At 42.2% G+C, this 121,896-nt stretch overlaps 2 protein-coding genes across 2 annotated transcripts; one reads left to right on the forward strand and one right to left on the reverse strand.

Moving 5' to 3' along the window:
• Positions 1 to 48,185: 48,185 nt before the first annotated feature.
• Positions 48,186 to 70,493, reverse strand: MOGAT1 (monoacylglycerol O-acyltransferase 1). Its single transcript, XM_087819566.1, has 6 exons — positions 70,359 to 70,493; positions 59,972 to 60,150; positions 59,375 to 59,579; positions 56,452 to 56,626; positions 55,723 to 55,922; positions 48,186 to 51,375 (listed from the first exon to the last, which is right to left on the reverse strand). The coding sequence occupies exons 1-6, from the start codon at positions 70,450 to 70,452 to the stop codon at positions 51,221 to 51,223; spliced, it is 1,008 nt and encodes a 335-aa protein (XP_087675692.1). The 5' UTR covers positions 70,453 to 70,493; the 3' UTR covers positions 48,186 to 51,220.
• Positions 70,494 to 81,519: 11,026 nt separating this feature from the next.
• FARSB (phenylalanyl-tRNA synthetase subunit beta) lies at positions 81,520 to 120,854 on the forward strand. The gene is made up of 17 exons (XM_016199213.2): positions 81,520 to 81,595; positions 83,233 to 83,288; positions 84,568 to 84,722; positions 85,180 to 85,249; positions 85,821 to 85,936; positions 87,849 to 87,999; positions 89,027 to 89,135; positions 90,033 to 90,103; positions 91,800 to 91,861; positions 92,782 to 92,833; positions 94,104 to 94,165; positions 94,425 to 94,632; positions 95,103 to 95,183; positions 96,208 to 96,300; positions 98,346 to 98,463; positions 109,517 to 109,669; positions 120,596 to 120,854. The coding sequence occupies exons 1-17, from the start codon at positions 81,538 to 81,540 to the stop codon at positions 120,745 to 120,747; spliced, it is 1,767 nt and encodes a 588-aa protein (XP_016054699.2). The 5' UTR covers positions 81,520 to 81,537; the 3' UTR covers positions 120,748 to 120,854.
• The last annotated feature ends 1,042 nt before the right edge of the window (positions 120,855 to 121,896 follow it).

Genomic DNA, 121,896 nt, shown 5'->3' on the forward strand with positions numbered 1-121,896 from the left:
GTAGAAGCCGTACTAAATAGTCACCACTGTAAAATAATTTAGAGAGACACAAAGAAGAAAATAAAAGTGACCTCTGCGTCTCTCACACAGAAATAACTACTGTGGATCCTTGAATTATTTTTTTTTTCCTAATTCATTCTAATTTATTTAGTCCCTCAAGTTTCCTACATTTTAGCTTCAAAACATTGCTTTGGCCCAGCAGGCGTGGCTCAGCAATTGAGCATCGACCGAGGATCCAGGAGATTGGGGTTCGATTCCCCGTCAGGGCACATGCCTGGGTTGCGGGCTCGATCCCCAGTCAGGGGGCGTGCAGGAGGCAGCCGGTCAATGACTCTCATCATTGATGCTTCTCCCTCTCTCTCTCCTTCTCCCTCTCTCTCTCTCTCTCTCCCTCTCCCTTCCTTTCTCTGAAATCAATAAAAATATTAAAAAACAAACAAAAGACAACTACATCGCTTTGAAGTAAGTAGGTGAGGAATGATATCAGTTTTGCTGATGAGGAAAGGGGAGGCACAATGCAATTCCATGACCTGTCCAGAGGCCCACAGAAAATTAGCATCAGCCCCCAAGCTGGGTCCACCCGGCCACCCAGGGGCCCCCCGCTGCTCTTGCTCGTTGTCAGCTTAACTGCCCCACTCCTTCAGCCCCCAGCGCCACGCTTCTTGAAGGGAGGAGCTTTTTCCTCAGTGATTACAATGACACTCACCTCATTATTCACAGATTCCCTACTTGCAAATTTGCTTACTCACTAACATTTATTGTAGCCCCCGATCAACACTCCCTGCAATTTTGCTACTCGTGGACGTGTGCAGGGCAGCAAAGAGATTTGGGTCTCACTCTGCACTCATTCCCAGCTGAGGTCAAACGAGGTGACCCTCTACCTGCTTGTTTTCTCTCCCAGCTGGAAACGAGTGTCCTCTGAGTTGTCTATTTAGTGCCATGTCTTTGGTTGTGTGTGTTTTGGTGGTTTTCCTGTTTACAATGGCCCCCAGCCCAGTGCTGGATGCTAGCTCATGCTCCTAAGTGCAGAGGGTGTGATGTACTTTGCAGAGGAGATAATGTCCGGATATGCTTCATTCAGGCTTGAGATAGACGGCTGCTGGTGAGCGCACTCATAAAACAAGTTTATGTGTTAATTAGTTAACAAAAATGTTGGCCCCCGAGGCTCCTAGGAACCTAACCGTATGCTACTCCTAAAAGCAATGGTTCAGTGTTCGCTCATCCAGCGTCTGCAGCAACTCTGTAGTACTTGCTAATTCGACATTTGCACCAACTACCACAAGTAAGTAAATCGACTGTATTATTTTTGTGGCTGTTGTTTTCATTGCCTAATAATAAGTGGCGTGGCCTCCTGGAGCATTCTGGCTTAGTTTTTAGGCTTATTCCGAGGGCCTGACCTTTAGTCTATATGTCTTCCCGCTGTGGATGCTGGGGAGCCCCCATGCCACCCGCGGCACCCTCAAGAGCAAGTCTGGCCCCTGCTAGTGATTAATCGCTGTTTCAGACCCTGACACCTGTTAACTGGAGCCTATCTCATGCCTCAAAAGCCCCAGGACGGCCCATTTACAAGTTAGGGCAGGTTTGCTTCTGGGTTTGCTTTGAGGGTTAATGTCAAGGTCCTGAGGGCCTGGCTATCAATCCTGCTTTCATTATTTCTCCTTTCAGGAGATCTAGAGTCACCCATTCAGGAATTGCTGCTGTCCTGCTTTGACTTCTTAGGCAGATATGCACATAGACAATGTCCATCATGTTCTTTGAGAGACAAATGACTTGCTGCTAAGAATATATATAGACATATATATATAACATATATATATATAAAACTTGGGCAGAAGTCTCCAAATTTCAATCTATTAAGAGTAACTAAGTCAGAATGTGCATGATCTTGCTTATTCTTTATAGAAACCTTAGTTTTAAATGAAAAAAACCCACTTGATGACAAAATGTGTAATGAAAAGGGGAGAATATTCAGAGGAAAAGCCTCTCTTTTTTTTAAGAAAATGTTAGAGCTTATTTTTTCTGAGAAATCCCAAATAGGACTGGTGACAGGCACCTAACTTATAATGAAGTAATTCAATTGGTTATAAATAGATGTTTTATTTCATGTGAATTACAGTTTCATGATAAGGACAGTCATGCTGCCAATCAAAATAAGCATCGCTGGTGAAAGATACTTTCTTCTTCAATTAATCTAAAAACCAAGAGTAAACTAATTTGTAAATAAACAAATTATAGTCCTCTTGATGTGTATGTTATGGAAATCATTTTTATGATTAATAATACACACCTTTATTATTACCATCAGTACTAAAATGACCAGATCCTTGTTGCAAAGTGCAAAAGATGGGAAAATCAAACACTCACAGGAAACCAAATCATCATAGTAGACACACTCTAATCACCACTCTGATGAAGCCAAGAAAATGAAGATCGAACAAGGAAATCGTAAAAGTTGTCAATGAATATCAATTTCAACCATATTTAGAAATATACAGCCCTGGCCGGGTAGCTCAGTTGGTTAGAGCATCGTCTGAATACGTCAAGGTTGTGGGTTCGATCCCTAATCAGAGCACATACAAGAATCAACTAATGAATGCATAAATAAGTGGAACAATAAATCGATGTTTCTCTCTCTCCCTTCCTCTCTCTCTAAAATCAATCAATAAATAACAATTTTTTTTAAAAGAAATATACTAATGAAAACCATCAGATTGACAAAAATTCAAGAGTTTGACAACATGCTCTGCTAGGAAGGCTGGGAGGAATCAGGCTTCCCATACCTTGCTGGTGAGCTTGCAATGGGATAAGTTGGGCAATATCAAAGAAAATCACAGTTGCATTGACTATCTGCTCCAGAAATGCCATATCCAGGAATATGTTCCAGCACACAATGATTACCTTTGGGGAGTAAAGATACTTTAACTTTTTATTTCACTTATCTGCATTTATTTTTTAAATATGTTTTTATTGATTTTTAGAGAGAGGGGAAAGAAGAGGGGGAGAGAGAAAAATCGATGTGAGAGAAACATCTATCAGCTGCCTCCTGGACGCCCCATACTGGGGACTGAGCCCGCCACCTGGGCATGTGCCCTGACCTGGAATTGAACCACGGACCTCTTGGTTCCTGGGACTATGCTCAACCAACTGAGCTACATTGGCCAGGGCCACTTATCTGCATTTTTATAGTTAGTATAATTTTTCTTATGGTCCTGAAAATGATAAAGATATTCTATCTTAGAAATGGATAAGAAACCTCAAAAACAAAACAAAACAAAAAAAGTAGGCAGATAGATACAACCACTAGATTATAAGACAGAATTGAAAATTATTCATGGTCTCTAATCCAAATGGTCTTAATACCAAACTGAATTTCTCTTTCTGTTCCTCCCCCTTCCTGTGGGTAGCCATGCATAAAATAAAATAAACAGCCAGACATGGCACACTGAAGACTGACTTGTTGTCATTATTTGTGAAGAATGGTTTCAAGAAATCAATTTACTTGCATTCTGGTATACAACTAAGATAACTGACAGTGGGGCAATTCTTACAATAAAAACAATCAACTAAAACTATCTGAGAGCTTTTGTCAGGATTTGTTTTCTTCACATTTGCATAATGCAACAAAGTTTCTTAATGTTTTAAATTTTCTAGTTGCATATTAAAACCTTAGTACTTCATATTTCAGACTATAAACATTCCATTAGAAATACCTAATTTTTTTCAGGTGAAGGAAAATAGAGTTTATACAAAGATAATACTTTTAAATAACAGCAACCCTAATTTTGTTTCTCTGGTTAATGTACTTATTCTACATTAAGCTCCTAGGATTGTAAAAACAACAGATCAAAAAATTTTTTCTTATGGTTTAATGGAAAAAAAGTTTACTAAAAATTAAAATTAATTTTGGAGTGGCTGTGACGTAAGTGCAGCAAGAATATGTCTGATTAATGTTTGGTCTAAGAAACAATAGCGCTGCAGTTTTCCTCGGCATGAGAAGTGTGTCAGCTCCTGTGACCGCTCCTTGGAGCAGCATCTGTGCTAAGTGTGGCCCCGAGGACAGGGTGCTGCACCCAGGACAGGGTGCTGCACTGAGTTCGCCCAGGTTCTCTGTGTGTCCTGAAGTAGGCCGTCCACAGACTCTCTGGAACAGCTTTTTTATAACTGGCTGGGACACGGACCTGGAGTTGGTTCCACGCGTGCAGCCTTCCACCTGAGGCTAAGAGGCAGGCGAGGGAATCCCTCCTTAGGCTTCTGGAGCCCGAGGTCTGCTCGTGGGAGCAGCTCTGCCCTGGGGAGAAGGGCCCTGTGCATGTTGGGGCTGACCAGCTGCCTCGGTCCCATTCATTTGAGCACATGTACAGCACTCAAGGGGGACTTAGGGAAGGGACAGCACCCCCCCCCAACTGCTCCCGGTGACGTCTTCAGTGCTGTCTTTAATGATGTTGAACTTCACTTCTGCTAAATCAAAGGCTCTAAAGAAGGCAAACACCGAGCCTTTTATTTGTTTGTATGCCCCTGAAGAGCTTCCTCAGTACTTGCCTTTCACACAGCAAGGGCACAATGAATGTTTGTCTATAGGATTTGCCCTTTCGGGAGGATAAAAGCCACATGTCAGGCATGATCAGCCACTGTGTGAGTTAAGGGGTAGAGTCATGCAGATCAGTCTAAACAGACTTATATTCCAGTCTTATTGGATTTAACTGCCTGTGTACTGAATTACACTTGACCTTCTCTCTACTCCCCTCTAATCCCCTTGCCCCCACTACCACCCACAACTCTCACCAGGGCTAAAAAAATCACCAGATTAGATCCTTTATAACCAACATTATGTACCCTTAAAGATATAACATTTTAAAATTTATTTAGTTCTCCTTAAATAAACTTCTTAGCCTTTCCATGAGTGACAAAGGTAACCCATTTCTCTTAGTGGAATAAAAACTTTCTAGAAAGTAATCACAAAATTGCATGCAGCTGTAATAACCTATAAGACCTATAAGAAATATCTTCCCTTTTAAGAACACAATCATTAGGTATAGGGAAGTGATTTCCAAAATTACATTTGTAATGTTAAGCAATATGAAGGAACAATATGAATGAAGGAACATTTTAATGAATTCATCCTTAAATCATTTTAAGGTATAGCCATATGTTTAACTGACTTAAGAAATGTGAAACCCTGAATAGTATGGCAGAAAGAATTTTCCATGGATGGCAATTTACCAGCCACTTCAAGAGGGAACTACTCAAAGATGTGCTGGCAACATGCATAGCTTTCATTTCCAGAACTCGCTGTGCTTGTTACAAATGAATGTGAAAGGCTTTTATAAGTCCCTGAACCAAGGATGAGTGCCAGCAGCCTTTGTGAGGCCATAGGCCCATCCTGCTGGACACCCAGACCCCACCTCATACCCAAGGCTCCTGGGATTGGGGTTTGTACTGGACATAACTGTGCAGCTCTGAGAAATTCCCACTGTGGGGCCCAGTGCCTTCCTGCTGAAGTGGTCTCCAGTCTTGTGCATAGTGGTTCAGTTCTGATGGAAACAAACCTGTCAAGTTATGGGGGACCTTGGTTCACTGAGCTACACCCAGGGCCACACCTCCACCTCCAGAGGTGCATGTGGATTCCAGAGCTCCCCGTGACCCCGTAGGTACAAGGATGCAATACCAATTCCCCTGTCAACACATTGAGTCACCTCTCGGTGCATCAACTAACAGGCATTTGCTGGGCAATAGAGAGGCTGGGATTTGCGGGGGACCCAATAGAGTACCAACCCACACCATTCGTTAAAGGTCATCTAGAAAATTGAATTAAAAAAAAGCGGAGTTATGTTTCTAAGTGCCACTCAGAAAGCAGAAGTTGACTGTGTTTTAGTCGCCAGAGTTAGAATAACTCATTAATCATCCTCTTTCTGAGCCTAATTTTCTTGTCTTTAAAAATTATAATTATTTTAAAGCAAATAAATGGTAGTGATAAATGGGCAGAGTTGGTTACTGAATGAATAGAGCTTATATATATTTTTTAGACAAAGCCAAGAGGTGCTGGCTTTTTAGAACTTTCAAATAATTCCTTTCAAAAGCATTACTAGGACAATTCTTTGCAGAAGGCAGAGGGCACTCAGTTCAAAAGGAAGAAAGACTTAAGTGGGAGCTTTTATTTCTTGGAGCCAGGGAAGATAAGCTTCAGGAAAGATTATTTGGGGGAGGAGGGAGTTTTGGGGACAGTGGTGACCATTTTACAGTTATTTGAGGTAGCAAATGTCATCCTCATTTACTTGCTCAGGGTCTGAGAACCGCCAGCAGTCAGAGAATCCGTCCTGGGATTAAACCTTCCTGAAACCGATCTGGGAAGCATGCCCTCCAGGCCGTCCTTCCTTCAATGTTAGGTATAGGAACTGCTTGCCGGGTGCCTGTTTTAAATTTTTCTCAAAATTTCCCCAACCAAGGGAAAAAGCCAAGGCTTTTGACACATTAGAATATCTGAAACTAATAGAAAATAATATTGATTGTAAACTGTAACTGAAAAAAAGAAACGACTTTAAAAGCTGAGGTTCCCCTGCAGTGTTTCAGATGTAGAGAGAGGTTCCCTAGGGCCAGATTACTGGGCATTGCAGATGTCCAGTGATCAGCTCAGCGGCTCACACCACCGCCTGAGTGCCCCAGGTGACAATCCACAGCAAGGAGCCAAGCGGCACCTTTTGGGAGACTGTCAGCTTCCTGAGACCAGTGCCCAGGCCGGTTTCCCCCGCTGCTGAGCACACACCCAGTATAGGCTGGCACGTAGGCTGTGCTCAGTAAATATTTGCTGCGAGACGAATGAAGGAATGAATGGCAGTTCTTGGGAAGCCTGAAACCACTTCTGAGACTCTGGTTGAGGATCTGCACTACTTTTCCCAGATGTCCTTCATTCTCTGGTGTTGACCACAGCAGTGCTGATGTGGGAAATGAATCCTTCCCCAGGGCAACTCTCAGGCCTGTAAAATATAGCTTCCTGTGGGTGTCTTATCACAGGAACATCACACCTTCCTGCGCTTAGGCAGTTTTCCAACACGGTGAAGCTGACGCCTTTACTGTCAATTGTGGTGCAAAAAGAAAAGTGGTCAGGACCCACCCTTACTGAGAACTTTGCAGCCACAGAGGATACTTTTCAGAGAGGAAAAGGCAATCTAGAATCTAGCATCGTCTTCAAGAGGCAGTTCATCATTGGGAGCTCTGGTCAAACACATTGCCCATGACCCAGAAAATACAACATCTAGTGCCTATCAAACAAAGAAGATGGTTACTCGTTTGTCAGGATGCTAAGTACCCTTTGGGTCTATCCCAGAGCAAAGTTCTGCTTCTTCTACAAATACTGATTCTCTAACAAGGAGCACAGCAAGACAGAAGACCATGGAACACAGTCGCCTGGGACTCTGTTGAAGACCTAGAGGGTGCCTCCAGGTCAAGTCTGAATGTGTTAGCAGGTTCCCCGAGAGCAGGGCATTCCCTTCTTCCTCTGGACAAGGTGACATTTGGGGGAAGGGTGGTAAAGTTGGAGGTGAACAAGGCTGCCTTTTAATCTTTAATGAAAGGCCTTGGACTTGGGCCAGTTGCGGTTGCTTATAGATATCAGGCTGACTGAGGGACAGAGAGTTTCCCATAACGTCCCACGGCTACCTGGCGCCCCCCGACGGCTCAGCTCAGGGGACAGGGGTGCTCTTACACCCTAAGTGTGAAGAGCGAAGGCTGCTTGTTTGTGTTCGCACAGCGCTAACTAAGAGGGAAAATAGGAAAAAGGAGAGGAGGAACGGGAGATGAAAGCAAGAGAACAAGACAAAGAAGGGAAGCCCGAGAAGCAGCGAGAATAGGAAGAAGGGCTTGCCAGGGGTGGGAGGGCTGCGGAGGAAAGCGTTAGCAGCCCAAAGGGGGGGCTCCAATAAAGGGCTTAGCCTGGAAGCGGAGCACGCAGAAGGCAGTGTATTTGGCATTTGGTACTTCAGGATGGATAATCAGGCTGAAGTCCTAGCCCTGAGATCGGACTAGATAAATGTATAATCTGCGCCTCGATCAGGAACAGCACTCGCCTGACCTTGGCAGACAGTGGAGGTCAAGTTCATGGAAGGAGGCAAAGGACCCCAAAGAAAGACTTCCTGGGCCCAGAGCAAAGATCCAGACTCAGAAGCCCTGCAGTGCTTTCAGATGTGAGCCAGAGAGTGGTATCGAGGAAGACACCTGCACCGAGGTCCGGGCCAGCTCACAGAGGAGCCAGGGGTCAAGCCGGCCTTGATGCTAAGCCGACCTCTTGCATGGCAGGCACCATAATGAGGTTGTGGGTCCGATGGAACACACTCAAGGGCTCACCGAGGCAGGGGACGAGGGGGCCTCTGGCAGATAGCTCCCGGCAAGGCAGCAAAAAGACATGATCATGTTGAGTTAGACAGACGTGACTTGCAGTCCCTGTGCCACCATTTACCAGCTGCAAGCTTGTACAATTCACCCAACCTCTCCAAATCTCCCCTCTTTGCCTGTGTAATGGAGTTCTTGGGGGCTCACCTTTAGCCCGCATGCACTGGAACAATAGCCACTCTGGTTGTGTATAGCCAGTGTTTGTTCTGAATGGTCAGCCCTCAAATCATGCCAATGGCTAAGTATTTCGAGCATCACTCTAGGTGTAATAATGCCTGCCTTACGGAGTTATTTTGAGAACTATAAATAACATGCATAGAGCATGCTGTATATTGCTTGACACATAGTTGGTGCTTAAATAAATAGTAGCTGTTATTATTTTATTAAAATAGTTGTCACTTTTGCTACCTGGTGTGGAATGAGTTCATATGTTGAAGTCCCAACGCCAGATTTGACTGTGTTTGGAGACAGGGCCTTTAAGGAAGTAAATAAGGCTACATAAGTTCCTAAGTGTGGGGCTTTAATCAGATAAAACTGTTAAAATACGATAAGAGTAATCTGGTAAGAAGAGGAAGAGACTCCAGAAAAAAGGCGATGTCCGTGTGAGGACACAACAGAAGGCGGCCATCCACAAACCAGGCAGAGTGTTCTCACCAGAAACCAGCCCTGTAGGCACCTTGATCTTGGACTTCCAGCCGTTAGAACCATGAGAAAATAAGTGCCTGTTGTTTAAGCCTGTGGTGTTTTGTTATGGCAGCCAAAGCTAATACACTGGCTGACTGATTTACATTTCTAGGCCAAAGGTGGACTCCACTTAGATGCTGCTGGCAAAATAATGCATTCATTTGTGTCCTGTCATTTAGAACTGGAAGTACTCTGAAGGAGATCTTATGTTAGTGTGTCTAACCTAAGCAGGAACGGAGTGCCGTCTTACCTGTGGATAAAAAACAGAGACGATCCTGCTGTAGGGAACCCTACATGGATCAGAAAACCTAGGAGGGAGCCTCCTGATCTCACATAATCCATATAATAACCATACTTTTCTCCTCAGGAAAAACAAAAATGGTCTTTTACTGGGTTGCAAATCTTGTTTTGTTTTTGCAGGGCTCAGAATAATGCGTCAGAATACGCTTGGTGATAGAATATCTCTGAAAGTATACACACGAGTTTGGTAATAGCAACTGTCCTCAAAGGGGGAAGTGAAGGCAATGGTAGAATATTTTTTACAGTATTTCTGTATTTTTCTTTATGCTTCAAGGAAGGTGTTTCAGCACTTCCTTCAGTAAGTTTTTTTAAATTAAGGTATAATTGACATACAGCATTGTATTAGTTTCAGGTATATAACACAATGATTTGATATTTGTATATATTGCAAAGTGATCACCACAGTAAGTATAGTTAACATCCAATTAACATACCATTTTACAGTATTTGTTTTTATACCTCTTGAATTTTGACCATGTCCAGAAATAACATTTTATTGAAGAAAAAAAAGAGGAGGAGGGAACTTTATTTTGGAAATAAAGAGGGGGGGGAAAAGGGGCTTCCAAAAAGTGCCAGAGCAACGTTTACCGTGGATTCATATTGTTCACATTTTGGAGATCTTACCCACAAGTAGGAAATCTTTTTTTGGAAGAGCAGTAGATTTTAAAAGATGAGAAACACAGCTGCCTGTTTGCTCCAGGGGTGACCTGCTTTCCTGTCCTTGCTAAACACCCTCAGGCCACCCTTACTGACTTGACCTGTTCCATCCAAATGGTGGGTCCTGTTTTGCCTTTGCCTATCTCCAGGGAGCCCTGTGCTGAATCCACATGTTCCCTGCTCTCAGTCAGACAACTCCATACTCAGGAAAGGAGGAGGGACTGTGACTAACCAGAAACACCCTGGGGTCAAAGCCAAACTCCCACTCTCTGGCTATTGGATCTGCTGCGAGAGGTGGGCACAGTGGTGGTGGTGGTGGTGGGGGGGGGCGAGTGCTTAAAACCTCTCTTCAGACCTGAAGACAGTGTTTGGCCTTGATTCTCAGACTTGTCAGAAAGGGCCTGTGATAAATTAAATTACTGCAAACAGAAGTTGCGAACATTAGGGAATCGTGTTTCATCAGCTGCAACTGTTAAAGACTTGGCAGAAATTTCCACGGACAACAAATGAAAACGTGCACAACTGGGAGCACACGGCGTGCAGGCACCACGTTCCGTCAGGGAAAGTGGTTTTGTTCTGTACAGTTCAGCTTGAACGAGGCGACAGGCTCAGGCACCAAGTGTCCTACTTACAAGGGGGAGGGGAAAGGTCCAGGCGCGAGCAGAGAGAAAGGCAGTCCTCACCAAGGCCTGGCACTTTCATCCCCTTTTCATTCAAATAATGTCCCTGTTTAGAAATATTCATGAGGAAATTCCTTGTCTCTATTTTAAAATTTGACATATAAAACAGGTCTGTGGGTCACAGAGAACAAAAGAACAACATTCACTTAAAAATCAATTGTATAGCCCGGCCCGCATGGGTTGAGCATCCACCTAGGATCCAGGAGATCGGGGTTCGATTCCTGGTCAGGGCACATGCCTGGGTTGTGGGCTCCATCTCCAGCAGGGGACGTGCAGGAGGCAGCCAATAAATGGCTCTCTCATCATTGGTGTTTCTCTCTCTCCCTCTTCCTCTGAAATCAATAAAAATATATATTTTTAAAAATCAGTTGTATAGAAGTATTTCTGAAGTTAATAACGGGTGCCATTTTTTAGTGGGAAAATAGGAACATTCAGTTTTACTGAATGGGAGAGAGAATGAAACCAGGATTCTATAAGACTGACTGTGAAATTAAAATATGGCATTCTTTATTAATTTGGAACAAATTGTGCTAATTTAATTTTTTAAATCCAATTAGAAATGTTAAAGAAATAGTTTGGGGCATGGGGGTTCGCTTTTGAATATATCCAGGGTAAGTAAAAGTTCTCTTTCCTTTTCTTTGATGACTAGATAACTGAGAGATTATTTGTAGATAAAAAAAAAATTTTATTCTGAAAAATAGCTTTATAAAAAAATTTTCTGTTGAATGGTTTGATTTTCTTTAAGATCTTCATCTACCTGGTGGACAGGAGGTGGGAGGGAGATTTGCTAGAGCTGCCATAACAAAATATTACCAACTAGAAGGCTTGTACAACATAAATTTATTTTCTCCCAGCTTTGGAGGCTGGAAGTCCAAGATTAAGGTGTTGACAGGTTTGGTTTCTCCTAAGGCCTCTCTCATTGGCTTACAGATGGTCACCTTCTCCCTGTGTCCTCACATGGCCTTTCCTCTGTGCACACAATCCTCCCTGGTGTCTCTTTGTGTGTCCAAATATGTTTTTCCTATAAAGACACTGGACTAGGGCTCACCCAAAAAGCCTCATTTGAACTTAGTCACCTTTTAAAGGCTGTATCTCCATGTAGTTATTATTGTGAGGTACCAGGGGTCAGAACGTCAACATATATATTTGGGGAAGAGACAGTTCAGCTCACAATAGGAAGAAACACCTTCGTTTTTATCCCGTTTATTCCAATTCAATTAAGTAAACAGCTCCAGTTTAGAAAAATGCTGAGTCCCTCAGGCCTTTCTCACTGGCTCTGCTCCTCTCCACAATGGCCTGGGGCTCCTGGGGGTTTGTGTTGTACAGGACCCTGTGAATGGAGAGTGGCTTCGCTGTCTGCTGGGTCCACATTGATTTCTCTGCAGAAGGCCTGGACTGGTGTCCTCTCTGGTCCGGTTAAGAGCTAAGATGTGCCTGACCCCATGTTGGCCATGGATGATCTGTTGGTTCCTCTGGTTGGCACCCGTGGCACATCCACACGTGCGCGCGCACACACACACACACACATACACACACGGTTGCCTACAGGGAGCAGGAGTTAGAAATCTCTGTTCTGACTTCTTTGTCTCTCCTTTTTCTCCCTTCTTGCACTTGCAAAAAAGAGGTGGGTTTCGCTCTTTTCCTGCATTATGTTCTACTAGCCGTCAAAGGGAAAGAGAGCTTCTTTTCTATTTTCAAGGAAGAAACGACTATCTAGGCTTGGTTCTCAATACAGTAACTTCAGTAAATAGAGAATTTAGGAATCCTCGATCTTGCTTTCGCACATTCTCTCCAGTCTGATAATCATGCTAATGGTCTTGTCCCTTCTGGGTGCAATTCTCTAAACTGATGGTCAAATCTGAGAAATAACTGTGTACCAGCCTTTTCCCTAAAGCTCTGAATTGTACACTTTCAGTGGGTGGGAAGCCAACAGGGAAATAAAATGTATAGGCTATGGAACAATACCAAAACACGCTTCCTTGTACAGGCTCACCAAGCTTACATGCCTATGCTTCTTTGGAACAGGCTCCTGAGCTCTGGCCACCACCATTACCATTGCACCCCAGCTTTAAAACATTCCAGCGACGCAACCTTGGACAGGCCTCTTCAACTCACTAACCCTTAATCTTCATCCGTAAAATAAGGAATGTAATATACCAGCAAGGTTTTGGTAAAGATTACATAAAACAATGCTTATAAACCCCAGATGCCTATGGGGTATAAATTATTACTACTGAAAACAGCTACTCAGGGCTCATAATTCCCAGGAAAGCTTAGGAAATGCAACCTTGAGTGGTGGCTCCTTGGAGCACATGCCCTGGGTATGTGCCAGCAGCTGCTCAGAGGTTGAGGAGTCAGAATGTAAATGGAGAACTTGTCTCCATTTACTGAGGGCCTTAAATGAGTAAGCTAAAGAAAGTAATCTAAGCAAGGAACAACTCTCTGAGGGCCAATCTTAAACAACAGAGGCAAACCCATAAAGATGGAGGTAAAACTATTATGGGGCACCAGAGGGATGGACATTGAGGAGTGAGACACCTGACTCAAGCCAAAGGTTAGTAAGAGTGACCTGTCCAACCTGGGTGGGAAGTAGCACATAAGGAAATCTCGCCTGGTTTGAACTTGTTGAGAAGAGGCATGGCTTCATTGTGCAATAGTTTGATTTGACTCCGAGAGCTTAGGTTAGAACCTCCTGTCCCATTACCATCTGACCACAGTCAAATCCTGTTGCTGCCTGTGTGGCATTATGATGTCACACATAGCACACCCTAGAGTCAATCCCCTTCTTTAAGGTGGGGTGAAGAGGCTCCTACTAACCTGGTGATCAGGTCCTTAGACCCAACCAGGCCTACTTGTTTGGATTCTGGATATTTTTAAATCAACTTTATTGAAAATGAATTTACATGCGTTTCAATGAGATTTAAGAAATGGATACACCCCAGTAACCACTACCACAATCAAGTTATAGAGCCTTCCCATCACCCCCGAAGGTCTTGCCTCTGTTTGAGTACCCATCTCTTTACCTGTGCTTTTTCTAAACACAGCTTTACTGAGATATATAATTCACACACCTTACAATCCACAAATTTAAAGTGAACAATTCAATGGCTTTTAGTACGTCCACAGAGCTGTGCAACCATTACATCACAATCTACATCACAACCATTAATCATCCCAAAAGAAACCCAATAGCAGTCACTTCCCATCACATGGCTGATGGGGCAAGTGAGTTCTCTGGGGTCCCTTTGATAAGAGATAATCCTATTAACGAGGGCTCTGTCCTTACATCTTGATCACCTTCCAAAGGCCCCACCTTCTTATACAATCACTTTGGGGGGCTAGGATTTCAACATATGGATTTGGGGAGGGAGGACATAGGACCCAGCATTAAGTACATAGCAAGGACCAAAGCTTCAGATGAAAGTCTTACTGGGCTTGACAACCTGACGTCATATGAAGGTTAGAGACCAGGGACTCTTGGGGCCCAGGGGAAGCTTGCAGTCTACTGCTGAGTTTTTGGAATCAGAAGTAAATTTAGTTCTTCTTATCAGTCCCACCCATGAAACTGCACTAAGTTTTAAAAGACCTGGGACTATGTTGATATTGGTGGCATCACCCAACCAGGAATTCCCAGTGCTCCTTCCAGACCAAAGATGGATCAGCTGCAAGGATCCCTGACATCTCATCATTCTGTAGTGCGACTCCATTTATTTTGTAGGAGCACACTAATTATTTCAATGTGTGTGATAATTCCCTAGAAACAATGTGCATTCGATCAGAACAGCTCCTTCCCCTCTTTCTCAGAATCTTCCCCTCTGCTGTTAAGTCTCCTGAGAAGCCTTCCTTCTCAATGCCCCAACGCAGGGCAATGAACACAGCTTCCTCCTGGCTTAGGGACCCCCCATTTCTTCAGGACACCCTCCCCAGTAGTTTCCATGTGTCATTCTCTTCCCCTTCTGGATGGGGGAGATGTTGAGTCAAATGTATGGGATCTACTAGATCTACTAGAAATCCCCCAAGCTCCCCTTACAGACCCTGAGTTAAAGAGGGAAACTCCCAGGATGGCATGAGCGGTGAGCATTTGAAACAAATGCGGATGTGGTTACAAAATTGTATTAGAATCACTATATAAAACTCACTCACAAATAAAACCATCTTCCCTTACAATGGCATTGTTGAGAGGTTCCAGTGTACTGTTGAACTCTTGGCACAAATTCATAGGTACTACACACATATAAGGGAGTATTTTAGTGCTCTTAGTATACTACCACCTATAGAGTGAGTACTCAAAAGGATACGTATTGGTTACACATAGAAAACTTTAAGAAATGAGCTTATGGTCTAAAAGAAATCTCAAGGTTGGTGGGACTCTAGAGTTAATGTAACCCACTTACAGTGCTATTTGCATTCCTTTTCCTGGATTAGTTAGGAATGCATTTGGCTGCAAATAACAGAAAATCTGACAGCTGTGACTTAAGCAAATGAGAATGTCTTTTTCTCACACAGCCAGGTACCTGGAAATCAGCAATTGCTGGCTTTGGTTTAGCAGCTCAGTGATGTCGGAACTGGGGGTCAGGGGCTCCCTGTTTTGGCCTTTTCTTCATGGTTTCAAGGTGACTTCTGCAGTCCTTATCATCATAGCTTCACTCAAGAATGCCCCCACATCTGTTCCTTCTTACCAGGAAATCAGAAGGTTGCCCAAATGCCCAGCAGGGAATTTCTCCAAGGTCTATGTGACTCTAAGGTTAGGACTGGGTTGTCTGTTGACTGAGCAGCGCTGAAGTGTGGTTATAAGGGAAGACTGTAGAGGATGGATATTAAGCAAGCCGTTGTGAGTGATGGCCAGATTTCTGCCAGCAGCCATTCATCCTTGCTAGAACATCTTTAGGGAAGGGGACAGCCTATTTCATTTGAGGCAACTCGAGAAAGCTTTTATTTTAAACCAGATTCCACTTCCCTGTGACTTGTCCCTGTAGCCTCTGGTTCTGCCCTGTGGGACTATGTAGATGAATTTAAATACTCTTTCTTGGTGACAGCCATACCAATATTTGGAGGCAGCTGTCACATCTTCTTTAATTCTCCTCTTATCCATATGGAGCATCTCCAGCTGGGTCCTCATGTGACATGACTTCAGGTGTTCTTACCTTCCTGTTTGCTTTTCTCTGGGTCTATTTCAGTTTATTGCAATTTCTATTAGGCTTTGTTTCACCAAATGACACCACTGGTCAAGGAGTGGCCTGAGCAAAGCCACTGACAATTCTCTCTGTTGTTCTGGGTTATTACTAAGGCAGATCAAGTTTGAATGATCTTCTATGCACTTCCTGCCGGTGATTCAGCCAAAAAAGACCATAAATGTTTTCTATCCCTTCACATTTCCTTACTTACATATTTGGTCCAGGGATCCTAGAGCATAATTTATATTTATTAGTATATTTTATGGTGTTTGATTTGACTTACATTTCTAATTTATTGAGTTCTTTTCAGATTTCAATTCCATTATCCAGAGCATAGATTATTCCTCCCAGAATCACATTATTTGCAAATGAGACAAATTTAAGCTGTTCTTATGTCCATACAAATCCCCCGTAAGTATTTTCCAGGAAAAAAAAGTCAGGATAAACTCTTTCTATCTACTACCAGTGACTTCTTTCGAAAATGAAGCTGATCATCATTCAGATAGGGATCCTTCACCACATTAGGAATTCATCTCATGATCCTTCAGCCCACATTTTACCTTTGCCCTAAGGATGTTATGAGATCCTATCTCAACTACTTTGCAAAAATTCTGATCTACATATCTGTTTCCTGGTCAAATAACTTAGAAACCTGGTGAAGTTTATGTGGGAGGACTTTTCCCATTGAATACACACTAGTTGAATCCCTGCCACAGAGCACTAATTCCCCTTCTGAGGTCTTCAAATTAGCCATACGTACTGCAGTCTAGAACTTTTTAAGGCCATATTGTCCTCCTTACCCTGGATACTGGAAAATCGGTGCAAAATTTGGAGTTGAATCACAACAACTGCTATCAACTGGCCTATTAAACCAGGGATTAGCACAAAGGTGAAAATTATGTGTAATTAAAGCTATCACTGAAAATCACATAAGTGATTCATGACGTCTAGTATTCATAGTGGGCCATACACAGTCTTATACTATAATCTTTTTCCTTGCCAAAGCTTGACAACCACTGAGCTAGACTAAAAAAAGACTACAAAAGGAAGCCCATCATGGAACATTGAAAACAATTTATCAAATCTGTCTCCAGCAGTGAATGAGGGAAGGGTGGAGAAATCTAAAGTATACCTGTTGTAAGGTTTAATTTGTGTTGCTTTAATATGAACCCTTTATAATATTAATATGTAGTAACAGATTTTTTTGTTGGTATAGGATTCAAAGTTATTACCTATGAAAATACCTAGAACAGATCTGACACCTAGTAGATTTTAATCTGTACCTTTCTAGATTAAATGTATATACACTATTCTTTGAAAGGTTGGAGAAAAGATCTTGGCCCCTGACATCTTATTTTTCCAAAGCAGTTCTTCTCTTTCATGATGTTGGGCATGGATTCTATGATGATCCCTTACTGTAAATTAGTTTCTGTAACAATGCAATTGTAGGATTGAAAGGTAGACTTTGTTTTAAGATGGCAATAAGTTAGCATGACTGACATTATCATTTTGCAGTTATGTGGCCTTAGGCTAGTTAGCTTTTTAAAACTTATTTTCCTATCTTCAGAAAAGGTATTGATAACCTCATCAATTAAAGTCATCTATGTGAAGCAGCCAGCTCAAAGTAGATACTGGAGTCTATGTTATACATCAAAGTCATACTTTGGGAAAAGGCAGTTTATTTCAAATAGAGTTATAAAGGGAAGTTATTTCTATAAGAATACATGTAAAAAGTTCATCTAGGTAACCAGAAACTCAGCAGTCAGTTAGTTCTTTTAATCCATTAATGTTGCCTCCAACCATATTAAGTGATAGTTTAAAATGAATTACATAAATAATATGATAAAATATTTTGTGTAGTCATTCTTTCCTTTAAAATGTTGACTTTGGGTGGATTAGTTTTCTAGGGTTGCTGTAACAAAGTGCTAAAAACCGGATGGCTGGAAACAACAGAAATTATCATCTCATAGTTCTGGAGGGTGGAAGTCTGAAATTAAGATATGGGCAGGGCCATGCTCTCCCACACCTCTAGGGAGCATCTTCCCTTGCCTCCTCTAAGTCTGGTGTTGGTCAGTCATCATTGGCATTCCTTGGCTTGTAGATGCATCGCTCCAATCACATGGCTGTCTTCTCTATGTGTGTCTTCACATCTCTTCACTCTTTGTGTGCCTGTCTCTGTGCCCAAATTTCCTTTTTTATAAGAACACCAATCATATTGGATGAGGGCTCATCCTAATGACCTCTGCAAAGATCCTATTTTCAAATAAGGTCACCTTCTGAGGTATCAGGGGGTTGAGACTTCAACATACCTTTCTTCAGTGAGGTCACAATTCAACCCATAGTACTGGACTTGAGCAAAGAATTATGGGCCATGCTAGCTTTTTGAGCAAAGATAATGGCCCTAGAAGCTAACTCAGGAGGTGGGCATTGGGCAGGAGGGTGGGTGGGAAGGAAGAACTTTTCATACCCACCGCTGTTAACACAACGTTTATAGAGGTCCGTGGAGATGCACATGAAAAGCGAGAAGTGGCAGCTTGCTTAAGGCCTCAAAGTCTTGACATTTTTTTAACCCTTTCATAGTAAAGAAGGTTTCATTGCTTTTCATTGTGAGACTTAGAATAAGGAACCAGATAGAAGACTCTACTCTCTCCTAACCCAAGTCACAGCATAATTTAGCGCTGACTTGCATGCTCTGTACACATTAGCAAGGGAAGTGGATGATAACATGTAGCAGTCTGACGCAGAATGAACACCTACACCAATCCTCCATAAATATTTTTTCTCTCCCTTTTGTTGACGGTCAACTCTTCAAAAGCTAATTTTACTGGACTTACTATGGCAAAGAAGACCACCACCTTGACAGAACACCCACAGTATCTTGAAGGGTTTCAAGGAAGGCTACTTATAGGATTTGTGGTGGGACCTCGAGTGACATAGGGCTGATCTTTCAACACAGGGGACCAGTTGACATGGGGCAGAGATTATGACATAATGACTCAGGACTGATGAGCACAGTGAGGTAAGGGTTTTAATGAGTAAGCTAGTGTCTGCTAGGCAAGCTTTTTCCACAGGTGAGCAATCCATTTCCTGAAGGTTTTCCCAGATGAGCAAACTGTTTTCATGGATAAAGCAGTTTACAGGGATCTCCTAAAGCAAATAGCTAAACTATTTATTGGTTTGCACTTACCTCCCTAGGCAATAATTTCCAGAATATATTAACACGGTTCTCACCTTTTTCATATCCTTGGCTACAACTCAATATTATTTTATTCGTGGAATCTAAATTCAGACATCTTTGTGGAATAACAGGACTAATTTTCTTTAGAGAACTATTTTCAGTAGATGAACGGATATGCCTATTTCTGTGATAGAAAGACCACAGATACCCCTACAGGCCTTTCGTAAGAGGTCTTTGATAGGTTTATGGCCAACGCATGGCGCTAAGCACAGCTGGGCCAGCCAGAGAACCTTCTGTTGTTTTATGACCCTCATAACCTATAACCTCAGGTTTCCATTACGGATGCCATTAATCAGGAGAGACTAAATGTGAGCAACATCAGATGAATTAATAATTGAATGAGGAAATCTATCTCCATAACTATAAAGAGAGTTCAAAGCACATCACCTTCAAAGAAGCGTATCTTACAAAACTTAGCATATCGGCCAAAAAGCCAACATGTGTCTCATCACTGTCAGGGTTTACTGGAGACCAGGGAAGTTCACCAAGTCAGGAGATGTTAATACGATAGCACTGAGAGGAATCTCCGTGATCAGTGCCGGTCATCAGAATCCAAGTATGCGGGAAGCGGGCCGGCTGACAGACGGGTGGGGAGCTGACCGCTCGGGGGACGCGCCTCGAAGCAAACGGCCTACACTGAGGCAGCCCTTCTTCCAGCCACGCTCATCTTTTCCGCAGCAGCAGTCGCTGGTTTGAGGATGTACGCATCGTTTCTGGTTTTCATTTTGAGACAGGTTCTATCCCCAGAAAATTTTTAGCATGGGAGTGTGTTTTGGTAGGATATTTTGTTGCCATTGATACCAAGAATAAAGACCGGAGAAAACCACTCTTAACAGTGTGGCTCACAGCTTTAAGGAAATCTCATAGAGGGCAGCCCAAGAAGCTTCATTTGAACACAATCAGCTCTTTAAAGACCTAATCTCCATGCATGGTTACATTCTGAGGTCCAGGGAGTTGGGATTTCAACATACAGATTTTGGGGGTCACAACTCAGGTCATAAGAGAGGTAATGGGGGGAGAGCAGTTCCCACATTAAACACAGCGGGAGAAGCGAAGCCCAGGGGACACTGAGTAGACAGGTGCGTGTCTCGGAGGATCCCGAGACGCCAGGCAAGCTCTCGGGCAACAAGAGGTTAAAGGATTCTGGGCTCTGCCACCTACGGGGAGCCAGTGCTGGGACCTGACTTAAATTTCCCGCGTGGAATGTGTGCGGAGGACAGCTCAGCGGCCTGGGGAACCGCGCCCGTTGTGATGGTTTACGTGTCTGTCTTTCTAGACTCCGGGGCTCTTGGGGCCGAGGCCTGTAATTCATCCATCTCGGCGTCCCCGGTGTCTAGGGACCTGAGGAACCCAGCAAAGCTTGTTAAAGGAATTACTGAGCCTCTTATGGGGGCGTGGAATGAATTAATGCCGTCTTTTTAGACCTTCTGTGAACTGGGTCACTTTGCAGGTGGGTGGTCCCGTTATTTCTATGTTTATTTTTATCTTGTTCTTAAACTCTGGTTCCTGTTCCCCACCTCCAGGGTGCACACTTGCACACGCACACGCACACACGCACGCATGCACACTATGGTCCTCTGGCTAGAGCAAGGGTGGCAGAATCTCCACAAAGGTAGTACACACCTGTCTGTCTAAACGTAGATGAGGTCAGACCTTCACCGCCCATGAGCCTTTGTTTATAAGGGTTGTTGTTAATAGTCATTGGTTAGGCCTCTACCTAAGAAACACAGGGCTTACTCTGCCCTTTCTTTCTGCCTTCTTGAACCCTGCCTTGCCTCCACAATTTTGGAAAGGTGGCCTGTGGTGGGTGGAAGTGGTCATCTCAGCTACTCTGAAAAATCTGATCTGTGTGCAGATCACTCATGTGGATGAAAAATGAGGTTCAATGGAAAGTAACCTCACAGGGTGACCTGATCATAAATTCCTAACTGGGCAGGTCATGGTGGGTAGTTATGACCCAGGCATGTGACTGCTTTAGTGAAAGCTTTTAAGCCAGCCCTGTCCATTGCTCTTGCTTATCTAGGTTAACACACCTTAGAAATACTAGATGTAATACCCCTCCAAGGAGGTATTAACCCTCGAGAGAGCACATAATCTTGTTAGCTATCCTGTAATCCAATCCCCACCTTGCTTTCTCCCACTTCCACCTAATCTTCCTTACATTTCCTCCTTAATTTCAAATTCACAAATGAAGCTGCAAAACTGTTATTCTCTGGGCCACTTGAGATTCTGCTCCCCGGCATATGTCGTCAGTTTGGCTCAAATAAACTCTTATAAAATTTCTCTACAGGTTTGAGGGTCTCTTATGCCAACACTCATTAACTTTTTTAGTCACTGAGTCCTGTTTACTGCGTTGGCTAAAACAGATTTCAATTTTTTGAACCAGTGGACTCTTCCATAACACAAGCTGAATAAAATGGTGTGGCTAAAACACAGTATCCAAAGCCTTTGGGTTGGAATACGGAGGCAAACTCTTTCTGATCCTGATTTCTGGGATAACGGAATAGCCTGGGAGGAAATACTGTGTCTAAGTGAAGTGGGCAGGAGGCAGGACAACTGTCTGGCTCTGTGTACCCGGCCAGGTGTCTTCCGCCCACCGAGTCTACAGGTCTGCACTGGGGAGGCTGATGCCAAGCCACCTCTACATCAGGCAGCTGTCACAGAAAGCAAATGATTGCTTATAGAGGCCTTGGTCACAGGGGGGAAGTACAGTTACTTTACAATGAAGTATAATGTTCTCAATTCCTAATGCTTAGATCTTTACAGTTGTATTGCTTAGACCCAGCATTCCTAATGTCTAACCTCTTAGCAGAGCCAAGAGACAGGAAAACAAGTGTCACAATCCCCACGATAAACGGTTAAATTGTGCCCCTCACACATACACCCATTCATATATCGAAGTTCTAGCCCCTAATATCTGAAATGTGGCTGTGTTTAGAGACAGGGCCTTTAAAATGTAACTAAGGTAAGATGAGGTCATTAGTGTGGGCCCTGATCCAATCTTACCAGTGTCCTTGTAAGAAAAGATCAGGACGCACATGAAGCACAGAAAGGAAGAGACACCAGAGATATGGGCATACAGAAAAGGCCATCTGATGAAAAGATTCCTTTAATCTTTGGTTTGCTTTCTACATCTGAGTCTCTCTAGAACCTGGAGTCCAGATATGAAAGATGGGTCAACCAGATCTACTGTGGGCAAGCGGCTGGCTCCTTCAGGGGATCCAATGAACTACGGAAAGATTCAGAACCCACTCAGACTACCCAGGAGTTTTACAAATATATTATAATGAATATGATGTGGAACTATCATAATTGCTACTATTTAGTAAGACCACATTATGTACAGATAGGGTGCTAAGTGCTTTTATGTAATATCTCATTTAACCCCAAACATCCTTGGGAATGGGCTCATGTTATGATGTCTTATTTTAACAAAAAACAGACACTCAGACAAATGAAGTAGCTTACTCAAGGTCATATGAGGGGGTGGAGAGTGAAGGGGGTCTTAATATATGGTGACGGGAGAAGATATAACTTTGGGTGGTGGGCACACAGAGCAATATACAGATCTTGTAACATAGGAACCCACACCTGAAACCTATATGTTCATAATGTTTAATAATAATAATAATAATAATAATAATAAAGTCATATAGAAGAGGTCTCCCTCCAAAGCTATGTTCCCCACAAGTTCTAGAACCAACCTTAGACCAGGGGCAGCCCTCACCTGGTTTACATATGAAAGGAGTATATACTTTAATTTTCAAGGTGCTCAGCCTGCACAGCAGGAACACTGCAGAGGGGGGTAGGAGGACAGATGAGCTTTTAATAATTACTTACTTTGGTCAAAAGAACTTTAGTTATATGCATTTTCTTATTTATTTTCTGGAGCATATGGATGCTGAATAGTAATAGCAAAACCCAGCAAACTCTATATTTAAAATATTTAATGCTTTAAGTGAAATATGAATCTACCTAAATTATAAATATTCTCATATATTTTAAAAGAAAATAGTAAAACACCAGGGAAGTAAAATAGGTAATTCAGAGCCTCAGTAGAGAAAACAAAGGCTGAATTCTGAGCTAGGCAACGTCCTTATATGAACTCATCATCACTGATGACAATTAAGGTAGCAAGAGTGCCCCTAATCCCTCCCTACCAGCTTCTATTATCTCTTATTATCGCTCAAACTCTGCAATTGTTGCATTAAAAACTGCTTTCAATTGGGTGCTGACAATTTGTTGGCTCATGAGGGACTCAGAGTTTTAGAAAAGCAATGAGCAGTTTCAACTACATATCAACAGCAACAACAACAAATTGGGACAATGCTTTTTGTTTCTCCCTTCACACCAAATTCCAAGAGGCAATTTGAGGATGGGATTTGGACATGGTCTAAAGCTGACTGAGTTGTAGGCCTTTAGGGTCCATGCTAACCCACCTGAATCTATTCTCCCAAATACCCACTTAATCTAGGCCTCACACATCAAGCCCATATTTTCACCTGCCCTAAACCATCGGGGGTCCGGCACCAGGCAACTAGAAACCACCCTCACAGCCCAACCAAAGCCTGCAGGAACCTCTCCAGTTAGCAAGTCCTCAACTGTTCTCTCCGCCCAGCCGGGCCTTGCCTGTGGGAGCCCAGTAAAGCCCAGTAACCCAGGCTTTCTGCTCACTCCTTCCTCCGCCCCGTGACCAGCGCCTGGCACTTCCTCTTGGGCTCTGGGTGGTGTGGCCCCTTCCTCTTGGGAAATGTTAGTGATAAAAATCTTCTTTCGATGGCAAAACGCACACACACACAAACTGCAGACTAAAGCACAGTACACTATTAGACCCTGGTAAAGCCAAGTCCATTCATGGAAACATCAGTTCATACGTCACCTCTGGGCCTGGGGGGGCCGAGGCTGCTCGTTTGCTTCTGGCTGTTTCAGGTCAAGGCAGCTGCTTTCCTCCCTCTTAACGCCATCCACCCCTTTCCATTCTCACTCGGCCTAATTTTACAAAACCTGAATGAAAGAAAAATTCATTACTGCTGTCCTCTGTCATTTTGATTTCAATTAAAACACTAGAATTGTTTATCTTTCAGGAGCAGAGAACCGTGAATAGTGTTGAGCATAAAAAGGAATAAAGCGGCAGTGCCCTCGCGGTCCTGGATCTGCCTCCTGCTGCGACAGTATTTGGACAGAACAGGCCCAGGGGCGCCCCTTCTTCCAGCCTCCAGCCTCCCTCCAGCCTCTTTTCTAGTCGCCACCTTCGGAACCACCTGAGCCATCCTCAGCCTCCGAGAGCAGCCAACACCGTTTTTTACCTTAACTCCTTATTGCCAAATGGCCATGAGCTCCCAAATTCGTCAGAATGACACCACCGAGGAGGAGGCTACTGTCACCTGTCCGGTCACCCTGCACCCGCCGGCCTCCCACACCTACCTGTCTCCGGGCTTCGATTTTCACCTCCAGGCTGTGGCTCTGGAGGGCGGGGGTCTCTTCTTCTGAGAGTTGGCCAAGAAGAAACTCCAGGGCCTGAGCATCTTAAAGATGCAAAACCAGCAAGGTGTCCGCATTGTCTTCCAGGACGTGCTCAACCTTCCCAGGATGAGTGGGGTGGCACTCAGGATGCCATGGAAGCCACCGCTGTCCTGAAGAAGAACCTGAACCTGACCCTTGTGGATCCACATGCCCCGGCTTCTCCCTGTACAGACCCTCAGCTCTGTGGCTCCTGGAGAACCACATCCTGGGTGAGCAGGTGAAACTCATCGAGAAGATGGGTGACACCTGGTCACCTCCGCAGCTGGCCCGCCCCAGGCTGGGCTGGGTCAGCGTATCCTCCAAAGGCTCACCCCCAAGCAGGACCAGGAGCCTTTGGAGCCCAGAGGCTTTGAGGGGCCCCTCTGCATCCCCTGGTGTCTGGCTTCTGCCTGAGCCTCTCCCCAAAACCACTAGCCATCCTTTTAACCACCCAGGAGCCCTCTCCCATGCATTGGACCAAACGGAAACAATAAAGCTTTCTGCAGACAAAAAAAGGGAATAAGCCACACTGAAAAAAACAAACAGGTCATCACCAGTTGCTAAAATGCCACCTTCCAGAACGGTTTCACCAAGGGATAAATCTCTCATTCAATCATGGAAGCAAATGCACCGATGCAATACACATCTACTAGGTCCCTCTTCCATCTGCGCACTGTGCTGTGCATCAGCTATGAAAAGATAAACCAAAAAAAAGCATAATAAAAAAAGTCATGACTTCCTACACTCAAAATCTCACAGTTTGGGGGGAAATAGCCGCAGGCAACGTCCCTGCTCCCGGTGAGAAGCAGCACAGGGAGGTGTGAGTACGGCGCACTGGAGCGAAGATATGAGAGAAGACACCCCGTCGGCCTGAACTGGTCAGGAAAGGTCTTGTGAGAGAGGAGCACTGGCATGTGACGGGCACAGGTGGTCTGTCGTAGTTCGGTGGGAGGAGGGCATTCCAGGAGACGGACCCATAGGAACGGAGGACAGGGCTGGGCTGCGCTGCGGCTGTGCCCCTGGCAGTCCTGGTGGGAAATACAGAAATATGACACTGGTGAACTCTTAGCTCTGGGATTGGGGGTAAATCCATTCCATCTTCATCGTTCCCCATTGTTTCCCAAATTTGTACAAATAGACTGCTACATTTTTAATAAAGAAAAAAAAGATGACTTTTTTTTAAGTGCCTACAAATCTGGAAATATGGCGAGGAAGTGAAGAGGCGCCAAGAGGCCGGGGGTGGGCAGAGCCTGCAGCAGCTGCGGTCAGGCCGGCCTCGGTTGCCCCGAGCTCAGGAGATGGCCTGCGCTTCTCACCCCTGGCCGAGGAGCTCGCAAATGTCTGCTGCGTGGGCCACGCCCGGACCAACCAGCAGAAACTCTTCGGGGCTGGGGTTCAGGCCCCGGTAAGCTGGGTGGATCTGGCCAGACGCAGACACTCTAAAATGAGCTGCACCCGGGGAGAGCACCTGGAGGCTGGGGGGAGCCGCGAGGCCAGGAGGGAGAGGGGAAGCACCGAGGGGGGCAGTGACCCCGAGGGCACTCTAGGGTTGGGACAGGGAGAGATGCGCAGATACGGGAGAGGGCAAAGGGCATTACAGGACAGAGGGAACAACAGGAAGGCCTGGAGCACCTAGAGGAAGGAGACAGCAAACCCGTGACTAGAACAAGGTGCAGAGGGGATGAAAATGGTGAGGTTGAGGACAGTGGATTTAGTCTATTTTAAAACATCTTCACCAGTAAACCCTCAGCTTTAGAATAGAATGTGATATGCTCCCCTTTTCTGGCCACTATTCATTATGTGCACGGCTATTGAGTTGTTATTAATTTTCAAATAATTTCATCGTTCAAGTTTCAGACACAGGGATTCCGCGGTTAGTGCTAATTGACCTACAATGTGCTTTATTATTAATGGTAATGTTACTATTTTAAACTCGAGAGCCCGTTGGTCTAAAGCAGGGCTTCTCCACCTCAGCACTGTTAACGTTTTGTGCTGGGTCATGCTTTCCCGGTGGGGAATCCTCCTTTGTACTGAGGCTGTTGAGCAGCAGGCCCAGCCTCTACCTGCTAGATGCCAGTAACATCCCCCACCCTGTCCCCAGTGTGACAATCAGAAATGTCTCTAGTCCCTTGGGGAGTAAAATCTGATGCCCCCCCTCCCCAGGTGAGAACCACTGGTGTAGATCTAATTCTAGACAAACTCTTCTCAAACTCTGTGTGTGTGTGTATGTGAGAGAGAGAGAGAGAGAAGAGTGTGTGTGTGTGTGTGTGTGTAGCCTGAGATTTTGCATTTGTAACAAGCTTTTAAAATGCTGCTGCTGCTGCTCTAGGAGCAACGCTCTTGAGTAACCAGCCTCTAAACCCTTTGTATAGTAGCAAGTGCTAAACCAAGGGCTGATTTCAGTGGAAAGGGGTCATGTTTTGCAGCTTTCCATAAACGCCTTTGAGAACTGACCGTGACCTCTGTGTATTCTGCAGAATGAATTTACACCATTTCATAGAATTCATAAGCATGGAGACTCACAGATACATTGAACGCTGTAAACTGGGGCCTGCCACCTACGTGACGGTACTTACGTAACGTTATTCACCTGGAAAGCCTTTTCTTTCGTTGCCCCGTTGGTAATTCTTTCAGCGGCAAGTGCAGTTATCATTTGATCTTCCTTGGCAGCGTGTATTTCCATTCGGTCATGGGATACTGTTTTATTCTAATCGCACTCCATTATCTAATCAAAGTCCACTTTAGGATCACGGGTAAAACGTTGCCCTATAAATAGCCTAGGAGTCTATCTTAGAGCTGACGTATATTCAAACTGGCCACCTAGAGGACCCTCAAGTGACGGAACAGCTGTGATTCAGAAGAGTGAAACTGGAAAACCCATTTCCCCAAGTTAAATAATATTTTCTCCAACTTATGTAATTGGAAGTATATTTCCCTCGCAATGATACCCTTAGAAGACAGTATCAGGAGAAAGTCACTGTTAAGAATCTGTTCAGCATTCATTCAGTCCACAGATACTTCCTGACCTCCTACAATGGGACAGGGACCATGGCAGGAGCCTGGCAGACAGGTTGTGACGTGATGGTGACACGGAAGGTGCTGCAGGTGCTCAAGGCAGCCTTCCTTAGGAAGTGTCCCATGCATGCTGAGGCCCAAACTAGGAGCTGGCTGTGCTGAGAGCTGGAGGAGGGACACTTCACAGGGATGCAAAGTGATGTGATCTGAGAAGAGTGGACTGGGAATGCAAAAAGAGGACATTTCAAAGTCAAGAACCAGCCAGTGTGGCTCAGTGATGGAGTGTCTGTCGTCCCAGGCACCAGGGGGCCGCCAGCTTGATTCCCAGTCAGGGCACATGCCTAGGTTGTGGGCTTCAGCCCCAGTGGGGGGCGTGCAGGAGGCCACTGATTGATGTTTCTCTCTCATCAATGTTTCTATCTCTCCCTCTCCCTTCCTCTCTTAAATCAATAAAAACATTTAAAAATAAATAAAAGTCAAGAACCAGAAAAAAAAGGGCCTTGTCTCATCTCAGCCACTTGCTAGCTCTTGGAAGTTAAGTGAACTTCACTGACCCTTCTTAGGTCTCAGTGTCTGCAGTTAGTTGCTCTCAAACTTGGCTGCATTTTGGATTTTGGAGGACTCTGGAAACTGTCCAAACACTGAGGACTTAATCGGCCTGGGTGAAGCCCTGGGCACGGGGAATTTTAACAGTCCTCAGGTGACTTAAACATACACACAGCGGTTTGAGAGCCCTGAACCCGATTATCTGCGATGCACTGTCCCACCCCAACACTTGCAGTTGCAGGTTGACGCTGCATGTTAAGTGACCTCGGGCAACCCAGCCTCCCTGGCCCCTGTGTCTCCAGCTGCTGGATGTGCGGGGCTGACCTGGGTTTACCTATCCCCTTTCGTGTTATTATTATTCCACGACACAGTTGGATGGTTTGCTAATTTAACCACAGGGCTGAAATCTCATCTTAGCCAGCCTCCTTTCTCCCAGCTGGAGGAGGCAATGTGATATGATAGTCCCTGCAGAGTTTCTTTCTGTCTCAGCCTTCCCAAAGCAAAGGTACTTTTCCATCCCTTTCAACTGTAGCAGGAAAAGAGAGACCTACAGTCTTTATAGGCATTTCTTTTATGGGAGCAGGAGGCAAACAATGAAATAGCTCTCAGCCCGCCGGCCAGGTAAACTCAGGACAAATTTAGAAACGTCGAACTTGAACCATCCTTGGACAAAACAGAGTGAGAAGATGTCTGTTCTGTTCCTTGACTCTCTCTCCCCCATGCTCTTTTAAATTTCCTTCAAGATTGTCATCCAAAAAGACAAAGTAGTGTTTTCAATGGGCAAAGCTCCCTGAAGGGCTTAACTTCACTAATGACTGAGGCCACTAAATTCCAGCTCAAGCAGATTAACCAGGTTAAGTCCTTGGCATTAGGGTTTCCGGTGACATCCAGGCCCACTGAGCTGTCAGCCCTCCTCACAAATCCTCTCTCAGCTCCCAGCCCTAGCAGCTTAATCTACAAAGAAAGCAACAAAGGGCGAGAGAGACCCAAGTACAGCCCGTGGGAGCTGCCCGTTAGAAATAGAACGTGAGCCCCACGGCTCATTTAAAATTCTCTAAAGGGACATCTGTAATATTTTAAACAATAAAAAAACCTTAAAAAATAAATAAATAAAATTCTCTAGTAGCCATACTAAGTAAGCCCAAAGAAAGGGCTGGAATTCACTTTAATTAATGCTTTATTTTCCCACGCCTAGCCACAATATTATTTCAGCACATGATCGATACAAAAACTTTATCAATGAGATGTTTCACATAACCTTTTTCTTAACAAGCCTGAAGCCCCGTGTGTATTTTGCAGCACATGACAAGTTAACTAGATACATTTCAAGTGTTCAGGAGGCCAGTGAGCTAGTGACAGTGCGGCCTCGAAGGATCCTGTCGGCCTGCTGTGCTGGGGTTCGGGAGAGGGGTGAAGTCCAATAAATGTTTTTTTCCTTTTTTTTTTTTTTAAAGCAAATTTAAAAAATGTTTTTATTGATTTTAGAGAGAGAGGGAGGGAGAGAAACATCAATTGGTTGCCTCCCATACACGCCCTGACCAGGGGTCAACTGGAAACCTGGTTACAGGCCCAGACTAAGAATCGAACCCGTAACCTTTCCGTGCATGGGACAACGCTCAGCCAACTGTCCCACACTGCCAGGGCCCAGTAAACATTTCTTTAAATAAATACAAAGCAGTGTAAACCCTACCTAGGAAAACTTGTTGGCAAATTAATTTTTTTATTAAAGAGGTGAACTTAAATGTAAAAAGGTTTCGCGGTCAAGTAGAGCTAGGTTCAAATTCTGCCTGTTTAAGTCATGTTATTTTAGACTGTTTACTTTCTGAGCCTCACTTTCCTCAGCTGTCAAATGGGGGCAAATGCGTCCTCGTGGGTGTCTCATGAGAACTAAACGAGGGAGCATGTGAAAGCACCCAGCAGAGCACCGACCTTGGACTGGTCACTGAAGAAGCGTGGACAGCCACCCTTCTGTCCGGTGTGACTTAGTGCTGCCCACCAGGTAACTGGTGTCTGTTGGGGTCACTATAAAATGATGGCCTTACCAAAAGCAGCAGCAGTCAATCTTACGGGTAGAAGCTCAAGGGCCTTAAGCCATCCGTGTGGAAATAAATCCAAATGCTGTTAACTTATTGATGTGTTTTCCTCTAACTTCTCTGGCCGTTACACAGGGACTACTCTTTGGAGCAAGCTGCCACACCACTTCTTAACCTGGCTCCAAGATCTGGTTAAAACTTTAATTGTTCTTCAATTACATTTTACTTTAGATTTTTTTTTTTAGATGGCTTTTCTTTGCTAAAACAGAAGGCTGTGATTTTCTTTTCTTCCAGACTCCCGCTGTTTGGTGAAAACTGACCCTCTGCACTCTCTGCTTTGGGAAGGCCCCCAGTAATCGCTAGCTCGGTACAAAGCGCTGAGTTTATCCTGGCCTTTGTAAGAGGCATACGACCTGAGAGTGGAAAGCCATGAAGAAGAAAGTCCAAGGCAGAGTAGGCCGTGTGAAGAATATCACCATAGCGCTCCTTTTAAAGCCTGGGTGGTGTGATGCATTTTTAAGTTTCAAAAAGTCATAAAAATATGTAATTTAAAACCAGCTTGGCATTGATAGTGGGGGGAGCCAAGCAAGAGTGGGGGCGGGGGTGTATGGAAATTCCCTGTACTTTCTGCTTAATTTTGTTGTGAACCTAAAACTGCTCCAAAACATAGTCTTCTTAAAAGGGGGGAAAAAAAAAAAAGCCCAGCCGGTGTGGCTCAGTTGGTTGAGAGTCGTCCCATGCACCAAGAGGTTGTTGGTTAGATCCCAGTCAGGGCACATCCCGGGGCTTCCAGCTCGATCCCCAATCGGAGATGTGCAGGGGGCAGCCGATCGATATTTCTCCCTCTCCCTCCCTCTCTCTCTAAAAATCAATAAAAACATATTGAAACAAACAAAAAAAGGGGGGGAAGTTTGGTGCAGGTAAAAAAAATAAATTATAAACATAGAATAATACCATAGCTACTATGTTAGTGTGTACAATTTAGTTCTTTCTTTTCTCTTGTTTTCAGCCATGAGACCTAGAGAGAGAGGGGTTTCCAAAAAATTTAACAAGTTAAACGAATAGCCGTAGAGGTAAAGCTCAAATTAAGAATTGCAATTAGCAAGTCAGCTTGTGTCGATGTTGTTTTGCCAGACTTGGAGCTGGCAGGGTCAGAAACAAGCACAATTTGTGCGCGCGAGCACGTGTGTGTGTGTGTGTGTGTGTGTGTGTGTGTGTGTGTGTGTGTGTGTGAACACATCAATCTGGGTATAATTTTCATTGCCTGAATTCTAATATTAATGGAGTATCTAACAACACTGAAAAGATACCAGAGTTAAATTGTACTAGTGTCCTAGTTTGTGTTCCCGTAATCCTCCCTCCCTCCCTCCCTCCAAACTTGCTCACCACCACCCAGTGGCAGTTCCTGGGATTGCAGGCAAAGCGTTTTGGTAAATAACATCTTGGGTATTATCAATTTAAATCTGATTTATTTCCTGAAGAAAAGGGCCACTGAAATGTAAGGTGAACATAAAGGCTTCTGTTATGGGCTAATGTCTGTGTAGTTCCAGGCATTCTTCTGTCCTTTTAATAGCCCCAGTTTCCTAATGTGTAAATTGAAGTTTAAAAAATTGAATAATCCCAGCATATTTTTTAAAAATTCTATATTGATGATTAGTTTTGATAACAATCAAGAGATAATGCTGAAGTGAAATAAGCTATTTTATGGGTCCAGAGCAAATGCCATGGCAGCACATATGATGTTGACCACTGGAAAAAATGAAAAGCTTTCTCTGTTATTACGGGACTTCTCAGAGCCTTTACACTATGGCCATATACTCAGAATTTCCAAGGAGAGGTTTGGTTTGTAGCTTTCTAATGATTAACAGTGGGACAAATCAACAGCTCCTTAAACCAGTGCTTTTTTTACCCCTCTTTGGAATACTGGCCTATAAAATGCCTAAAATAAATATGAAGCAAATGCTTTGCTTTACATGAAGATAAAAAAAGATTCAAAGTTCAAAAATGCACTTGATCCCATTTCCTTTATTTTTAAGAGAGTAATGATTTTTAAAGTAAGTAAAGAACATTTGTTTACTCAAATTTTACCATTATGTGACAAGGTTTATTTCTTATGATTTTTAGACAGCATACAGATAAGATAAATAGACTGAAGGTAGTCAACTCATGGTTGACTAACTGTCCTGGTTCGACTTGTTCACTGGAGTTTAACTAGCACTGTTCATCTCACCAAATCTTAAAATAGTATTTTATTCCTACATAATCTAATCACCCTGTTTTGGATGTGAAAGCATGAGAACAATGGAGTTCTGTTTCTTAAGAACAGTGGCATCTATGCTCAGCCATGTGCTCACCTCTTTAATTTCAGAGGCTTTCGTGGGGGGAAGATTTAGGGAGCAGGATTTTTGGTGGCACAGGTCGAGTGCCCATTTACATAGGTGAAAACAGACCTAAATAAATTTGCCCTTTCCCCCTTTCACCCACTGACTCCTTTCATCAGCAAAATAGTGGCTTTAAAAATAAATAAATAAATTAGGCTGCCGAAATGTAAACTTAAAATGGCTTAAGTGGAATATTTTATGTTATTAATACTTTACCACAATAAAAAAGGTAGACTGTTAATGAGAGCAGAAATTTTAAAACCTTTAATAAGTCATTAGAAGTTATAAACTACCCAAATATATCAAATTTCATTCCCTTTGCTGCTATTGTAGTTACTGACATCTCAGAGGGAGATTCATGGTAGAAAGTCCTTTGGAAGCAAGCTGACTGATCAGGATTTCAGCCCATCATGCCTTGAGCATTCACTCTTAAAATGTCCAATAGTGCCTGGCCGGTGTTGCTCAGTGGTTGAGCATCGACCTAGGATCCAGGAGATCGCGGTTTGATTTTCAGTCAGGGCATATGCCCAGGTTGCGGGCTCGATCCCCAGTGGGGGGCGTGAAGGAGGCAACAGATCTATGACGACTCTCTCATCATTGATGTTTCTATCTCTCTCCCTCCCTCTCTCTGAAATTAATAAAAACATATTTTTTTTTAAAAAGTCAAATGGTTATCAATTACTGATCAAGGGGAATGAAGTTTGGTTTGATGTCTGTAACCCAAAGCAGGTCCACTGGTAGAGCAATTACCTATTTTAATGTCCAAAATCCATGGCCATGAGATTGACTGATTTATCACATTGGCTGGAGAAAATGAGAGTCCTGTTTCAGGAAATATCTAGCCTGGCCTAGTTTTCCTTCAGGGCTGGAAGCTGTGAGAATCCACTTGGTACAATGCATCAGTGTTGTGCTTGGGGAATTCAAGGACCTGGTAGAGTCCCTAGAGGTGCAAAGAGAGAACGGGCTGTGGAACTCAAGGAGCCCAACTCTAGGACACTGAGTGGCCTATATCTAACATCACTAAGACCTTCTTAATGATCCAGAAAGAAAGTACCAGAGTTAAAGATTAAGCTAAACCCTGGGAGACCTATTGTCTCAGTCCTCCAGAGAACCACCTGACTAAATAATAGTTCTTCTTATTAACACTGCTTAAAAGAAAACTTTCTACCTGTCCTCAGCATGTACATACAGATTTGTGTGGCCCTAAGAGAACTTGAGCCTTGCAGAGCCCATCATGGTTCTCGTCCAGAACTCTGGTCCTGCCCTTGGGCGATGACCAACTGCAAAGGGGAGTTTACAGCTCCCCTCATGAACCATCAAGACTTACTATACTCAGTATATATTGGATGTACAGTTGACTCTTGAACAACACAGGAGTTAGGGCAGTGGACTCCCTGCAAGGTCAAAAATCCATGTGTAGCTTTTGACTCCCCCAAAACGAAACCGCTAATAGCCTACTGTTGACCTGAAGACTTACTGAAAACATAAGCAGTCAATTAATACATAGTATCTGAACCAGGTATATCTTGGCTGGCCTTAGTCTCTGACAAAAAATATATATATATTTGATAAAATGTTAGTGCTGAATTAATATGCTGCTCCAAGAGGAATTTATCTTCAACATGGAAATTCTATAGGCAACATAGTACACTGGACGGTGTTGATGGGGAAGGAGAGAATAAAGAAATCCAAGGGTCTGTAGAAATGTCATTAATGAGCTGGATGACCTTGGCCAAGTCACTCCACAGCTCTAGGTCATATTTTCCTATAAAACAAAAGAATGAGGCTAGATGCATATTTCTTAATATTCTTGGCATGAAAGATAGCTTTGAAAATCTGATGAAATAAATCTACAGACCTAAACCTTCAGAAAAATGTACATTGTGCCTAAGTATTTTTGTGTATCTGAAAGGGACCATGATATGAAAATACAGGAGGTCACAGCATTTCCTCCTCATTTCACATTCTAAAGAGATCTTGTATTTGCTCTACTTTCCTCAGAGCCTTTGTTATACGGATCAGGGTAATGTGTAGAAAGGAGAATTGGAAGTAACAAGAGAGGCTGTATTGATTTACCAAAGGGTCAGGATGCTAATGTAGGAGGTAAGTAAGGATAGATCTGGGGTAGATAAAACGTACTTCATCAAAATGAAAAACTTCTGTGCTTCCAAGGACATCATCAGGAAAGTGAAAAAAAAAACAACCCATAGAATAGGAGAAAATATTTGCAAATTATATGCCTGACAAGGGATTTGTATCTAGAATAGATGAAGAACTCATACAATTCAACAATAAAAAGACAAGTAAGCCCATTTTTAAATGGGCAAAAGACTTGACTAGACATATCCCTAACAAAGGTATAGAAATGGTCAATTAGCTCAATATTAGCCTTGTTAATCATTAAGGAAATGCAAATCAAAATGCAACAAAGACACCACTTTACACCCACCAGGATGGCTGTAACAAAAAAGGTGGGTACTAGCAACTGTTGGCAAGGATACGGAGAAACTGGAAGCCTCATGCATTGATGGTGAAACTGAAAAAGTGGTTCAGCAGCTGTGGAAAACAACTTGGAAGTTCTTCATAAAGTTAAACATAGAGTTATCATAGGACTAGCAGTTCCACTCTTGGGTATATTCCCAAGAGAGCTGGAAACATGTTCCCAGAAAAACTGTGCATGAATATTTATAGCAACATTACTCACATCAGCCCCAAAGTGGAAACAACCCAAATTTCTGACAACTCATTAACAGATAAACAATAGGTGATGCATCCATATGATGGAGTATTATACAGCCATTAAAAGGAATGAAGTATTGATACTTGCTATGATATGAATGAACCTTGAAGACATTGTGCTAAGTGCAAGAAGCCACATGTCCTATGATTCTATTTGTGTAAAACGGCCAGAAGAGGCAAATCCATGGAGATGGACAGCAGATTAGTGGTTGTCGGAGGGTGACAACAGGGATGAGGGGTGACAGCTAATGGGACCAGTTCCTTCATGGGCTGATGAAAATGTTCGGGGGTTAGCAGTGATGGTTGCACAACCTTGAGAATATGCTAAAACCCACTGAATTGTACCCCTGAATTGTAAAATGGTGAATTTTATAATATGAGAATCATATCTTAATTTTTTTAAAAAGAATAGGTGTTTGGATAGAGGAAGAGAGAAGAAATGAGGGAGACCAGGGAGCCGGCATGGGTCAGACTTTTGGGAGGAACAAGAAAAGAAAGTTCAAGACACCTGCCTTGTATGAGATATGGGGGAGACGGATGGGATATATCTCCACATCCTTTTGTTACATATTCTAGAATCTTCTGAAATTATATATTTTTAATGCATTTTGGAATTGGATTTGTGGGTTCAGAGGACAGGATATTGAATTGAGATTGCCTCCAAAATGATCCACTTAATTTTGGTTTACACGTTTATTCCGTCAGCAAATGTTTACTGTGCAACTACTGAGTGCTAGGCCCTGCTCAGAGGACACCGGGGTGCAGCAGTGACCAAGACAGGAGGAGGTGCTGCCCTCCTGGAACTTTATGGTCCAGTGGGGCCGCTGCGTGTGTGTGTGTGTGTGTGCGCGTGCACAGAAATGGGGAGCTCAGACACAGACTTGATGAAAAAAGTAAAAACGTGATCATTTTAAGTAGTGATGGTGCTTTTAATAAAAAGCAATAGTGACAGGATTCTGAGGGCCCCATTTTAGCTGTACATGGAACCCTTAAAGGGCATCGGTTTACAGACCCCAAGTTCCGAATCCCTGCACAAAATGATCTCTAAATATCCCTTTTATCTAAAAACAAACAAAACTAATTCACAGACTAGGTGTGAGAGATGTAAAAGTGACAAGCACTCCCAATTAATTATAATGTCAATCACTTGGAACCTGCCACCTTGAAATTTGCGCTAATACAAAGAGGAGCTTGGCTGAGACTGAGTTTATATTATCAATAAAGAAGAAATTTGCAAAATAAACAATGTTGAAGCCAGACCACTTCACTGACTCCCTCAATGAACTCGCAGGCATTTCCTGAGGTCCAATGTGCCAAGGCCTCGGGATGGCACAGAGAGGCCCACACTGGGTGGATGCTGATGCTGGAAGGAGCTTGGGCGATGATCTAATATGACTTCAATCCCTTCATTGTACAGGGGAGGAAACTGATAGTCAGATGCTCAAGTGACTTGGCCACGTTTCCACAGTTTGCTAGTCACAGAGCTGGGATTACAGTCCAGGTGCCCTAATTCCAGGTTCAGCCAGGAGCATTCATGAAAAATAATTGATATGTTAATAGAAGATTGTCTATTTACTAAATGAAGGGCCTAAAGTTCCCTCTGAAACAATATATTGCTTCTTCATTCTGCCTCTACCAGTTAACAATCATGAAACAGCATTTTGTTTGTTGATTTTTTTCATTTATTCCAGTTCTCTATGAAACAAGACATCGCTTCTTCCTTGTTTTATCAGTTAACAATGATTGACTGATGGTTTTCATTCATTCAGCACTATACTCTGTACCTTTAGAAAGGAGAACGTCGTTCAGATATAGTCCCTGACCTCAAAGAGCTACATAGCCAGAAGAAGAAATAAGAAGTGGGGTAGATCTCGATGTCGCCATGAGATGCCACCATGTGTTATGAAGTTTCAGAGGAGTGACATCATATCTGCTTGGAGGAAGGAGAGCAGGAAAATGTATGGTGGGGGGAAAGCAGGTTTACTGTTGTGAGTATGTAGAACACAGAGTTTCTTCTTGTATTATGTTTTACTAATTATGGCATTATTTTCTTTCTTTTTTTAAAAAAATATATCTTTATTGATTTCAGAGAGAGGAAAGGAGAGGGAGAGAGAGAAACATCAATGATGAGAGAGGCACTGATAGAGCCTGCAACCCGGGCACATGCCTTGATCGGGAATCGAACCCCCATCGCCTGAATCCTAGGCCCACCCTCAACCGCTGAGCCACGCCCGGCCGCACTGGCATTATTTTCCATATGAATAACTGTAAACCTACTTTTGCCTACTCTGAATATTCTGACTTTACAAAGCTTCAGAGAAAGAACTTCTATAGTTTATGAAAACATTTTAAGTCTTCAGACAACAAAAAAACATAAATTACAAGAGAAAAACCAGCAATTTCCTTAAAAGCACCCAAACTATTTAACCACAGGGCACTGTTGTGTGTGTGTTTTTAGTGGAAATACAGCGTCCTGAGCCGCAGTAGCTTCAGGATGGAGAGTTTCCGACAATCGGCCCAGAAGTTAAGGAAACAAGTGGAAATGCCACACACGCTTGGGCCAGGCCAGCCCGCTCCCACGCCAGCTCTCCCCAGTTTTCTCACCATGGGCAGCTGGCACGGGGACCAGCACAATGCCATCTAGCGGGGTTCAGGAGGCCAGAGAAACAAACTGCAGGAAGTGCATTCGGGCCCCGGGCCAGCAGGACAATGCGGCCACTGTCTTCTGTTCCGGCTCCTCGGGTCCTGTCACATCTTCACAGGCCGCGAACAAAGAGATTGGAGCTGGCCGAGCCTCGCTCGTTCTCCGGGCTGCCAAGCCGGCCTTCGCTCGCACCCCGCTGGCTTCCTCGCCCACCGCCTCCCCGGCCCGGAGAGCTCACGACTGCCCAGCACACGCAGCGGGAAGTGCGGGCCGAGCGGCCGCAGTGACCAGCAGGCCCCCTGTTCCCAGCGTGGGGCGTCGGGAGGCCTGCTTCCAAGTTCTCACCGCCACCAAGCGGCGGTGCCAGTCGGGGCACACTATTATCTTTTTTTTTTTTAAATTGAGACTGCAGTGAAGAAGAAAACTTTATTTCCTGTATAATCATTTGGTTTGGGGAGCGTGCCAATGCTAAAGGACCTGGGGAGGAGGGGTACTTCTCCCTGACCACCTGACACCCCTGTGGGTCACTGTCCTTTACGCTGGCAATCAGCCTTTATCCACGGAGACCAACAAAATATCATGTCATGGGGATGAGCCCCGTATGGTGAGAATTTAGGCACAGCCCTGAGAGGTTTATCGCTTTTTGGAGTCTTGCCTATTTGGGGGCTTGCTTCTCAGGGAGCTACAGTTAGCAAGGTTTTCTTTTAGGCTTGTAAGCACATAGTAGGTACCTACCAAATGCTTGCTGATCGCTTGTCATGGGAACCAACAGGTCAAGATGAAAATGGCCCAAAGCCAGACGGGTGATTTTTAAAAATTCAAATTTTATAGGGTAAATTTGTTTTCTTTGAGATATGAGGTATTGGCATTTTTTATTAAAGTATATATAAATATTTTAAAATACAAAAACAAATAAAAATGTTAAATTAGATTTTAATTTTATCATAAACAGGGATTAGTAAATCAAATTAGTAAGCCAAGTGGTGGCTTACCATGAAAAGCAGCAGTCTCCGGCCTCACCTTCAACTCCTATTTCCACTCAACAATTTTCAACTTATTTAGCTTTTTCTCTTTATGTATCTTTGTCTATATTTTAAGTTATATGCTTACGTTGCTATTTCTTGATTTTTTTATTTTAGACTCCATCTGCTGGCTGTCTTCTATGCAAATATGAGGATTTGGCTCCCTCCTACTTTCCTGTACCTATTTCTCTCCTCCCCGAATCATCCCTGTATAGTTACGTCACTTTCTTTTTTCTAAATTCTTTTTGCATAGCATTCTGTTCTTGTTTTATTGTTATAAAATTTTCTCTTCTCTCCCTAAAGATGTAAATTAGGTTTTCTCCCTCTGTCTTCATCTCAGCCATGTTTCTCATTCTTCATGTCCCCTCCTGTTGAAGGCTTTATTCAGATGTCTGGTGACTCTCAGATGTCCGTGACTGCCACTAAAAAACTGACTGGCAGCTCTGTGTAAATAGACAGGGTTTATTTCCTGGTGGGCCTTATTCTATTGTGACAGATGGGGACCCACAAGGATTGGAATAAGTAGGTCTTCTCTCTTGGGTTGGTTGACTTCCCCCAAGAGGAATTCTCCACTCTCCTGTTGGGGTGATAGAAAAGTTGGCTGCCCAGGATCATGGGAACCTAGTGTGAGAAGGAGGCTATGGGACTATGAAGAGTTTCTCTCAATCTGCTTTAATGGCACCTCATCACTCCATCATCCTCTCTTGAGGCTGGTGTCCCAGAGCTCTGTTTCTCCAGAATTCCCAAGAGCAAAGCTCTCATGCTCTGTTCAGGTAGGGAATGGACACGAGGCAGGAGCTAGGGAGGGAACCTGGGAGTCTGGTTCTTAAAGAGACTTTCAGCTATTCTCTGGTTTTAGTTCCCTCCACACCCAATTGTAGATAAGTGGTGCCTTCTGTGACTCGGCCTGAGATTCTGCACAGGGAGTCAGCTTGCTTCTCACTGGACTCTCCCCACCAGCTCTCTCTGGCACTAGCTTTCTGCTTTTTCTGCTCTGTCAAGTCAGTTACCATGTGTCCATCTGTTTTCCATTTTGCAAAATAGTGTTGGCATCCCTTTCTCCTCTTGCTCCTCTCCTGTTCTCTTTTATTTTGACTTTTTACCATTTTTATTTCTTTACTCTCGTTTCAGTGGATTTTCACGACGGAATAAAGATTAATGTAAGTGTCCAATTTGTTGTGTTTAACAAAGTAACAGATGTTTAATATTTAGGCCTCATATGTCCACTTAGCTATTTATGTATATATGTGTGTATATTTAGAGACACATATTTGCATATGTATGTGTATATACATATATATATCATGCAAGAGAAAAACTATACTTTCCAGCTTCGCTTGCAGCCTGCTGTACCATGTGACTAAGTTCAGGCCAATATAATGAAAGTGGAAGTGATGTGTGCATTTCTGAGCCTCGGCCTTAACACACACTCAGTGCTCCTTGGCGCTCTCTCTGTTTTTCCTATGGGCTGAAATGTGGGTTTGGGAGCAGACAGTTCAACTATGCATCCCCCTACGGGATGGTGGAGCGACAAGATAGAAGGGACATGGGTCTTTGAATGAACGCACCCACCATCTGGGACCGTTCACCTCCAGACTATTATGTGAGAAAAAAATTAACTTCTCATTTAGGCCTCTATAGTTTGAGGTCTTTGCTATGGCAGCTTAGCTTAACGCACTCTAATGCAACCTCATTTAGTGGTTTCCAAAGCAAGTCTATGAATAAACTGCATATCCATTGCCCGGGGTGAATTAAAAACATACAGAATCGCAGACCCCACTCTCAGATTTTGATTCAGTCAATGGTGTCAGGTGCAGAAATTGGTTTTTTAAATTTTATCTACCTTGATTTTTTGGATGCATTGCCAAGATTGTGAACCACTAACCTTAACCAATTAACTATAAAGCATATTCTTTACATCCCCATGGTTTTTCCATTCCTCATTTGTTTTCTTTAAGTCCCCATATTCTTTCTGATTCCTTTGTTAAAAGTCAAATATTAATGTTATTGGGGTAAACAACGGTCTGTGTCTTTCCAGAACCCACTCACCCGGGTTCTCCTTTGGGAACTACTTATCCTTTGTTTTCTCTCCATGTGGTTCAGGCAAACCAGCCAACCCGAAAATATCCCAAGCTCTGGGAGGGGACATCCAACCACACAGGCCAGGCCAGGCCAGGCCAGGCCAGTCAGCATATTCCAACCTCTTGACCACAGCGGTGTGTTCAGGGGTAGACACATGATCCAAGTCAGTTCAGTGAGGCCCAATCCCAGCAAAAAGAGCAGACCTTTTTCCTCTGGGAAGCTGACCTGGTAGGATGTGTGCCTGCAGCTGCTGGTGCCCATCTTACTACCATGAAGGGAGCCGGAGAGTGAAGTAAACACAGTGGGGAGCAGAGAAGAGAGGCGGGGCAAGACTGAGCCCTGACGATATCAGGTGGGCACCTGGACCCGCACTTGAATTCCTAGACCCTCTGTCTACACAACTCAATAAACTTCTGTTTCTAAGGAGAGATTCCTGTTACATGTATATAATATATTTACACATCATATATGTAAATATAATATATGTTTGTATGTATACATTCTTGTATTACAATTGTTATATTATATGCTTAAGGGTATGCATATGTACATATGTATGCATGCATGTTTATAATACGTACTTTTATATTTATATACAAATACACATACACACAATATATTTATACAATTAACTATAAAGTTCAAAAGAGAACAAAGTTTCTAAGGGAACAAAGAGATAACATCTTAGAGCTATTTTCAAAAAGAATAATCATCAGATCAACTTATCTAACACATCCCTCTGCTGTTTTAACGAGCTTCAAGGGTATTTATTTCTGAGTTTTCATAGAGCTAAGGCAAATAGGCCTTTGAGCAGTTATGCAAATGTCTGTTACAGTGCCAATAATTTTCCGGTGACTGTTCTGGATCTTACTCTAAAGTTTTTTCATAAAGAGTTGGCTCCAGTTTTACAGTCATTATAGAGCAACTTCAAACGAAACATATAAAGTCTGGCCCAGAAGACCAACACTACAGATTTTCTGAGTTAAAGATATCTGGTCAACTTCAACTTGTTCGTGACAAAGAACATGACTTGGGAGCTGACTTTTGTTGATCTCAGGACAGCTGAAGTTGGCTTGATAGACTGAGCTCGTGATCTCTTTCCAACACTGTGCTCCAGGTACAGAGTCTGTGCAGCACCCCTGCGGCGGGTGGCCTCCCAGCGCCATCCTCCTGCTCTCACCCGGGAAGGGCCATGACCACATTTTTAAATGGTTGAAGAAAGAGCAAAAGAAAAACATAACACTTCATGAATAGTTTGTGAAATTTGAAATTCAGCGTCTGTAAACAAACTTGTACTGGAGCGTGGCCACATTCACTGATCTACACGTTATCTCTGGCCGCTCTTGCACCACATGGCAGAGTTGAGTAGTTGTGACAGAGACCAAATGGCCTGTAAAGCCTATGACATTTACTGTCTAGGTCTTCAGTGAAAAAGTTTGCTGACTCCTGCTATAGAAGATGAAAAGTCAATCACTTTCCCACCATACCTGTATCTGGGGGTAACCGTGTGACCCAATTCTGACCAATGAGATGTCAAGGAGAGTTTGCAAGAGGGATTCTGGGGAAGATAGTATGGTTCTTAATAAAGTAAAAAAAGAAAGTGGACTCCTTTCTCCTTCCTGCCTTAAATACAGGTGTGACATCCGGAGCTCTGGGGACATTTTTTGCCACCATGAGGACATAAGCATGAGGTTGCCAGCATTTCTATCTGATGTGTTACTTCATTGGCCAAAGATCTAATGCTCTCTTGAGTATCTGGAGTTGGAATTGATTTGAAGCAGTCTGTCGTTTTTCTAAACTAGTCTCAATGATGGTCATTGGGGAAAGAATCATTTGGACAGATGCTTCCCAGGCAACCATGACAGGTTGGTCACCCCATCCTGGCTCCTCTGCCTGAGCTCTGCCTCCACGCTCACCTCAGTCTTCATCACCCGGTCCAGTGGTTCCATTTCCTGCATGGCTCCTAGCAGACCCACAGGCAGGGATGCCTCTCCACATAGCTAGAGCCCTGGGCTGCTGCTGCTCTTGTGACACTTGCCTCCTTCTGTCTCCAATGGGACACTTTTCTGATTATGGGCCCCGGGAGGCGAGCACATGGGTCCCACACGTTGGTTCTTTTCACCCAGGGCTCCATCAAAATCATCCAACTGAAAGGGAAGGCATTCAGAAGGACTGGGCCCCGAGAGGCTTTCTCCACACTGCACCCTGGCTTCTTCTTGCATTAATGGGCAAAAACACACCTTGCAGCCCAGACTGCAGCCCCTCCATGAAAACCTTTGAATCGCTGGGAGATGCAGGAAATCCCAACAGAATCTAGTAACCACAAATAAACCTGGAAGTAATTCTGCGGTGGATTCTTGCCAAATGACTCTGGCAGAGAAATATCCCTGACGGAACTCAGTGAATTAGCAGAAAGACATTATAGAAACCAGACAGAGGATCAGCCTGAAGCCACTGCATGCCTGGGCCCCAAAACCAGCGGCCAGAGCAAAGAGAAATCCCAGGCAGGATGGAAGAGGACCTGCTCCCTTGAAATAAGGGCCCTGGGGCAGTTTCCAAGCCCATCGAGATGTGGAAAGGGAATAACATCTGCAACCAAGTCAGGCCGAAAGGGTGTGGAGCCATGGGAGAGGTCAAAGAGCAGCAGTTCCTCGTGAAGAGCGTTTTCTCCGGTCACGGGTAACCACTGGGGTGCACCGTTTTCAGAAGCCCTGTCATCTAAGCATCATCTAAACTCAGCAGCAGCAGCCCAGTCATCCTGCTGGTTTGGTTCACGGAACTCTCAAGAGTAACAGTGGAAATCCGTGGTTCTCAAGGTCACATTGCCCATGCTGATTTGAATAAACCCAACTTTACTATTCCGTTTTCACTTGACTAGTCCATCTTTGGACTAGTTGCTTAATATCACCTGTCAACTTGGCAGAGTATCAGGGGATGGGGGAGGGGGCTTTCAGGGTCTCCCATAAGATTTTTTTTGTTAATCCTCAAGCAAGGATATTTTTTTCCACTGCTTTTTTTTTTAGAGAGAGAGGAAGGGAAGGGGAAAGAGGAAGGGAGAGAGAGAGAGAGAAGACATTGAATATGAGAGAGACACATTGATCGGCTGCCTCCCACACGGCTGGGGGTCAAACCTGCAATCCAGGTACGTGCTCTTGACAGGGAATCGAACCCTCAGCCATTCGGTCCACAGGCCGGTGCCCTAGCTACTGGGGTACTACCAGGCAGGGCTCCCATAAGATTGTCAAATGTCTGTCTAGACAGAGATTGGGAACAGGAACACTCTTATCCATAGTGGCCTCGTAGGACTCTGCAGGAACCGCTCCTTCGATTACCAGGGAAAGGCCAACAAGATGGGCCTTCCTCAAGTGGGCGCCACCTCTGAGATCAGCTTTCACTCGGGCAGCATCAGCTGTGCCCGTCACAGCCTGAGAGGAAGGGCCTCGGGGCAGGGACCATGGCCTGGGGTGGAACGCAGCATGGGCCACCTTCCTTGCTCCAGCCTCGCCTCCTCCTCGACGCCTTCTCAGCTCTCCCCTCCTTCCATCGTCCTTGACTTTACCTTTGACAGAAAACAAGCTTTTCAATTGCTTCGTGTAATCCGACTTTCCCCTTCTCTTGACTTGAGTCTTTTTCATGGATTATGGACAAAACAGAAGCCAATATGGAGAGAGAAAAAAATGAACTAACGGAAGAATATAGGAAAGGGGAGGCGTGTGGGTGGTGTCTGACCAAGGTGGCCCTGGCCGAGAGGGTCACCTTCCCCGCGGAGATGCCACACTTTTAAGTCACGGGGTCGCTCGTATCCTGGTTTGCAACAGCCAAGTGTGTTTCCTCCTGAAGGAACATCGTCCAGTGTCACTATGTTGTATCTCCTGTTTCCCTGCAATACCAATGGCACTAAGGTCAAGCCACTACATATTACTCAAAGTATAAATCAAATTCATCATTAATCGCTAGGATGTGGACCCATAAAGAACCAGAGATCTTGTCCCACTCTCTCATTTAATAGGTGAAGAATACAAGGTCACTTACCTAGAGTCACACAGCAAGTTAGTGACAGAGATGGCAGGGACCCCAGTGCTCCTGGGTCCTATACTTAGAGCGTGGGCTCTGGCCAGGGGACCCTGGCACCACCCACCCTCAGGGTTGCCTGGGCACAGTGCTTAGCCCCTCTGGGGCCCAGTCTCCTATGGGATAAAAATAGTACCAACCTCATGGGGCTAATTTAAGAGCTAAATGTCACAATATACATAAAGTATTTAGCCCTGTGTCTGGTACATTACAGCTGGTCAATAAATATTGAGTGTGTTTTTATGTGATAACATTTACTTAGTGTATGCTACAGTAGTAATAAAATACTGGGGGAAATTAAAGTCAAACAGCATTTTACACAAAAATAAAACAGCACATTCTTTACCCAATAAAATACTCAAAAAGAGTATTAAAAACACCAGCAACACCAACAGTTCTCAAAATCAAGGGCTAAGCTTTATTGTATAAAGTGCTGGCATCGAAGGAAGGCAACTTCATTTTCGACACATTTTAAAGAGGAATTGAGGTCTAGCTGCTTCCATTGTTTTAGCAAGTATATGACCGACTCGACTTTATAAAACAGATTTACTGAGGTGTATTTCACACACCACAAAATTCATTCATTTGAAGTGCAGAGTTTGGAGGTTTTTAGTGTATTCGGAGTTGTGTACCCATCACTGCAATCTAATTCAGAACATTTTCATCTCCCCCCAAAAAAAGCACCCCGAATCCACTGGCAGCGATTCATCGAATCCATAATCTACCATGGTTCTACCAGTTTTTGAAGATTTCGGATTCTGAGAGGTTTCCCTCTTCTTCCGGCCACGTGAGACCACAGCAGTTTCAGGGCTTGTCTTCTTTCTGCTGTGCCCTCTTCTGGCCTCACCCTACACACCTGCAGTTTTCAGTCACCCCTGCCTGTCTTCTGTACTGTCCTTTATCCCATCAAAATAATTAGAAGACTGAATTTGTAACGCTCACAATTTCAGTGTGGTTCCCTTGATAACATTCATCCCCAAGACCAAGTTAACTGTCTTGCCGAGGTGTGTAAACCATTCCCTCCGGGTTAAACACCACACCCACATGCTTATGGCTCAGGCATAAAACACATTTATTGGTCAAAACTTTACAAACTAAGAGCTTGTAAAAAGCACACAGCAACACATAAAAATATAGAAAATATAAAAATTCACCACCTCCTATAAAGATTTTGACAAGTAATAAGCTATTACTTCAGAGTTTTGAACCACATTAAGGAGGAATCCTTATAGGTCAATTTCTCCTCTTTTTATTTAGAAAATTAAATTCTGTTTTAGAAACACCGGGACTAAAGGTCACTGTGACGCTGGAGAAATTTCAGTAGCCATTGAAGTTTTAGATACACCAAGAGAGTGAGGCATTCACTTGGACTCGCTGCATTCTTGCAGGAGAGGAAACAAACCATCCAGATAAACCTACGTCTCTAACTCGGTGTCATGACAATGACAGAAAGAAAGTCAGCAGAGACCACAGGGATAGAACCAGAAGGGACCTCGATCGCTCACTAACTTGCACAGGAAGGAACTGGGCCCCAGTGACCCAGACAGTGAGTGGAGGGCCAGAGGCTAAAGGACTATTTGAGACAGAAGCCTGAGAACAGAAAAGTGGGACAGTTAGATTCTCTGGCTGCTTGACACGACTGCGCCCCCACACCAGAGGCCTCAGAGTCCAACCAGAAAGTCCGAGGCTCCAAGTTGGCCTGAGAGTAGCGTTGGGAGAGTTACGCAGCCCTGGGAATACAAGGAAAGTCAGATTTATCTTCAGTCTCCAGAGAGCCTAAGCTCATTCTCAACCAGAATCTAAGAGCTATCCAAATAAATAAATAGATAAATAAGCGCAGCTGGGTGAGACCGGAGCCAGCACGGACTCGGGGCTTGGGGCTGTCACGTGGTAACCGAAACTCTACGCCCACCTCTGTCTGAACAATGAGGCTGCTCCGTCCTGTGTCAATGACCACGACAGGACTGAGAAGGAAGACCCTTGGCGGGTCTGTCGCCACCCCCAGCACAGGCGCTCGCCTGCTCCTGCTGCTCCAACGCAAGAGGCTCTGGTGGCTGAGCCTGTGGTTGAAAACTGGGACTTGGCCCAGGACACATCACCAGAATAGCTCTTGCCAAAGGGAAACATCAACAGATGCGCTGCACCGGTGTTCAAAAAAGAGCAGTGTTCTCAGGACCGGTAAGGCAGGGCCTGCTTGGGAGTCATTCAATCTCTTGCTTTAGGTGTGTTTTTGTTTTTAACTTGAAACTTTTTTTTTTTAAATATATCTTTATTGATTTCAGAGAGAAGAAGGGAGAGGGAGAGAGAGACAGAAACATCAATGATGAGAGAGTCATTGATTGGCTGCCTCCCACACCCCCACTGGGATGGAGCCCAAAACCCGGGCATGTGCCCTGACCGAGAATCAAACTGCGATCTCCTGGATCCTAGGTCAATGCTCAACCGCTGAGCCACACCCGGCTGGGCCTTTAGGTGTATTTTTAATCATTTTCTGCTTTTTGACATGTCTGTTTGAGAGGGGGATTCCTGCGTGTATTAACCAACAATCATGGAATAGCGGCGCCTCCAGCTCTGTCTAGAGCAGAGGGACACGAACACGGAGCCGGTTGCACTCTGCATTCAGCTTCACTGGGGTCTGTAGAGGTGATCACTAGACAGGCTAGGAGGTCCCTTCTGGCTCTAACACTTGGCCTCTGTGACACGACCCATCCAAGTGCCAGGCTAGTGCCCAGGCGTCCGTGGAGAGGCTGCTCGGGAGTCCAGATCAACATCACACCAGGCAGACTCTGCTATGGAGGCACTTGTCCCAGGGGCTGACTACGGTTGGGGTACACTTTCTCCCTTTCATTTACGATACAAAGGCGCTACGCTGACGGTGTTTGGGGAGGGTTGACTTCAAACATCAAAATACAAGGTATTAGAGAACTCCTTGGGTGTTCACATAAAGGTCTGTTTCCCAGAGATAGTGGAGCAACTGGCTGGTTATTTGGAATTCGCTTTGTTCTTCTTTAAAAAGATACACATATTAACCAGTGTCACCCCCAAAAAAATTTAATTTAAAAAATCAATATACAAATTTTACCTGCAGGAACCCTCCCAGCACCACAAATAGACATTTTATCACTTAGTAGAAAAAAATACATGAGATAGATGAGAACTTGCAATCCCGGGCTATTGGGGGGAAAATCCAATCAGCAAATCCCATCCGCATTGTCTCTGGCCAGAGGAAGAGGGCACAGAGTGAATGAAGCCAATCTGTTCACACATTTATCGCAGACTTTGGTAGCTGGCATCACCGAGGTAGCGTGGAGCAGGCGTCACATTACACAGAAGTGGGAGCGTCACCCCTGGATTCCGCCTCCTGCGCTTCCCACACAGAAATGGGCCTTCTACCAACAGCGGGGGGTGTACTTTCAACCCTTTGCCAAGGCTCGTCCGTCTTCCCTGAAGTATGTGCACTTTGAACGTTCTCATAGTCGTGGTGAAGGTTTACATAAATCAAGGTATTCTCTGGGGCAGAGCAAAGCTGGGTGGCCTTCATGGCACCGAGGCTGCGGCCTTCCATGGGACAGTCGTGGGTTTAGCCGGACACGGGCCATCTCAATACTTCTGGCCGCCAGACAGAGGAAATGACAGCCTGCCCCCAGTGTGCGAGGGGAACAGGAAACAGAACTGTCCAAACCAAACAGCGTGACCGCACATTTTCTCAAGGCAGTGATCCCAGTTTCTCTTCCAGCGTCCTGGGGTTACTGCCGCTGTTATTGTTTTGCTATGCTGCTTAAAACTGAGGTGCAAATGTGTAGTCGGTGAGAAGCTTGAAGGTAGAGATCTCCATCAGACCACGTGAGTGAATACAACTGATGACCCACATTTGCGTTGCAGCAAAAATTCACATCAAAAAATTCATTTGCAATTTGTAGGGCTATATAGAATTTACGACTGTGCTTTGAGCTTAAGAAAGGACGTCTGGCCTGGCAGGATAAGGCCTCTGGAGACCCTAAGAAAGGAAGAGATAAACTCCCTACTAGGTACCTAACAATAGGGTTTCAGGTATGCCAAAATTAAAGTGGCCGATGTCTAGATTTTTTTAACGGAAAAATTCTAGATAAATTCATCAGAGCAGAACTTTTCTCATTTCTCAATGCCTCTGTGTTACTAACTGCTTACTAGACAATCCAGCTGATGTTAGGTGGTCAGGTTGGCCCTCTCACTCCCAGGTGTGAGATTAAAATTCATACCTTTGTGAAATCACAAAAGACTATGAGCTTTTAATAAACTTCTCCAAAGGGAGGAAATTCCTGTGTTTTATATTAACTTAGAGGCCTTTGATTGTGGTAATTCGGGCCTCACAGTTATATTCTGAAAGACTGAACCCTGACCAGCCAGAGTGTAATTTTATGTAAATGGTGCTCCTTTTACATTTTTGAGGTATTGAGTAATACCAAAAAGGATGCATAGTCGAGTTTTCTCCATCTAGCAAAGCAAGTGTGTCTTATTCCCTGCTTTCACCAAAAAAATATATATTTTTTGGATGTAATTTCAAGACCATGGTCAGTGGGCTCTGGGATTGCTCAGTGTGAAGATAACAGGACATTGGCCATGAAACCTTATGAGGAACAATTGAGAAGGTTCACTTTGTCATATGTGAAACGCTTCCCCACTCAGGGCGTCACCCAGCATGATTTCATTCTGCTGTTGCTGGACCCAATCCAGGCTCTAGCCCAGGGCTTGATGTTTTACGAATCAGAGGCCTGGAGACATCTTACCAATGAGCTGGGACAACGCAGTGAAGTCACCCTCAAATACCTGGAGTGGAGGAAGTACAGAAGCAACATCTAGCAATGGAGATGTTTGGAAACTGGACATTCTTCTTACTTATTTACTGAATAATTAGGTAACACTCAGTGACTAATCGTCAGAAACCTCCTTCTGACTTGCTCCTTACAAGCCAGCCTGCAGTGCTGTCAATCACTGGCATGGGACAATCAGACACAGCCAATAATCTCCTTCTGAAAATGGGTCTTGTCTTATTATAGGTTTCATCCTACGGTAGAGCTTTAAAAATTCCTCACCTTATGGCAAAGTTTGCCTTCGTGTTCATCTATAAATACATTCATTAAACATGAATTCACTTATTAAAAATACATTCACTTATTTTGTGCCTACTAAGTGCCATGAGCTGACCCAGGCATAGGGAGACATCAGTGCACAGAAGGGACAAGTTCCTGTTCTCACAGACCAGGCATTCTGGTTGAGAGGAGATGCACATAACTCGGGTCAACTGAGAACTGGACACATCTCACCAGAGAGCGTGCTTTCTTCCACAGCTCGTCTCATTCAGAGAGGCTATTTGGAAAGAAAATTAAACCATTTCTATTACCACGAAAACTTCATGCAACTTCATGTCCTAAAACATGTGCAAAAGTATGTCTTTCCTTTTCTGTAGCAAATGAACATATTTCTAAGCAGATGACAATGATGAACATTTCTAAGCATGGATAGAAATGAGGGGACATGCTCTCACCCACATGGGTTTCCATATGGTAGATTCATCCTATTCTGAAAACTGCATAAAAATTCTGCCCCATTGTATAAAAATGTGTTGACATAACATTATCCACTAACAAATGGTCTGTTCAAGTGAAGAAAAGGAAACGATCTCTTCTAGCTCTGTATGGCCAATTATTTTACACACCGTCTCCTAAATGCTGCAGCTGCGCCGAATAACAGCTAACACACTTAATGAAAACGCCGCCTTATATTGCTGTAATGCTGAGCCAAAGGGTCTAATTAATTTTTGAAGCTGTCGTTCTGAACCTGTAAAATAATTTTTTTAATATTCTTCCTAAATGAGGAAGAATATTGACTCATAGTCATCTCTAACCTTACCCTATGGTCACACACTGTATCTTTATTTAACACAGCTCTACACCAACATCTGTCACTATAAGTAATACTTTTCAGTTGCCAATTTAATTCCATAGTCAAGGGAAAAAACTAACGGATTTAACGGATTTATTCTCTCAGTGGGATGTTCTCTCCTCCTCCTGTACGCCCTCCAGGAGTGCAGTTATTTGAAAACCAGGGTGTCTTGCTCTGGGATGCCATACTTCCCTTTGTGCTCCTCGAATAGTTTCCTTAGCTCCTCCATGTAGGTCTGATGCAGCTCCTCTATCTGCTCCGGGGTTGGGTGCAGAGTCTGATGAACAGGGATTGGGTGGCCAACTGCACAAAACAGAGAATACACCAGACGTAAGAAACCCAAAGCCCTCTGCGCAGACCCACTGCCTCAGGGGGCAGCCCTGGGAAGATTTTCCAATCAGAGCCCGCCAGCCCTGCGAGCTCCAAGCCCTCTCTCATTCCCCTGGCCGTGGACAGTGGTCACCCCATCCCGTCTGACAATAAATAAAGAACTTTCCTTCCCCGCAGACACTGGATTGGCAGTACCCTGGTGGTTGAGACGCCGAGTCAAGTGAGCCACTGTGCCGCCTGCAGCTGTGAGGGAAGAGGCCACAGCTGTGTGCCTGTGTCACCAGCATTCCTCCTTGGGTACAGCTGACAGCCGGACCACAGTCCCCTACTGTGGCTGCCTGTGAAATCTCGAATCATGAGGCATCAGCCCCTTCCTCTGACTCTTTTTAATGTCATCCGAAAAAAATTCAGAGAACCTGTATCTTTGTAGTTAAATATCGGTACTAGAAAACGTACGTAATCACAGGGATCCCCCTGTTTGTAAGTGGCAGACAAAATCAACCAAAAGGCTCAATAGAAAAAAGTATTAAATAAACCACAGAGCATTCCTTCAATGGAATCCTAGGCAGCAATTTTTTTTAAATAAAATGATATTTTTGTAACTATGCATGGTGATGAATGTTAACTAGGTTTATTGTGGTGATCATTTTGCAGTACCTACAAATATCAAAGCATTACATTGTACCCCTGAAGCTAATAAAATGTCAATTATACTTCAATTAAAAAAATGAAATAATATATATGTATGGACACACACAGAGATGCCTGAAATGTATAAAGTGGGGGAAAAGTTGTAAAAAAAAAAAAAAATCATATGATCCCATTTATGAAAAAAATTGTATTTCTAGGCGCATTATAAGCTTTTTGTGTATTTTTAAAGTCTTGGAAGAGAGACTGATAACCACTCCTCAAGCCAGGAAGGAGAGATGAAGAAACTTTCACTTTATCTGTATTGTGTAAATTTTCTACAATGAGAAGACATTTGTGTTTTACCTATATATTTAAAGACAAACGAATCAAGTTTTAAAAGCCTGGCAACTTCTATACATATTTTAAAGGGCATTTATGTCAGAAACAACTTTTCTCTCACTTGCCTAGGGCTTTAGAGCATTATATAGACAGGTACACAGGGCTTTTGCTCTCCTGGGTCCTTGCTCCCTGCGCCCTCTGCCGGTCTGATGCTGCTACTGACACCAAGAGTTTAAAACGTACAGGATGACCAATGACCAGCGGGCAGCAAGCTGCTTATTACCTTTGATTAGCTTGGGCATGATGAGGTCAAGAGGGGCTGTAGGTAAGAGAACAGAACTCAGAGAGAGGATGTTGCCTTTGGCCTATCCTGAGTTGCCACGTGCTACACCCAGGGCTTCAGTCCATGTCAGTAGCAGAAAGTGGTTAGTTAAGCGAGAACCAAGATATATATATATCTCCTTATCCTTACTGTAACATTAATGGTCTCAGATGGCTAACTTTGGCCTCAAGAAGCTCATGTACATTTTTCTTTGATAGTCTGTATGTCAAATTTCTATACAGTAGACATCGGTCCTTCGTAATTCAACACAAAGAACTAGAAACGTAACCATCTTGTGGTTGGCTGTGGTTGGAAATATGCACAGAGGCTAATGTGGTGATGGGGCAGAAGTGGGAGCTGGTGATGCACAAAAAGCACCAGGCTGGACCAGGTCTAGTGCTAGCTCTCCAGCAAGCACACTGAGCTAATAGGCAACTTCGTTTTCACAATTATAGGATATAAGAGCACAACTAGGAAGATTTTGAAGGTTTCTGTCAGCTCTGAAATTTGTTGTTGTTTGAGGAAAAACATGAGAAATCTACAAGTCAATCTACTAGCAAATTCCTGGTTTTATAGAAAAGCGTCGGTTTTCTTAGTGAAATGATCCCAAGGAGAGAGGTCAAGTGCAAGTTAACTATTCAGGGTGGGAGTAGGGGACATATAAAGAGACAAACTGATGGTTGCCAGAGGGAAGGGAGTTTAGGGGACTGGGGGAAAAATGTGAAGGGATTAAGAAGTACAAATTGGCAGTTACAAAATAATCACAGGGATGAAAGTACAGCATAGGGAATATAGCTAATAATATTGTAATAACTGTGCAAGGTGCCAGGTGAGTACTAGACTTGGGGGGGGAGTCGGTCACTTTGTACGTTACATAAATGTCTAACCACTATGCTGTACACCTGAAACTAATATAATATTGAATGTCAAATATTAATGAAAAAAATTTTTCATTGAATTTTTTGAATGAAAAAAAATTTTAATTTTTTAAAAACAAACAAACAAACCTCTTAATTAAGTAGAAAGGGAAGCAGAGGGCTGTAAAATAACCTCCTGCTCTGGATGCTGCCTAAGTCCTGCCTGGGGTGTCAGGGGGTCAGCAGAGCAGCAGCCCTGGGTTTGAAGCACACTGATTTAAAACAGACACGACCGTCGTAACTTAGATCACTGTTTCAACATCGTACCGTTTTTTACCCTCTGTTGCATCTGACTGATACACAGCTTTGCTTTTGTTTATGGAATTGTAAATGTCTTATCCTCAGCTTGTGTTATTTCACGTCAATAATCAAGTCTTTACACATCATCTGGGGTCTGGTTCACACCATCAGGCTGCCCTCAGTCATCTGACTCCCACTTGACCACCACGAGATCCTGGCAGCTGAGTCTGAAACATTCATGTTCTTAGCTTGGGTTTCGAAAGACTTCAAATAATAGCAGATACTGAGATGCTAGAGATGAGAAACGGCCTTCCTGAAGTAATAGTTTGCGAGTTAAATAGAAAGATGGACTGAAAGAATTTTTCCTTTTTCTGAATCTTTAAGAGAAGCACGTTGGACACAGGCATGAGTGAAAGCCAGAATGTAGTTTTCTAGTCTTTACAACGAATTTGAATTTGGCCATTTCCATTTGACCTCTGACCAATTAATTACTTGTCAGCAGAGGTGTAATCAGGCTGTACTGAATGACAAACTACTTTACTTTAAAAAAAAAAAGTTTATAGGGAGAATAAATGGTGATGGAAGGAGACTTGACTTGGGGTGGTGAACACACAATACAATATACAGATGATGTATTATAGAATGTACACCTGAAACCTACATAATTTTATTAACCAATGTCACCACAATAAATTCAATAAAAAAGAAAAGAAAAATAAAATTTAAGAAATGTTTAACCCAACCGGGTGATAACTATAATCATTTAACCTGAAAAAATATACTTGCTTTGAACATGCACAACCAATTTCACGGTGCATACGTGTTACACTTAATTAAACTTTTATTTCCTAAAAGCATGTCTTACAATTTTCCTTATATCCCCCCCAATATCAACTATCGTACTTTGCACGTAAAATATCAAAATGACTAATTAATAATATGCCAAAAAATGTAACCAGCTCCTGAAAAACAATTGCAGACCCAAATTTATCTCAGTATTTCTATTACACTAACTGACTGACGTCCTCTAACATTCCATTTAAGTTAAATATAGCATTTAAAAGGTCATGTGACTGCATGTGAAATGTAAAGCTCTTATAAACTAACAGTAATAAAATCCCATTCTGGTGAAACAGACCTAAAAAGAACATTTGCATTTCATTTAATGGGCTATCGATGATGAAAATATTACTTCTAGTTTCCTATGAAGTATATAATTTTGGCTAATTCTGCTATCAGCCCCTGATTCAGCTCTTTCTGATTTTCAACTGTCCATGTCCTTTTTAAACTAAGGAGCTAATTCCCTTCCTCCTCAGTCATTTTATCAACATGGTCCATCACCCTCCTCCCCTGCCTCTATTTCCCTTAACTTGCAACTATTATAAATAAAATCAGTCTATATTAGGATACACATACATAAAGCTAAGTTGCAAAAAAAGAATGCATTTGATATAGAAACTGATGCCTACGAGAACTGAACATGATAAAGACTTATACAAAAGTTTGCATATATTAATAGACTCTGATGTAACTCCTTCATCAAAGAATTGCTGTTATAGTTGGCTGCTACAGAGAAATAAATTCATCCTAGAGGACTGGAAATTTTACTTCTAAAATTGGATTCCACTGAAGTTCAGGAGCAGTAATCTTGTAAGTCATCAATTCCCACTCAAATGCAAAATACAGTCATTTTATAAATAACAGGCGTACTGGACCTGAAGCTCCAATAACATCTATAGAATTGTTATTTTAAGTTCTTACTCAAAGCCGCCTCTCCTGGATTAGCACCTCAGTCAACGACAACAACCAACGCTCAAAGTAAGATAAAGCTCTTACTTGTCTTAACAAGCGGTTAGTCTTCGATGTACATACCGACAGTGTGAATAGGTTTCCTGTAGGGCACGAGGCCAAAATTGTACTGAAAAACCCCCCTGGCGTGGAACAGGGGCAACGCGAACCCCATGATCTTCTGGAGTTTATCCTGCACGGTTCGAAGCAACGAGCCTTCAGGGTTGCTGACTTGTTTAAATAGTTCATTTTCACCAAAAGAAAACACTGGGACCAGATAGGCACTGCAAATAGCAGAAAAAGGGAAAGAATAAGAATTTTCACCGAAAAGGACTGAAAGACGTTATTCTGCCCCATTGACCTGGCAGATTTCTAACCATTCTTTAACATCCCCAAGCCCCCCTATACTACTAACTTCACGCTCCATACCCTGAGACTAGCTTATTCTTGAAATTCTTTGGCAGATACTTGAGCAGTCTAGTGATTGGTAGAATTTTATTGTTCAGCAAATTCAAGGTTCCACGAAGATTGTTCACCTATAGTTTTGGCCATGGTTCCTGGTTCACTGGGCTGGAAATCTTATGTGCTTTTTGTTTCCTTTGCTTTCACGGACAGTTTAGTTCTGGATGCCCTGGCGCTGAGCTTCCTTCGTGGGAAGGCCTACTCCACTCCCCACGAACACCCACGCCTGCTTCTACGCGAAGGGCGATTAGGGCAATCTTTAGGGGCTACAAACATGACTTTACTTCTGTGTGCTCATGTAGTCATGTCTTACCTTCCCAGGCCCGGTCACCCGAATGAAAAGCCACTTACCCGTGGGTCAAAGCGATCTTCACAAACCCTTTCCGCTGGCGGATGAACAGAGTGAACTTCCCGGGGTGGGCATCCAGCGACTCCTCTGCACCCCCCAGGACGATGATTGAAATGTTCCCGCCGCCCTCCTTGCTCAGCACGTGGGACACGCTTCTCTTGGAAACCGAGACCGGCCCTTGGTGAATAAAACAAGAGGTGTCCCGAACGGTCCTTTTTTTTAAAATTAACACATTTGCATCAAAACGTCCTATGGCATCGGTGAACATCTAACAAGATTTCCTACCCTACTTAGGTTTGGTTGGAGCACTCTGTCTACCTCGACAGCTCAGGGGCGCCTCAAATTCCAGGTTTCCAAACCCGGTGAATTAAATTCTTCGTCAGAGTTGTTCCTTGTCCAACAACGACCTGTCACAGCGAAGGGAACCATCGACCGTCCAGTCACTCAAGTCAGAAGCCACGTCCCATGTGTATCCCCCCTGCTTAGCCCCATGCTGACTCACCACCGTTCATTCAAAAGCATTGACTGAGCACCTGCTACATGCTAGATGCTGACGACGGGGCAACGATATAACCAAATGCTGCCTTCCTGAGGCTGAATCAATCACTGAGTCTTATTGAACCTATCAACTATTTTTCATATTAATCCCCTCGTCTGTTTTGCCATTGCCACTGCCCCTGTGCTAGATGAACCCTCCTCACCTCTCCCTGATCACTGCAGCAGGCCCCTTCCATCAGCACCGTCTCCAGGCTCACCTCCCTCCAGCGTATCTCTTGTCTGAACGATCTTTCTAACATGCAAAATCCAGGCAGGTACCTCTTTTGCTCATAAGTCCCTCATAAGTTCCGGTGGCTTACCCGCAAGATAAAATCTAAAGCCCTCTGCACGGTATAGAAGCCTGCTGTGATCTGATCGCCACCACCTGCCCAGTCCTAATGGAGAGCCAGAGGGGGCGGGAGCCCTGAGGCACACAGTGTGCTCTGGCTGACACCTGCTCGGTACCCAAAATGAGCCGAGAGGAAGCGTCTGGGGGCAGGACTTACAAGGACTTGGAGCCACCTGACATGACAGCAAAGGATCTCTATTTAAAACCCTACTGGTTCTTCACTACATGAGGTCTGGTGCACGCATCTGTCTTTCACACCCAGAGCAGCAGCTACTGAGACAGGCAGAGAGTAGGTGGGCAGCCTCGGACCAGGGCCTGTCCTGGGAAGCAGGTTCTGGGAGGGACTGAGAACTCTCTACACTTAGAGACAAGAATAGCCTGAACCTCCACTGGCTATAGATTTGGATTAAAAAAATTTTTTTGTTCTTTTTATGAAAATTGTTATTGAATTGATTGGGGTGATCTATGAGTCTGTTTCTATTTTGTTTGTTAGTTTATTTTGTTCATTAGATTCCACATGTAAGTGAGATCATGGGGGATGTGTCTTTCTCTGACTGGCTATTTCACTTAGCATAATGCTCTCCAGGTCCATCCATGCTGTCCCAAAGGGAAATGAACAAACAGAATAGAAACAGGCTCATATAGAGAACAGGCTGAAAGGTGGGAAGTGGGTACAGGCCTGGGTGAAAAAGGTGAAGGGATTAAACAACCCCCACCCCACACACGCAAAAAAACACTCATAGGCACATACAACAGGATGGTGACTACCAGAGGGGGGGAGGTAAAGGAAGGCAAAGGGCGGAAAAGTGGTGATAGGAGACTTGACTTGGGGTAGTGAACACACAATACAATATACAGATGCTGTGTTACATAACTGTACACATGAAATCTACATAATTTTATTAACCAATGTCACCCCAATAAGTTCAATAAAAAAGAAAAAAAAACACCTGTAACCCAATGCCTACAAAACAAGAAAAAGGGATGTTTTTCCTCTACAGTAGTTGGGGGGTTTAGTGCACCCCCTAGAGGCCACATGCAGTGGCGGCCTGGAATGCACAGCAAGCCCAGGGCCCGCAAACAACCTAAAAATCCAGCCGCAGGCCCTGGTCCTTCAGTGCTTAGTGATTTCCTACCAGGTAGTAATGACAACGGAGACTTGATAGATTAATAGGAAGGAATGAAAACCTGGAAGACCATGGAAAATGCTACCTCTGAATATGCCCCTTACTGATCCTGAAAATGGAATTTTTCAAAAAACAGACTATCCACTTTCCCTTATATTTAAGAAAAGCAAAGACAGTAATAACTAACCTAGAGAATGATCACAAACATAAAGCACTTTCTCAGTGACTGTAGTTCACGGTTAGCCAATAATTTGGTCAAACTGAAAAAGCGAACAAATTGAGCCTCTTAAGTTGAAGCAAGATTTATCGACACAAACTAAGCCTCTACACACATTCATGTCATATCTCTAGGGCATTTCAGCTGGACTGATCCTCAGAACTGGTAAAATTACAACTTCACTAGTCAAAGAGTCTTCCACTAGTTCAGAGTCGCAAAGTAGAATGAACTCTTATTTCTGACCCGTAGTATTTCATGCGGGAAGCAAAAGATAGCAGGTTCTGTTTAGTTTATACACTGCCATCACTTCAAGACACGTCGGAGGGCATTTTTCATCTCTAATATTCACAAAAGTACACCAGGCTCCTTTCCAAAGGTGCCATGTATCATTTGTTTGGTTCTCTCTACCACATCTGGATACACAAAACACACTCATCAATTTCTTCTTTCATTCATTTGCATCTACTGAACATCCTTACACTCCAGGCAGCATTCTAGATCCTTGTGTAGAACAGAATAAAGGACGGCCTGTGTCTTCCTGCCACTTACAGTGCAGCGGGGGAGGCAAGAAACATCCAAAAAGCATCCAAAGTGCCAGCTGGGAATAAAGACCCTAAGAAATGTTAACCCCGCCTGGGTTTGAGGGGGCCTGTCTCCCTAGAACATGGCAGAAACAGCAATTTGCCTTCACTTACCACTGCTCATCAGATATTCTCGGAAGAGAGGGCACCGGAACCAAATTGGAAGCACATGGAGATACGCGGTAAAGCCGGGAAACAGCTTCTTGAAGTCCGAGTAATTTGTACAAAAATTTCCGAAGGCTCCAGCCACAAGCACTCCGTGGGGGTGAAACCCAAATATGTAGTTGTGACTTGGATCCAAATCCTTCGTTTTGATGAGCTACAACACATTGACATCGAGATTTTTAAATAATGTTCCCTGATTAGTTTCCAGGAAGAAATGAAATGATTCACGATTCGTTCTTATGTCAAGAAGAAATGAAAAAAATAATAAAAATTGGGGGGAGGGGGAGAAAAGGAAATAGAGACTATGACTTGTTTTCGTTCCGAGTCAGAGCTATTCCCCAAATACTTAACTATTTCCTGAGCCCAGCGCCCCTCACAACCACCTTCAAAATATTGTCTTAGCTTAGAGTCCATTTATAGTAACTTGGACTGACTCAGGCTTTCTCCCTTTAAAAGGAAAAAAGCTTGAAATACATGTAATAAAATTTTTTCATTCCCCTCCCAGCTCAAAATCACACTGCGTATATAAAACGCAAGTCTACTCACATGAATTGGAAAGTAGTCCTTAAAGTACTTCCAAACGGCCCAGCTTCTGACCCAGTCGGACCTCCTGCCTCCTTGCTCTGGGGTGCGCCAGTCCAAGTAGAGCCATGTCAAGTAGGGGATGTACAGGAACCAGTAGTTGTAGAGGATCAGCAGCAGCAGGACCCCAATGCACACCTCCGCTGTGGGAGAGGGGAGACTCGGAATGAGGGGCCGCTCGCACCTGCTCACACCGTCCAGTCATGGGCCCGGGAGGGTGCCCAACCGAGCCGCAGTTCAAGTTGGTAATAAAAGAAGACAGCCACGGCATAGTATTATTATTATTCTTATTTTTTAAATATATCTTTCTTGATTTCAGAGACAGGAAAGGAGAGGGAGAGAGAGAGAGACAGAAACATCAGTGATGAGAGAGTCCTTGGGGATGGAGTCTGTAGCCCGGGCATGTGCCCTGACTGGGAATTGAACCTCGATCTCCTGGATCCTAGGTGGATGCCCAACCGCTGAGCCACGCCCGGCCGGGCCATAGTATTATTTGACATTTATTGGATGCTTACTATCTACCAAGTATTATATTGTGTATTCGGCCAAAATATTTCCATTTAATCCTCACATAGCCCCGGTATGGATGAGGCAGCCCCAGTGGTCTTACTGTCCCTTTCGTAGAAGAGACGACGGAGGCTTAGGGAGGTTCAATGGATTGTTACGAGCACCTAGAATATAAGTGGTTGATCTGCCTGAATTCAAAGTCCACGCTGCCTCCCTGGCCTGAGGTACGCGGACGGGGTGGGGCTGGGAGGGATGTAGAGGAGTTCCTACCACAGGTGTTCATGGGGACGGAGCCTCCACTACTCATGTGCCCACACAGGGGGGCATTCTATCGACAAACTTCACTTTCAGGACCTCTATTGCCAGAGACAGAAATAGCACGGGAGGGATTCTTTCTATCTTAGCTCATCTATCACTAGTACCTGCCACATTTCACAATGACAGAGCAAAATCCAAACTGTTCATGAGCCTAATGAAGCAAAAATTGACCAAATCTCGCCTGGTAGTAGTGACAAGAATGTATGCCTTAAAGTCATAGATTAAGCTAAGCCAGAGATTTCCTTCCTATGTCTGTGCTACATACTACACTAAAAAATATTTACTAAAAGAGAAATGTATCGACGACAGGGGAGGGAGCGTAAAGACATAAAGGTTGGCACATAGTAAGTGCTCAATCAATGCCAGCTCTTACTATTGCTTAAAGGAGCACCACTGCCTCCTTCTCTGCTATGTGCTGCAGTCGCTAATCTAGTGCTGACTTCAGTGCCCCAAGCTCCTATCCACTCTCTATCGACTTTGTTAAAAAGAGCTTTGTCCCCACCCTACCCAGCACAGTATCTGAGTAACAGCACCGTGATCTGTTATCATTTTATAGATATAGATTTCTTTTTGCCCAAACCAAAACATGTATGTGTATGTATATATAGACATACATACAGTTACATACACATATATATGAGATATATATATATATATATAGTTTTTTTTAAACATATAAATCAATAAATTTCCCAGTATAGATTCAACACAAACATAGAATTGAAGACTGTCAGAGGACTGACTTGCTCTCTCCAGGATGGATTAAAGGAAGAACACACTAAGGAAACATGTGCCCTATACCACTCCGGGTTGTTTCGCTGCCTCCTTGAACTGCCAACAAAGTTTCCATGAGTCCAGAAACAAGGCCAAAAGAGTGTCCTCTGCCCTGGCACCTACAAGGATTATTCTATTTTGCTTCACCTACTTCCCTCTCCCCAGATCTGAGTGCTGACAATTTACCGTCAATGGTTAATTCTGTTTATTTTACAAAAATGTGCAAAAAATTTACAAGAAACTCAAGCAGGTGTCATTACTCTGTACGCCAAGCTAGATCGCGTGAGCTAAGAGCAGGGAGGGGGAAGAGTTACTGAGGAGTGACCATCTCCCACAGGCAACCTCCCCCACTTCTTTCCGCAGCCCTGGGCAGTCCCCACTGTAGAGTTGCGGAAACTGAGGCTCAGGCACTTTAAGTGTCCAAAGGACTTGTATCTGGATCTGCCTAGACCCTCAACCCATGCACTATTTTTACACAACCAAACCATCCCCAGTTAATGGTAATAACACCATAAACTTATAAGTATTGATTACATGTGCATAAGTAGGTTCATAAGCATAAAGGCTCAGGCAAACGAGATGTCTGGGTTCATTTTTTACTGTAATGATGGAGAAACTGGGTTCATTTTTTACTATAATGATGGAAATTTATTTCATTTCGACTACAGAGTGAGTCGAGAGCGAGTCCAGAAATAAAGCCCCCCAGCTACTAATTCAGTGTTCCACTCACCAGCCGCACACCCCCGCTGCTTGAATACACAATGCACACCTCTTTAACATTCACCATAGGTTTCAGATGTTGGAATCCACCTCTGACTAGATGCCTGGCCCAAGGCAAGTTATTACTTCTGGAGACTCAATTCCTTTACCTGTGAGACATGTTAGTAACAGAACCTCTCTCCAAGGATTGTGGAGGGATTAAACAGAGAGATGCTCCGGTGCCTGGCACAGAGCAAGCCCTTGACGGATTGGAGCATTGTTATAATAATTTTTTTTTACTATCACCCATCGGGAGAATGCAAAAGTAGAGCGGACAAAATGTCACCCATATTCCGGTCACCCAACAAAAATTACCGTTAAAATTTTCCTTGTATGCACCCGTGTTCAACGCAGCATTATTCACAGTGGCCAAGACATGAAACAAACTCCACGTTCTGCGACAGATGCTTGGATATGCGACAGACGCTTGGATATGCAATAGACCCTAGACCCTTGGATATGCAATAGACCCTTGGACATGTGATAGATGCTTGTATATGTGATAGACCCTTGGATATGCAATAGACCCTAGACCCTTGGATATGCGATAGACCCTTGGACATGTGATAGATGCTTGGATATGCAAAAGACCCTTGGATATGCGATAGGCACTTGGATATGTGATAGACGCTTGGATATGCGATAGGCGCTTGGATATGCGATAGATCCTAGACCCTTAGATATGCAATAGACCCTTGGACATGCAATAGACGCTTGGATATGCGTTAGACGCTTGGATATGCGAAAGACCCTTGGATATGCGATAGGCGCTTGGATATGTGATAGATGCTTGGATATGCGATAGACCCTTGGACATGCGATAGACCTTGGATATGCGATAGACCCTTGGACATGCAATAGACCTTGGATATGCGATAGGTGCTTGGATATGCAATAGGTGCTTGGATATGCGAAAGACCCTTGGACATGCGATAGACCTTGGATATGTGATAGGTGCTTGGATATGCGATAAATGCTTGGATAATGAAGACGTGGGACATAAATACCCTGGAATACTCCTCGGCCGTAAGAAGAGATGGAAACTGCCATTTGTGGCGACATGGGTGGATCTTGAGGCTACCACGCTAAGAGAAGTAAGCCAGGTGGAAAAGCACAAGAACCACAGGATTTCACTCATATGTGGGATATGAAACAGAACGCAGCAAACAAACGAACAAAACAAAAAAACTCATACACACAAGCTACAGAGCGGTGGTTACCAGAGGGGAAGGGGTGGGGGAGGCTGAGGAAGGCAAAGAGGCTCAAAGATATGGGGACAGAAAGAGACTCTGGGTGGGGGGCCCAGAAGGCACTATACGGACAAAATGCTATAATTTTGTACACTTGGAACTTACATAATCTTATCAACCAACGTCACCTCAATAAATTTGATAAAATAACTTTCCTTGTGGCCTTTTTTCCCTAGGAACAGGTTATGTTTCTTTAATATGGTCAATCACACAAATGTTTTATTCTGTATTTTATCACAAGGATCTCATGTTAGCTGTTTGGTATTATAAATGTGGTGATGGAACTTCCGTGACTGTTATTTTTAACAATATTTATCAGTGCTAAGTCAACCATTTCTCTTCTTTTTGAACATTTGGGCTTCTAACACATTGCCTCTGTAAACTTACATCTGCATAAAGTTTCCCTACTTTTTGATTTACTTGCACAGGACAGTAAGTGAAATACTGGAGCACTAAGCAGAAACATCTTTGTTACCCGATACACTTTAATGCCATACCATCTAGAGGAGTTGTTCTAATTTCAACTCCCACTCCACACATTGCATACATTCTTTCATATTTCATCTCATAAACAGCACCAAAGCAGTTTTTTTAATCCCTTGATCCTAAACTGGATCAAAGGCAGAAAACCTTACAAAAACTAGGTGAAGAGATCACCTCTATTATCTATTTTTATCTCATTAAGCAACCCAAGGTAACATGATTCTTCTCAATTGGAGGTCAAAGAGACAAGGGAGATCCGAAGTCTATTCCAATATACGGTAGAGCTCTCAGGGCTGAGGCCGATACCTGCTGAAATTGTCTAGATTCACAAACCAAGATACACATGGGCGGCCTGAATTTCAGCTGCTTTGACTTAGGGACAGCCTGGATGAAAACCCACAGGTCAGCCCGGTCACTTATACTCGGTAGACGCGACTTTCCCTACACTGCTGAGGAACCGGCCTCCCACTATTTTTTATTGTGGTAAGATTCATACAGCATCATTCCAAAATAGAACCCTGACCCCATTAAGCAGTTACTCCTTACCCCCCTCTCCCCTGACAACCAGGAACCTGCATTCTGCCCCTATGGATTCACCTATTCAAGGTGTTTCACATAAACTGTATATAAGGCAACCAACAGATGTTGCTCTTCATTTTCTCTCTCCCTTCCTCTCTCTAAGCATGTCTCCATGTGAGGATTACATATATATATACACACACACACACAGAATTATATATATACATATACAGAATTATATATATATACACACACACATATATATACATGTATATACACACACACAGAATGGAAAGATAACCCACAAGTTGGGAGAAAAACCTATACAAGGACACACGAAACTCCCAAAACTCACTAAGAGGAAAACAAGCAACCCAATTAAAAATGGGCAAAAGATCTAAATAGGTAATTCAACGAAGAAGACATACAGATGGCAAATAAGCACATGAGCAGATGCTCAACATCACTGGTCATCAGGGGAATGCAAACTAAAGCTACAAGGAGACAACGCTACACGCTTATTAAAATTGCAAAGATTAAAAAGTCTGACTGTAGCAAGTGATGGCAAGGATATGCAGCGACTGGAACTCTCGAATGCACAAAAGTGTGACCGCTTGGGAAGAAAGCGTGGCAGTTTTTATAAAAGTTAAACCCGTTGGGGGGCTGGGTGAAAAAAGGTGACAGGGTTAAGCAAAACAAAAACCCAAAAAAACCATAACCACGGACAACAGTATGGTGATTACCAGAAATGGGGGGCAGAGGGAGGTAGAGGGGGTGATGGGGGACAAGCGGGGATGGAAGGAGACTTGATTTTGGGTGGTGAACACACGATGCAATATACGGACAATGTACTGTAGAACTGTACACCTGAAACCTACATAACTTTATTTACCAATGTCACTCCAGTAAATTTAATTTTAAAAAACAGTTAACCCTGGACCTCCCATACCATGATCAGCCATTCCACTCTTAGGTTTACCGAAGTGTAAAGAGAGCCTGTGTTTATACGAGGACTTGTAGGTGAGTTCACAGCAGTATTATTCACAGTTGCTACAACCCAAATACTCACCGACAGATGAATGGACAAATTGCTATATACCCATTCACTAGAATCCCACTTCCAAACAAAAAGGCAACTAACTATTTATACACACAACATTAAAAATCTCAAAATAATTACACTGAGTGAAAAAATTTAGACAAAAAAAGAATACGTATGATGTCTCTGTTTAGATAAAACACTTGAAAATGTAAACTACTCTGCATGACAGCAAGCATAACAGTGGATGCTTGGAGAGATCACAAAAGGGATATAAGCCCAGCCGGTGTGGCTCAGTGGTTGAGTCGACTCATGAACCTGGAGGTCATGGTTCGATTCCCAGTTAGGGCACATGTTGGGGTTGTGGGCTCGACCCCCAGTAGGGGGCATGTAGGAGGCAGCCGATCTATGACTCTCATCATTGATGTTTCTATCTCTCTCCCTCTCCCTTCCACTGTCTGAAATCGATTTAAAAAACAAACATATTTTTAAAAAATTTTAAAAAGGGATATGAGAGACCTTTGGAGATGATGGGTATATTCACTCTCTCAATTGTGGTGATGGTTTCTTGGAGATATATCTCACAACTTGTCAAGTTGTACACTTTAAATATGTACAGTTCACTGTGTGTCAGTACCTCAGTAAGGCTGCTTAAATAAATACATAAATAAATAGACACATTCAGTGAGGCATCATAGTCCCACCCATGTAGTCTTAGGCAAGATATTTAACCCCTTGAACTTCAGTTTTCTCATCTAAAATAATAAACCTAATAACCTGTGACAAGTGGGGTTGTAGGTAAAAGTTGGTCAATAAATGTTGGCTCTCTTTTTCAGCTTGTTACTTTTCAGTCAGCAGGTTGGCAGCACACTAGTAATGTTTTCTTTTTTTTCCCTAATATATCTTTATTGATTTCAGAGAGAGGAAGGGAGAGGGAGAGAGAGAGAAATATCAATGATGAGAGTCATTGATCGGCTGCCTCCTACATGCCCCCTGCTGGGGGTTGAGCCCGAAACCCAGGCACGTGCCCTGACCGGGAATTGAACCTCCATCTCTTGGATCATAGGTCGACGCTCAACTGCTGAGCCACGCTGGCTGGGCATGTTTTCATTTTTTTAATATTAAGATTAGATCACAGATGATCTAGCAATCCCACTTCTGTGTGTTTATCTGAAGGAAATGAAATCACTAACTCGAAAAGATTTCTGACCCCCCGCCCGGTGTTCACTGCATTACTTACAATAGCCAAGACATGGAAACAACCTAAATGTTCATGGGCAGATGAACAGATAAAGAAAATGTGATACATACGGACACACAGGAATATTATTCAGCCACAAAAAAGGAAAGCCGGCCATTTGTGACAACATGAATAGACCCTGAGGGCATTAGGCTAGTGGAATAAGCCAGACAGAGAAGAACAAATAGTATATGATCTCATTTATATATGGGATCTAAAAAAAAATCTTACTCATAGATACAGAGAATTGACTGGTGATTGCCAGAGGCAGGGGTGGGGTGAGGGGTGGCAGTAGGGGTGAAGGGATCAAAGGCACTCACCTTCCAGTTATGAGATAAATAACTCCTGGAGATGTAATGCACAGCAAGGTGACTGCACTTAACAATACTGTAGTGTATAGTGGAAAGTTGCTAAAAGTACATCTTAAAAGTCCTCTTCACAAGGAAAAACGTAACTGTGTGGTGACCGATGTTAATCAAATTTATTGTGGTAATCATTTTTCAATATATATTGCACACCTAAAACTATAAGATTGGATGACGCAAAGTTAACATTTATCTCATGACTAAATGAAACATTTCGCTATTTTTTTAAGAAAACCTAGCCCTAGCGGCTTTGGCTCAGGGATTATTAGAGTGTTGGCCCCTGGACTGAAGGGCCAGCCAAGGGCATGCACCTCGGCTGCAGGCTCCCTCCTGGCCCAGTTGGCGTGTGAGTGGGAGGCATCCAAGCGATGTGTCCCGCCCTCCCTCCCTCCCTCCTACTCTTTCTGAAAAGCAATGGAAAAAACGTCCTTGGGGGAGGATTAAAAAAAGAAAAAAGAAAACCCACGGGCTAATAACTTAGACTCATTTCCTGATAGTGGAAAGAAAAAAGCACTCCAAGATTTTGACTTAGAGATCTTAATATATATAGTTAATAAAACCCCTCTTTTCAGCATTAGAAGTAGCTATTCCATCAACTTCTTAACTCAAAATTGACAATTAAGTAGAAAGAAATAAGTAAGCTTTTATCCCACTTTTCCTGGAAGAATTGACTTGTAGGGTAGTCAATTGGTCCTAAATGATTGGGGGGAAAATTAGTCCTTGCATAAATTTTAGTTAATATGTGAAGAATGAAAGAAAGAATACATAAATTACCATTTCTGCACTCCCAGTGAAACAGTTAATTCAGGCAAGCATCATCTCATAGAGACTTCAACCACTAGGTGCAGGGGACTTTTGTTTGCAGCATGCCAATTACACCCCTCAGATTACTTCCTACCTGGCCACTCTTGACACTAACCGATGGGACAACTAGGCATTATGTGACATCCTGCAACGTGAAGCACCCAGCAGCACCTAGGAAGAGGTGACATCAATAAGTTTTCACCTAGCCCTGCCCAGTGTGGCTCAGTTGGTTGCGTGATCCCATGCACCAAGAGGTTGCCAGGTCGATTCCTGGTCAGGGCATGTGCCCGGAGTTGCGGGCTCGATCCCAGGTGGAGGGCGTGCAGGAGACAACCAATCGATTTCACAATCATGTTCCTCTCTTTCCCTCTCCCTCTAAAAATCAATAAAAAATCTTAAAATAAAATAAAATAAAATAAAATAAAATAAAATAAAATAAAATAAAATGAGCCTGTGGGTTGAATAGCTTCTCTTCTGGGTGACAGAGTGGAGGGAGTCATTCAGCAAGTATTTATTTGTACCTTCCATGGGCGAGGCACGTGCTAGGAGCTCCCTCACTGAGCGTGTAGACAGGGATGGCAACACAGACCTTTCTCAAGCAACCACAGACACACACAAATATGAGCAATGACAAGTGTCATGGAAGAAAAGGACAGTGCCCTAGCAGGGATGTGCTGATTGATCGGCAAGCAAGTCAATTTCCAGGTTGAAGCCACTACAGTAGCAGCACCGGGGTCACAGCAAGAACTCTGGGTAGAACACTTGGGTTTGCACTCTACCTCTGACTAGCTGTGTGACCTTGAACAATTTATTTCACCTCTTAGTTCCCCCATCTGTACAAGTGCCATACGAGTGTGGATATGAGCAGTCCTTACATCACAGAGTTGTGAAGATGACACGGTCCATATGATATGGTGCTAGAATAGGGCCTGGCACCCACTAAGCCCCTCCATAAATGTGTGCTATTATCTCGAGGGTCCTTTGGCCCTGAGCAAAATGAAGTGGAATGCTATCAACCCTGTCCGTTTGGCTGTGAGGGCTTAATGAGTTAATGTTTTGAATTTCCCTATTTAATAAACCCTAGCTGCATACTAGAGTCGGAGAGTTTGTTAATATGTTTTTATTTTTTAAATATATAAATTACATATACACACACACATATACACATACATAACCCATAATAGCTTTGCAGTTGTGAGTACTCGAAACAGAGTTTATTCTTGTATTATTACTTATTAGTTATTGCATTATTTGTTTGTATGACACCTGTAAGCCTCCATTTGCCCAGCCCTGTATATGATGCATGGGCTCCATTCTGAAACAAAGGAATTAGAAATTCGAGGGATAGAGCCTGGGCGTCCATATGTTTTAGAAGCCTCTCCACTCATTCCAATGTGCAGCCCGGGTTGGGAACCACTGATCTAGGCAGCCACATTCTAAAGCCGTTTAAAAGTGTAAACCTCTCTAGTGCACATTAACACTGTCATTATCACTGTGGCCTCAACTGTGTGGAACCCAGGATCTGCTCTGACAGCACGCAAATGATGTCAGCCTTCAGGGAGCTGCAGTTCCCACCGATTTCCTTCTCTTCTCATACCATCCCCCTTTCCTCCAAGAGCCCAGCAGCCAGCCAGACACACAGCGCTCAGGTGAGCCCCAGCTCCACCCCAACCCTGCCTCCGGCCTCTGCTCCTCTCTGTCTAGCTCCTGTGCCTTCCTATGCAGAATTAATTGGGGAACCGGTCAGAAAACACTCCGGGGTGGAATTACTTACAGATAGAGGCCACCCAACCCAACCCAACTTTGGAGCAATCTTCTTTGCATCCGGAAGGCCTTAAACACGGAAAAGCCAACACAGCTATTTGCCATGAGGGCGGGGAGAGGAAGGAATCAGGTGTTACAGGCTTGGGCATTGTTGTTCCATGTATGAGACTGAAGTGCAATGTTCTATATAGTTCCATGGGTCGTGGTTACATGTGAGTGTATGCAGTTGCCCAGATTCGTTGGCTGTGCACTTATAATCTGTGTCGTTTATTGCAGGTAAGGTACACCTCAGTCTAAAAAACATATAGCACAGGGGAAAATAAAGTTGGCAGTCACTCGCTGGGAGGTTCACGTGGGGAGAGACACCCAAGGGGAGAGCGCCAAGTGAGCTCCAAACGCCCTCTTTGACCTGTTGGCTCTGGCTCACCCGGGAAGAAGGGTTGGAGGGTCCGAGCGCGTCCTTGGACAAGGACTGTCGGGGGGAGGAGGCGGGGCCCCGCGCACCGCGGGGTTCCGCCTGGGTTCTTACCGAGCAGCAGGAAGGACAGGACCCACTGAAACACCGCCGCCGTCTGCAGCCGCCGCGCCAGCGGGATGTTGAGCGGCGCAAACTCGACCTTCATGGCCCGGCCCCGGGAGGACGGCGCGGACTGCGGCCACCTGGAACCTCGCTGCCCTGCGGCGCCCGCGGGAAGTGCGCGCTCGGGGCAGGGTCCCGCGCCCGGTACCCGCGGGGCGGAGAGGAGGCGGCGGCGGCGCCGGAGTGGGCGGGGGCTGGACTTTGTCTCGGGTGGGAGGGCACGCCGGGGCCCAGGCCGGGGGCTGCCAATCACGCGCGCCCGGCCCCGGAGCAGCCGGCGCGCCCCGGGCGCATTGGCTGGCGCGCCCGGGCGCTGGCGACTGCGCTCCGCGTGGGGCGCAAGGGACGCGGAGAAAGATCCGCCGACCGCCTGCAGCCCCGCAGCGTGGGCTCCCGCAACCTAGCGGAGGCCCTGGGATCTCCGCCGAGATCTGACTGTTCAGCGGATCGACCACCATGTGCTCGGCTTCAGCATCCGCCTTTAAACCCACCCCTTCCTCTGAATCACCCACCAGCTGGAGGACTTGGCTCCCCCCGGAGCGGGGTACTTAATCTGTTTATGGGTCTGTGCCCCCCCCACACCACCCCCAAATTGGGGAGGGGCGGGGAACTTGTGCCCTCAGACTCCTCCACGCGTCCTGGAAATCTTTTACTTATTTACTCAGTTCAACAGACACTTACTGAGTGCCCCCGGCATGCCAGGAGCCATTCTGGGCACCGGGGGCACACCCGGTAACCAAGTCATTCATTGGTTCTGCTCTCAGAGTCCAAGTTATCGGGGGTGGGGCCGGGGGAGCGTTGACAAATACAAGCAAAATAACCACACATTGGGTGTATAATTGCAAAGGGAAGGCCTGCTATGCATGCCTGGAAGAATATCCTAGGACAGACTGGAGGGTCAGGGAAGTCTCTGAAGAAGTGACCCTGACTTTAACTGGAAGGATGAATCTAGCCCGGGCGAAGGGAAGCGCATGAGCAAAGGTCCTGTGGCTGAAATCCAAAGAAGGCCAACAGAGAACAAGTTGGAGATTGGGGTGAAAAGAGGCAAAAAAGGAGTCCGAGGGTCAGATCCTTTACCCTAAGCCTTGCCACTGGAAGGTTTCAATTGCGATGTGTTAAATAGATGAATGGATTCCCAACAGTGCCCAATGCTTTTGAACACACCACATTTTCTTTACAAATGTTAATACTGTATAGTTGACGGGCTCCAAGCCGCTCGTGGCTGTCCAGGCATAGCTAGAGGGGATCTGGAACAGGGTAAACACAGTCATGTGCCTCTGAAGGAGGAAGATACAGCTGAGATATGCATCGTTGGGCAATGTTGTCTTTGTGTGAACATCAAGTGCCCTCATACAAACTGAGATGATACAGCCTACTACACACCCAGACTATATGGGATAGCCCATTTCTCTCAGACATCCCTATAATAAAAGACACATTAACAGGAGAAAAACAAAAGTGTAACGCGTATACCTCCCGTATACTGTAGACAAAGAAAAAAGGGTGAGGGGGTTTCTATTGTAAGTAGTCTCACAGGGTGATCAAACCTAAATTCCTAACTGGGCCGGTGGTGATAGGAAGTCATGCCCCCGGCATACACGTTCCTTAGTGAAAGGTTTTAAGCCAGCCCAGTCCGTTGTTCTTGCGCATCTAAGTAACACACCGTAGAAATATCAGAAGTAGCCCTAGCTGGTTTGGCTCAGGGGGGTTAGAGCTTGGACTCTGTCCAAGGGCATGTACCAGGGTTGCAGGCTCCACCCCACAGAGTGGGGGGCAACCAACTGATGTGCATCAATGTTTCTCTCTCTCCCTCTCTCTCTCTCTTTCTCCCCCTTCCACTCCCTGAAAAGCAATGGAAAAAATATTATCACGTGAGGATTAAAAAAGAAAAGAAATGAAGAGAAATACCAGCAGTAATACCCCTTGAAGGGGGGTATTAACCCTCAAGAGAGCACATAATTTTGTTAATTATCCTGTAATCCAATCCCCACCGTGCTTTTCTCATCTCCACATAATCTTCTTTACACTCCCTCTTAATTTTAATCGAATAAAAGAAGTTGTGAAGGCCTGGGGTGGGGTGGGAACTGGGTGAAGGGGGGCAATGGGGGGGGAAGGAGGGACATCTGTAATACTCTCAACAATAAAGATTAAAATAAAATAAAAAAATTGTGAAACTGTTATTCTTGGGAACATTTGATAGCATATATCATCAGTTTGACTCAAACTCATATAAAAATTCTCTGCAGTTTTGGACATTTCTTACATTGGTACCTGCTTTGCATTAGGCATTACCCTTGGTGCGGATAACAAGGAAGTGCCCGACCAGCAGGGCTCAGCAGTGGAGCATCGACCTATGATCCAGGAGGTCGAGGTTTATTCCTGGTCAGGGCACGTGCCCGGGTTGCAGGCTCAATCCCCAGTGGGTCACATGCAGGAGGCAGCCGATCAGTGACTCTCATCATTGATGTTTCTATCTCTCTCTCCCTCTCCCTTCCTCTCTCTGAAATCAATAAACATGTATTTTAAAAATAAATAAATAAAATTCTAAAATATATATATAATGAAATAAAATAAAATAGTCTGTTCTCATGGGGCTCACAGTCTAGTGGGTGAAACAGAAAATAGGTATAGAGCCAAATGTGTGATAGTGCCCTGACAGAAACATACAGGTTCCAGTGGCTGAAAATAGTGAGCCCCTAAAGCAGACTGGAGGCAAGAAGTAGGAAGTAGTGGAAGGAGTAGGCAAGGAGTGGAAGTAGGGAGACCCTCAGGAGGCTATTGAAGGGTAAGAGCAGAGGACAGGGACCTGGTCTACTGTGGTACAAAGGAGACTAGAGAGGGATTTGGGATCTGCATGGGAGCTATAAAAAACACTAGTTGATAAATTGGATTCACAATCTATTGGTAAATAAGAAAAGCAAGATACCCAACTCCTACTCCTAATCACTTGGAGTTTGCTGTACTGAATCATGCTTTTGTCACTTTCCCAGAGCCCTTAGCTGGTAGAAAAGAACTGTCATCACCCACCATGGAAGCAAAGCATGGGCCCAACAAGGCTCAGGCGGTGCAACAGCCCATCGCCATTCTAATCGACCATTAACTCATTCACTTATTTGTTGTTCAACACATGCTTATTTGTGTACATATTGTGTCCCACGTTATTGGAGTTAAGTGATTATGGGAATTAAAAGGTGAGAGAGTTTTAATTCATCAAGCTACTCAAAACAGCTCACCTACAGGAGTTTAGTTTCTAGGAAAACATGAACCTGAGGCATTCTCTTTTCACACTACACATTTCGTAGGATAGGAAGCCAAGAGCAGTTAAGTTAAATGATTTGCCCAGGATAACCCAGCCAGTTACTGGCAGGGAGTAGACCTAGATCTCTTCACAGCTGTACTGAGCTGGGTGAGGAGAAGCACCATGGTGCGGGAGAATGGTTTAAACTGTGATGTTAGCAGGGGGATTTTTTAAAAAAAATCTTCAAAGAACTCCAACTTATAAAAGAAATTCAAGTGAGACTTCTCTTGTTGAAAAGGAATGGGGAACCTGGCTCCCACCTTCTCAGCATCCTGCTCCTTCCCAAGGTGACTGTATTTTTAGCGAAATTAAATCCACATCAAACAGGCCCAGAAAAACTCGGGTTGGAAATCACTGCTTATTTGCTCTTTTCTCTCTCCCTTTCTTTCTTTCTCTGTGTGTGAGGGGCGACCTAATAGCTGGGTAAGTCACTGAATGGGGTTGCAGCTGAAAAACCATACCTGATGCATCTGCGTTACTGAGTGCTCACTGTCTCACAGGCCCTGGGCTACATGCTCTGTGTGCTGTGTCTGATTTAAACCTCCTGCTCTCTCACTTTTTGCTAACGAAGTGAGACTAAAGGTCAAACTAGTTGTAGAAGAACGAGTTTCTGTTTTTTAAAAATAGATTTGTCTGTTTCCAGGGCCTGAGCAAATAACTGCCATACTATGCTGTCTCTCAAATGACATCACAAGGGAGGAAGGGAATGTTGTTGAAACCAAAGAACAAGACAGGGGAGAGCAGGCAGAAGAATGCAGAGGGCCGAACTTGTTGTAGTTTGGTTGGGGGTTAGTAATCCATTCAATCAATAGATATTTACTACTCACATGCTATGTGCTTGGCATTGGGTATATATGAGGAATGATACTTACTTCAAGTTTCAATAGAGAAATTCAACTAGAATGCATCAAGCACCTCTGCGGTGGCAAGTCCCTAGGAGGGTGTGGCCATAGGACACCAACACTGTCCAGCTTGCAGATCTGAGATTCCACCGAGCCAGTGTGGTTTCCCTTTCTGCTGCTCAACTCTAAGGAATAGAAGGTGACAGTTCAGATTGCCTCAGAGATTACAAAAGCCGGCTCTGGGACAAGAACAATTTAAAATAACTTCCTTGTTGCAATTTATTTCCTGTGTATTTTACCATAGCTAACTTCTACTAGCAAAAAGATAATGTTTTCCTATTACATAACATTTTACTGTAACTTACATTAAAACGTTCCTGTCCTTAAGCGAAAAAGGAAATAGTATCCTTTCTAGATTGAGAGTCCTTAAAGCCGCAGCTTAGGACAAAGGTCAGTGTTCTGATTTTCATAAGGTGTGTTAATCGTAAAGGTAAATATTCCTAAACATCATGGTTCCTCTCATTCATTGAGCGTGACCAGCTCTGGTGGAAGTCAAGTAGAAAGCCATGACTATGGTAGTTTCAAAAGAACGTCTCTCAAGCTCTGTTTTCAAGGCTGTTTTGTTTGGTTTTTTTAGTTTTTATTTTATTTTTTTAAATCATCACTCGAGGATATTTTTTTCCATTGCTTTTTCAGAGGCTATGGAAGGGAGAGAGAGAAAGATCGAGGTAAGAGACACATCGAGTGGCTGCTTCCCACTCGTGCCCCGACTGGGCCCCAGCAGGCAACCAAGGTACGTGCCCTCGCCTGGAGTCGAATCCAGGACCCTTCAGTTCACCGGCTGACGCTCTAACCACTGAGCCAAACCGGCCAGGGCTCAAGGCTGTTTTGAACTAAATTCAAGAAACTTGCTCTGGCCCCTCTGTTTTCTTATTGCCTTCTCGATGAACTATTTTACCAGTCTGACGGGGCTCAAGTACGCTTGCTCTGGGCAAAGTTGCAGCAGTCTTGCCTGAGATAGTGAGGCTTTATAGCCACCGTGATTACAGTCCAAGGTGTCCTTTCTCCTGTATTTTCTTGTTGCTATAGGCACATACAAGGTCTCAGACTCTATTCACCATCCCTGCCTTCCTGCCTTTCACATTCTTGTTTGAAAACTCCGCTGATATAAGTTCAATTGTTGCTTGTCCTTTAGCTCATATTAGTATATGATGTTTTCTCTACAAAACAGGTGCTCTTTAAGTCATAACACTATGAGCAATTACTCTTAGAAATCGTTACAGTAATTGCTGATATTTATTAAATGTCCTTTCTCTTCCCATGACCTTCACCGCCACTTTTGTGTGCACTTGGCCTGGGAAGCTAAGCAAGGGACGAATGAGAAGGAAAAGTGTGGGAAGGCCGACGGCAGCCAGCCTGGGTCCAAGGCAGGCTCTTGAGAGAGGCAGTCAGCACCGAAACAGCAGTGTCCCTGGAGGTGTGGTAAGGCAGCCTGCATCACTTCCTTCCAGTTTCCAAGAAGGTCTAATCCAGCAGATGGACTTGGACTCATGTTGCTATTATTCAAGGAGTTTATGGCTACTTGGTGTTTGACCTATTGACTGCTCTAACCTGCTATTATTATTTTTTTCACACATGCCATTTCATCAGTCCTGGCTGCTATAATTTCTCCCCTGGATTATCGCAACTTTCTAACTGGTCTCCGTGCCTTGAGTTTCACCCTCTACAGTATCACTTCTCATCCCATTTCCACAATGTACCCAAAGTGATCTTTCCAAGATACCAAGTTGATCATGTCTTTTCTCTGCTTAAAATCTTTGATTTTTCTTCCCATTGCTCTTAAAGTCCAAACTCTGTAATGTTGTTTTGGACTCTGCTTACCTTTGGGCATCTACTTACTTCTTGAGTCTCAGCTGTAACCCTCCAACCCACACACCCTAAGCCTTAAGCCATCCAAATGAAGCCGACTTCATTCAGTTGAAGAACAAAGCTTTAGGAAGAGGGGGGAACAGCTGGGTTTTAAGAACAACCAGGGAATTAAACACACCCAGGTCTCTCTACACTATCTTTTCTCATGGGGTCAGTAACATTTTATCTCATTGCAGATGGTTTCTTCATGTGGTGGGAAACATGGCCACCATTGGCTCCAGACTTGCACCTGACAGCTTCCATCATTCAATAAAATGGGCTTCAAATTCCCTGTGGCCCCAAGTGCAAAATCCATCTTGGATCAGGTATACCCCTGGACCAATTCACTGACATGAGGTACAGGGTCTCCTCGCTCTAATATGGTAACTGAAAGGTTTGCCCTGTGCTGAGAGAAAAACGGCATGGTGGACAGATGACCCCAATGTTCCTCGATCATAATCAGTTAGAAGAGAGAAATGATGGAGGAGTTAGGTCAACATCAGTATTTCTGGCTTGGATAATCTAGTGGTGACACTGAAAAGGATAGGGTGTACCTGGGAAAGAACAAGATTAGGGGAAAGGGGGAAATTCAGTTTTTGACATTTTGAGTATGAGGTGCCAGTCAGTTGAATATCCAGGTGCAGATGTTCAGAAGCTGGTAAGAAATATGCACAGATGATATAGGGGGAGATTAGAGTGGGAGCCATCTGTGCATAGGTGCTCTCCACAAAATAGGTAGCTGAGATCTTTTGGGGAAAAGGTCACCAAAGACATACACTGGAGGGTACCCCACACTGAAGGTAAGGAAAGGGTAGTGTAGCATGTGGAAGAGGCTATGAGAGAATTAATAGTTATCAAGTCTTCACAACATGTCAAACCCCAACATGAACTGTTTCTCTTAAACTTTGTAACAATCCTACGGCATACCTGTGAGGTAGGTCTTACTATTATCTTCTTTTTAAAAGGAGCCAAGGTTTATCAGTATTTGATAACTGGTCAAAGGTCTCAGTCAGTAAGCAGCAGATACAGGATTTTAATCTATGACTAATTCTTAGAACTCTTAACATTACATTGTGTTCCCTCTCACACAATGATAGTAGACAAATCCAGAGAGCTAAATAGAAGAATCTAGAGTCAGGAAAAGTAAGAAAGGAGAATTTCAAGAATGAGGGAATGGTTAATAATATAAAACATCTAGCAAGTATATTAACCGAAGCACTTACATGCATATATGCATAATCCACGGACACAGACAATAGTGTGGCGAAGGCCTGGGGTGGGGTGGGAACTGGGGGGAGAGGGGCAATGGGGAATAGTGGGGGACATCTGTAATACTCTCAACAATACAGATTTAAAAAACCCACTAAGAAGATTTGTCATATATTTTAAAAAATACAATTAAAAACAACCATTGGTTTGACAATGAGAAAGTCAGTACTGATCAGTCTGATTCTTGGTGAGTCTAGCAGACTTTCTGAGTTCCAGATAGATCCATCAATAGAAATCCAAGAAGATAAATGGACTTTGGTCACCTTCCTGGAGACAGCCTGCCAAGTTTTACTAAGCTTAATACCACAGAGAATTTATAGTCCCAGGTAACATGGGTTGTTACCTTGAGTGTAAATCTAATATTCAAAGGGCACTTTGCAGGTTTCAAGTTTCTCTGCCTACTTTACCCTCATGGCCATCTGATAAGGGCCTGCTTCACTCCATAAGCAAGGGAACTGGGGCTGGAAGTGGACAATGTTTGATTTTAGAGAGGAAAGCACTACACAGAACTCCAGCAAACCATTTTAAACTATCTCCTGCTCCAGTGTGAAATGTCAGCAGACACAGTACTGCGTTTTTAGGACCTGAAATATGTAGGAAGGATTGCAGACTTGACAACATCTCTTTCTCAGTTACTGCCCAACCCACAAGCATTAGAGGAAAGTGGCACAATCATTTCAGAAACTTTCTCCATGTTACACATTTCATAGGCAAAACTGATCATAATTGGACAGATCTATGTGGGCTCCAGTTGCATGTGGATGAAAGGGTTGGATTGTCTACCAATGTCTGATTAGGCAAGGAGACCTGAACATGACTGGGGTTTTCTCTCATAGCCACTATTAACGCTTTGGTGTATAACATACCAGCTGCTTTATTTTTGCTCACACTCACATACATATAAAAAAATCAATCATTTTAAGTATATTGTCCAGTATCTTGTTTTCACACAATAAGTTGTTGGGTTTTTTTCCATGTTAAAAATGTAGTTCTCAAGTATCATTTTAAATATGTGCATAAAATTCTATTATATAGAGGTACCAGGCTTTATTTAATCAGGTCCCATATTGTTGGACATTTAGGTTGTTTCCAAATTTTCTATATTACAAATAGAAAAATACTTGGTTGGTTATTTCTTTAGAATAATTCCAAGAGTAGAATTTCAGGATCAAAGAGAATATACATTAAAAAAATTTTTTTTAAGTTTTCAATTACAGTTGAAATTCAATATTATATTAGTTTCAGGTATATAGCATAGTGGTTAGACATTTATATAGCTTATGAAGGGATCCCCTCATATGTCTAGTACCCACCTGGCACCATATATAGTTATACAATATTATTGACTATATTCTCTATGCTGAACTTTACAATCCTGTGACTATTTTGTAACTACCAATTTGTACTTCTCAATCCTTTCACCTTTTCACCCAGCCCCCCAGCCATCTGGCAACCATCAGTGTGTTCAAAGGAATTTGATTCATACTGCCAAACTGCTATTTATATTCATGAAAGGTGTGTCTAAGAGTGCCAGCTACCTAAACCTTTGCCAACACAAGGTGGTATCATTTATTTCTTTAATCTCTGCCAGTCCCCTTGGAGAAAATAGTCCTGCTTTCATTGTTTTAATTTACATTTCTCCTCCCCTCTTGCTTTTTGTTTTCTGATTGTTTAGTGAATTGTTTATTTCCTTTTGCCCATTTTTTTTCTGTTGAAGTATATATTTTATAAAAGAAAAGATAATATGCCAAATATTCCTATCATTAAAAATTTTTTTTCAAATATTCATTGAGGATCTGCTCTGTGCCAGTCACTGTTTGAGGCTCTTGGCATATATAAGTGAATAAAGCACAAAAATCTCTGCTTTATGGAACTTGTATTAGCAGGGAGAGACGCTTACATCTATAACTACAGTAAATAGTATAGTCAGAGATAGGTGTTTCTGAGAAAACTTGTGGGAGCTGAGGAGCTAGCCCTGCAGGAGTCTAGGGACAAGAACACTCTAGCAGAGGGAACTGCTGGCTCAAAGGCTCTAAGGGCCCTACCCTGTTTGGCTCAGTGGCTGGAGCATCAACCTGAGGACTGAAGGGTTCTGGGTTTGATTCTGGCCAAGGACATGTACCTGGTTTGCAGGCTCGATCCCCTGCCCAAGTCAGGAAGCGTGCGGGGGGCATCCCATCAACGTGTCTCTCTCACATTGACGTTTCTCTTTCTCTCCCTTTCACTCCCTCTGGTCCTAAAATTGGACAAGAGAAGCACCTACCTACATTTTGTGACGTTTCCCAAGTATCTTTCCTATCGGTCAGCCAGTTCCATCTGCGATGAGCGCTGGTGGCCTAGTTTTTCCTTTTACACTAGAATAAGCTAGTCTTAGAGAAGGTACGGAGCACCTGTGCATGTTCAAGGAGGAAAAGCAGGGAGGATGGGTTGGGCACGTGGGAGACGAGAACAGAATGCCCCTGCGCAGCCTGAGGATTGCAGGACACTGACTAGGAGAACAGGCGACAGCGACAGCTGCCCAGGTTCCAGGAGCTACGACATAAGAACTCCATAAGTCATTTTATGAGTGTCGTTTCTAATCCTGACAATAATTCCGTAAGGTGTGTATTATTACCCCTACACTATAGATAAGGAGAGTGAGAGTCAGAGGCCACAGAACACTCTGCAGTGCCCGCCCAGAGGAGGGCAGGTCAGCCTGCAAGCATTTCGAGAGTCCTTCCTTCCTTAATTGAGCACAGAGTCCCAGTTCGGGGCAGAGAGTTTTATTTAGCATTGGAGAGCTGGCCATTGATGGGGACTCTGCCCATCTGTTATGCTGGGCACTGGGGAGGGTCTGCCTGCAGCCATGGAAGGAAGCTGACCCCTGAACTACTACTTGACTGTCCATCAGGGAGGCCTAAATCCAACCAGCTACTGCCCCCTCACATGAACAGCCTTCAAGGCCCTAATTCACTGTACAGTGGAGAAAAAAAAGAGCAATCCCCCCCCCCTCCAAAAAAAAGCTGCCTCAGTTCTGCCTTGAGAGTTGGGCGATTCAGATAGCACGTGCCGCAGGCTCACCATCCGTGACACGGGGATAATGGCAGTGCCCACCCCCGAGTGTAAGTTCCCTATGGCTGCTGCTGTCACACATTACCACAGGCTTGGTGGCTTAAAACAGAGAAATGTATGCTCGTAGTTCTGGAGATCAGAAGTTGAAAATCAGTTTCACTGAAATCGAAGGGTCCCTTATGGACGCCCCGTGCAGGGCTGCCGTAAGGGTGAAACAAAGCACAGCTATAAGGCATAGACTGTTCACGGGAGACTACCTAAGAGAAGCAGCGCTGAGGTCTGTTAACGCATTTCCCCGTTCCCCGTACCGGGATGTTCGCAGCCCTCTCTCGCTCGGCCTCAGACGCCGCCCCTCCCGTGCGCCCCGCCTCCCCGCGAGGCGTCTCCACCGGAGGCCCCGCCCCCTGCCTCACCCGCGCCCCTCCTGCCCCGCCCACCTCGTTTGGCGCTTCCCGCTGCTGGGCATAGAGGCGTGAGGACCTTTGCAGTCTGTCTAGTGCGTTGGCGACCGAATCGTAGCCACTTCTATCCAATTCTGTCTCCTTTACCAGGCTGAAGGTTATTCATCCAATCGTATTTAGACTTACGGAGCTTAACAGGGGCCATCTGCTTGCGTTCAGATGAAAAAGAAAAGCAGAAGCTGTCGGAGGAAGACTGGCAATATCTAAGACAGCCCGCACTCGGGGGGCCGGGTCCTCCACACCTCGGTCTCGGGTTCCCCCGCCGGCTCGCCGCGCAGGCGCCGTGGGCCCCGCTCGCCATGCCGACTGTCAGCGTGAAGCGCGACCTGCTCTTCCGAGCCCTCGGCCGGACCTACAGTGAGTGCGCGTCCGCGTAGCTTGGGCTCCGTGCCGCTCCTCGGAGGCCGAGGCCCTTCTCCAGCGGGGCGTCGTGGCGCCGTTCCTGCCGCGTGACACGTTTTGGCCTCGGGCGGCCAGGGGCCTGAGGACCGCAGTGGCGGTGCCGGGGCTGACGCGAGCTCTCGGCGCGGGGCCGCCGCCGCTGTCTGTGCGTCACCCGCGCGCGCCCGGCTCCCCGCGTCGGTGGTTCAGGGCGCTCGCAGGGAGCGCCCGCCGCGTGCCCGGGGCCGGGGGCAGCAGGAGCGAAGCCCCGGGATGTGTGCGGGCGTCGCGGGCCGAGCGCCCTGGAAGGGCAGCCTGGGGACTCCGCCGCCGACGGTGCGAGAGGGTCGAGCGGGAGGCCCGACGGCGTCCTGCCCTTGTTTTATTTTATTAGGGTGCCCTGCGCGGTTTTATTTTATCAGTGTGTACCCGGCGCCTGCTCGGGTGCTGGGCGCCGTTCCAAGCGCTTTGGGGATCCAGCGCTGCCCAGGACACATGGTCCTCACACGTTCTGATGAGGGAGGCAAACAGCAAGTAACGAATAAGATGATTTTGGAGACTATTAAAGGCTATCAGGGACCCCAAAAAAGGCACCGTGCTAAGAATAACATTAGAGAAAAGGTGGTAACGTTTGAGTTGAAACTTGAATGGCTAGGAGTCTGCTTGATGGGCTGACTCTTCATGCTAGGCTCCATCTCTTCTTCAGTTCTAAATATATTACCTAGTTGTTGTCTTTGTTTTTTTAAAGGGGGGAGATATTAAGTACAATGATCAGTTACCAGATAGATGTAGCAGTTAAAATTACATCTGTCCGCTCCATAGTTATCAGCTCTCCTAAAGGTCATAGGTAGCAACTTGATTAGTGTTCTCTTTGGTTTTAGGGCTCAATATGGTAACATGGCCATCCTCCCGTTAACAGGTGCTGCTTCCTAGAATAAAAAATTACTGTGAAAATAAAGTTAGGTTGAAGAATAGAGATCTTATTGGTTTTTATAGATAGAAGAAGGGAGAGAGGAAGAGAGAAAGATCCACGGGAGGGAGAAACATCAATCATTTGCCTCCAGTACACACCCCCAACCAGGGATCGAAGCTGCAACCCGGGTATGTGCCCTGACTAGGAATTGAACGGCGACATGGGACAACGCTCCAGCCAACTCAGCCACACCAACCAGGGCAAAATAAAGTTAGCTTTTAACAGCGGTCCTCAAGATGCACTTTTGGGTACCATTTAGTCTTGAACTATTACTCTCCCTAGGGTTCTGCCATAAGTCCCTGAAAATAGAGGTAATACTCCTGCCCTCTGAACTTGGCTCTAATTCCCTACACTTTTTATTTTATAAAAAATAAAATATTTACGTTCTTTATGCATCCTTCTAAATCGAATTCACACTAATGGTATACAATGCACCTGAACTGCATAAGGTGGTATGTGGCAAATATTTGTTCAAGGCAGGTATCCCTTGAACTGAATAGTTCCCAGCAGGTATCCATCTCTGGGAAAGAAAGAAATAATCCAGGTTTCAAACAGTGGTGAGATTATTTATTGTCATCTGTTGTTTATAGACAGCTTATTTATGCTCATCAGATTAAAGCAATCTTTTTTTCCCCCCTAGCTGACGAAGAATTTGATGAACTGTGTTTCGAATTTGGTTTGGAACTTGATGAAGTCGTATGTATCGGATATTTATTTTTCTAATATTCTGTGTTTGAGCCCATTTTTTGGAGGTTTGCTATAGTTTCTTTTTGTTACTGTATGGTTAGAACACTTGTGGGCTATGGTGATCCCTATGTTCTCTGTGTTAAGTGGCCGAGCACTGGTTCTGAGAGTAAATGCTGCTTTGCTTAAAATCTCAAAAGGGGCTCATGCCTTTTTCTGCGTGCAGTCACTTCAAGTTTTCTGGCTAGTGCTGTGGGGATAGGTAGACCATCTCAGGTAACCCTAGAATCAGAGTGAGTTCTTTGGCAGTGAGGTGCCTTATTGTAGATAAACCGCACGGAAAAGGGCTTGGGAATCAGTGGAAATGTTCCTTCAGCCAGAGTTACTGTCTTGGCCTCTGGCTCCCCCTCCTTCACTTCTCTGTTCCCCAGCTTCGCCTTCCTCCATGTGTATTTAACCAACATTAATTCATTCCCAGTTCATTACTGTATACACTGTACAGTGATCTTATAAAATGATCTATTTTTAAGAATGGTTTATAGAAATGATTATGAAGTATTTTCCTAGTTTTTTGATTGTGTAATGATTAAAATATTTTAAAAATAGCTTCATTTACAAAATATATTAACTAATATTGATTATGTATTAAAGACAAAATTTAATGTTATTTTTTAAGCCTTTTATCTTATTGATCTTTTCAGTTTTGTTATACTATAAAGTTAAAAAATTATTGGGCTGACAAAAATGTTCATTGTCTTGCCTTGTTTTTCCTGCTAATTCTTTACTAATAGTATGGGAAGGTGTTTTGTTTTGTTTTTATATTAATAAGCATCTGTATGCTTGAGAAGTTGGATGAGATTTCTGTACTTTATATTAAGTGGCTATTAATAACTTCATTAGACCTCAAAATTAAATTTGAGGCTATGCAATATTTAAGAGCATTTGTTTGGATATCAGAAAATTTGAATAGTAGTTGGAGTTCCCATGATCACTAGCTGTGTAACCATAGACAATTACATTGCCTGTCTGAGCCTCATATATTAGTCTCCTTGGGCCTCCTTTTTTAAAAAAATATTTGAGAGTGGGAGGGGTGAGGGGAGAGAGAGTATGAGTGAGGATGCTAGATGTGTGAACTCAGTAAAAGTCATTTTTATGTTTGTTGCAGATATAAGAAACCTATGTTGCAGAAAAGAATATATATGAGGTAGTTACTGCTTTTAGTGCTGACAACTACTTTTTCAAAAGGATTTAGATTTATTTTATGTTATTTTATTTTTTGTGCTTGTTTTAGACTTCCGAGAAGGAAATTATAAGTAAGGAACAAGGTAATGAAAAGGCAGAGGGGGCATCTGATGTTGTTCTTTACAAAATTGATGTCCCGGCCAATAGATATGACCTCCTGTGTCTGGAGGGGTTGGTTCGAGGACTTCAGGTCTTTAAAGAAAGGTAAGGGAATATATTCATTACTTTGCCAAATTAGATATTTTTCTTTGTCTATCATTATCAGTGACACTTTTTACGTTTCTAGAAAAATCCTGTTGGACAGGTACACAGCTCTAGGTCTGCTTAGAGGGATGATTGGCTGGTAAGATTCTTGTAGATTGTAGCCGTTTGAAACTTTTTCTGAATATTGAGTCATAACTTTTCATTTTGGGAGCATATTTTAACACTGAAGTGTTTAATGGTTTTATGGAGAACTTTAAATGTTAGAAAATTTGTTAGTTTGTGTGGATTTTTTTTTTTAAATATATATTCAGTTCAGATTTGATTTGCTGTAACTCCAGCCCATTGTCCTAGTTCTGTTCATGTTGTTTACACAGCAGAGAATATAATTTATTAAATGCTTTAATGATGAGTTAATGCTTGGTTAATAATGACCAAGTCTGTTTTAATATTATTTTAGGATAAAGGCTCCAGTGTATAAACGGGTAATGCCTAGTGGGGAAATGCAGAAATTGATCGTCACAGAAGAGGTAATAAGCATAAAACCTTATTTTCCTTTGCAAACAGTCTTTTTTGTATATACATCTATAATGTGGGTCGGGAAAAGGAGCAAAGCCTAATCTTCTGCCAGATATAAGTCCTTCGATCATTTGCTAAAATGGATGTATATTTAACCTCTAGCTTTTAAAAACTGTCGATTTGTTTGTATCAAGAAATGAAAGGGAACAAAGCATCTGTTTTCTCTGAATAATTTTGGAAAATAACATCCAAATGTGTATGTAAAATACATTTGAGATGTAATTGTTTAAATTGTGGTATAGTGATAAAAATAAATTTTGGGGGGAGGTTATTTTGGTAAAAATATCAACTATGAGCAAACTACTTAAAGGTAAATATTTTCCCCACTATTCAGTAAATTTTCAGAATTCTTACTGAATGGAAATTCCATGAGGACAGTGACTTTGCCTCTGTTTTATTACTTGTTGGTTCAATGAATGAATATATACTTTTTGAATGAAAATGTGTGCCAATGTCAAGAGTGCCGCTGACTTTCTATTACGAAATGTAATTAACACTTACCAGCTCTGATGTGAATTTCAGACCGCTAAAATACGCCCTTATGCTGTAGCAGCAGTTCTCCGAAATGTAAAGTTTACTAAAGATCGCTGTGACAGCTTCATTGAACTTCAGGAGAAGTTGCATCAGAACATTTGCAGGTTTGTGGCTGCATCTTCTTTTCCCCTTGCCGCCTCTTCTCCTGGCCCTTTCTCTCCACTCCTTCTCCCCCCTTCTCCCTCCCTTTCCTATTTTCCTCCCTTCTTCTTTTCTTCCTCGTAAACAGGTTTTTTTCAAAGCATTTCTAAAGTAATAATATGTGAGAGCAACAAGACCTTAACCAACACTAAAAATTTTGATTCAACTACATTTTCATTCAACCAATAAGTAATAAAATAGAGACAGAGTCACTGTCCTATGGGATTTCCATTCAGTAAGAATTCTGAAAATTTACTAAATAATGGAGAAAAATTAACCTTTTAAGTAGTTTGCTCATAGTTGATTTTTTTTTTTTTTACCATAATAACCTCCCCCAAAAGTTTATTTACCAGATAGCTAATTATTACTGCTTATAAATAGTGTATGCATGGAGAAATAAGATATATTTTGATTACTTTATAGAAAAGAAATATCTAGTCCTAGAGACTTTCGTGGTTTTTGTTCAGATCATTAGTAGTGGGGTTATTATACTTCTAAATATTAAACCATGGTAATTTGAAGTACAATCTATAATTTTTTAAATGGGAAATTTTTGGCTTGAATTCACTTTTTGAAGGAGTATAATTATAAATTGACAGATAAAACTGGAGACTTAAATGACCAAATTTTCTTACTGTATCTTTGCCATTACTATACATCATTTCCCATACAACTTAGTATAGTGCTTTTCAAACCTAAATCCTGAACTCCTGAAGGCCAAGGCACGTAAGAGTGGGAATCCTTCAAATAATTTCAGTATTTCAAAAATCTAATGGAAATTATTTACTGATGATAACTAACACCAGGCTTTAGCTAATATATCATTTTTTTTGTGTTGGTTCTGAAATATATTAACATAAGTTATCTCATTCTGATCAAAGGTATGATTAATAGTTATATATATTTTGAATAAAAGTAGAAAATCGAATTTTTATTTTTTAATAATTGCAGTTAGGTAAAACCATGGAGACTAGAAGAGGCTTGTGCAGAAGTTATGGGCTAGAGAGTTGAGGGGAGACCCTGGATGTTTTCTTCTGGGGTGCAGTATGTTCAAAAGTAAAAATAACACCTATGGTTAAGCTCATAGGGTCTCTTTTTTTCTGAAACATCTTTGCTCACGTGGTAGAAGAAACTTTTTTTTTCAAATTCCAAATAACATTCCCAGTTCTTGTATAAAAATAATCTATTTTTTAGCTTGCTAAAATGTCATTATTAAGCAAAAGAATAAGAATTTAAATATAATTTCAGAATAAAGAACAAGATACACGATTTCTGACAAGCATAGGTATGGCTAGTAAATGTTTGAGCCAGATTATCTGTTCTGGATTTACTTTATTTGAAGACTATTTTTATAGATAAAGAAGGCATTTCCTCACTTACTTCAACTCTAAACTTTTATTTGGTATATTTGAAAATCATGAGCTTTTTTTGTTCCTTATTGTAATATAGCTTTGTGACAGAATATTTAGGAAAATATAGAAAAGTCAAAAAGTACAGCAATTTGATAGCTTATTCTAATTTAATAAAACATTTATGTTTACTTGAAGGTACTAAGAGGAAGTAAGGTTAAAAGACAGAGGGAAAAAATGTCCTGTAACACAGGACTTGGGAAAGCATAGTGGCAAGGAATTTACTTCAGCTACTGAAATAATGTTTTGTTAGTAGCTTTATAATTTCTCATTACTCTGAATAGTTGTGAGGATTTGTTCTTTATACTCCTCTAAGGTTGCCATAAAGCAACAGGCAATTTTAGGAATGTGTCTAATAATAACTTTAGAAACATATAGTCTGTGTTATCTTTAGGATTTTTGCTTTGGAATATTCAAATCTCTGTCTCTTTCCTCTCTTCCTCTCTCCCCGTCTTTCACCATTTAGGAAAAGAGCATTGGTTGCTATTGGTACCCATGATTTGGACACTTTGTCAGGCCCATTTACCTATACTGCAAAGCGACCTTCAGATATCAAATTCAAACCTCTAAATAAGACAAAGGAGTATACAGCCTGTGAACTGATGAAAATATACAAGGTACATGTTCCTTTATATTATGCAATAGCTCTGCATAAATCTTGAAATCCCTTCAAAGTCAAGTCTTGGAATTAGAAAAATATAATGAATGCTTTAAAAAAAATAGCAGTATCTGGGCTCTAACACAGAGATGCTGATTATTTGATCTAGAGGAGGGGTACTGGGTATAGTTCTGTTTTTTTATTACATTTTTATCTAGTTGGATGATTTTAATGTACAGCTAGGATTGAGAACCACTGACGTAGACGTGCCACATTGTAATATTAATATTTGGGTATAATTAGAACTCATGTAAGTTTAAGGAACAATAAGGTTTAGCTAGTTTTTTTTGTTTGTTTTGTTTTTTTGGGGAAACACTATTAGAAAATGTCAACAGTTCAGCTAGACCTTTGATTAGGAAAACAGATTAAAAACAAACAAACACACCCACAAAAAAACTAAAAACCAAAATGTCTGCCTCTCATTATTATCACTTTAGAGTCCAGCAGTGACAGTGAATTCAGTAGTCACTTTAAGTTGTGTATAACAGAGAAGTAGTGGGTATCCTTAGAAGAAAGCAGCTATTATCCTTGGCCTGATTTGCTAGTGATTTCTTTCAATTTATTTAAATAGTTTTTTGTTGGTTGGTTGGTTTCCTTTTTATTAAATTTACCTGGGTGACACTGGTTAACGAACTTATCCAGGTTTCAGGCATACAATTCTTCAACACATCATCTGCACACTGTATTGTGTGTTCACCACCCCAAGTCAAGTTAAATAGTTTTGTGATGGCCTACCAGTGCAAATTGTTTTCATTGTTGAAAAATGGCTCAGTTGTGCTCTCATCTCTTCCCAGCGGGAGATGAGCCTGTATAAGGATGTTGAGATACTAATTTATATTGGAAAATCTTATAAATTTAGAACTTCTTGTAATTTGGAGCAGTTTCATTGTTTTTTTGACTTTTCACATTCTTTTACACTAGGTAGATATGTAAAATAATTACATTGATAGAAATAAAAAACTAATTTTGACTTAATTTTTTTTCAGACTGACAACCACCTTAAACATTATTTACATATCATTGAAAATAAGCCCCTGTACCCAATCATCTACGATAGCAATGGTGTCGTCCTTTCAATGCCTCCGATCGTCAATGGTGAGCTAGTTCTTAAGCATCATAGATTTTTACTGTCTCTTCCTATTCTTCAGCATTTCTGTACAGTTCTCAATAGAGTTGGCTGAATAAAATAAAATTAACTCAATCTGAGAATTTCAGGTCTTTTGTAGATCTTTTTTTGTAATAGTTCTTTCTATTCATTTATTCAACAACACTTGGGATTTTTATACAATTTATAAATGTGTAAATATTCATAAGTTTATAAGTACTTTCTGATGCGAGTCTCTGGATTTTGTTATATTCCTCCAAAGGGTATTGATGTTTTGGTTTTAGCAGGTAATTCACTTGGTTAAACTCAAAGTCAAGTTCTGCTTTTTCTGTTTTATAGGTAAACTAAAACTTTTAAACTGAATTTACCCGCTTAACTCTTTTCTGAAGGCGCTTTCATTCTGGCAACTTGAATGTAATTTCATAACTTAATGATGTTTAAGCCACAGATGTTTTCTTTTCTGGGATAAGATGGGGTTTAGTTGATTCACAATAGGTAGCAGAGTCTGCCTTCTCGAGATCTTGAACTCTAGTGGTTATAGTGGTTAAGAATCTGGGCTTCAGAGTTAGCCAGATGAGTTAATAGCTAAATCTTAGTTGTCTCTCTGCAACTCTGTCATAGAGTTGTGGTGAAAATGAAATGAGGCAACCTCTGTCAAGTCCTTAGCATAGCTCCTAACACATTGAATGCACTCAGTAAGGCCTGTTATTGTTTTGTCTTTATTCTGCAATGGGACTTAAAATAAAAGTTGTATATCCCTTTACTTTGAGATAATAGTTTATATTGTGTTCTAAATTAAAACGTAGTTTCTGTTTTGTAGAGCTTTTTAGCGCACTTATATTTCTGAAACTGATTGTCTTATCGTTATTGTTTTGTGTTCATTGTAGGAAATCATTCCAGAATAACAGTAAATACTAAAAATGTGTTTATTGAGTGCACAGGAACTGACTTTACTAAGGTAAATAAAACTTGTTTCTATTTTTGTACTGTCAAGACAGAATAAATTTTACTTCTGGGCCAAGGCTATATGGCTAAATTTTAAAATATGTTTAATTTGAAGGTGGGAACATATTTTAGAAAATTAGAAAGACGTATTCTATACTTTGGTTATGGTGCTTTCATTTAATCGACAAATGTTCAGTGAGCACTTACTGTCTTTTCAGTGCCAAGAATTTAATAATGAGTTTTACATGTTTCTGGATTTCAAGGAACTTGTAGTGATGGGAGAATTAGCTACTTACCTAACTGTAAAACAGAATGGGATAAGTGTTGTAATGTGATCTGTATAAATTGTTTATCTTAATTGGCTTAATTGAAATGCTGAGTAATTTGGTACCTTTGTATATTTGGTAAAAATTCTTTAAAAACAAGCTGGCCATAAAGAAATTTTATTTAGCAGTTAATAAAGGGTTTATGCACACAGTGATATGCAGAATGTGTAGAATACTAGTTGTGCACGCACTTGCTGCCACAACGCATATTGGATTGGATTGCTATGAAAGCTTTTCTATAGCATATGATTTCTTTATTCATGTTAAGTAAGGCATAGCGTGAGATGGTGATTAAGCAACTTAAGAAAGATAAACTTGAATGGCAGGAGAAGGCTGGATTGTAGAAGACAGGTAAATGTCATTCATACACATTTACAGAATCGAAGACCATTATAAGTTATTTCTTTTATAACTTTTATGCTCCATATTTGCCTTGAAAAATATTGTCATAGTAATATTCACATTTTAAAAGCATTCTTAAATTCATACATTAGCAGACCTTGAATATCTTTCTTGAAGCTTGTAAGAGTGAAGTTATATAAAAGCAAAGCATATATCCCAATAGGGTGTTACTGTATTTTTTTCTAAGCATATTTTTTCTTTTTTTTAATCCTCACCCGAGGATATTTTTTCCATTGCTTTTCAGAGAGAGTGGAAGGGGAAGTGAGAGAGAAACATCAATGTGAGAGAGACACGTGGATTGGTTGCCTCTCACTCACACACCAACCTGGGCCGAGGATGAGCCTGCAGCCGAGTTGCGTGCCCTTGGCCGGAATCAAACCTGGGACCCTCAGTCCGGAGGCTGATGCGCTAAGCACTGGGCCATCCTGCTAGGGCTCAGCATATTTTTTTGAATTAAAAAAATTTAAATCTCTATGTCCTTCACTATATCAGGAATATGTATACATATATTCCCTATAATAACCAAGTGAGGTAAGGACTTTTATTATCTCCACTTGATAAATGAAGAAACTAAGGTACAGAGACAGTAAGTAACTTGCCCAGAGTCAGACTGTTAGTACGTGGTTGAGGCAGGAGTCAGCCATCTGGCTACAGAGACTTACAGTATTGATCCGTAGTTAACCATTTGTCTCTCTCAAAACTCGTGAATCCAAGGGAGGGGTTGGAGGAAGTAAATGATTTGTCTCAGTCATGGATTGTAACTTTTAGAAAACTTCATAAATGCTGAACACTTGAAGTTAAGGACGGGCCTAATTAAGCTCATAAGTGTTTATTCCATTCCCCTTTTTACAATGTGTATGTAGAGGTCCATTTTCAGATATTTGGGAACTAAATTATATTAAATACTCATTTCCATCTGAGTAAAGAGAGAAAATATATATATTTATAGGTTACCATAATATTTGTGTTTTTCCTTTGCAGGCAAAAATAGTTCTTGATATCATTGTCACCATGTTCAGTGAATATTGTGAGAATCAATTTACGTAAGTCCATTTGGCACCTTTGTCAATGGCCTATTGTTTGTTCTGAAGGCAAAGCATGAAGGCCTTGTACTAAATATAAAGATGTAAAATGTGTTCTTGTAACTAGAACATATAATTTTTTGGGGAGCTAAGACATATGCATAAATAATGTATAAAATAAAAAGTGATAAGTACTTTAAAAAAGTTCAGTGATGTTTTGGCTGTAAGGGCAAATTACTCCTAGCTGAGGCAATCTGGGCAGGCGTCACGGGGCCAAGGAAATTTAGGCTGTGTTTAAGGATCATTGAATTTGAGAATGTAAACATGAAGGAACAGCAAAAGGAACAGCCAAACAACAGTAGAGAAGTATATATAAGAACAAATCCTATGTCCCATATATATCAATAGGATTACCGTAATTTTTTCAAAGCTATTTTTAATTTAAAACATTTAATAAACCTGTATGGCCCTTATTGTGTACTAGAATCATAGTTTATTCTAGAATATTAATTATAATTCAAAATGTATAACTGTAGAAAATGGGACTAAAATTGTATGAGCAGTATCAGCTGCTTTTGTAAAAAAAATTGACCTTAGTGGTTATGTCAGTGAGCTTTCATTGTGTAACACACCAGCCTAGTAAACCCTGGACTATACATATCAGTATTGGCAGGGAGTCCATAGAGTGTGTGTGTTCTGCAGGACTGGGAAACAAACGTATCAAGTGGGTGCTGCATGGAGAGACATGGGAGCCGTAGGAGATAGAGTAGTAGAGTAAGGTTGCGTTTAGGAGGATTAATCCAGACAGCAGTGTCGGAATGTGAGTAGTTTGAACACGTAGAGGCTACAGTTGTAGACCAAGTGAAAGATTTGTCCACTATACACATTTCTAGAATTTATGGACCCTTTGTTTCTTAAGTATTTTATTTATTTATTTTCAGGGTTGAAGCAACTGAGGTCGCTTTTCCTAATGGAAAATCATATACCTTTCCAGTAAGTACTAATGAAGTGACTTGATGATGATAATGATAATGGCTTTATTGTGCTCATAGGCTGTCTGTTTATGTCCATCCATCCACCTACCTGCCAGGAACTGTGCTATGTGCGCTACATGGATGTAATTCTCACATTAACCCTATGAGAGTGGGTGCTGTAATCATGCCCTTTTCTAGATGGAGATAGAGACCTTGAGATGCTAAATAGCTTGCCTATTACTGTCAAAGGTGGGGCTAGGATTTAAGCCCAGACAATCTGTCTTTAGCTCCCAACACATTACATTGTATCACAGCATTATTTGGCCATAATTCCTGTGATTTATTCTCTTATTAACTAGTTAACTGGGTGATTTATATTAACTGCTCAGTAAAGATTTGTTATTACTATGCAACCAATAGCATCCAGTCAAGTGCTCTCAGACTCTAATGTACACTCATCTAGGGATCTTGAGAACATTCAGATTCGGGCTCAGTGGGTCTGGTGTGTAAGGGCCCAGGAGCTGACCTCTCTAACGAGCGCTAGGTGGTGGTGATGCTTCTGCCTGAGAGCTGCATTTGGAATAGCAAGGCTCCGGCTCATTGTTCTTACCTGAGTCCAAGAAGATTTTAAAATTTATGGCCTTTTTGCTATTGGCAGTTATACTCTTAGAGTAATTTAGTGATAAGAAATATTCATAGCTACATTTTCAAAGATGCTGAAAGGCTTGGATTTTATGCCTATTTGTTCCTGCCTAACGTGGTAGACTTATGTATAGTTTGAAGGCAGCTGAGTACCAGTTCATGCAATGCTCCAGCAGTGCTGGCTCCTGGAGGAGCTTGATAGCTAGCACTGGGGGCAGGGCTGCGTTTCCCCACCTGAAAATGATGGGAAAGGAATGTTTTATTCTTTCTTGGTCATAAATACCTGCTTATCTGAAATGAGACTGAAAATATTCAGCAGGATTCACAGCATTTTAGACATGATAAGTGCACCAGTATTTTATTGAAGAAAATGGTGGCTGACCATCTAAAAGACAAAGGGGTTTGGCATTTTACGGTAATTGTGAGCCTATCCAGTTGTCCAGCAGGTAGAATGTTCATACGTGAATAGGATGTAGCCGATTTATTCCTCTGTAACGTTTTGAAACACCAAGTATTTTCAGCGTGCAGCTCTGGTGACAGTTTCTTGGGAGGTAAATGAAACTAACAACAGGGAGTTGAAGTAGAAAATGGCTAATGCTGCCTCTGACGAGGATGATTTAAGCTCCTCAAACTCTTTTTCTCTTAAGGAACTGGCTTACCGAAAGGAGATGTTGAGAGCCGACCTAATTAACAAGAAAGTTGGGATCAGGTATGCTCTGAAAACTTCATTTACTTACTTACAGTTGGAGAGAATTCAGGAATGAAGTGCACACAAGACTTTAATTTTTCCTGATGGAAGCTTGGAGAGGGTTTTGATATCCCTTCAGAGTAAGGGAAATGGTGATGGGACATCTGTTGGGATTCACAAAGAAAGGTGACTATTTCAGGTAGCAGCACATTTTAAAACAAAACAGACACGTGTTTTAAATAATCCAGTGAAGTTTATGGTTTGTACATTCCTATTTCAGAGAAACTCCGGAAAATCTTGCTAAGCTCCTGACCAGGATGTACTTAAAGTCGGAAGTCATTGGCGATGGGAATCAGATTGAGATTGAAATCCCTCCAACCAGAGCTGACGTTATCCACGCATGTGATATTATAGAAGATGCAGCTATTGCCTATGGGTATAACAACATTCAGATGGCTCTCCCGAAAACATACACCATAGCCAATCAGGTAAGGTTGCACCCTTAAATAAACACTCCTTGTTGTTGGAATCTGATTGTTGAATGCTGAGAAGGCTTCGAGAAAAACAATATGGGAATTAAGCAGTATTTGGACGTGCTCTGTTATGTGGCATTTGCTATGGAGAGGATGCCCAATTGATTAGAGTACATTGAAAACCTGTGGTGACTAGTTCTTTGAAGAAAGGTTTTGAGTGTGGAGCCCTTATTGGTTCTCTAACTGGGAGATCCATTTTCTCAGCCTGGGCCTGAGACAGAAGCTGTGTGTGGAGAGGTAAAGTAGGGTTTTGTATGTCTTTGTAGGAATACTGGGGTGGTCAGGGTGGAGGAGGGGTGCTACTAGCAGTATATTAGCAAGGATGGAAGGGTGGTTTACTTCTAATGACATGTTCTGTATAAGTCTCTTTTTTAAAAATACAAAATTTTATTGAGGTGAATTTATGTAAACTGTTTCCCCCCCAGTTTCCCCTTAACAAGCTCACGGAACTTCTAAGACATGACATGGCAGCCGCTGGCTTCACCGAAGCACTTACATTTGCCCTGGTATGTTTATGTGCTCTCTGCTCAGCTGACTGTTGACTTTGAAACTGAATTACTAATTCTGGGATTCCTTATATGAGTTTATAAAATCTAGAATGTCAATATTTCCAGGTTTTAAAGAGTAACTTTGCTATTTGAGATGGTACAACTTTCTGGTAAAGAAATGTTGGGGGATTTCTTTTTTTAGCCACAGAAAATCATGAAGGACTAAAAAAGTGTCTTCAGTAACAGATGATAACATATTTTATATTTTCGTATGAATATGATGGTTCACAATGAATTTCGTGACCAAGTTTATTAGGTTAGAAGTTAGTCTTAATTTGTCCATGCCTGTGTCCACTAGATGCAGCCCTGGTTAAGGGCTTGGGGACTGTTCCACATTGAACTTATTCTTTGTCTTTGAACATGTTCACAACCATTTGCTTTAAGTTGAAAAGCTGACATAAAGGGCCTAAATCAGGAAATGAATTTAATTACAAAATCAGAAGGAAATCCCCTCCCCGGGTAAGGCAAATGGGAGGCCAGTGTAGGTAGGAATAGCTGGAGTACAGATTACACCAGCATCTCCGCGTGAAAATTTACTTGAACTCTGTCATGGCTAGAACTCATTGCAGGAGAACTATTGATGTTAAATTGCATCTGCTATGTGCCTGAGTTATTTGATAAATGTTTATTCTTAGCTTATTCTTTTTTAATTAATCTTTATTGTTGAAAGTATTACAAATGTGCCTTTTTTACCCCATTGATTCCCTCCCCGCCCCCCCCGCCCCCTCCCCCTTACTCCTCGCCCCAGGCCTTCACCCCACTATTGTCTGTGTCCATGGGTTACACATATATGCATATAAATTCTTATGTTAATCTCTCCCCATCCACCCCTGCCTTCCCGCTGAGATTTCTTAGCTTATTTTTAACTCACTGATTTATATAGAAACTCAACATTGCTATAAGACAAAAAGTTGACTTACAGAATTTAATTCTTTTGGTCGTCAACTTTTCCATATTGATCTGTTTTGTATGTATTTCTTAGTGCTCCCAGGAAGACATTGCTGATAAACTTGGTTTGGATATCTCTGTAACAAATGCAGTCCATATAAGTAATCCTAAAACAGCTGAATTTCAGGTAAGAACTTTCAGTAGATAAGTATTTGGGTAAAAACAGAGAGGCAGTACATGAGTTACGAAAAGTCTCTTCAGGTATGATTATACCTTATATGGCAAAATCCTAGAGCTTTTAAAACATCTCTTCTTGGATAAGTTTATAGTTGGTTCTTTCTTTGCTGACAAAAATTCTTAATATTTTAAAATCTTTTTCTGATTAACTTTATAGCTGGTTCTTCTTTGCTATGTGCTCTATAGCCCAGTCTTGTCTGAACCTTCCATTTTATAATTGATTTTTAAACACTATTTTCAAATTTCATACCTTTCTGACCTATTTGTAATAAATGAGTGAATACCAGTTCCCAGTACCTCCCTTAAGTCATTCACTTTTAAATTAGTCTTTACATCAGTTATTGACTATGCAGCCTGTGTCTTCCACTGTAATTGTCTAGTTTATTGGCAGTTTTATGTAGACTTTAGGAATATTTAAATGCGAATGATATTACATTAATAGTAAATGTTAAATGATTTACATTATAGATTAGGACATTAATTATAAAAAGCATCTCAAGGTTATAATACATATATTTGCTTATTAGTGACTTCAAATAGTCTCGTCTCTTTTATATTAATAAGTTCTCATTCTGTTTTTCTTGTGTATGCAATTCTGTATGATATTTTTTAATCCAGGCTTTAAAACAAAGCACGTCTTCTAGAATCAAGGGAATCTTGGAACTGAAAGGAAATGCTTTCAATAAAGTTAATGCTATTATAGTATCTGAACTCCCAGATAATTTCTTTTGATCTTGGTTTTCACTTCTGTAAAAGTAGGAGCCTGGATTAATTCTAAAAATTCTAAAAGTTATAAAAATGTGTAAATCTAACTTAAAAATCTAAATTTTATCTCTAGAACTACCTACTAATGTGGTGTATTAGAATTAGGTTAATTAAAGAACTAATTGGTAATATGCATCAAATACATGAATTCTTTCTCTATACTCAATGTCAGAACTTTGAGGAACCCTCACTAGTTTGGAAGGATTGTGATAATGAGCTTTTTCTTTGCTGAGGTCCACTAGCTTTTCTACTTTTAAAAAGGCCCAACCTGGCTGGTGTGGCTCAGTTGGTAAGAGCATCGGCCCTGTACACTGAAAGGTCTTGGGTTCATTCACTTTTAAATTAGTCTACATCAGGGCACATACCTAGGGTTGCGTATGGGAGGCAACCAATCTCTCCGATGTTTCTGTCTCTCTCCCTCTCATTTCCTGTCTCAAAAATCAATAAAAAAAATAACCTTGGGTGAGGTTTTAAAAAGTTAAATTAAAAATGCCCATGGTGTTCTTTGTAATAAGAAATTTTCAGGTTCATTTGAATAGGGTGATATTTCAGTAAATCTTAATGGAGTTTTATTTTAGTTTACTGCGAATTTTTCTTTTTCTCCCAGTTTCACTTGTCAAACTTGATAGCTTTCTTAAGATGAGGTAATGTGTTCTATGTGTTTTTTAGGGTTTGCATCCTGTCTTAATCCTCTGTATAAGTGGAAGGAAAACAAATCAGAAACACATAAATGTCACTATAAGTAGCTGTGTCTTTGCACACTTAATCAGTGTTTCTGTATAAAATATATCAGAGATGAAAGTGAGTCTCTTTTAGACTTGACAGCTCTATATTTTATTTCCTGCTTTACTAACTGATATGTCCTACCATTACTAATGTGGCTAACAGGTTTATATTTATTTATGGTTAAACTGAAGTTGTTTGTGGTTTTGTAACTCAGTTTATTGTGTAAGCCCATTCTTTTTTTGGCATAATTTTTAACTTTGGACTATTTTCTGATAGTAGATATGTTAGAGAATGAATATATATACATATATATATACACACACATACATATATATATGTATATACACATATGTATATACATATATGTATATGTGTGGTTTAGTACTGCTTGTAGTTTCAGGCATCCACTAAAGGTCTTGGAACACATCTCCTGAGGATAAGAGTGAAGTATTGTATGTGTCTGGTTCCTACTTGGTCTTTGCAATTTTGCGTCTTCTCCTGTAGGTGGCGCGCACTACCCTTCTTCCTGGCCTCCTAAAGACCATAGCTGCCAATCGGAAGATGCCTCTTCCTTTGAAACTTTTTGAAATCTCTGACATTGTAGTAAAAGATTCTAGCAGAGGTAAGAATGCGCCACCTTTGATTTGTATGCTTAAAGCATTTTTTTATTATGAAAATGTCAATTGTATATAAAAGTAGAGAAATAGTATAATTACCCTCGTGAATCTAATACCCAGTTTCAGCAGTTATCAACACATGGCTAAGCTTCTTTCATTTATACTCCAACCCACTTTCCCATGTTATTTTAATGTAATTCCTAGACATCATGTCAATTCAGCAGCAAACACTATAGTATCTATTTCTGAAAGATAAGGACTACCATCGCTGTCTTTTTAACATAACCCAAATAACAATGATCTTATCATCAGACATCTAGCTAGTGTTTAAATTTTCACAGTTGTTTCATAAAGCAAATTTTAATAAAGAATTTAATAACATTTTGGAAGAGCCCTATCAAAACCTCAACATGAAAAGCACTGTGGAATCTTTTCTTTTTTCCTTAAATCACGTGATTTATATATGTACCACTTTAAGGTGCTTGATTTCTTGTAGCCTGGTTTAGCAGTGACTGTTCACCACCAGGGGTGCTCTGGTGACTTCGTTAGCCAGTTATTGACTGAATGTGTTTTACCAGTTTTTCTCTCTTTTGTGTATGTCTGGCCTTGTTAGTACAGCAAGTAGCTCGGTTCAACATTTGGGATGTGGTGGTTATTTAATAAATATATGTTTAGTAAGTACTTACACCTGATTGCCAAGGAAGTCTGTCTTATTCAAGCTTCCCATGTCTCATTCAGACTTCTCCGTGCCTGCAAACTTATATAAGTCTGGCTGTTTCGAGCTCTTTATGAGGTCATCTCTTGGTGAGCAATGCCCACAAATGACTAAATTGCTGGCAGAATTTCCTTGGTTTCTTGTAATTAACAGTTCAAGTCCTAGCCGTGTTTCTTCAGTGAGCCTTACTCCAGACTACAGGCTTCAGAGAGTGTTTCTTTGACTCAGTTAACAAAAGCAGAGGACTTCTTCTCTACTGTCTCTACGTGAACTATCCATAGCAGACTTTTCAGCTGAAGCTAGATTCCATCTGCTCCCAGTGTGCAGCCTGTTTTCTGTCAGCAGCATTACCTCGCATTGGTATGGTTCCTTTTACTTTCTAAAAGATTTTTTAAACATACGTTTTCTCCTGTTAAACCAGCTCTTTGAGGTAGATGGGACAAAAAACACTGTTCCCACTTAACATATAGGAAAATTAAGACAGAAAAGTGGTCATTTTCCCAAGGCTTCATAAATATTGGCCTTAGAGCTAGGGTCAGAATTTTGATCTCAGTGCCTGTATCCTTAGAGAATAAAAGTTCACTTGAGTATCAGTCTGTGGAGGGTTTTCTTTGGGTGGTAAATCTGCTATAATAGAAATCTGAACACATTTTCAGTGCCCGCTTTAAATAGTTGTGAGGGCTCTTGTGCCTTAAGTCCCTTGCTGGTACAGCTAACTAAGTGCGTTACCATCCCTACATCAGCTTTCCTGTTACCTTGCACTTGTTTCCTCTCATATTAGTCCTTTGAGTTTTACATTGTTTTGCTCCTTGGTGATTCAAACGTATTTATAGAGAATAGGTTAATTATACTAGGTTTCCTCAAAAGTTTTGGAATACTATTTTAGCAGTAGGCCTCTTTCCTAATTGCAAGGGCTCCCTACAGGGCTGTGCAGAGCTGGGCATGCTCACAAGCAGGGCGCCCAGAGTCTGGAGGGTGAGGCTGAGGAGCAGGCTGGGGTCCCCACAGTTACCACAAGGAGGGCATTGCTGTTGGCACGGAGCACGTGGGAGCACTACGGTATTGCGGTCCTGGGTAGAGGTGCCTGTACTGTTTTTTTCCTCTGTTTCTTGGGAGGGCCTAGACAGACTCCACTCTGCCCCAAGGCTCATGCTTGGAGATAACCTCTCCTGTTGAGAGAGCTGGTCTTACGTACTAGTGCTATAGGCACTGCTGATGGTAGCCCCAGAAGCCCAGGCCGTATGCTTTTTAATGCAGATTTGCATTTCTGCTGCACTGATTTTATCAGGAAAAATAGCTCTCATCTCCGTAGCAGACCTCTTCATTTCTACTTTTAGTTGTGGTCATTCTGCTCTGTTTTCCCTATCCAGCCCTTTCCATCTGATATTACTTTTGCCTCTTTTCTTGCACCATTAGGGCTTACTCTCTTTCTTTACAATTTTCTATCATTTCACTGGGATTTGAGGAATGAGATGAGGTACATCTCGGTAAGCTTACCGTCTTGCAAACAGGTTTGCTTTAACGTATTTGGGGTGTGTTTCCTCTTTAGGTAGGCCTAGAGTTATTTCATAACAGAAGTAGCTTTTCTGATGGGTTATTTTAAATTCGTACATGTGGACTCCCTTGTCATCTGGTGCACAGAGGACTCTAGGCGAGGCAGCCAGCGTGCCCGCATTTCAGTCATAGTTCTGCCACTCACCAGCTGCTTAACTTTGGACCATTTGTTTAATCTCGCTGTGCCTTAGTTTCCTCATCTGTGCCATGGGGATAGTGATAGCACTTCATTAGATTTGCTATAAGGATTAAAGGAGAAGTTTAGGCTGCAAATAAGCACTGTTTGGTATCTGCTTTTACTATTAGGGTATTAGCAACCCCTAACACCAGATACCTAGCATCCTGATTTGGTCATTTTCTGTGAGAATGACGTGAAAACCCTTGCTGGCTATTCAAGGATTAATGTTACCTCAAATGCTGGGGCACTTGGGGCTCATTTTTATCCTAACCTTTGCTTAATTGGTTTTTCTTCTGTTGTGCAGTTTTTTTTTAGGATAAGAAAACCAAAATTTCCTAATGTGGGAATTTACTTAAGAAAAGCAGGAATGTTGTGTGTTTTTTTCAGTAATTCGTCACCCACTTCTTTTTAATGAATTGAACACATACGTTTTTACTGTCTTTCAAACCAATAAGCATTTCCCTCTGTTGGATGTACATTAGCCGTTTCCTTCTAAAGAATAAACTATTTTAAAGAAAGACTCTAGTCCATCAAAAGTGAAATGATAAAGGAGGTTTCCAGTTAATATGAAAGTGTCCCAAATTTTCATTAGTTGAAACTACTGATTCAAAAGGGGTAGAAATGTGTGGCAGGAGTGAGCAAGGCAGTCTCATTCGTCCTTCATTGCCCTAATAGAAAAGTTTTTTGAGTTCCTCTTCTCTCTCTCTCTCTTTTTTTTTTTTTGCTAAGGGGTGTTTGGAAAATACGAGGCAGAGTTGCTAGTCTTGAGGAAGATAGGCCAGGGGACAGATTTTTATAGATAGTGCTCCAAGGGAATGTGCAAGGTTCCTTGATGGCACAGACAAGGGAGTGACACTTGCCATGAACTTGTTTGGTAAGATTTAGGAAATACCCGATGCAGCTGGCCTCAAGCCAGTTTGTGTAGCAAGCATATCTTCCCCGATGGAAGTGGAAAAGGAATCTGTCCTGGATTTCAGGGCCTCCCAAAGACGTGACTGACCCGCATTCCTGTAAGAATAAATGATGGACTCCTAGCCCCATTTTCATGCTTGACCTCATTGGACAGTTTCCTGGGCTGAGCGGACTTTTTGACTGGCCGTCCATGTTGTGCTGCTCTCAGGCTGCCCACTTACTGAGTCAGGCACATTGCACAAGTATCAAGACTTATGCTCTGACTCAGACACATTCCAGTTCTTTGAGGCTGGGCCAACCACTGCATTTATTAGGTCTTAAGATCCAAAGTTGCTGCAGCATTTAAAAAAATTAGTTATGACTTGGGACTAAGCGGATTTATCCCTTTTGTCAGGCAGAGTGGCATGTGTCTTTGGAATGGGAAGTTATTGCAGACTGATGTGGGATAAATTACCAGCTTTATAAAGGGGAAGTCAGTAGAGGGAGCCCTGAAGCTATCAAATCAGGCCACTGTGTGAGTTATTGATTGGTTCCCATTGTTAATACTGTTGTTTTTTCTGTTCAATGTCAAGGATATAACTAAACTGTAAACAAAATAGTAAAAAGTTACTTTAGAGGAACAGAGCACCTAATGGTGAATTGCTGATCTTTATGCTCGGGGAAAGCAACTATATATTGCGAAGTCCAACATTCTGGCTTTTTATTAAATGCAGACTGAAGCAGCCAGTATACCTAGAAGCTCACTGAAGTGGCAGGAGAAACTCATCGCTGGGTTGAGTTTAAGTTTAAAAGGAACCACAGCCTAAGAAAGAAGACTTAGCTGGGCTTTGTAAAGTACAGAGGGAGATGCAGATTTAGTACAAAACAGCCATCTTGTTGCCAATTTGACATATATCTGTGGAGAACCCAGATAATCAAATTGCCATGTACTTTAGTTTCAACTACTGCATTTAAAGAATGTGAGGTTTTAATAATGACTCCAGGAGATGGAATAGGTTAAAGGCCTTTGAGCACTCACAGAGCTGCAGTTCCCTCACTCGCCTTAGCAGGCGAACCTACTTCAAGCCCTCCCTTCCTGCTCAGACCCATCTGACTCCAGAGCATTGTGGCAGCACTGGACAAGCTGCATGCGTGGCCTCTGCTTCCCAAACACGCTTAAGTAGTTTCTAAAATTTCACATTCTCCCAGAAGCTGATTTTCTAAATCAGAGAATGATCTGCTTATCTGCTTCTTATACCTTGACTAGTTTGGATATAGAGCCCCAGAATTAATTTTTTTAACTTTAGTTGTAATATATATTTAAGATTCTTATTCCCTTCTCCTCTCTGGCCACAGTGGCTGCAGGGAACTTAACTGATTCACTATTCTTTTATGATTTGGTTTGTTCTTTCAATTTGCTCTTGGTTTGTACCATATATGTTGTTTGTTTTATATTGTAACCAACTAAAATATAGGTGCTATATCTTTATTGTGTTTTCTATAACTCTTTGCTTGATAAAGAGTTCAATAAAAGTGTTTTAATCATGAGCTTGTGAAATACTTCAGCTCTGAGAAATTGTGCATGAGTTCTGCAGCCATCAAACAATGGAAGGCTATCCTGCATCCACATGTGGACTGTGGTTTTCTGAAGAAAGCTTATGTCATCAGTCTGCATTAATTTAATTTTACTACTTCATATTTTCAGCATGTAGAATTTCCAATTAATAATTCAAAAAATATGGGTGTAGGAAACACTGACATTAACAATATTTGAAGTAGCATCATTCGCATATGTGATGGCATCTTAACTGTGTAAATAGCATCATTTTTAATATAGAAAGTTACTTTAGTATGTTTGGCTCCCCATAATTAAGATCTGCTAACGTGAGTATAATGTGCTCTGTCATGCATTGCATATTCTATTTTTTTAATAGATAAAAATCCATTTCAGGTTTATGTTAACGAAATAAAAGCCAACCCACTAAATAAAAGGATACAACCTTTTCCTTCATGCATTGAAAACGCCATAGGTTTTTCCTCACATTTGTTTCTTGTCCTTCAGCATTATTTAAAAGAGAAACAATCTGTATTTTGGTACTACAATATAGATAAGTTTTAAGGAAAATTATTCTTTTTATTATGTTTGTTTTTAAAATTGAAAATATATTTGTAATGTCCTTAAGAAGTTTTACGAATATATATTTCTAACTTAAAAGTAATTCTATTCTCTTGGTATTTTAAAAAAAATACACATATCCAACTTCTCTGCAATCCTACTCTTGGAATTAATTGCCAGACATTTTCTATGCATATGCAGCCATATGTTTCCCATTTCTATGTATAGCCATGTATACAGATAAATACTTTTTTGAGTTCACACCAGTGGATTGTGCTTTACCTGTCCAGCTTTTTCTTGTGAACACATTCTGTTCCCTTCATTCTTTTTAATGGCTGCATAATATTCCATTGTATGGATGTGCTATAATTTATTTGCTCAGACTGCTTATGAATATTTAGATTGCTACCAGGGTTGTGCTAAACTATGTCTGTTGTAATGAATATCCTTATACTCTTATACAAATGCATATTTTTAGAAGCAGAATTAGTCGTCTATAGGTATGCACATTAAATGTTTGTTTTCCTGTCATATGCTTTTCCAAAAAGGATTTTTTACAAATTTGCAGTCCTACCAGGATGTATAAAAGTTTGTTTTCCCATTAAGGTATATGTCTTCAGGGGACTCTTGTAGCTTATATGAATCATTTAATACTACACTGGAATTTTTCAGGAGCTAATGCGTTAGCTTCAGTCTCTTGAGGACCAATATCAAGTAAATTTGTTGGATGGAATAGACTAAAAGTTAAGGTGTTTTGTTTTATTTTCTGAGCTTGGCCAAACTATTAATCTCAAGCTCAATACCAGCCAGTGATTACCCTTTTTGGTTTTCTGATAGCCTTTCTCCTGGCATCTGTATCTGGGCTTCTAAGTGAATGAGAAATAGAGATGAAAGGTTGAAGAGTCTGCCCTTTTCCAATCTGTGCCACGTATGATAACAACCTAACACCCCCAATTTGCTTTTAATCATTGGTACTTTGGTGAAAGGATCTATACCAAGCAGGAGCCTATTCTACAAACAGAGGTTGTACACAGTAGTCATCTACTAAGAAACATCATCTACCGTCCTTTTTTCCTTTCTCCTCTTTAAGAAGAAATCATTTGGCATGCTCTTTCTGCTCACAGAAGCGTAGCCAGCCGCCCCTCCTGTGGGTGGGTTAGATCAGCCTCTCCAGGCAGTACTTTGAAGTCTGTGAAGTACATTGGTAATTTAGGCTGACACACTTGGCAGGCCCATCTAGAAAGCAGAATTGTTTGATGGCATGACACAGAGGTCTGTTAACTGAGTTATAAAGAACTGAGTCATTTGCAGCAAATCCTAATTTTGGCATGAAATTTAAATGGTTCTTGTTTTGTGGCATGCAGTGAGCGTTGTGATGTAGCCTAGTCCCTCTGTGCAAATCCTGGGAAATGGGGACTTCACCATACCTCACAGTTCTCCAGGGAGGAGTGGGAGGAATGGGCTATGTGGTCATATTTCTCTTTTCAGTTGAGCCACAGTACAGGGGCTATCTTAGCAAGATGCGAGGAAGCCAGTGTAGAGGGAGTGGTAGATCTTGGGAACTGTGAAAAACCAGCCAATCGGTGGTGAGAGTTGGGAGGAGCCCCCGAAATAATGAGTTTAATTGAATACTTATGGCAGGTTAAGTATAATGTCCTAAAAGTGAGTGGCCTTTCTTAAAAATATTGCAAAATTGAATCTCAAAATCTATAGCTCAGTGTGTTTGTGTGCATGTGTGTGTGTGTGTAATGTGTATGCTATAAACGTCCTAAAACCTTTCTTGGAGAATAATTTTTTTAAAAGTCCTGTATTTTTTGTTGTAATGTTACTATTCTGATCATCAGAATCACTTAGTTTTTTAAAAATTCTAAGTCTTAAACCAGATGTTGCTTCTCTTATCAGAAGGTAAGTTTTACATAACTTGGAAATCAGGAAAGAAGTGTCCCAAGGCAAAGGTTACCAAAACAGAGCTTCCAGTTTACATTGCTAACCCCTCTGAGTGGAGGCATTTCTGTTGGGCTGTTCTCTCCCAGAAAATGGAACAACAAAGTATTTTCAATATGTGTCTTGTGTGTTAAAGTGGAAGCATGTGACACCAACAAATGGGTACCACATGGCAGAGATGCCCGGGAGCAACTCAGTGTTATGAAAGGGATAATTTATTACTGTTTCATTTCATTTTTTACCTTCAGGGAGGGAGGGAGGGAGATGGAAAGAGAGAAAGAAAGGGCTGGCAGGAGAGAGAGAGAGAGAGAGAGAGAGAGAGACTGAGATTTCCTGCAGAGGAATCAATCAGGTCCCTCATTTTAGTTTATGCATGTGTTTGGTTTATTGAGATTTTATGCCTGCCTGATTTTAATATTAATCTTTATTCTTATACCTTCAGGTAAAGCTTTTAGATATCCAATTTCTTTATCTTTTCAATGGGAATGATAGAGACTGCTGTACAGTTCTCACTTTGCTACATCAGCTGAGTCTTCTGCTAACTTAGAATGTAGCCCATTGTCTGGCCTTGGCCTTGTTAAAGTTATTCGTGTGTGCATACCTTCCTTTCCAGGCTTCCTTCATTTACTCAGAAAATAATTGTTAGGGTTTAGTTTGTGCAGGCCCCTGGCTGGCTCAGACCGTTTTCCTCCAGGGATACCTACAGGGGAGTGCCTTGAACAGAGTGGGTACTAAGAAAGTTATGTGGCAAGAGCAGTTCTCAGGTGTGGTCAGTCATCGCTTAACTTAGAATACACTTTCCATGCGTGACTATATGGTCGATGACTAGAAGCTTTAGTTAACTGACTTCTAAAAATAACTCCAGTTGCTTACCTAGAGTTCTTAGAACACTTTAGAACAGACATTGGTTTATCATATCAAAAACATTTCAAGAATGGACATTTTTGACTATATGAGAGAGGTATATATCCATACACAAGTTTGTCCTTATATTATTTGTTGTCATCTAAATCCTTTAGAGATTTCCACTGTATAGTGGAAAGAGCATGGTTTTTAAGAGTCAGGTGATTCTGGTCAAATCTTGGTTTTGTAACTTATTAGCTATGTAATTAATTATAATTAGCTCCAGCCATTTGGCTTGGCTTTGTGCAAAATCTTTCTGAACTTTTGTTTCTCCATTTTATTTTCCCCTTTCTATTTTACAGGGATAATAAAATCTAGCTTACGTGATTGTCTTGAGAATTTAATAATATTATAGATACATTGATAGGTACTAAGTACCTGCCACATGGTAGATAATCAGTTAACATTAGTTTCCCTTTTCTTTTTGCTCCATTTATGTGCTCACTTTTATGTAAATTACTTTAGTAGTTGAGTACAATGTCTTAAAATACCTGTTTTATTTGGATATCTGGAAGGTAAAGGGCATTCAATATTTTGTGTCAGTTATACAATAGGAACTGTTAATCCAAAAGCTTCAAGGCTGAAGTTTTCCTAAAAGAAAGGGTTTGTTGAGCCATATGCTAGCCAGAAAAAGGACCAGGAAGGTCCTGGGGTGTGCAGTCTGAGCCACCAGCAGCAGGGCGAGAGGGAGAAGATAAACATGTCTGCCTTCCTGGGGTTGAAGGGGCTCTTTATAGAATGAGTTTGGAGAAGAAAGATGTAGGTATTTTTGAAAGAATTTACATTGGCCAGATAGGGGAGCTGGAAAAGGAGACGTGGGGGATAGTCCGCAAGAAAGTACTTGATGCTTCTGGATTGGTTGTGGGCAACAGCCTGGTAAGTTCATGTGTAACTAGGATGCGGTGGCTTCTGGTGGTCAGCTGTTCTTTCTAGATAAGTGAGGAAAGAGCCACCTGAAAGCTAATGCAGTTTCAACATACTTTCAGGGGTGGATGCAGTCCTTTGTTGGTTCTGGCCCTTCTGCTGTTAACTGATTAACCCCTTCTTGTCTCTTCCTTGCACCGTACAGCCTACTGTAACTTAATTAGGACATCTCAGAATTTTCCTTTTCAGAATGAATCTGTGGAAGAGCTTTTGTTCAGTATATACTAATGTAAAGCAGCTTTTTATTTTCAGTTTGTTCCCTGATAGATGTTAGTTTGTTCTTTCTCTTTTCCTAATTTGAAAAGCGAAATGAAACCAACATTCATTCAGTGTTTGTGTTAGAGCTGCGGTTTCCTCTAGAATTATTAAAGGTCCACAAGAGTATATACCTGTTATAAAGTAAATGATTACCATTGAACCTGAGTCTACCTTTATATGCTATATGCTTTGTTTTAAAAAAAAAAGTTTTAATATGGGTTTAGATTTTTTTAATCATCACTACAAGATACAAAACAGTTCTGTCACCCCGAGGACCCTTCATGCTTTCCATTGTAGCCACATTTTCCTCCACATCTAACCTCAGGCAAACACTGTCTGTTCTTGGTTGCTGTAGTTTTGCCTTTTCTAGAATGTTGTACAAATAGACTATGTTGTGTGTAGCGTTTTAAGACTGGCCCCTTTCATTCAGTGCAGCACCCCTGAGATTAACCTGAGCTGTCAAGTCTGTCAGTAGGTTTGTTCCTTTTCCTTAGTGAGCAGTATTCCATTATGTGGATGAACCGGTTTATCCAGTCACCCATCAGGCTTCATTTGGACTGCTGGAAATGAACAGTATTACCTTTTAAAAATAATGCCATTTCTAAGCTCTGAATTTCAATGTAGAATAATATATACTAATCAAGGAAAAAATAAAAAAATTATCCCTGCCCAAACATAACCTCTGTTAACATGTAAGTGCATTTGTTTACCTTTTCCCTGAGTGTGGAGTTTTTGGCTTATGGCTATATTTACATAGTTGTAATTCTTATCTTCATATATTGCCCCCCCCCCATTTTAATTGTAAAAAGTATATATAATGTACAGTTCAAAAAGATTACTATCAAGCAAACACTAGTGGAGCTGTCCAACTGAAGAAGTGGAATACTGCCAGTGTCAGGCTTCGTGAAGACCCTCACCACCCATCACATCACCTTCCCTGTTCCCACAGTAGTCACTGCGCTGACTTTTTTGGTCCTCATTCCCTTCTTTGCTTCGTAGTTTTTGAACCTATTATATATTCTTCCTTTTTCTTTCCTTTACTATTCAAGTATTTGCTCTAGCTTTATTGTAAATCTTAATAAAGATGCTTTTTAGCCACATGGTATTCTGATGAGTGATTGTATTATTTTATGTAGCCATTCCCCAATGTAGGCGGTTTCTAATTTCACTATTGGAAATAATGCTTTGTGCAGAAATAGTATCTTTTTATATGAAAACTTCTTTTGTATTTAGGATATTTCCTTTGTATATTATTGAGAATAAAGGATTAGAAGTTTTAAGGCTCAGATATATATCGCTAAATTGTTTACAAAGATTTTACCAGTTTATAGCACTTTGAAGCCTTACTGTTCTTAGGCCTGCACTCAGAGTTTTCTGTACCTACCCTGAATAAAAACACCTCAGGGCATTTGATGGTTGAAAAACCATATTATTTTGCATTTGAGGTTGAATGGTTCTCTGTGTGTTTACTAACAGGTTTCCTTTTTTGTTGGCTGCCCAAGTGTGTGTGGGGGTAAATCAGATTCTTAAGTAATGCTCAATGTCGCCTTGTGACTGATTCTTTTATTTTTTCAGATGTAGGTGCAAGAAACTACAGGCATCTATGTGCTGTTTACTACAACAAGAATCCTGGGTTTGAGGTAATCCACGGACTACTGGACAGAATTATGCAGCTGCTTGATGTGCCTCCCAGTGAAAAGAAGGGATATGTGATCAAGGCATCAGAAGGTAGGAAATTGGCTGAATCCAGAGTCTCTTAATGGAATGAAGAGAGGCCCAGCCTATTTTTGTCAAAGTTTTGTTTTGTTTCATTTTGTTTTGTCTGTGATTTGGGGCAAGGCAGGAGAGAGAGCCTCATTTCAGTTACTTGTTAGTATCTTCTAGAAAATATCCTTTCCACCTACATTTAAAGAAAGTGCTTTTCAGAGCTCTGTGCTGCACAGTGTACTTTCACTCCAGCTGAGCATTGGTAACCCTAGTTACTGGCACTGTCAAGCTGCCAGCACCATGGTGAACCCAGGAGTCCAAACTGGGAGCTGAGAGAACCTAAACTGATGATTTGTACTCAAAGCCACCTGTCTAAGGCCTTTAAGGCAAAAGAAAAAAAAAACACCTCGAAAGTTATTCTGTAAGACTTCACATGTGTTAATCAAGTCATAAAGTTGACTGAGAGAGGGTGGGAGTCCTGCATAAAAGCCAGTACAGTAAAATCTGTTGGGAGAGTTTAAGTCAGGCTGACCATGGGGTGTATGTGCTCCTGATGTTCTCTTTCCCATTGTCCAAGGACTTCTGAAAGTTTTGCTTCTCACATCCCTATAGCTTGATTCTGAGTTTATTTTGTCAGGCAAGAGATCCAGAAACAACTTGAAAGGAATATTTTACTACTTGTTTCTACTGTTTACCTGATAATTTTTTATAAGTATATTTGGCTTCTTAAAGTTTCAACAAAATATTCATTTAAAAAGTGTTCTTTTGCAGTTACTTGTGGTGGTATGAGGTTGGGGGCATGGTTTTGTTTTCCCCTTAGATTTTTTTTAGGCCTCTGAAATTGTTGTTGATGGTTTGTTTTCATTTGGAGACTTCTTTGAAAATGCAATGTCCTGGAAATATATGAGCCCTTTTAGGTTGAAGATTTGTGGGGTTGTCTGTTTGTAATAATTAAAGTTGAGAAATTGAATATTGTTTTCTACCACATCTCTCATTAGAAAGAGCAATGAAGATACGTTATGCTTACAGAGTTCTAGAGTGTTAGAACTGAACCTTGGGGTTCATCAAGTCCATTCCCTGGATTAACAAGTGAAGGAACCGAGGCAAAGCAAGTGAAGTGAGTCAGACTGGGTCATACATGTAGAACCCGAGGTGTTTATAGATCTTTATGTTCAGTTTTTTAGGCCAAGTTGTTTCTGTGGGTTTTGATTACATATGAGGACAGAGTCAAGCTTGTGTTTCCTTTTGAATTCACTTTGACTGTGAGATGTCCTAGATTTATGAATCTGAGAAGCTTTGGTACAACTTCTTTATATGCATGTGTGGCCTGGGTCAGTACATATTTCAGTGTATCTAACTGGCTTTCTGTGAAAAAAGACAGGTGTTTACTTTCAGTCTCTTATCACCAGCACTGGCCACATCATTTTCCTCAGGATGCTTCTGTAACAGTGGTGAAGCCAGAGAGAATTAGTGTCATTATAAATAATAGTTCCTCATTTCTCGTAGGGATTTCTAAGTCTATTTTGATTACCTAATGACAAATACGATTATCTTTTCTTTTTTATGGTTAAAGAAATTAAGACATAAAGACGTGGTTTGTCAAAATAAATCAGCATTAGTTCTCCATTCTAAAATTTCACATACATATGAACCTCATATCATATAGATGCATCTCCTGAGTAAATCTGTAAACAGAAGAATTTGGTTGCTAGGGTGTGGTTAGCCAAATCATTTTTTCAAATTTATATTTTGCATGCAGTTTTTCCTGCTAAGGAAAGGTCCTCTGAGTATCAAAAAGTCCAGTAGAAAGAGATTAAGAACTACCGTGTCCTCCCAGTCTTGATTACTGAGTTGTCTTCTGTTACTCTGGCATATGGTTTACCTTTTAATAATTAAAAACCCCTGGTGGCTTTGCAGTTATAACTGAGCTAAATCTGTTCACCAGAGATTCCTGCTAATGTCAGTCCACTGGCAGTTATACCTTCTTTTTTTCTGTCCTTTCTAATGAACGGAACTCGATTCCCCGTTGAGGAACTTGGCCCTGTTCATTGTTAGAGAAATCTGGAAACTCACTTGATTGATCATCACGTTGATCCCAAGGAGTTCTGCTGACTTAGGGTGGAACCTTGCTTGTTATGCAGGCTGCAGCCCCGTGCACCTGTGGAGCCATTGCTGTGGTTGCTTAGCCTTACATAGTTTTCATTTGCTGAGCACCCCTGCAATTAAGAACATAAAGTGAGATAGACTGTCGAGTTGCTGATAGAATATCAGTTGTTGAGTGGAAACAAAGAAAGATGAACCTTTAACTTTTTAGCAGACAGTAGAGCATTTTGAAGGTCTAAAGTGTTCAATACAGAATGTTTTAGTGGCACTAGATCAGATCATTACAGCGTATGTACGTGCTCTTTTCTAGGCGTCTTCCCCTTTGTTTTTGTGGTTTGCTGCAAGCTAAATTATGTATGTTAAAATGCATTTAGCCTTTTCAAAAACCACTTCTGGGCAGGGAAAATGCTCCACATTTTTGTGTTTGGAAGAGTGCTGTGGGGCCCAGCCGGCCTGACTGGGTGGTTGAGCATCAACCTGTGATCCAGGAGGTCGAGGTTCAGTTCCTGGTCAGGGCACATCCTGGGGTTCTGGCTTGATCCCCGGTGGTGCTCAGGAGGCAGCCGATCAATGACTCATCATTGATGTTTCTCTCTCTCTCTCCCCATTGAAGATCAATGAAGACATGTTAAAAAAAGTTTTTAGAAAAAAAACAAACAAAAAGTTATGTGGTTCCTGGGCAAATCAGTGGCAAAAGTCATTTCTTAGAGAAGGCAGTGGGCTTTGTGTAGCATTGGCTGCAGTGACTTGAGGGTGTATTCCGCCCCCCCCTTTAATTTGTTACCTATTTCGGTTTTGTTTATATACAATTATATAAAAAACTTCAGCTTAACCTGAGACAAAATCTCTGATGGACAGAAGTTTTAGAAATTCTAGTTTTGACAATTCTAGTTTCCATGCTGCTCAGAATTCATTCTGTGAAATGAAAAATAACCTTGTAAGTAATGCACACATAATCCTGCACCAGATGTTCCCACAGCAGCTATTCATACACCTTCTGTTACAGTAACACCTAATGATTATTGATGTGACCTATAGGTCGTGACCTTTTTCCTCTTTCAGGACACCTGTGAAAGGTTTCAGATCCTAAGAACTGTGGTGAAATTGTCATGTTTCCCTGATCTTCACACTGGTTCTCAGTGTAATATGAGCTTGGGAATATATGCTGAACAAGTAGTTGAAGTAAAGGTGTTCCATTTATGATTTGATTTCCATAAAACGTTCTGGACTAGACTAAGGGGGGATCTGTGTGGCACGTCCACATTTAGTTACCACCAGCAAAGACATTATTCTGTAAGATACTAGGTTTAAGTGAAAAAAGGTTTGGAAGTTTTTAAGCTTCCTGACCTTACTACTGTATGTGAAGACAGTCCTTATTCCTCTGGTTCCCTGTGTTTTGCGTTGGAGACAAGATTTCAAAGACAATTCAAAGAAGTATTAAAAGACTCAGCAGTATTAAACGCATCAGCAGTAATCAGTGCACAGTGGACACAGCCCCGCAATGCAGGGCACAGTGTTTATAAATCACAGCTTCGGCATTGCCGCATGAGTTGTTCGACTCTGCATTGTTTTTGAGCATGTTCTTGCCCACTTTCAGTTTTGGAGTTATGATTTTAAATATTTAGTATTTAGTCATAAGGTGATTGTGGTGATCTGTTTTTACTTTCTCTTAAATGTACAAGGCCAAGTTCTTATGACTCATGGTCACTCTTTTTTTTTGGGGGGGGGGGTGTTTTGGTTCTTATATGACATGTTAGTACTCAGCGAATTAGAGCAAGTGCTCCACACCAGACCTCACTGGAACGACCTGGTCAGCGCAGATTCCCAGCTGATAGATGTTGTAACCCATCGTTCCTAATTTTTTTTAAAAAGTTATCTCACCCCTAAGGAACCTTTTTGGACTTTTTTCTTAATTGCCCCACCATAAAATTTTCATACCACAGATATACTGCATATTTATTATGTACTGTATGTAAAACTGTGGATTATACCTAAAAAGAATAAGTATGAATCCTACTTTTAAAAATTCAATTCAGGGTTAAGAATACATTTTTTTTTTTTAATAATTTTTTTTAAATCTTTATTGATTTCAGAGAGAGGAAGGGAGAGGGAGAGATAAAAATGTCAATGATGAGAGAGTCATTGATCGGCTGCAAGCCTGCAACCCGGGCATGTGCCCTGACTGGGAATCGAACCTCAATCTCCTAGATCCCGGGCCGATGCTCAACCACTGAGCCACACCCGACTGGGCGGGTTAAGAATAAATTAACAATCTTAAGTTAAAAGTTAAATTCAAAAACTAATATTTAACTATATCTGCTGAATAACTTTTAATGTTATTTACATTAAATTCCTAAAATTCCTCAATACAATGAACTTAGTCACTTAAAATAATGTATGATATCTAATACTTTGTCAGGGGAAGGTAACACTGAAATAAGAGGGTGTTTGCAATTCCAAAAATAGGAAATACTGGGAGAGAGAAAGCATGTGTGCATGTATCTAGTTGGACAGATACACAGGTATCAAGGACAGAAACAACTTCTCTTATCTATTTGAGTGACCTTAAAAATAGTTCAAAAAGAGAAAAAAGTCAGTTCTTAAGAGAGTAATTGGGAGTAATTTAAAACAGGTAATGGCTTTTATTTCTTTTGAAGTAGATGTGTTTAAGTAAATAAGTTTGTTGAATTTACATATATGCAAAATGGCCTTTTCCCATTGGTGTATTCACATTTAGTACTTTTCAAGGTGTTGGACTAGAGCAATAATTTTTAATCTTTTTAAAAATCTAATGCCCCTTGTAGGCCTTCCATGCCTCTGCGCAACATGCAAAGAGGTGCGGGTCAGTGGCTGTTACCACCTTCAGCTGCTCTTTAGCTTGTGCTACTGCTTGCCTTGGGCAAGTCCCCTAATCTCCTAGTGCTTCACTTTCCCATCTGTAACATGCCTGTCCTTGGGGGTTTGGCCAGGACTGGGACCGAGTCACTGCCTTTACTGCAGATGGAAGGATATGTAGAAAGCAGGGTACTGGTAGTGTTTTAACAGTGTCATCATTTTCTTTTTCTTCTACACGCCCTACTTGTCAGCTGAAATCTAATTCTGAAACTAGAGCAAATCTATCATAATTGGTGTTTGAAGTTATGTTTACTCCAAGTTGGCCAAAGGTCTCAATTGAATGAGTTAACTAATTGAGAAATTATAGATACAGTCTCCTTTACTCAGTATTTCCACTTTCCTTAATTAGCCCTACAATAGTCTCATTATTGTTTCCCCACACACACACTAATTGTGGAGAAAATAGTAAGTTGTTTATATTTGGTCTGAGAAATAGTCCCTTTAAAGGTTTTATCAGGTGAAAGACTAGGAAGGAATCATTTTATTGGGCCAGGAAGGCAGGATGATCCATACCTTTTATTTTTATTTTTTTGTTCAAAATATTATAGATGTCCCTTTTTCTTCCCAATGACCCATTCCACCCCGCCCCACACCCCTCCCTGACCCATACCTTTTATTTTCAAAGTTATTATTCTAAGTCTGTCCTATGAATACATGTTTAAGAAATGTGAAAATCTGTGGGGAAATGATGTGTCCGACACATGTGGGATGGTGGCATTATTTTGGAATAGGAGTTTTCAAAACAAACCCATCGATAGGGCATTTAACCTAGAGTTACAAACCCTTTGGTTTTTCACAAGTTAATTTGAGACTGATTTAAAGTTGCCATTGGATGGATCACATTTAAGTTCTGCTAACAGTCCTGATCTCCTTCAGGTTTTGAAATATGAGTATGTATGAGTATGTGTGTATGAGAGACACATAGTTAAAATTAGACTTTAAAATTGATCTTAAGAAATGTTAAAAAGGGATAGCCGTGTTAGAAATAAGCTATAAAATTTTCTATACAAAGTAAAACTGGGGAATTTTGGAGTTATGATTTTAAATATTTAGTATTTGGTCATAAGGTGATTGTGATGATCTATTTTTAAAAGGCTCTTTATTGACGACATTTTTCAATTAGTTAGAAGACCAGGTAGTCTGGGCTTTGCTGATGACTTTTAAGAAGAAAGCCTCCAGGATGCAGCCCTTATGTGCCGCGCAGACTTCGCCATGCTGCCTCAAGCGAGCGTTGCTGAGCACAGGCTCCTCCCCAGGGCCCTGCAGTGGGGTTAAGTAGGCTCTGGTGCTCTGCTTCAGTTTCCTTTGCTCTGGGAGTTAATGATGTCTGCAGGTGTGTTGGGATTAGCACTGTAAAGTTGTGTAAGGGGTTTTTCTTTCTTTTGATCTTCAGAAGGGGATGAAAGATAGCCATTAAACTCAAGGGATTAGGTCCCCTTTCTTTAAAGACTTTAGGTACCATAAATATTTCACTTCAGATGCAAGGTGAAGAATTGTATGCATCTGGGGGGAAGTGGGTGTTTTATGTCACCAGTTAGAAATTATTCAGTCTCCATATACAAATTAAATGATCTTTGCAGAGAGCAGCTTTCTTCCAGCCCAGAGTGTACTAAGATCTGAAAAAAATGCGTGTGCGTATATCTTGGTAGTTATGCCAGTTTTTCTCCTTGTACTGCTAAATCCTTGTCCTCTTGTAAGTTAGCGTCTTACCCACATTGTGCCCTTCCCCCAGCTTCCCCTCATTGTATAATCCCATGGGTGCATTCCAGAAACTCCCTAAAAATGAGACCATGCTCACATGTATGGTGTAAACGTGTCTTTAGTGCTTTTTTTTTGGTCTTTTCCTTCAAATTAACATAATGTAGAAAAGAAAAAGAGTATTGGCAGCAGCATTAGTTATGGTTACTACCTTCTCAGAAGACTGGAGGAAACCAGGAGAAAGTCCTTGGTAGGAAATTGTGGCTTCAGCCCCATTTGCTCTGCCCTGTCACCCTCTGTCAGTTTCTCTGCAGAATGGGACAGTGGGGATTTTTTTTTTTTTTTTGTCCCTTGTGTGATTTCCTAAGATGGGTCGTTACTTTCTGTGTCTCTATATTAAAATTAGGGTTGCTGGAGGAAAGGGTAGGGTGAGGGTAGGTGCCAGCCCTAGAGTCAGCCTGTTCAATGGTCATTCCTTCCTCCCACCCCGTATTATTTAATCCATTATTTAGAACAGAGGTAAGATACATTCAGTTGGCCCAGTGGCTTTACTAATTCTATGTAATTCTGTGTTGTGTATTTTTGCTCTGAATTGGGAGACCTATCTGGTGGTTGGTATTAAAGCTTGTGATTGTAGCTTCCATTATTTGCTATAACATATGTGACATACAGACATTCCTTTTCCAGCGTGCCCCTCCCTCTTTATTATGTTCTTTGTATTGTAGAAAATTTGGATGATAAAGTACCAGACTGCAGTCAGTGACAGTGTCTGGGTTTGAACCCCAAAGCACGTGGTAGTGATGTGCAGAAAGGGAAAAGTAAAATTGTATCAGTAGGTAAATGTTAGAGATGGGCTAAATAAAAGTACCAAGTGAATTAGTTGAATACAACTCATGGCAGGGGGGTTAAAATTAAGGAATTAAGAGTCTCCTGCTTGATAACGCCCTAGACCTTCCAGATTAGGGCCTGTTCAGTTACCGCCTTAAGCCTCTACTTCCGATCCTTCATAAAATGATAGGAATGAATGTTTGTGGAAAGCTTCCCGAAACTTTGGTCCTAGAATATTACTCTAGAAGAAAGAGCTCAAAAAGAAACTGTGGAAGGTGTTTGGCCACGACCAAGAGAGGGGGCTCACAAACTCTTTGAAGGTCAATTAGGCAGAAAATGTGCTAAAGATGGGGTGCTGTGCTGGATTACCGGCCCAAGAATTACCCCCAAGGTCCTCAAAGTGGTCCTGCCGCTCGAGCACAGGGAGACAATTACAGACTGTGAGGAGATGCGACAAAAGCTTTAATTAAGGGACTTATTTACACCCCACTAAGTTTTGGAAATTAAATTCTTGTTTGTGCTTAACTGATGTTTCTTTTGTCAGGGCTTTACATGTATTTCTACAGAGAACACCCCTTTCCGCAAATCTGTTTCATACTGGAAGCTGTTTTCCTGGGATGCGTACTAGCAAAGCTGAGATTAATCGGCGAGAGGAACTAGGGGAAGGGGGGCTGAGAGGCTTTTTGCTGGGGAGCATTTTGGGCTCAGGTTGAAAATTGCATTTATGCATGTTGGTACACCAGCGTACCAGGGACTCTGGGCTTAAACACAGTAAAAAAGAGCAAATGTACTTCGTAGAACTTGAATTTTAGATTCCCATTCCCAGGGCAGTGTGATTTTCCTTTATGTCTCTAGACACAGCAGGCTGTTCTTTCTCCAGAAATGTTTGTCAGTGAGATAGAAGTAGCCCTTGGCCATTATCCAGGTCTGATTTTTCATGAGTCTAGGCCCACGTTTAGATTCCATTCAGATGGGACTTCTCTGACTTCCAGAAAGACTCTGGTGTAAGTTGCATCTGTCCTAGTGGAGCAGAGGGATCGCATTGACCCGACTGTGTCCCAGCTAAACAACCTGCCTGCTGAACTGGCCTAACTGCTGCCTTAGAGGGGTGTGTTCCCTTTGTTTTGTTGGTGAAGCAGTTCACTTCCGCCTGCAGAGTTTGGTTTGAACCATAAAGGTTTTTAAAAGCACTAAGAAATGCTGCTGGTGTTTTAGTCATTTTAAATTTTCTTTCAGTATTTCTGGTTCACATAAAACATCAATCAAGCTGCAAATTTTTGTGTTCCCTCTGTACCCCTTACAAACTTGAAGACGCTTTTTGTGTGTCTCCCAGTTCCTGGAGAAGAGAACTTCAGCCTTGCTCTAACTGAACAGAGGAGTCAGAAAGAAAATCATATAAACAAGTGTTTCTATCAGAATCTGACCTTGTTGGAAATGAAAAATGGTGAGAAAAGTTTAAATTGTCATCACAGGTCAAAGTGTCTAGTGTTCTATAAAGTAGAGTTTGGCATTACCATGCTTGCTAACTAAAGAAGAATATAACTGAACTGTGCTAAAAAGTGCTGACTCAAAAAGTTGTTTTATTAAGTAAAAATTTTAAGATCTTTTCTCTTTGGCTTTATTTTGCTAACACTGTCAGAACCAGCACATCTGGCTTAGATTCTGAAATTGTCTGGTTTTATGCTTTAGTTAAAATGAATCCAATCCAATTAGAACTTGAAGACAGATAAAAGGAAGGATTTTAGTACAATGAGGATTTTTAAACATAACAAGGTTATCAGGGAACGTCTTGAAAATTTCCTCTCTGACTGGCCTGTAGGAATAGGCGGGGGTCTTTCTCAGCTAGCGTGGGCTATTCAGATGTAGTTCTGTACAGAGGATGCAGGGGGTGGAGGGGTGGGGGGTAGAGTGAATCACTTCTCAGCAGCCCTCCATGTGACTTGGCTTTACTACTTACCATCAATAACTACCCAGACTTCATTCATTTGTCATTGGAAGACTTCTTTTATTTGGAGGGCTGATGCTATTGTCTTAAGTTCAGTTTTCGTTCTTACAGGATTAAAATATGCCATCTTTATCAGGTTTAGCTGTTCATGTCTTACTGAGGCTCCACACTATCGATCCAGTTTGGTTTCTGGATTCTGAGTCCCCCCTCCCTCCCCTCTCCCAAGTGTGGATAGTGCCAGATAATCATGACCTTCAGATGCAGTTCACTGGAATTCTCGCTTCACTAGACAGTGAGGCAAAACTGTTTAGTTTGGGGGTAGTGTGAAGAGCAGACCACCTTATATTTCAACCAGGTTGCTTTGGGATTATTTAAGAATGGTAAATAAAAACTTTTTCAGGAAGATAAACAAGCATCCTTCTGCGCCGAGCGGGAAGCATGTTTCTGTGGCACGGCTGGTGCTAACCTGACAGTAGCGCCCCTCCCCCCATTTCTGAGTGTCTTCATTATGTTGACCTTGGATCCATTAGTGGAGACTCAGCAGTTTACTCTTTCATAAATAATGCACTCTGTCTGCAGTGGCAGCTGGAGGCTTGTGGCCCAGCTCTGCTGGGTATTTATAGTTCATGCCAGTAAACGTCTCGGTCAGGAGCTGTGGGCCTGATCCTTTCTCAAGTTGGTGGTGAGAGAAGTGAGTCAGCGTTTCTAACTTCAGTGGGTACAGAGTGTGGATAAATGTCTGGCCCTGGTCATTAGTGAACATACAGTAGGCGTATACTTGTTTGTTTTTAGCTGTTTAAGCCTCAGGAACTGGTACTGCCTTGGTAAGACATATTGGTGCATTGGCACCCAAACGAAGAGAGAATGTTCTCCTGCCTTGAAATAAATCAGGGGTCAACCCAGACTCGTTTGGGGCTGGCCTGTGCTGTGGTTTTACAGTAGATGCTCCAACTAACTGCTTGGAAAACTCCTTTTCTGACAGGAATATTGGTCGTGTTCTGGGAACAAGATCTCTGTCTGCCGGTGACGTGTACCTTGTGCTTCTCTATGTAAGAAGGTGGAAAAGAGTGATGTTTGAATAACAAATAAATTCCATGCAGACTTTTTATCCTGCAGGTATTACTTTGGAAAAACGTGTTTCTAAAAAGGTTCTTCCTGTGCAAGGTTGCTGGTTGTACATTGCATTTTTCCTTTGTCGTTAGATCCTGCGTCTGGGCACAGACCCCCAGGTCTTCTCCGGACTGTGCCCAGCAGCCTCTCTGTCTTCATCTTTCTGCCTGCACCCCATGATAAAAACACAGGGCCCCACCTTTCCCTTAGGGAAGCTCCATCTTCTTCGGACTCGGAAGCGCGAGCAAGCAGTCTCGTTTTGTAGCCCGGGGTTAGAGGAATCGTTCTTTAAAGTAGACTAGTGAACTTTTTGTGTTCAGTCTGTTGACACTTTTGCTGAGAGAAACATTCATTTTCCTGTTTTGCAGGCCCTGCTTTCTTCCCTGGGCGCTGTGCTGAGGTCTTCGCCAGGGGTCAGAGTGTTGGGAAGCTGGGTGTCCTTCATCCTGATGTGATCACCAAATTTGAGCTGAACATGCCCTGCTCCTCCCTGGAAATCAACATTGAGCCCTTTCTGTGAAGATGGGTCCCTGTCGTGCGGTTCTTTCCCGAGTGTCCCTTTTTCCTCCCCTGGTGTCCTCTAGTCGTCCCCACAGGAAGGTTGAATAAAGCAGAAAACACTGTTTACTCCGCGGGTCACTACCACTCATTCCCTGATCGGGCCAGTTTGTGCAAAAATGGGTGAGGTATCTCGGGAGCTTCGTTGTTTGGTGAAAGCCTGGTGGTGCCTGAGAAATGCAGGGTGATTACTGCTGCAGGGCCTGGTCTCGTTCTTCCCAGAGATGAGACAAGGTGGGTGATCAGCGCACACATTGAGCGAGTGAGACACAGCGGAGGGTTTTTAGTTTTCGTTTTCTACACTTGACCTGTGTCCGTCCTTGGGAAACAGTAACAGCATTTTAAGAAAACCTTTTAGAAGCAGTGATGGTCTAGTAGTTACAGCCTCTTGCAAAACTGATTGTACCAAGTGTTGGTGAGACTGGAGCAATTGAAACTCGCGTGTATTGCTGGTGGGAATGTACAGTTATGTAGCCACTTTGGAAAATAGTTTGGCAATTTCTTAAACCATGAAACATACTCTTACCATCCAGCCATTCTACTCCCTGGTTTACCCGTGTGGCCATACAGAGATTCTTACGCACTGTTCACACAGTGTTATTTACAGTAGCCACAACCCAAATGTTCAACAGGTGACTGGATAAAGAAATTATAGCATATCTGGCCTGTGGAATACTCAGGGAAAAAGGACTGGACTGACCTGACCCTTGAAACAACACAAGTGAATCTTAAAGCACTGTGCTAGGTGAAAGGCCCGAAAGACTGTGTGTGATTCTACTTGTATGAACTAAAAACAGTCAAGGGCAGATGGGCTGGCTGGAGCTCATGGGAAGGGATTTACTGCAAAGGTTTAAGAGGAAACTTCTGGGTGATGGAAGAATTCTGTACCTTAAATGAAATGGACTTTAAGATACAGGTTATGTACCTCAGTAAAGCTGGGAGAAAAATAGTGCCACGTGGATTTTAATAATTCTGTGCAACACCAACAGATGCACGCACAGGGTAAGAGCAAGAATTTTAGGGCTGCATGGCTGCTCAAGATGACATTGTCTTCCAGTTTCAGGGTGAAATCATGGTTCCTGGGTCATTTGATAGCCGTCGAAGTGGGTGG

This window comes from Miniopterus natalensis, chromosome 8, assembly GCF_054644295.1.
Source record: "Miniopterus natalensis isolate mMinNat1 chromosome 8, mMinNat1.hap1, whole genome shotgun sequence".
Classification (NCBI taxonomy): Eukaryota; Metazoa; Chordata; class Mammalia; order Chiroptera; family Miniopteridae; genus Miniopterus; species Miniopterus natalensis.

Excerpts from the sequence above, each read along its gene's own strand:
- FARSB (XM_016199213.2), top strand. The coding sequence starts at position 81,538 with ATGCCGACTGTCAGCGTGAAGCGCGACCTGCTCTTCCGAGCCCTCGGC. Across the intron at positions 84,723-85,179 it reads CTTCAGGTCTTTAAAGAAAG|GATAAAGGCTCCAGTGTATA; the intron begins GTAAGGGAATAT and ends ATATTATTTTAG. Across the intron at positions 94,166-94,424 it reads AACAAGAAAGTTGGGATCAG|AGAAACTCCGGAAAATCTTG; the intron begins GTATGCTCTGAA and ends TTCCTATTTCAG.
- MOGAT1 (XM_087819566.1), bottom strand. The coding sequence starts at position 70,452 with ATGAAGGTCGAGTTTGCGCCGCTCAACATCCCGCTGGCGCGGCGGCTG. Across the intron at positions 60,151-70,358 it reads CCTGTCCTTCCTGCTGCTCG|CGGAGGTGTGCATTGGGGTC; the intron begins GTAAGAACCCAG and ends CCTCTCCCACAG. Across the intron at positions 59,580-59,971 it reads AGGACTACTTTCCAATTCAT|CTCATCAAAACGAAGGATTT; the intron begins GTGAGTAGACTT and ends AATGTGTTGTAG.